We start from the raw sequence: 144,179 nt of genomic DNA, 5'->3' as shown, positions 1-144,179 counted from the left end.
TCCTCTCTCACGTCAAAACATACCTGCAGACGAGAGACAGATGGATAGAGAGAGCATGATTAAGCTTTGTTTTTGTTATTCTAACACGGTCAGTCATCATAATCATCAGGAGGTGAAATGCAAAACTGAACTTGGATCATTAACTCTGGGACTACTACATCTCTATCTGTATTTCAATGTAAAGCATCTCTTTAATAATACTTCCTGCATAATATAAGTATAATATCCCTTATAACAAATCATGATAACATTGGATAGATATGTGCATGTGTAGCATGTGACAATAGCAGTCACAAATGAATACATAAATACTACTTGAAGCTTGATGATGACTTGATCATTTGAATCAGCTGTGTAGTGCTAAGGCAAAAACAGAAATATGCACCTCTTTGAGTCCCCAGGACCAGGACTGAGAACCGCTGCTATTCATTGGGACCTCTTGATCTGCAGACAGGCTTTCACAGCTCTCTGCATCTGAGGACAGAAAACCTCACAAGAAATAGACTACACAAAAGTACCTGCTCTATCCATAATAGCCTACTCTCTCACTTTGACAGCTGGGCCTGCTATCCTTTCAAAAGGGTTCACTTGACGTTGCAACACAGCAAGGTTCTCAGTAGACAGGGGGCATGGGATGTCAGGAACAATGACCCCATTGTCAGTGTTTCCAGATTCCAGATTATCCTCCTGATAAAGCAGGTCTTCCACCTGCTGAATCTGGAATGCTCAAAAGAAACACATCTGTATTAGTGATGATAAATTTGGCAGCAACAGGGGCTTGATAGTCCAGTGAAAATGGCTGAGTGTTTATGTGGTGTATATCTTAAAATGAGCAGCTGACATCTTAAGGTTTTTTTAATTAATGCATGTGAGACAGGTTCCATGTACAACAAGACAGGCAGAGAGGACATCTGCACATCTGCATTGCTTGCTGTTTGGGGTTTTAGGCTGGGTTTCTGTATAGCACTGACATCAGCTGATGTGACAAGGGCTTTATAAATACATTTGATTGATTATGCCAAATAATATGCAAAACAGGCATCCTGAAAAAAAGGTTGCCACTGCTTGTTTGCATTTTCCTAGGATTCGAAGCCCATGTCGAGACTTGCCAGTGGCAATAAAGTGACTCGTCAGTGTAGCCTACTGATGGGTTGTTCGAGAACTGATCTGTGCTGGCTAGGCTGGTCAACCTGTTCTCATAGCATTTTGTATTATTCTGTATACAATCCGAGACACTCCATCTAGTATGATATGTTACATTTCGTATGGTATGTATTAATTTGTGGATGTCCATCACCCATTTCGTATGATATGTTATGATTACAATGCGTATTATATGCTATGACTTTGCAAAATGTACAATATGTTAAATTAAGACTTTGCAAAATATGTTAGGAATTTGCTAAATGTATGATATGTTACGAATTCTAGCTAGGTGGCTAACGTTAGTTAGCTGGTTAATGTTAGCTAGGCTAGGGGTTAGGGTTAAGGTTAGGGTTATGTTTAGGAATTAGGTTAAAGGGTTTTAAGGTTAAAGTTAGGAGAAGGGTTAGCTAAAAGGGTTATGGTTAGGGGAAGGGTTAGCTAACAGGCTAAGTAGTTGCAAAGTAGCTAAAAAGTAGTAAGTAGTGGGAAAGTTGTTACTTTTTGTGAACTCGCAACCCTGTGGTTGCTAGACATTCACGATATACGCCTACCCATCCACCCCGACCAACCACCCTACTTTCGTTTTTGCCTTAAGTAACCATCTGTCTTATGTAACCATACCAAACGTAACATACTGTATTGTACTAATTTAATTATCTGCAGATAAAGTGTTTCTTTTGAGGGGGTGGGGGGGGGGGGGCTTGCCTGTTTTGCATGTTATTTTGGCATTAATACATGTCACTAAGGTTGCACATTTTGGGAAATATTCAGAGGTGGAAACTTTCCATGGGAATTAATGGGAATATATGGGAATTCACGGAAATATTTGCAAATTAATATTAATACCATTTAAATGTAGATGTTTTTTGCATTGGATATATTTACCATATCATATGGAGACAGAAATATAAACCTTTTACCTTATCATAAGTAGACATAATTGCAAATGCTTAAATCCTTCCAATAGAAATTTAAAAAACTATTTAGTTACAAATTGAACTTTAATTAAATGAGTTGACTCTTCACATGGGATGATTTCACTGAACAACAAAAGAAAGGGAATATTGAATGATCCCCAATGATCCATCGCATCTCCCAAAAACGTTTTCAACATACATCTCTAAAATGATAGTCTAGAAACTAAAGCTTTGGTTGTCTTCCTCAGGCTTCCATGTCTTCTCCCTGGACCTCCTCAATGTCCACCTCTTGAACATGAGACTCTGAGGCCTCATCTTCACTGTCACTTTCCAACCTTCAAATCAAATCAATTCAAATGTATTTATATAGCCCTTCTTACATCAGCTGATATCTCAAAGTGCTGTACAGAAACCCAGCCTACAACCCCAAACAGCAAGCAATGCAGGTGTAGAAGCACAGTGGCTAGGAAAAACTCCCTAGAAAGGCCAAAACCTAGGAAGAAACCTAGAGAGGAACCAGGCTATGAGGGGTGGCCAGTCCTCGTCTGGCTGTGCCGGGTGGAGATTATAACAGAACATGGCCAAGATGTTCAAATGTTCATAAATGACCAGCATGGTCAAATAATAATAATCACAGTAGTTGTCGAGGGTGCAACAAGTCAGAACCTCAGGAGTAAATGTCAGTTGGCTTTTCATAGCCGATCATTGAGAGTATCTCTACCGCTCCTGCTGTCTCTAGAGAGTTGAAAACAGCAGGTCTGGGACAGGTCCCACACATCATGGACATTGTCTCCACACATCAGATAGGGTCGTGGCATTTTCCTGTAAAGATTAGAAAAAAATTGTAAAAAAACCCCAAATACAATTTCATGTAGAGATAGATGTTTTAAAATGAAACATGTATGGAAACAGGTGAATTAACACTCCTCAGTTAGCAGGCTCAAGCAAGCTAAAACCCACATGGTAGCAAAAACTAACTAGCAGAAATTGTTAAGAAGTTAGAAATTATTTAAACACACTTTGTTGTAGGCTACTATTTACTAGTTAACAAAAAATCATTTATGTCATATAAAATATATTCACCCCACCCAGTATTGTAATCAAAACTTACCAGAAAGCATGTAGTCCTTGTGTAGTAGTGTGGGCTCAATAGCATCTCATTAGTGTGCAAGATCTTGAGAATCAGCGGTACATGTGATGGAAGAGCGCACTGCACATGTGATGGAAGAATGCACTGTGCATGCAGAGGGTTGCAATTCCATTGAATTGGGGATAGTTTAACCAAAATATGACACAAGACCTAGAATCGCCTTATGTGTATCCCACAAAAAAGGTTCACTGTTATAAGCTAACTTTTTTGATGAATTTAAGCAAAATTCCCCAAATTCCCGGGCTTAACTTCCCATTGAAAATTTCCCAGAAAAAATCTGGAAATTTACCGGAAAGTTTCCGACCCTTTGCAACCCTACATGTCACATATCAGTTTACATCATTGAGTTAATAAAGCCGCATACAAACATGGTCTCTTTTTTGTTTTCAGCAGCTCCAAAATGCAGGTGTTTCAGCCTAAAGCTCAGTGCTTTCTGTGGTGTTGGGGCAAGCCAGCAGAAAATACGGAGCGTTGCGCCGTGAATGGCCCAGTGTTCTGTCACTCATGGGGACAGCACGTCACCTCCAAGTCTACGGGTAGAGCTCGAAAATTCAAGCCCTTTGGGTGCTGCCATAGAGTTACATTAGAAGTGCCAATCAATTCATGTTATATCTACAGTAGCTTTGATTGGACTGATCATGTCAACATCATACTTTCAAAATCTTAGCTAGCAGTCATCATTATGAATCAAGTTGACAATCTACTGGCAAATCGTTTTTAATCCTTGTCCTACGAAGAGACATAATGAAGATAAATTATACATAAAACGTATCAGTGCTCATCGGCCATTGGATATAAACATTACACAAGTTGGAAATCGCAAATTCAACAATAAGTGGTTTGGAAGGAATCAGTGGCTAACTGCAAGCATTGCAAGGCAATCATTAGCCTGCTATTCAGTGGAGTTGCTGTGTGGTCCCACATCTAAGATTAAGGGTCTCTTTTCCAAGTTTAAAATGATAAACATTCAACATTGGCCATGCTGTCAATGAAGCATGATTTGTGCCGCGCTCAAAACAACTGTTAACTCGGAACTGCAAAATCTGACTTCAGTGAGTTCAAGACAACTGGGAACTCGGGAAAAACGAGCTACGACTGGGAAAATACGTTTTGAACTTTCATCCAACTCTGAATTTTAAATCCAGAACTCGGGCCTCTTTCTAGAGATACGACCTGAAAATCACTGGCGTCATCAAGATTCAACCTTTTTTTCCCTAGAGTTCCCAGTTATCTTGAAAGCACCATAAATCCAGAGAATAGCCCACGAAGGACCGCTGCGCCACCTTCCTGTTCAAGTGAGCACAGCACAACAAGGTGAATCCAAAAATGTCTTGTATGCTGCTGCATAAATGCTGTAATATGACAGGGAGATATGTATACTGCAGCTAAGAAAGTAATACTAAGTGTATGTTGTGTAGTAAGCTGTTAGTAGCCCATGTGCCTCATCCTAATAATTTGATCTATTTTCACCTCTTAATTTTGCCTACTGTTCTGACTTGGTGGTGCACATGCAGCCTATAATCTGTTTTTGAGAAATGTAATCATCGAAGAGCTTTCATTGTCTGCTTATCTGCCCCCTTTATTTATCCTACGGTTCTGACTTGGTGTATAGGGAGAACACTGTAAGAATGGCCCATGTTCTGAATTCTTTCACTGTACATTTCAAAAGTGCTGAACAAATAGTTATATTGACTACATCCATCCTAGCTCGCTCATTAATGTCTTAATCGAAATGATGGATTGCCTCTTATCCGCTTGTCGTCCCCTTATGCCATAGTTTGTACATCTCAATTGTCAGTAGAAGCCACATTTGTTTAAGCAAGTCAGCCATATCAGCTATGTTTTTTTTAAAGGCAGCAAATGAGGCTGAATGAACTGTTCGCCAGGTGTAGCAGTGGTAATGTGTTGGGACTGCTGTGTGGACTCTGCTGTTGGGGCAGCTTTATGTAGACCCTAACAGTTTGTGGGCACCATTGTTCACCGTTATAGTGCAATTAATGTATTGTTTAGTGTTGTGTTGTGTAGTGGCTTTGCTGGCATGCATCCCCCATGTTTTGTTGTTGTTGCCCCAACAAGATTTACATGCTAAAATCGCCACTGAAAACATTAACGGAAGTTCCTCAATGCAGGAACAATAGGTAGTGGAGACAGAGCTGCATTCTGGTCCAAAATATGATGAAAGAAAATAGATTGAAGGTTACAAAATCTAATGTTATGATACGTATATGTTAATATTAAAGATATTGATATAGGCCTTTCAATTTGATTAAAGTGTAATGGAGTAGTCAACTGCTGCTTTCTGTGTAGAAAAGCCCATGTTCAACAACTGCTTCATGCTTCAATCATACCTGTAGGTCTATTCAGGGAGCCTGACTGTATAAAAGTGGGGGAGCAAAATCTGGCTGGTCTGGATGTCCTCCCCCTGGAAATGTTTTATTTTTATTTATTTTATTTTACCATTTCCTGCAATTGTATATTGTTTCTCAACAGGGAATCCACGTTTACTTGACAGAACACAACCCTTTTACTTAGGTTTTTGCCACAATAAAGTAAATTGAAAGAGTAGACTTGTCAAGTTTTTCTGACTAGATTACTAATATATCCCCTTCTCTCAAAGTGAATGATTGACAGGTCTGAAACCCTACCAACTCTGTAATTCATAAACATCCTGCCCAAAGGCATAGGTTTATATATGAGCCTCCCAAAAAACTGAATTAAAATAATGATTGTGCCGTTATACAATACATAGTCTACCGCATATTACCCATGGCAGAATTATTATTATTTTTCAACGATTTAAGATGTATTTGGTACATAATTGGTCTAGCCTATAAGTAATTAGCAGTATTAGACTGAAATATATAGAGGTAATTTCGTCAAACTTGTGAGCCTCTCCAGTCTCTATGCTCATTAGTTGCTCTTTCAACATTTGCTACCACTTCACTCAAACCCATTTTAAATGTCTCCCATCCTAACTGTTTTATATTCCCTGAGACCAACAAGAAATGTTTCCTTGGGCACATATTCCCATACTTTTAGAAAACAGCCACACTTGTGGTCTCTGCCTCCTGCATCACCAAATGTTATGTGAGGAAAAAGAATAGGCTATACGAAGTGTAGGGTGTAGAGCTGCCAGAGCATACCGCAGTGTCACTTCGCCACTTCTCACACTGGGGCGCCGCCAGGGATTTTGGGCCCCATGAAAAGATATCACATTGGGCCCCACCACCATAGGCCACACCAACCCTGCGCAATTGCTGTAACCCCACACCTCCAGAACCCAATCGACCCATTCAAAGCTTTAAATAACTCTAGCTTTGCAGGCTTGCAACTCTCTTGTAGTCCAATATTTACTGTACGATATTTACTGACAGTGAGCTGTGAAAATATAACACTGTGCAGACATGCATGCAACATTCTGCATACAGTGGAATTCACTATTTGATGCAGGACTGATACCCTCTATAAGAAATGTGCTAAAGGCCATCGTTTACAGTCTAAATGTAATTGTAATGGTAAAATTCTTGAATGGAAAATTCTCTTAACATTAATGAATAAATAATTATAAATATAATTTAAACATAAATTAACCTATTCAATTAGAATAAATTGACATCATCTATAGAATGATATAACAAACAAAGTAATAAAATCAGCCGCAGATTTTTGAACTAAGTATACATACCAACTAGAAAATAAGCAGCTGTAAAAGTGAAAATGGAAAACAAAATGGAAATGAAAAGGCCTGATGGTGGCGCTAGAGGAAAGGTCAAGTGGTCACCAAATCAATAGGTTTCTTCCACTTGGTGTCTTGATTGTGCACAACAAATGTTATGGCAATCCAGCCATTACTTTGATATATATCTTGTTCTCAGCTTGTGGGCATCATGTGTGTAGTGATCCAATATCCATAGCCATGCCATTTAACAGTTATCACTGGCCCTTGCTCAGCCTTACTCAGCCCAGCGCCGAGCCTTCTTGCTACAGTGGTTCCTCCTTTAAAAGTTGCGAGCTTACACCGCGGGACGTAGAGGTACCCAGCGTCACGGCTTCATTGCTACAGACCACTGCAACGAGGAGTTAGAGCACTCATTATGCATTTGAGTACCAAGGTTTTTATATGACCAATCATATCAAGTGGTTCCAATGACGAATTTGACGCGAGCCACCCGTCCCTGGTGACTTTCTTCAGCAAAGATGGCTGACAAAACATTATGGTGGAAGCTAATTTAAGCAATTATAACGTCATAACAAGTCAAGCAAAACATGTACAATTGAGAGGAATATGTTAGTTAATGTAGAAACAAACGGATGTGCATATTTTTTTGTCATAAAGTTAATTTATCAAAATCACCATTTAGCAAGTTTTTTGCAGTCATAACCAATACCAGGTGTATCAAACTCCATTATTTGAATGATGCTGTGTCTGCATGTACAGTTGAAGTCGGAAGTTTACATACACTTAGGTTGGAGTCATTAAAACTCGTTTTTCAACCACTCCACAAATTTCTGGTTAACAAACTATAGTTTTGGCAAGTCGGTTAGGACATCTACTTTTTGCATGACACAAGCCATTTTTCCAACAATTGTTTACAGACATATTATTTCACTTATAATTCACTGCATCACAATTCCAGTGGATCAGAAGTTTACATACACTAAGTTGACTGTGCCTTTAAACAGCTTGGAAAATTCCAGAAAATGATGTCATGGCTTTAGAAGCTTCTGATAGGCTAATTGACATAATTTGAGTCAATTGGAGGTGTACCTGTGGATGATGTATTTCAAGGCCTACCTTCAAACTCAGTGTCTCTTTGCTTGACATCATTGGAAAATCAAAATAAATCAGCCAAGACCTCAGAAAAATAATTGTAGACCTCCATAAGTACGCAAGTATAAACACCATGGGATCACACAGCCGTCATACCGCTCAGGAAGGAGACGTGTTCTGTTTCCTAGAGAGGAACGTACTTTGGTGCGAAAAGTGCAAATCAATCCCAGAACAACAGGAAAGGACCTTGTGAAGATGCTGGAGGAAACAGGTACAAAAGTATCTATATCCACAGTAAAACGAGTCCTATATCGACATAACCTGAAAGGCCACTCAGCAAGGAAGAAGCCTCTGCTCCAAAACCGCCATAAAAAAGCCAGACTACGGTTTGCAACTGCACATGGGGACAAAGATCGTACTTTTTGGAGAAATGTCCTCTGGTCTGATGAAACAAAAATAGAACTGTTTGGCCATAATGACCATCATTATGTTTGGAGGAAAAAGGGGGAGGCTTGCAAGCCGAAGAACACCATCCCAACCGCGAAGCACGGGGGTGGCAGCAACATGTGGGGATGCTTTGCTGCAGGAGGGACTGGTGCACTTCTCAAAATAGATGGCATCATGAGTACGGAAAATGATGTGGATATATTGAAGCAACATCTCAAGACATCAGTCAGGAAGTTAAAGCTTGGTTGCAAATGGGTCTTCCAAATGGACAAAATGGCTTAAGAACAACAAAGTCAAGGTATTGGGAGTGGCCATCACAAAGCCCTGACCTCAATCCTATAGAAAATGTGTGTGCAGAACTGAAAAGGCGTGTGTGAGCAAGGAGGCCTACAAACCTGACTCAGTTACACCAGCTCTGTCAGGAGGAACGGGCCAAAATGCACCCAACGTATTGTGGGAAGCTTGTGGAAGGCTACCCGAAACGTGTGACCCAAGTTACACAATTTAAAGGCAACGTTACCAAATATTAATTGAATTTATGTAAACTTCTGATCCACTGGGAATGTGATGAAAGAAATAAAAGCTGAAATAAATAATTCTCTACTATTATTCTGACATTTCAAATTCTTCAAATAAAGTGGTGATCCTAACTGACCTAAAACAGGGAATTTTTACTAGGATTAAATATCAGGATTTGTGAAAAACTTCGACTTCAACTGTATTACAATTATACACTTCAACAGTGTTTACCACTTCTGTTCCTGGGACATCAATGATTACACATTGTAACTATGCAATAGACTAGTAACATGATTTAAGTAAAGGCTGATTTGTAATTCATATATACAGAATAAAAAACAGTACATCCTGCCAGCACGACCACAAGCGAGCTGAATGACGCGTGGAAGAGAGCAAGGAACGAGATGGGAGTAACAATCCGGCATAATAATGTAATGAAACAAGCAGGGAGCAGGTTTCGAACCCTCAACACTCTAGCCCGAAGTCCAGCACGCTATCGACTGTGCCCAAATGTATTAATTGGGGTTGGGGCCGATTGTGGCTAAAAACACTTTATCAATTGGAATTTTTAACATGTGGGAAAATTATTATTATTAGTTTTTCACAAGCGTAGCAGGGGGGGCTATTAGCTGAACAATAGACTATTCAACCTTTACTAAAGAATTGTCTAATAGCCGACCCATCTTGAGCTATGTGTGAACCCCCCCTCTCCCCAACTTGCAACAAATAATTTGTATCTATCTTTCCTACCTACATACGTATCTACCTGCACACAGTTAATGTTCTGAAAAAATATATATATATATTGGTCATGGCTCCCGAGTGGTGCAGCGGTCTAAGGCACTGCATCTTGGTGCAAGAGGCTTTACGTCAGTCCCTGGTTCGAATTCAGGCTGTATCACATCCGACCGTGTTTGGGAGTGCAAAAGTGCGGTGCACAATTGTCCCAGCGTCACCCGGGTTTGGCCGGGGTAGGCCTTCATTATAAATAAGAATTTGTTCTTACCTGACTTGCCTAGTTAAATAAAGGTTCAATTTAAAAAACAACTGGCAGCAACCGCAGCGCAATCAATAGGAGGTGAACAGTGGCTGGTGCTGAAAATATAGCTAACTTGTTATGCAAGTGTTACACACCAACAGATGGAGAAAACCTACACCAGCCGAGCAATTCATTTCAACAATAATCTTCGTTTTAATTTGACTTTACAAACAACAAGAGGGCTTAATTGGAGTCTATTTCTTCGGAGCCTAGACCTATATAAAATAACTTAACTGGCTGAGGTAGGCATTGAGGCTTGACAGCCTAATAGAAGCAGGATGTTTTTATTAGGCCTACTTACAATTGCAACTGGTCAAAAATGTAGCATCCTACAAAAAACAATCATTTGAAGAAAAAAAGTCTGCACGTTCGAACTAAAGCAATGTAACTAAAAATTAAAAGCACACATTTGTAAATCCCAAACTCTAGAAGTAATTGGAAAGGTAGATACAAATTATGTGTGACATTGTGGTTACAATAAAGAATGTAGCCCATCATGCAAATGTTTCCTATTGGCAGGACGATAGACTTTTTATAACCCGGCTACTGTTGTGAAATCCCTCAACTTGCAATTTATTCGATGCTTAAGTTCTCTGAAGTGTTACATTTCTAACTCAAAACAACATTTCTTCATCAACATCTTTATGCTTTCGTTAATCTTCTTGATCTTCTTCCTTCTTTTCTGTAGCAATTTGAGAAAATTGCTCAAGAGCCACGGTTGATTCGTCTGTGAAGATGACGTTATTGAATGTCTCGTCAGCTTTGATCCATGCCTGGGCCTGCAGGATGCAAAGTTCTTTGTTTGTCAGACGAATCATTGACTCACACATTGAAAAGGGCGAGGAACGAGATGGAGTCACAATCCATGCCAGGCACACCTGTGAGCTCTGGAACTCCACCTCCGACAGGCAGAGTCAACATCCGTGGTGGGTTCGTCAGGTCTTCGGTTCACCCTGACATTTCCATTCCTCTTCTGACAACATAACTTGACCAACTGCTCACTAGGCACAGCAAGGGCCGCCCGGACCGTTATGCTGTTCTGCTATGACAAGGATGTGTAACCCAAAAGAGATACCACGAGTGGGCAAAGAATGCATAGCCTTCCCGCTGTAGACATCTATTTCAGCACCGTTTCGCGCTGCTCTGAGACAAACATGGAGAAACTAAAATGTTCAAATATTCCATGATATCTTTTAAATATGTGTTGACTGAATATTAGCAAGTGATGTCTGCTAAATAATCAAGTTATGTTTCTCCAGAAATAAATATTTCTAAACAACAAACTGACTTTATTTACAAATTAGTGAGAATGTCTCACCCCATGTTCAAGAATTGCCTTTTTCTCGCTCACTCTAGGTTAACCTAAAACGAATTAAACAAAGCGATTATTATTATTAAGTAATTTAGAATTATATATAATACCCTTAGATATTCTCAAATATTCTCACAGATCCTAATGGAAAATGCCCCTTAGATATTTATATAGATTCCTCCAATCCTCTAAATGTAATCATTAGCAGAGAGTCACATAATTGAAAAAAATATTTGTAGATATACTGTTAAAAATTGTAGGTCTTATTTAGTTAAAGAGCATATTGAAGTTAGAAGCAAAAGCCTACAACTATTTTAGCACTGTTTTGCTCCAATCCTCTAAATGTAATTATTGGCGGAGAGTCACGTCATCGACATTTCTTTTTCCGATATACTGTAGGCCTACCATAGGCGAAATGTGTCTCACTAGCGTTGAGTAATGTGCTGTTAAAAATGGTGTAGGTCTTATTTATTTAATGAGCATATTGAAGTTAGAAGCAAAAGCCTACAACTAATTTAGCACTGTTTCGTGCTGCTCTGAAACAAGCTGGACTGGTCTTGATAAATCAATGAGATTTTTATTTTCACTTAATCTCCGTTTGGTTATTGGTTAGACAAGAATTTGAAAATTAGGGTGCAGAAATGTTATGCTCATAGTGTAACCTTTATTTAACTAGACAACAAATTCTTATTTACAAGGACAGCCTACTCCTTCCTTGTGCCCTGCGGGGATTCTTTAGCTAAATTACAGCGCCATATTTTCCGTTCCATCCTAATGGAAACCAGAGGGTTTTTAGTTTTTCTTGGAATAGAAAAAACGTAATATTAATCTAATTAATTAAGCAAGTACCAGTCAAAAGTTTGGACACCTACTCATTCCAGGATTTTTCAATATTTTTAACTATTTTCTACATTGTAGAATAATAGTGAAGGCATCACAACAATGAAATAACACCGATCTCCTGCTTGCCCCGCATTCTGTAGTACAGACATGGCCTGCTCTCCCTTATGTAAGGAATTATGACTTTCCAATGTTTACTACAGTATGTATTGTAGACTGCACAGTAGCCTAATAAACAAATGAACACATTTCGTTAATAAAATATATATCATTGATTTACAGAAATATTGGACCAAAGTTGTTTAATCAAGGCAAACAATTTAGTGTCCTACAATCCTGTAGCCTACTCCCGACCGTCATGTTGTACAGCGCCATATTTTCCATTCCATCCTAATGGGAAACCCTGAGGGTTTCGTTTTCGTTTTTCTCTGAATAGAAACACCATAATATTAATCGAATTAATTAAGCCAAATTTCTTAAAATCCATTCCATGTACTATGTTATTACAAAAAAGGTTTTAAATTCTCTGGTAATGCCAATACGGAATACTATCAAATGCTTCTCAAAGATGCCCTCTGGTGGTAAAACTAGCAATAACTTGCATTAACAGAAAAAAAATGGCTGACAAATAGATAACGAGTCACAGAATGCTACAGCAACCCGCAAGGTGTGCCGCAGTATGACACAACTTTTAAAGGAGGAACCACTGTAGCAAAGTCACTGATCAGCTTGTTTTTCAACATCATCACTTTGTCTGTCTCTTTCTGTGCACCTTCTCTCATTTGCTCCATCCTCATCATCTGCACTGGTACTGCCAGCACTGTCTTTCACCTCTTCCTCCACTTCCACACTCCTCCCTGACAAAACTGTATCACTTGAAGAGGGTCCTGGCTCTGTAGTGTACATGACGCATATGATAATATATCTTATAATATAATACCATTTGTAATAACATCATAACCAAAATTTCAGTTATTACCATTTTGTTGACTTAAATTAACTGCATGCACCACGGAAAGAATTTAACAGTACTGAATCCTGCAGAATATTGACCCAAATTACCTGCAGTTGCGTATCGCAGGTAAGTAAACAACCATATTTCAGTTTGCATCAAAGCCATGGAGACATACTTTTTTAATACATTTTTTATTTCACCTTTACTTAACCAGGTAGGCCAGTTGAGAACAAGTTCTCATTTACAACTGCGACCTGGCCAAGATAAAGCAAAGCAGTGTGGCACAAACAACAAGACAGAGTTACACATGGAATAAACAAATGTACATACAGCCGGGAGGGAGTATTGGATATAAGAGCAACGTCAACTTACCAACATTACGACAAGGAATACGACTTTACCGAAGCGGATCCTCTGTTTGGTCCACCGCCCAGGACAATGGATCGGATCCCAGCAGGTGACCCTAAACAACGACGTCACAGAAGGGGCAGACGGAGCGGTCTTCTGGTCAGGCTCCGTAGACGGGCACATCGCCCACCACTCCCGAGTATACTACTTGCCAATGTCCAGTCTCTTGAGGTAGACGAAATCCTAGCAAGGGTTGCCTTCCAGAGAGACATCAGAGATTGTAACATTCTCTGTTTCACGGAAACATGGCTCACTCGGGATACGTTATCAGAGCCAACGTGAGTAAAACATTTAAACGTGTTAACCCTTGCAAGGCTGCCGGCCCAGACGGCATCCCCAGCCGTGTCCTCAGAGCATGCACAGACCAGCTGGCTGGTGTGTTTACGGACATATTCAATCAATCCCTATCCCAGTCTGCTGTTCCCACATGCTTCAAGAGGGCCACCATTGTTCCTGTTCCCAAGAAAGCTAAGGTAACTGAGCTAAATGACTACCGCCCCGTAGCACTCACTTCCGTCATAATGAAGTGCTTTGAGAGACTAGTCAAGGATCATATCACCTCCACCCTACCTGACACCGTAGACCCACTCCAATTTGCCTTCCGCCCCAATAGGTCTACAGACGACGCAATCGCAATCACACTGCACACTGCCCTAACCCATCTGGACAAGAGGAATACCTATGTAAGAATGCTGTTCATAGGAGGCCTCCCGGGTGGCGCAGTGGTCTAAGGCCACCAGAGACTCTGGGTTCGAGCCCAGGCTCTGTCGCAGCCGGCCGCGACCGAGAGGTCCATGGGGCAACGCACAATTGGCCTAGTGTCGTCCAGGTTAGGGAGGGTTTGGCCGGCAGGGATATCCTTGTCTCATCGCGCACTAGCGACTCCTGTGGCGGGCCGGGCGCAGTGCATGCTGACCAGGTCGCTAGGTGTACGGTGTTTCCTCCGACACATTGGTGCGGCTGGCTTCTGGGTTGGATGCGCGCTGTGTTAAGAAGCAGTGCGGCTTGGTTGGGTTGTGTTTCGGAGGACGCATGGCTCTCGACCTTCGCCTCTCCCGAGCCCGTACGGGAGTTGTAGTGATGAGACAGGACAGTAACTACTAACAATTGGATACCACGAAAAAGCGGGTAAAAATTACAATAAAAAATTTAATGTAAAAAAAGATGCTGTTCATCGACTACAGCTCAGCATTTAACACCATAGTACCTCCCGGACGGCTGCGACAGAGCCTGGGCTCGAACCCAGAGTCTCTGGTGGCACAGCTAGCACTGCGATGGAGTGCCTTAGACCACTGAGGGAGCCACCCGGGAGGCCCCCTCCAAACTCGCCATTAAGCTCGAGACCCTCGGTCTCGACCCCGCCCTATGCAACTGGGTCCTGGACTTTCTGACGGGCCACCCCAAGGTGGTGAGGGTAGGAAACAACATCTCCACCCCGCTGATCCTCAATACTGGGGCCCCACAAAGGTGTGTTCTCAGCCCTCTCCTGTACTCCTCAAGTTTGCAGACGACACTACAGTAGTACGCTTGATTACCAACAACGTGTGAGTGTGGTGTCAGGAAAACAACCTCACACTCAACGTCAACAAAACTCAGGAGATGATTGTGGACTTCAGGAAACAGCAGAGGGAGCACCCCCCTATCCACATCGATGGGACAGTAGTGGAGAAGGATGGAAAGTTTTAGGTTCCTCGGCGTACACATCACGGACAAACTGAAATGGTCCAACCACACAGACAGCGTGGTGAAGTAGGCTTAACAGGCCTCTTCAACCTCAGGAGGCTGAAGAAATTTGGTTTGTCACCATAAACACTCACAAACTTTTACAGATGCACAATCGAGAGCATCCTGTTGGGCTGTATCACCACCTGGTACGGCAACTGCTCCGTCCACAACCGTAAGGCTTTCCAGAGGGTAGTGAGGTCTGCACAACGCATCCCCGGGGGCAAACTACCTGCCTTCCAGGATAACTACACCACCCGATGTCACAGGAAGGCCAAAAAGATCATCAAGGACAACAACCACCCGAGCCACTGCCTGTTCACCCCGTTATCATCCAGAAGGCAAAGTCAGTACAGGTGCATCAAAGCTGGGACCGAGAGACTGAAAAACAGCTTCGGCCATCGCTCACCCATATATTTATATGTACATATTCTTATTCATTCCTTTACACTTGTGTGTATAAGGTAGTTGTTGTGAAATTGTTAGATTACTTGTTAGATATTACTGCATGGTTGGAACTAGAAGCACAAGCATTTCGCTACACTCGCATTAACATCTGCTAACTGTGTGTTTGTGACCAATAAAATTTTATTTTATTTTTACAGTCAATAACACAATAGAAAAATCTATCTACAGTGTGTGGAAATGGCGTAAGGAGGTAAGGCAATAAATAGGATATAGTAGCGAAGTAATTACAATTTAGCAAATTAACACTAGAGTGATATATGTGCAGATGATGATGCGCAAGTAGAAATACTAGTGTGCAAAAGAGCAAAAAAGTAAATAAAACAATATGGGGATGAGGTAGGTAGTTGGATGGGCTATTTACAGATTGGCTGTGTACAGCTGCAGCGATCGGTAAGCTGCACAGATAGCTGATGCTTAAAGTTAGTGAGGGAGATATAAGTCTCCAACTTCAGCGATTTTTGCAATTCGTTCCAGTCATTGGCAGCAGAGAACTGGAAGGAAAGGCGGCCAAAGGAGGTGTTGGCTTTGGGGATGACCAGTGAGATATACCTGCTGGAGCGCGTGCTACGGGTGGGTGTTGTTATGGTGACCAGTGAGCTGAGATAAGGCAGAGCTTTACCTAGCAAAGATTTATAGATGATCTGGAGCCAGTGGGTCTGGCGACGAATATGTAGCGAGGGCCAGCCGATGAGAGCATACAGGTCGCAGTGGTGGGAGGTATATGGGGCTTGGTGACGAAACGGATGGCACTGTGATAGAATGCATCCAGTTTGCTGAGTAGAGTGTTAGGCTATTTTGTAAATGACATCACCGAAGTCGAGGATCGGTAGGATAGTCAGTTTTACGAGAGTATGTTTGGTAGCGTGAGTGAAGGAGGCTTTGTTGCGAAATAGGAAGCCGATTATATATTTAATTTTGGATTGGAGATGTTTAATATGAGTCTGGAAGGAGAGTTTACAGTCTAGCCAGACACCGAGGTATTTGTAGTTGTCCACATATTCTAAGTTAGAACCGTCCAGAGTAGTGATGCTAGTTGGGCGGGCGGGTGAGAGCAGTGATCGGTTGAAGAGCATGCATTTAGTTTTACTAGCGTTTAAGAGCAGTTGGAGGCCACGGAAGGAGTGTTTTATGGCATTGAAGCTCGTTTGGAGGATTGTTAACACAGAGTCCAAAGAAGGGCCAGATGTATACAGAATGGTGTCGTCTGTGTAGAGGTGGATCAAGGAATCACTCTCAGCAGGAGCGACATCGTTGATATATACAGAGAAAAGAATTTAACTCTGTGGTACCCCCATAGACACTGCCAGAGGTCCGGACAACAGGCCCTCCGATTTGACAAACTCTATCTGAGAAGTAGTTGGTGAACCAGGCGAGGCAGAGAAACCAAGACTGTTGAGTCTGCCGATAAGAATACGGTTATTGACAGAGTCGAAAGCCTTGGCCAGGTTGATGAAGACGGCTGCACAGTACTGTCTTTTATCGATGGTGGTTATGATATCGTTTAGTACCTTGAGCGTGGCTGATGTGCACCCGTGACCAGCTCAGAAACCGGATTGCACAGCGGAGAAGGTACAGTGGGATTCGAAATGGTCAGTGATCTGTTTGTTAACTTGGTTTTCGAAGACTTTAGAAAGGCAGGGCAGGATGGATATAGGTCTGTAACAGTTTGGGTCTAGAGTGTCACCCCCTTTGAAGAGGGGGATGACCGCAGCAGCTTTCCAATCTTTAGGAATCTCGGACGATACGAAAGAGAGGTTGAACAGACTGGTAATAGGGGTTGCAACAATGGCGGTGGATAATTTTAGAAAGAGAGGGTCCAGATTATCTTGCCCAGCTGATTTGTACGGGTCCAGGTTTTGCAGCTCTTTCAGAACATCTGATATCTGAATTTGGGTGAAGGAGTAGCTGGGGAGGCTTGGACAAGTAGCTGCAGGGCAAGTAGATGAAGGGGATGCAGAGCAGTTGGCCGGGGTTGGGGTAGCCAGGAGGAAAGCATGGCCAGCCGTAGAGAAATGCTTATTGAAATTCTCAATTATCGTGCAGTGGGCAGCTGGGAGGAGGTGCTCTTATTCTCCATGGACAGTGTCCCAAAATATTGGGAGTTAGAGCTACAGGATGCAAAATTCTGTTTGAAAAATCTAGCATTTGCTTTCCTAACTGACTGTGTGTATTGGTTCCTGACTTCCCTGAAAAGTTGCATATCGCGGGGACTATTCGATGCTAGTGCAGTCCGCCACAGGATGTTTTTGTGCTGGTCGAGGGCAGTCAGGTCTGGAGTGAACCAAGGGCTATATCTGTTCTTAGTTCTACATTTTTTTTAAGGGGCATGTTTATTTAAGATGGTGAGAAAATTACTTTTAAAGAACAACCAGGCATCCTCTACTGACGGGATGAGGTCAATATCCTTCCAGGATACCCGGGCCAGGTCGATTAGAAAGGCCTCCTCGCAGAAGTGTTTTAGGGAGCGTTTAACAGTGATGAGGAGTGGTCGTTTGACCGCGGACCCATAGCGGATGCAGGCGATGAGGAAGTGATCGCTGAGATCCTGATTGAAAACATCAGAGGTGTATTTGGAGGGCAAGTTGGTCAGGATAATATCTATGAGGGTGCCCATGTTTACGGATTTAGGGTTGTACCTGGTGGGTTTCTTGATCATTTGTGTGAGATTGAGGGCATCTAGCTTAGATTGTAGGATTGCCGGGGTGTTAAGCATATCCCAGTTTAGGTCACCTAACAGAACGAACTCTGAAGATAGATGGGTGGCAATCAATTCACATATGGTGTCCAGGGCACAGCTGGGAGCTGAAGGCGGCGACAGTGAGAGACTTATTTCTGGAGAGATTAATTTTTTTAATTAGAAGCTTGAACTGTTTGGGCATAGACCTGGAAAGTATGACAGAACTTTGCAGGTTATCTCTGCAGTAGATTGCAATTCCTCCCCCTTTGGCAGTTCTATCTTGACGGAAAATGTTGTAGTTGGGGATGGAATTTTTGGTGGCCTTCCTAAACCAGGATTCAGACACGGCAAGGACATCAGGGTTGGCGGAGTGTGCTAAAGCAGTAAGTAAAACAAACTTAGGGAGGAGGCTTCTGATGTTAACATGCATGAAACCAAGGCTTTTAAGGTTACAGAAGTCAACAAATAAGAGCGCCTGGGGACACACATGGCCTGGGTTAACCTCTACATCACCCGAGGAACAGAGGAGGAGTAGGATGAGGGTACGGCTAAAGGCTATCAAAACTGGTTGTCTAGTGCGTTGGGGACAGAGAATAAAAGGCGCAGATTTCTGGGCGTGGTAGGATAGATTCATGGCACAATGTACAGACAGGGGTATGGTAGGGTGCGGGTACAGTGGAGATAAACCTAGGCATTGAGTGCTTGCATCTCTGGACACACTAGTTCTGCTGGGTGAGGTCACCGCATGTGTGGGAGGTGGGACAAAAGAGGTATCTGAGGCATGTTGAGTGTGACTATGGGCTCCACAGTAAACTAAAACAATACCGTGGCCATATGACTGAGTCACTCAATGCCTCAGTGTCTAGCATCCAATACACTATAGGCTGTTTTTGTTTCACATTATGATCATTATGAGGAAAAATTATTACATTGACAAGGATTTAATCATTTTATTTTTTAATAATAATAGAAATTCCCACAGACCCCCTGCAATTATGCCAACTGACATGTCATTCAACACAATGCTGCTCACCTCCTTCAGTTGGTTCAGGGGTATGGGGCTGGTTCAGGGGTATGGGGATGGGGAGACAAGGCTGCTGAGGCCGAAGCTGCATCTGTTGGGCCTGGCACCAGGCAGGGGGCAGGGACAACTGATTTAGTGTGAATAGCTTGCTAAAAGTTTGCCTGCATTGACTAAATGTCGGCTAAGATGAGTGAAATGCAAACACTCAGAATTTTCTGTGAAGATATTAAGTAAGTAACAGTTATTAATGTTAGGGGAGAAAAAGTAGCCTATTTCACTATGGACAAATCTAACAGGTTAATTTCCACCTCTCACGTACTAGACCCACCTTCCTTTGTGACAAATTGGGTGACATTCTGTCGCCCTTTCTTTTCTCTCTCCTGTCTTTCTTTTCTTTCTTTTCATTTTTGGAAGCCATATTTGTCTTTAGGAAGCTGAGTCATGATGCTCTACTGCACTCCTCACTCGCAATGCACTGGTAGCAAGTACTGTTCATGCCTGGTTTGGGGCCCGGACCGAACCATTTCATGTAAATAGAGGGGGGGGGGGGGGGGGGGGGGGGGGGGGGCAATGCAGAGGCTCTCTGGTTGTTTACTTTTTGCCAAAACCAATTTAAAAAAAGAAACCGTCATTTTTATTAGTACATTTTAAATAAAATATTATATTAATGATAATAGGTTAATAAATTAATATTGAAAATGTTTACCTAATGTTCTAATAATTTGTTTAGCGCCCCTGTCAGTCACAGGCCCTTAGAATCGTCCTAACTTCCCCCCCTATACGGCGCCCCTGGTGGTGATAATTTATTAAAGTTAGATCAAAGCTGAATCAATAGTTTCTTAACACCATCTGCTCTAATTTGCTCACAAAACAGTTTGAGTCATTCAAACACAAGAAGATCTAAATGCATATTCATGTAGGCTACGGTGTCCTGAAAAATCATCCTGTTGTCCCTCATTTGGGTATTTGGGTACCTGGCATGAGTGAGAAAAACGAACCTGCGGGAAAGTGGCCTCCATCAATTATTCGAGTGCATACGATGACGTCTTTTTGTTGTTCCTGCCCATTTGATAACGGGCCATTCTAAATCTAAACTAATATTACATATAACTAAAGAAAAAATGTAGAATAGTTAGATGGTTGAAAAGCAACAGAGCGTGCAAGCTTTTTTTTCTCAACTTTCTCGTTCATCAATAGCCTATAGTCGCATCATGCATCCCATATATGTTTTGATTTCTAAGACATTCTAAGGTTTGTATCATTCACAACTAAAGTTGTCAAACAATTCTAAATCTAGTGTAAAGGACCTGTTTCAAATGATCACTTTTATGCTCAACATAGCGACTTCATATGGTGCACACTTCACATCAAATCAAAGTTTATTTGTCACGTAGGCTGAATACAACAGTGAAATGCTTACTTACAGGCTATAAACAAAAGTGCAATTTCTAAGTAAAAAAAAGGTATTAGGTGAACAATAGATAAGTAAAGAAATAAAAACAACAGTAAATAAGACAGAGAAAAATAACAGTAGAGAGGCTATATACAGTAGTGAGGCTATATACAGGCACCGGTTATTCGGGCTGATTGAGGTAGTATGTACAGTTGAAGTCGGAAGTTTACATACACCTTAGCCAAATACATTTAAACTCAGTTTTTCACAATTCCTGACATTTAATCCTAGTAAAAGTTCCCTGTCTTAGGTCAGATAGGATCACCACTATATTTTATTAAGAATGTGAAATGTCAGAATAATAGTAGAGAGAATGATATATTTCAGCTTTTATTTCTTTTATCACATTCCCAGTGGGTCAGAAGTTTACATACACTCAATTAGTATTTGGTAGCATTGCCTTTAAATTGTTTAACTTCGGTCAAACGTATCGGGTAGCCTTCCACAAGCTTCCAACAATTCTCGGGCCGACTCTTTTCTCTGTATATATCAATGATGTCGCTCTTGCTGAGAGTGATTCCTTGATCCACCTCTACACAGACGACACCATTCTGTATACATCTGGCCCTTCTTTGGACACTGTGTTAACAAACCTCCAAACGAGCTTCCATGCCATACAACACTCCTTCCGTGGCCTCCAACTGCTCTTAAACGCTAGTAAAACTAAATGCATGCTCTTCAACCGATCGCTACCCACCTGCCCGACTAGCATCACTACTCTGGACGGTTCTGACTTAGAATATGTGGACATCTACAAATACATAGGTGTCTGACTAGACTGTAAACTCTCCTTCCAGACTCATATTAAGCATCTCCAATCCAAAATTAAATCTTCAATCGGCTTCCTATTTCGCAACAAAGCCTCCTTCACTCACGCTGCCAAACATACACTCATAAAACTGACTATCCTACCGATCCTCGACTTCAGCGATGTCATTTACAAAATAGCCTCCAACACTCTACTAAGCAAACTGGATGCAGTCTATCACAGTGCCATCCGTTTTGTCACCAAGGCCCATATACCTCCCACCACTGCAACCTGTATGCTCTCGTCGGTTGGCCCTCGCAACATATTCGTCGCCAGACCCACTGGCTCCAGATCATCTATAAGTCTTTGCTAGGTAAAGCTCCGCCTTATCTCAGCTCACTGGTCACCATAACAACACCCACCCGTAGCACGCGCTCCAGCAGGTATATCTCACTGGTCATCCCCAAAGCCAACACCTCCTTTGGCCGCCTTTCCTTCCAGTTCTCTGCTGCCAATGACTGGTACGAACTGCAAAAATTGCTGAAGTTGGAGACTTATATATCCCTCACTAACTTTAAGCATCAGCATTCTGAGCAGCTCACCGATCGCTGCAGCTGTACACAGCCCATCTGTAAATAGCCCATCCAACTACCTACCTCATCCCCATATTGTTTATATTTACTTTTTTGCTCTTTTGCCCACCAGTATTTCTACTTGCACATCCTCATCTGCACATCTATCACTCCAGTGTTAATTTGCTAAATTGTAATTACTTCGCTACTATGGCCTATGTATTGCCTTACCTCCTTACTCCATTTACACACACTGTATATATATTTTTCTATTGTTATTGACTGTGTAACTCTGTGTTGTTTTTTTGTCACTGTCACGTTCTGATCTTAGTTTTTTATGTCTTTATTTCAGTTTGGGCGTGAGTTGGGGTGGGAATTCTATGTTGTTATTCTATGTTTTTTTCTGTGTGTTATATTTCTATGTGTTTGGCCTAGTATGGTTCTCAATCAGAGGCAGGTGTCGATCATTGTCTCTGATTGAGAATCATACGTAGGTAGCCTGTTTTCCCACTATGGGTTGTGGGTAGTTATTTTCTAGGTCTGTGTTTCACCATACAGAACTGTTTCGGTTGTTTGTTCGTGTTTTTTTTGTTATTTTTGTTCTGTGTTCATGTTGATTTATTAAAAATCTAATTATGGACACCTACCACGCTGCACATTGGTCCGACTTTTCCTACTCCTCCTCAGACGAAGAGGAGAATCGTTACAGTCGCACTGCTTTTCTTTATCTTGGCAAGGTCGCAGTTGTAAATGAAAACTTGTTCTCAACTGGCCTACCTGGTTAAATAAATACAAAAAATAAGCTGGTGTAACTGAGTCAGGTTTGAAGGCCTCCTTGCTCACACACGCTTTTTCAGTTCTGCACACACATTTTCTATAGGATTGAGGTCAGGGCTTTGTGATGGTCACTCCAATACCTTGACTTTGTTGTCCTTAAGCCCATTTGCGACCAAGCTTTAACTTCCTGACTGATGTCTTGAGATGTTGCTTCAATATATCCACATAATTTTCCTTCCTCGTGATGCCATCTATTTTGTGAAGTGCACCAGTACTTCCTGCAGCAATGCACCCCCACAACATGATGCTGCCAACCCCGTGCTTCACGGTTGGGATGGTGTTTTTCGGCTTGCAAGCCTCCCCCTTTTTCTTCCAAACATAACAATGGTCATTATGCCAAACAGTTCTATTTTTGTTTCATCAGACCAGAGGACATTTCTCCAAAAAGTACGATCTTTGTCGCCATGTGCAGTTGCAAACCGTAGTCTAGCTTTTTTCTGGCGGTTTTGGAGCAGTGGCTTCTTTCTTGCTGAGCGGCCTTTCAGGTTATGTCGATATAGGACTCATTTTACTGTGGATATAGATACCTTTGTAGCTGTTTACTCCAGCATCTTCACAAGGTCCTTTGCTGTTGTTCTGGGTTTGATTTGCACTTTTCGCACCAAAGTACGTTCATCTCTAGGAGACAGAATACGTCTCCTTCCTGAGCGGTATGACGGCTGCGTGGCCCATGGTGTTTATCTAAGATAATTGTGTAGTTTAGAGTAATTATCGAGGTTAGCTAGCCAGCTATTTTCGTCCGCCGCGCCACCGTTCTCCTACCTAGTCAACACTGCTAGCTAGCCAGCTAGCCAACTTCTACCGAATAGCAGCACTGTAGAAACTATTACATCACAACGGAACGACTTGATTAGTGTAGTGTTAGCTAGCTACATAGTTGTCTTTGCTGTCTTGTATCTAAGATAATTGTGTAGTTTAGAGTAATTATCGAGGTTAGCTAGCCAGCTATTTTCTTCCGCCGCGCCGCCGTTCTCCTACCTAGTCAACACTGCTAGCTAGCCAGCTAGCCAACTTCTACCGAATAGCAGCACTGTAGAAACTAATACATTACAACGGAACGACTTGATTAGTGTAGTGTTAGCTAGCTACATAGTTGTCTTTGCTGTCTTTGTATCCAAGATAATTGTGCAGTTTAGAGTAATTATCGAGGTTATCGAGGTTACCTAGCCAGTTATCGAGGTTACCTAGCCAGCTACACTTTCAAACAAAGTCAACAACGCAGCCACTGCTAGCTAGCCTACTTCACCAGCCAGCAGTACTGTATCATTTTAATCATTTTAGTCAATAAGATTTTTGCAACGTAAGCTTAACTTTCTGAACATTCGAGACGTGTAGTCCACTTGTCATTCCAATCTCCTTTGCATTAGCGTAGCCTCTTCTGTAGCCTGTCAACTATGTGTCTGTCTATCCCTCTTCTCTCCTCTCTGCACAGACCATACAAACGCTTCACACCGCGTGGCCGCTGCCACTCTAACCTGGTGGTCCCAGCGCGCACGACCCACGTGGAGTTCCAGGTCTCCGGCGGCCTCTGGAACTGCCGATCTGCGGCCAACAAGGCAGAGTTCATCTCAGCCTATGCTTCCCTCCAGTCCCTCAACTTCTTGGCACTGACGGAAACATGGATTACCACAGATAACACTGCCACTCCTACTGCTCTCTCCTCGTCTGCCCACGTGTTCTCGCACACCCCGAGAGCTTCTGGTCAGCGGGGTGGTGGCACTGGGATCCTCATCTCTCCCAAGTGGACATTCTCTCTTTCTCCCCTGACCCATCTGTCTATCGCCTCCTTTGAATTCCATGCTGTCACAGTTACCAGCCCTTTCAAGCTTAACATCCTTATCATTTATCGCCCTCCAGGTTCCCTTGGAGAGTTCATCAATGAGCTTGACGCCTTGATAAGTTCCTTTCCTGAGGATGGCTCACCTCTCACAGTTCTGGGTGACTTTAACCTCCCCACGTCTACCTTTGACTCATTCCTCTCTGCCTCCTTCTTTCCACTCCTCTCCTCTTTTGACCTCACCCTCTCACCTTCCCCCCCCTACTCACAAGGCAGGCAATACGCTTGACCTCATCTTTACTAGATGCTGTTCTTCCACTAATCTCATTGCAACTCCCCTCCAAGTCTCCGACCACTACCTTGTATCCTTTTCCCTCTCGCTCTCATCCAACACTTCCCACACTGCCCCTACTCGGATGGTATCGCGCCGTCCCAACCTTCGCTCTCTCTCCCCCGCTACTCTCTCCTCTTCCATCCTATCATCTCTTCCCTCTGCTCAAACCTTCTCCAACCTATCTCCTGATTCTGCCTCCTCAACCCTCCTCTCCTCCCTTTCTGCATCCTTTGACTCTCTATGTCCCCTATCCTCCAGGCCGGCTCGGTCCTCCCCTCCTGCTCCGTGGCTCGACGACTCATTGCGAGCTCACAGAACAGGGCTCCGGGCAGCCGAGGGGAAATGGAGGAAAACTCGCCTCCCTGCGGACCTGGCATCCTTTCACTCCATCCTCTCTACATTCTCCTCTTCTGTCTCTGCTGCTAAAGCCACTTTCTACCACTCTAAATTCCAAGCATCTGCCTCTAACCCTAGGAAGCTCTTTGCCACCTTCTCCTCCCTCCTGAATCCTCCTCCCCCTCCCCCCCCCCTCCTCCCTCTCTGCGTCAACCATTTTGGAAAGAAGGTCGACGACATCCGATCCTCGTTTGCTAAGTCAAACGACACCGCTGGTTCTGCTCACACTGCCCTACCCTGTGCTTTGACCTCTTTCTCCCCTCTCTCTCCAGATGAAATCTCGCGTCTTGTGACGGCCGGCCGCCCAACAACCTGCCCGCTTGACCCTATCCCCTCCTCTCTTCTCCAGACCATTTCCGGAGACCTTCTCCCTTACCTCACCTCGCTCATCAACTCATCCTTGACCGCTGGCTACGTCCCTTCCGTCTTCAAGAGAGCGAGAGTTGCACCGCTTCTGAAAAAACCTACACTCGATCCCTCCGATGTCAACAACTACAGACCAGTATCCCTTCTTTCTTTTCTCTCCAAAACTCTTGAACGTGCCGTCCTTGGCCAGCTCTCCTGCTATCTCTCTCAGAATTACCTTCTTGATCCAAATCAGTCAGGTTTCAAGACTAGTCATTCAACTGAGACTGCTCTTCTCTGTGTCACGGAGGCGCTCCGCACTGCTAAAGCTAACTCTCTCTCCTCTGCTCTCATCCTTCTAGACCTATCGGCTGCCTTTGATACGAGAATCTGTCTCCGCACCACGTGCTCTCACCACTGGTGTCCCCCAGGGCTCTGTTCTAGGCCCTCTCCTATTCTCGCTATACACCAAGTCACTTGGCTCTGTCATATCCTCACATGGTCTCTCCTATCATTGCTATGCAGACGACACACAATTAATCTTCTCCTTTCCCCCTTCTGATAACCAGGTGGCGAATCGCATCTCTGCATGTCTGGCAGACATATCAGTGTGGATGACGGATCACCACCTCAAGCTGAACCTCGGCAAGACGGAGCTGCTCTTCCTCCCGGGGAAGGACTGCCCGTTCCATGATCTCGCCATCACGGTTGACAACTCCATTGTGTCCTCCTCCCAGAGTGCTAAGAACCTTGGCGTGATCCTGGACAACACCCTGTTGTTCTCAACTAACATCAAGGCGGTGACCCGTTCCTGTAGGTTCATGCTCTACAACATTCGCAGAGTACGACCCTGCCTCACACAGGAAGCGGCGCAGGTCCTAATCCAGGCACTTGTCATCTCCCGTCTGGATTACTGCAACTCGCTGTTGGCTGGGCTCCCTGCCTGTGCCATTAAACCCCTACAACTCATCCAGAACGCCGCAGCCCGTCTGGTGTTCAACCTTCCCAAGTTCTCTCACGTCACCCCGCTCCTCCGCTCTCTCCACTGGCTTCCAGTTGAAGCTCGCATCCGCTACAAGACCATGGTGCTTGCCTACGGAGCTGTGAGGGGAACGGCACCTCCGTACCTTCAGGCTCTGATCAGGCCCTACACCCAAACAAGGGCACTGCGTTCATCCACCTCTGGCCTGCTCGCCTCCCTACCTCTGAGGAAGTACAGTTCCCGCTCAGCCCAGTCAAAACTGTTCGCTGCTCTGGCACCCCAATGGTGGAACAAACTCCCTCACGACGCCAGGTCAGCGGAGTCAATCACCACCTTCCGGAGACACCTGAAACCCCACCTCTTTAAGGAATACCTAGGATAGGATAAAGTAATCCTTCTAACCCCCCCCCCCCCTTAAAAGAGTTAGATGCACTATTGTAAAGTGGTTGTTCCACTGGATATCATAAGGTGAATGCACCAATTTGTAAGTCGCTCTGGATAAGAGCGTCTGCTAAATGACTTAAATGTAAATGTAAATGTATACTTGTGTACTTTTGTTTGTACAGATGAACATGATACCTTCAGGCTTTTGGAAATTGCTCCCAAGGATGAACCAGACTTGTGGAGGTCCTGGCTGATTTCATTTGACTTTCCCCTGATGTCAAGCAAAGAGGCACTGAGTTTGACGGTAGGCCTTGAAATACATCCACAGGTACACCTCCAATTGACTCAAATGATGTAAATTAGCCTATCAGAAGCTTCTAAAGCCATGACATAATTTTTTTGAATTTTCTTTTTATTGGCCAGACTGAGAAATCAGCCACTTACAGCTACAGTAGTCATTTACAACATTAACAATGTCTACACTCTATTTCTGAGCAATTTTATGTTATTTTAAAGGACAAAAAAATGCTTTTCTTTCAGAAACAAGGACATTTCTAAGTGACCCCAAACTTTTGAACGGTTGAATAAATTTAGTTGTGCAACTGACTAGCGATCCCCTTTCCAATCTGGGAGGTAAAAAGTTATTAAAAAATGAAATAATAATAAAGGCATTAGAATGTACCAGAAGCCACCAACAGAGAGATCGTTCGGTCATTACAGTGACTTTCAACTTGGTACCATCATAGGATGCCACCTTTCCAACAACTCAGTTCGTCAAATTTCTGCCCTGCTAGAGCTGCCACTGTAAACGGTAAGTGCTGTTATTGTGAAGTGGAAACGTCTACGAGCAATAACGGCTCAGCCGCTAAGTGGTAGGCCTCACAAGCTCACAGAACGGGACCTTTGAATGCTGAAGCACGTAGCGAGTAAAACTCATCTGTCCTTGGTTGCAACACTCACTTCCGAGCTCCAAACAGCTTCTGGAAGCAACGTCAGCACAAAAACTGTTCGTGGGGAGCTTCATGAAATTGGTTTCCATGGCCACTTCACCATCTGGCAGTCCGATGGACGAATCTGGGTTTGGCGATTGCCAGCAGAACGTTAACTTCCACAATGCATAGTACCAGCTGTAAAGTTTGTTGGAGGAGGAATAATGGTCTGTGGCTGTTTTCCAGTTAAGGGAAATCTTAACGCTACAGTATACAATGATATTCTAGATGAATCTGTGCTTCCAACTTTGTGGCAACAGTTTGGGGAAGGCCGTTTCCTGTTTCAGCATGACAATGCCCCCGTGCACAAAGCGAGGTCCATACAGAAATGGTTTGTCGAGATCAGTGTGGAAGAACTTGACTGGCCTGCACAGAGCCCTTACCTCAACCACATCGAACGACTTTGGGATGAATTGGAACGCCGACTGCGAGCCAGGCCTAATCGCCCAACATCAGTGCCCTCACTAATGCTCTTGTGACTGAATGGAAGCAAGTCCCCGCAGCAATGTTCCAACATCTAGTGGAAAGCCTTCCCAGAAGAGTGGAGGCTGTTATAGCAGCAAATGGGGAACCAACTCCATATTAATGCCCATGATTTTGGAATGAGATGTTTGATGAGCAGGTGTCCACGTACCTTTTGGTATGTTACCTCTTGGCAGCGTTATCAGAAAGCATGCCATTGATTTTCTCTGCTATGCAGACGAAACACAACTTTACATTTTTGTGTCACCAGAGGATTTTTGCTCCACAGATAAATTATCACACTGATTAAAGTGTAGTGATTTAAAAAATACTTGGATGGCTCACAACTTCCTCCAGCTTTTATCAAGACAAGACTGAGGTACTTATTATTGGAGCCAAGGCACAGAGCGAACCTGGCTGCACATTTTAATTCAATAAAGGGTAAACATCAAGGTAAAAATCTATGTGTCATTTTAGATTCTGAACTCAATTTCGAATCATACATTAGGAATGTGACCAAAATAGCTTTTTTACCACCTGAGGAACATTGCAGTTTATATCGCAGGCTGATACAGAGAGACTCATCCATGCTTTTATTACAAGCAAGCTTGACTACTGTAACGCTCTCCTGTCAAAGCCTAGGACCAAGAGGCATGGAAAGTCAGCCTTGAGTTACTATGCCCCCTGCCTCTGGAATAGCCTGCAAGAGAACCTGAGCGGGGCCGAAACTGTGGACATATTTAAAAAAGATCTTAAAAGCTTTTTAGCTTTGCTTTTCCTTAGGGTGCTTGTTTAGACTTTCAGTTTTTTGTATTATTCTTTTGTTTTTGTCACGTTCTGACCTTTATTTTCCCTTGTTTTGTCTTTATTTAGTATGGTCAGGGTGTGAGTTGGGGTGGGCAGTCTATGTTATTTGTTTCTATGTTTAGGTTTGTTCATTTAGCCTGATATGGTTCTCAATCAGAGGCAGGTGTTTTGCATTGTCTCTGATTGGGAGCCATATTTAGGTTGCCTGTTTTCACTGTTGGTTTGTGGGTGTTTGTCTTCCGTGTCAGTGTTTGTTGCCACACGGGACTGAGAGAGGAGCCAGCGATATGAGGAGGCAGCAAGGCAGCGCGACAGGTACGAGAGGCAGCCCCAAAAATTTTGGTGGGGGCACACGGGGTGTGTGGCTAAGCCAGGTAGCAGACCTGAGCTCACTCCTCGTGCTTATTATAAGCAGCGCGTTACTGGTCGGGCACCGTGTTATGCGGTTAAGCGCACGGTGTCGCCAGTACGTGCCCATAGCCCGGTGCGCTATACGGCAGCCCCCCGAAAGTGTCATGTGAGTGTGGGCATCCAGCCAGGGCGTATTGTGCCTGCTCAGCGTGTCTGGTCTCCGGTACGCCGTTTCGGTCCAGGGTATCCTGCGCCGGCTCTGCGTGCTGTGTCTCCGGGGCGCTGGGAGGGTGCAGTGCGACCTATGCCTGCGCTCCGCTCGTGCCGGGCAAATGTGGGAGTGGAGCCTAAGGGAGAGGTGCGCGTAGTAGGCACTAGATCTCCAGTGCTCACCCACAGCCCGGTTCAACCTGTGCCTGCACTCTGGAGGGTCCGGGCTAGAGTAGTTATCCAACCTGGGGGAGTGGTGCCAAGACTGCGCACCAGAGCTCCAGTGCTCCCCCACTGCCCGGTCCTTCAGGTGCCTCCTCCTAACACCAAGCCTCCTGTAGGTCTCCCCAGCCTGGTGGGTCCTGTGGCAGCCCCACGCACCAGGCTGTCTCTCCGTCTCCTCCCTACAGGTGTGCCCGTCTGCCCAGCGCCGTCTGAGCTGCCCATCTGCCCAGCGCCGTCTGAGCTGCCCGTCTGCCCAGAGCCGTCTGAGCTGCCCGTCTGCCCAGCGCCGTCTGAGCTGCCCGTCTGCCCAGCGCCGTCTGAGCTGCCCGTCTGCCCAGCGCCGTCTGAGCTGCCCGTCTGCCCAGCGCCGTCTGAGCTGCCCGTCTGCCCAGCGCCGTCTGAGCTGCCCGTCTGCCCAGCGCCGTCTGAGCTGCCCGTCTGCCCAGCGCCGTCTGAGCTGCCCGTCTGCCCAGCGCCGTCTGAGCTGCCCGTCTGCCCAGCGCCGTCTGAGCTACCCGTCTGCCCAGCGCCGTCTGAGCTGCCAGTCAGCCAGGAGCCGCCAGAGCCGCCAGCCAGCCAGGAGCCGCCAGAGCCGCCAGCTAGCCAGGAGCCGCCAGAGCCGCCAGCCAGCCAGGAGCCGCCAGCCAGCCAAGAGCCGCCAGCCAGCCAGGAACCGCCAGCCAGCCAGGAGCCGCCAGCCAGCCAGAAGCCGCCAGCCAGCCAGGAGCCGCCAGCCAGCCAGGAGCCGCCAGAGCCGTCAGTCAGCCAGGACCTGCCTGAGCCGCTAGCAAGCCAGGAGCTGCCAGAGCCGTCAGTCAGCCAGGAGCTGCGAGAGCTGTCAGTCAGCCAGGAGCTGCCAGAGCCGTCAGTCAGCCAGGAGCTGCCAGAGCCGTCAGTCAGCCAGGACCTGCCAGAGTCGTCAGTCAGCCAGGACCTGACAGAGTCGTCCTTCATTCCGGAGCTGCCGGAGTCTCCCGCCTGTCCGGAGCTGCCGGAGTTGTCCTTCACTCCGGTGCTGCCGGAATCTCCCGTCCATTCGGGACCCATGGCTATGGTTCCCAGGCCAAGGTCGGCTGCGAAGATCGCCGCTCATAAGAGGCCACGGGGGCGATTTAAGGAGGCGGACAAAAACAATGGTGAAGTGGGGTTTACGTCCCGCGCCAGAGCCGCCACCGCGGACAGACGCCCACCCAGACCCTCCCCTAAAGGTTTAGGTTTTGCGGCCGGAGTCCGCACCTTTGGGTGGGGGTACTGTCACGTTCTGACCTTTATTTTCCCTTGTTTTGTCTTTATTTAGTATGGTCAGGACGTGAGTTGGGGTGGGCAGTCTATGTTATTTGTTTCTATGTTTAGGTTTGTTCATTTAGCCTGATATGGTTCTCAATCAGAGGCAGGTGATTTTGTCTCTGATTGGGAGCCATATTTAGGTTGCCTGTTTTCACTGTTGGTTTGTGGGTGTTTGTCTTCCGTGTCAGTGTTTGTTGCCACACAGGACTGTTTCGGTTAGTTCTTTTGTTATTTTGTATTGTGTCTTGTTTTCGTGGATTATATTAAATCATGGAAACTTACCACTCTGCGTATTGGTCCTCCGATCCTTCTCGCCTCTCCTCGTCAGATGAGGAGGAAGAGATAGACAGCCGTTACAGTTTTTTATCCTCTTATGTTTGTCCCGTAGTAAATATTTCTGTTTTTATTTTCATAGTTTTTCATTTGTACTTTTTCCTGTGAAGCGCATTGCGTTGCATTCATGTCTGAAATGTGCTATATAAAAAAAGCTTGATTTGATTTAGTCATTGTTAAGAAGAGGTTTGGTCAAAATCAGATGTCGGGTACTATATTTATTGAGTATTATATGAATCCTATAAATTCAAATGGCCAATTTGTGTGCAAACAATTAGCTACATTTCTCAGATATCAAATAATAACTTAAAAAGGTGCGTTACGAAACACTTCCACTTGCACATAGTCCTAAATGTCTGTGATATAGCGGTAGTAAAGAAATATATTTCACTTCAGATAAATATTTGTAAAACCACATTTGAAGCTATATGAAGTGATTTGTTTGTTTACTGTCCGGTGAATGTTTACAAGCAGCATGGTCTTCCTGGTTCATTGGTTGTCGTTCCTGCACAGATCTACAGTATGTAGGTAATAAACATGAGAAGGTGCAATGTATTGCCCTGAAGTCACAAGTTTTTCTTTTGCCAAATGCCCTTTTCTATCCTTTGATTGACAGATTCAATTAAATTCTATATTATATCTAATACGTGGTGTGTGTTTACAGTGACATATTGATCCATTAGTTTATTATTTTCTCCATAAAGCTCAATCCATGCAGACCTTTGATGCCGGCTGGTTGACTCAGTTTACACTGGTATCTCATCATTTATTTTAGTCTAATCTAACCTGAACACAATCTAACACACCCACTAAAACTGGCTGCTCTCTGTCACACACTCCTTTCCCCTCCTCCCTCCCTCTCCCCTCATCCACTCATTCACCCAGTTGCTCTCCTCCTGCCACTCCATGCCACACCACTCCTCTGTGACTGACTGTAGTCTACAGTCACCAACACAAGCTGTACGTGTCTTGTAACATCTCAGTCTGCATCCCAAATGGCACCCTATTCCCAATGTAGTTCACAAATTTTGACCAGGGCCCATAGGGCTGTACCTGCTATAACGTCTCAGTCTAATCTACTGTACTAGACGTCCTCCTGATCCTGAAGGGAGCTTGGCAGCCAGCCAGCAGGCGGGTTGGTGTCGTCTCCCTACCCTCAAAAGTCAGAACGCAGCACCCTCAACCCTCCACCCTAGACTCTGCCTTGAAATAGATGTCTCATCCATAATGCACTAGTACCAGTTCTGCAGATGTGGTTCATGGGACAGACTGATGGACTGATATACATGCAAGCATGTACGAGTACGCGTGCGTGGCACACACACACACACGGTTCATGGGATAGACAGACCGACAGACAAACAGGGACAGACACAAAGGGACTAATTGATCTGGGTTCAAATACTATTTGAAGTCTTTCAGATACATAGTGTTTGCTTTTGCCTGTCTGGAGTGCCAGATGAATAGGGTTTGCAGTTGTGTGACTATTCTATTGGTTCTGCTGCACCAGGCAAGCCCAATCAAGCCTAGTTTAAGAATTTGAGATGATATCAAAAAGTATTTGATCCCATGTCTGCTGACAGATATCTGCACTGAAATGCTTGGGTGCAGCTCACAGGACAGGGCTTCACTGCCAACCTCAAGACAGGGAGTCATCTATTGCTATTGCTCTCTCTCTCTCTCTCTCTCTCTCTCTCTAACATTGTGGATGGAGTTTAGCTTTCAAGCCCTTTCTTCATGTTTTATTCACTTCATACTGCTCATACTGAATTCAAATTGATGTCCCTCTCCTCTCTCCTCCTTAGGCTGACTGTTTCCCGCAACCTGTGCTATAAATTATGAATCTTAACTTCACTGGAAATTTCTCATAGACTTCTTCAGTCTTAATTGTAGGCTATGACGTCAAATGGTGCAGTCTTGGTGCATACGTCACTATGAGCTTTTTAAAATATATATATATATAAATAAATAAAACATTTATATAGGCAAGTCAGTTAATTAAGAACAAATTCTTATTTACAATGACAGCCTTCCTGGGAACAGTGGGTTAACTGCCTTGTTCAGGGGCAGAATGACAGATTTTTACCTTGTCAGCTCGGGATTCGATCCAGCAATCTTTCGGTTACTGGCCCAACGCTCTAACCGCTAGGCTACCTGCCGCCCCTTTGTTGTGGATTTTACACTATATGGAATTGTGTAGATGTTCAAAATGTGTGTGTGCGCATGTGTGTGTGTGATGCATCGCAGTGTGCCAACACCAGCAGGATCAGCGGGAGAGTTGAGTTGAGGGATTGACTGTTCTCGGTTGAAGTGTTCCCTAGAACACACACAACAAGGGCCCCTGACATGGTAGTGCAGTGGAGGGCCTGTCAGTGTACAGCCAACCGTGACATCCGAAGAACAGCACACACACCCACAATCACACTGTGGAGCCTTCTACATGTCTGACTCCATGTCACCCTACCACCACCACACTGTCTCCTGTTTTGCTATTTTCTTCAAGGTTTGGCTGTTCTGACATGTTCAACTCCGTGGTGGTTAGGAGAGGGTGGTGATAAGAGTTTTCTGACGTGGCTTTGGTGGTGGTTTGTTGGTAATTTGTGTCTTTAGTTCTTGTGTCTGGTACTCATGCATAGTGTGATGGAAGGGTAGGGCTGGCCCAGTGCACAATGTCACGTGCACAAGTTTTAATGTCACGTGCACAAGTACAGTGAAATGCCTTTCTTGCAAGCTCAAAACCCATCAATGCAGTAATCAATATCAATTTAGCACTAAACCTAACATAAGGTAGAACAAAAACACACAAGAAATAAGAAATAAGTAGAACACAAGAAAGTAAGAAGTTATAACCAGGGTCAGTTCCAGTACCATATTGATAATGTGCAGGGATACTGGAGTGACAGAGGTAGATCTGTACAGGGATAAGGCATCAGGATATGCAGCAGTGTACATTATGATTGTATATGAGTGTGTGTGTTAAATGTCTGTGCATGTTACATTATAGGTGTGTACTGTTTGGGTTGGCGCCCCCCCTTGTGTTGTGCCGTGGCGGAGATCTTTGTGGGCTATACTCGGCCTTGTCTCAGGATGGTAAGTTGGTGGTTGAAGTTATCCCTCTAGTGGTGTGGGGGCTTATAGTGGGTGGGTGGGGTTATATCCTGCCTGTTTGGCCCTGTCCGGTGGTATCATCGGATTGGGCCACAGTGTCTCCTGACCCCTCCTGTCTCAGCCTCCAGTATTTATGCTGCAGTAGTTTATGTGTCGGGGGGCTAGGGTTAGTCTGTTATATCTGGAGTACTTCTCCTGTCTTATCCGGTGTCCTGTGTGAATTTAAGTATGCTCTCTCTAATTCTCTCTTTCTCGCTTTCTTTCTCTCTCTCAGAGGACCTGAGCCCTAGGACCATGCCTCAGGACTACCTGGCATGAGGACTCCTTGCTGTCCCCAGTCCACCTGGCCGTGCTGCTGCTCCAGTTTCAACTGTTCTGCCTGCAGCTATGGAACCCTGACCTGTTCACCGGACGTGCTACCTGTCCCAGACCTGCTGTTTCAACTCTCTAGAGACAGCAGGAGCGGTAGAGATACTCTCAATGATCGGCTATGAAAAGCCAACTGACATTTACTCCTGAGGTTCTGACTTGTTGCACCCTCGACAACTACTGTGATTATTATTATTTGACCATGCTGGTCATTTATGAACATTTGAACATCTTGGCCATGTTCTGTTATAACCCCCTCCCGGCACAGCCAGAAGAGGGATGGCCACCCCTCATAGCCTTATTCCTCTCTAGGTTTCTTCCTAGGTTTTGGCCTTTCTAGCGAGTTTTTCCTAGCCACCGTGCTTCTACACCTGCATTGCTTGCTGTTTGGGGTTTTAGGCTGGGTTTCTGTACAGCACTTTGAGATATCAGCTGATGTAAGAAGGGCTATATAAATACATTTGATTTGTGTTGGAGTGTCAGTGTGTGTGAATGTATAGAGTCCAGCGAGTGTGCATAGAAACAGTGCAAAAATAAAATACAAGGGTCAACTCAGATGTACCGGTTGCCGTACGAAAGCAGAGAGAATAGTCTATGGCTTGGGTGGCTGGAGTCTTTAACAATTTTCCAGGCCATCTATTCACAGCGCTTGATATAGGGGTCCTGGATGGCAGGGAGCTTGGCCCCAGTGATGTACTGAGCTGTCTGCACCACCATCTGTAGCACCATGCGATCGAGGGCGGTGCTGTTGCCATACCAAGCGGTGATGCAGCCAGTCAAGATGCTCTCAATGGTGTAGCTGTATAACTTTTTGAGGGCCCAAGCAAAACCTTTTCAACTTCCTGAGGGGGAAGAGGTGCTATCGCGTCTTCTTTATGACTGTGTGTGTCAGTGGAGGCTGGTGGGAGGAGCTGTAGGAGGATAGGCTCATTGCAATGGCTGGAATGGAATTCATGGAACAGAGTCAAATATGTGATTTCCATATGTTTGATGTGTTTGATACCGTTCCATTTATTCCATTCAAGCCATTACAATGACAAGCCATTACAATGACATTGCAATGTTTTAGCTTCTGCTTGTAAACAGGAAATAGAAGAATGGAGTCATGATCTGATTTGACGAATGGCGTACGAGGGAGGGCCTTGTATGCTTGCTTGTGGGTAGAGTAACAGTGGTCTAGGACTTTATCACCTCGAGTGGCGAAGGAGACGCGCTAATGGAAGTTGGGCATCACGTGTCTTAATGACGTGGAATTAAAATCGCCGGCAACAAGAAAGGCACCCTACGGATGTGCGTTTTCCTGCCTCGTACAGGTTTAGTGCCAGCTTGTTCTATTTCTTGGTAAACATTGTGGAATATATACAACAGTCACGATAACAGCTGAAAACTCCTTCGGGAGGTAGAATGGTCAGCATTTGACCATCAGGTATTCCAAGATGGGTGAACAATGGATTGAGAATACCACTGCGCTCGAGTCAGCACACCATTTGTTGTTGATGAAAAGGCAAACCACTCTCTCTCTCGATTTCCTTGACTCTACTGTCCTGTCCGCTGGGTGAATGGAGAATCCATCGAGTTGGATAGCCATGGGGGGTTATCTTGTCCGAATGCCATGTTTTAGATAAACAGAGAATATTGCAGTTACGAGAGTGCTGTTGGTAGCATCCATCTTATTATCAAGTGACTGTACATTGGCCAATACAATGGAAGGAAGGTGTCCGGTTTTCCCTTCACCTTAATCTTGCCAGGACTCCCCTCTCCTGTCTCTGTAACACTGGCATTTCCACTTGCATAGCCCGAAAATTGGGTCAGAATTTCAGAAATAGACGCAGATGAGTCGAAGTTGATGCCTGAATTGTAATTGGCAATCTGTTGTTCAAAAGTTCTTGTCAGTTATAAGAAATTATAGTTTATACATTTAGTGAAAATGAAGTGAAGATAAACTAATATAATCAAAAAATAGCAAAGGTCGGAGCTCGCAAAACGGCGGTCATCCACTATGGCGCCATGTTCTTACTTGATTGTATTATTCCTTGGGGATACAGTGCCTTCACAAAGTATTCACACTCATTGACTTTTTTCAAATGTTGTTGTGTTACAAAGTGGGATTAAAATGGATTTTACTATAATTTTATGACAACTATCTACACAAAATACTCTATAATTGTCACGTTCCTGACCTGTTTTCCGTTGTTTTTGTATTTGTTTAGTATGGTCAGGGCGTGAGTTGGGGTGGGCAGTCTATGTTATTTGTTTCTTGTTTAGGTTCATGGTTATTAGCCTTATATGGTTCTCAATCAGGGACAGGTGTTTGACGTTTCCTCTGATTGAGAACCATATTAAGGTAGGCTGTTCTCACTGTTTGTTTGTGGGTGATTGTCTTCCGTGTCAGTGTTTGTACCTGTTACGTTCCCCAGTTTTCTGTGTTGTGGTATGTATTTGAGTGTGTGTTTCAGGAGATAGCTTCCTGAGTTCTCCATGGCTAATTGATAATTGGAGAGCTGACCACGCCCCCTCGTCAAGAAGCAGCTGACACTAATTAACATTGCCACCTGAAGATATAAAAACCAGTGTTCTGTTCAGTAGAGAGGAGATTGGAGAGAGAAGAGAGGAGATGAGATAAGGAGTAGAGATTTGGAGATTGAGAGAGAGAAATTAGATTGTGATATAGTGTTGGTTGTGTATCAGAAAGTGTGGTATGTACTGTTGTTGTTGGTAGCAGTTTTGCTATGTCCTGTGTTTGTGAGTGTTTGTGAAATCGTTAATAATTACTCTGTTTCATTTGTTCCCAGGGGGGAAGGAGAAGGCACTTTGGGAGTGCTTAGGCAAGAGGCCCGCGGGCATACATATACCCGTAGTATATTTACTGTCTAGGCACACTAGGTAAGACCTGGGCGGACCACCCCCTGTATTTTGGTTAGGGCACCAGGTGGTGCTAAGTTAGGTAAGTTAAGTGGGTAGGCAGGTTAGATAGGAGAGGGGGAACTTTGATATTTACTTTCTTTGCTTTGGTTCCGTCCAGCCCCTTTTCCCCATATTACCGTGTATAAAAATAAATCCTAGTAAACGGTAAATTCTGCTTTTGTGTCATCCTTGCTCGCACCTACAGTCCATACCTCTTGCACTTCAGAGAGTTGAGTTGTAGCAGGGAGTTGCGTTCCCTCTTCTCAGAGGCGTGCGTAACATAATGGGGGCTCATCCGGGATTCCATTAAACCCACCGGACCCTGCTGCACTGAGCTCTCTGTGGTTAGTGATTGAGGTGTGATGGTAGGTTGTGAGTTTGGATGACTTGTTTAGTTTGTGTGTTCAGTAAATTGCTGTGTACAAGATGGCTGCCTCAGCCATCTCCAAGTTCATTGAAGCGCCCTCTATTGACTGTTTGTTGAGGTTTCGAAAAGTAGACCTTTTAGTTATAGCTGACCATTATGGATTTGTTATCCCTGAGAAAGTCCTAAAGGCTGAGCTTTTGGTACTAGTCAGGGAGGGATTAGTAAGAGAAAGAATTCTCTCATTGCGAGGAGAGGAGACGGGTAGACTTTCCGATGCCAAGTCGGAGGACAGGGCGGAGGAAGGGGTTGCTCGTACCCCCTTTACATTGCCTCGCTATGATCCTTTATCTTCTGCTTCAGGTCGTTCAGACGGTACCGCAAGGCTGAAGGTGAGGCTGGCCCGGTTAGAAATGCAGCAAAAAGATAAGGAGAGACAGATGCATTTTGAACTTGAACTTAGGAAAATGGAAATCGACAAGGAGGTGAGGATTCGACAACTGGAGCTAGATGCTGGCTCCAGTGCGACTCCAAAAGCTGCTCATCATCAAGCCCACTTTGATGTGAGTAAAAATATCGCTTTAGTCCCTCCATTCCGAGAGTCGGAAGTTGATGCCTATTTCTCTGCGTTTGAGCGTGTGGCCGCTGCGCTACATTGGCCACTTGAGGTTTGGCCGCTCCTGTTACAATGTAAATTGTCTGGGAAAGCCCAGGAAGTAGTAGCTGCTCTCTCGCTGGAAGACAGTTTACATTACGAAACAGTTAAAACTACCGTGTTGCGGGCTTATGAGTTGGTGCCTGAAGCTTATAGACAGCGCTTCAGGAACCACAAGAAACCCTCTCACCGTACTTTTGTTGAGTTTGCTAGGGACAAAGAGTCTCTGTTTAATCGATGGTGTTCAGCCAGCAAAGCTAACACATTTGCTGATATTCGGGAGTTGATGCTGTTGGAGGATTTTAAAGGCAACCTCCCTGATAGAATTGTAGTTCATTTAAATGAACAGAAAGTGGTGACATTGGCCCAGGCAGCAGTGTTGGCAGATGAGTATGCTTTGACACACAAGACTGTCTTTGGTGCACCTCGTTTTGAAGGTAGACTGATTACGTCATCAGTGCCTCGTTCAGGTCGCTTTTCCTCTGACAAACCTTTTCAAGAAATCCGTGAATGTTTTTACTGTCACCAAAAGGGTCACGTGATTGCGGACTGCCCAGTTTTGAAAAATAAACCGAAACAGTCCCAGTCACCGTCCCCAAAAAGGAAAAGTTTGGGTTTAGTCAAGTCTTTGGCTCGTCCGTTGGTCCGAGGTATTGGTTCAGCATTTGAGAAACCGGATCCTGTTTATGCTCCGTTTATCTCTACCGGTTGTGTTTCCTTAACTGGAGAACAAGCTGATCAAAAGCCAATTAAAATCTTACGAGACACTGGGGCGGCACAGTCAGTAATCATTACTGATGCTTTACCCTGGTCTCCTGAAACATATTGTGGCTCACATGTTATATTACAGGGCATAGAGACAAAAACAGTACCTGTACCATTACACTGGGTCCACTTAGTGTCAGAATTGGTATCAGGACGTTTCCGTGTTGGTGTAGTGTCTACACTGCCAGTAAAAGGAGTCACATTGCTACTAGGGAATGATATTGCTGGTGGTAACGTTACTCCTGTGTTAGAGGTAGTAGACAACCCAGAAATCAAAATTGCAGATGAGAAATTGGTTCAAGCATTTCCACATGTTTTTCCTGCTTGTGTCTTAACGAGGGCACAATCTCGCAAGCTTGGAGATGTGGTGGATTTGGCTAGTTCCATTTTTGAGAATGTTGAAGTAGAAGACAATGCACCGAGTATTCCTTCTGCAAGTCCGACAGTTTTTACTCCTGTGAAAACTAAGGAAGGGGACTGCGAAATCGCGCCCCAATTACATGACATTCTTTTGTCTGTCACCCCTGAGAAGGTGATTGAATGTCAAAAAGGAGACACCAGTCTTCGCAAGTGTTTTGCTTCGGTAATTTCCATTGAGGAAGCTAAAACTAGAGAGACTGCCTACTTTATGGAAGCAGGAGTTTTGATGCGTAACTGGGCAGCTCATGACACCGTTAATGACTGGAGTGAAGTGTGTCAAGTGGTTGTTCCTACACCGTTCCGACAGCAGGTGCTGTCACTCGCCCATGACCAGGCGTGGTCTGGACATTTGAGGATTACAAAGACCTATAACCGAGTCCTTCGATATTTTTTCTGGCCAGGTTTGAAGTCTGATGTGGTCCAATTTTGTAAAACATGTCACATATGTCAACTCACTGGGAAAGCGAATCAAACAGTTCCTAGAGCACCGCTCTGCCCGATTCCTGTGGTGGGGGAACCGTTTGAAAGAGTGATAATTGATTGTGTAGGTCCATTGCCGAAAACCAGGTCAGGTAACAAGTTCTTACAGATATAATGTACAGATAGCCTATGTGAAGGGCTCAGCGAATGTGGTTGCTGACGCTCTATCACGGGTTTACTAACTGGGGAAGCGTTGGGTTTTGTTATTACAAACAATGTTTGCAAATTTTGTGGTGGGCGTGTTACGTTCCCCAGTTTTCTGTGTTGTGGTATGTATTTGAGTGTGTGTTTCAGGAGATAGCTTCCTGAGTTCTCCATGGCTAATTGATAATTGGAGAGCTGACCACGCCCCCTCGTCAAGAAGCAGCTGACACTAATTAACATTGCCACCTGAAGATATAAAAACCAGTGTTCTGTTCAGTAGAGAGGAGATTGGAGAGAGAAGAGAGGAGATGAGATAAGGAGTAGAGATGTGGAGATTGAGAGAGAGAAAAATTAGATTGTGATATAGTGTTGGTTGTGTATCAGAAAGTGTGGTATGTACTGTTGTTGTTGGTAGCAGTTTTGCTATGTCCTGTGTTTGTGAAATCGTTAATAATTACTCTGTTTCATTTGTTCCCAGGGGGGAAGGAGAAGGCACTTTGGGAGTGCTTAGGCAAGAGGCCCGCGGGCATACATATACCCGTAGTATATTTACTGTCTAGGCACACTAGGTAAGACCTGGGCGGACCACCCCCTGTATTTTGGTTAGGGCACCAGGTGGTGCTAAGTTAGGTAAGTTAAGTGGGTAGGCAGGTTAGATAGGAGAGGGGGAACTTTGATATTTACTTTCTTTGCTTTGGTTCCGTCCAGCCCCTTTTCCCCATATTACCGTGTATAAAAATAAATCCTAGTAAACGGTAAATTCTGCTTTTGTGTCATCCTTGCTCGCACCTACAGTCCATACCTCTTGCACTTCAGAGTTGAGTTGTAGCAGGGAGTTGCGTTCCCTCTTCTCAGAGGCGTGCGTAACAGTACCACACGGGACTGTTTCGTTTGTCTAGTCTGTTCCTGTTCGTGCGTTCTTCGTTTTATGTAAGTTCTCATGTTCAGGTCGGTCTACGTCGTTTTTGTTATTTTGTAATTTATTCAAGTGTACTTCGTGTTTCGTCTTGTCTAATAAATTCATCATGTATTCATCACCCGCTGCATTTTGGTCCGATCCTTGCTCCTCCTCGTCCGAGGAGGAGAACGACTTAGACGCCCGTTACAATAATGTTGAAGTGGAAGAGAAATTCTAACATTGGTAAAAATAAATATGAAAAATATAACACTAATATAGACAAAAACTAGACAACTTAACATTTACATACATTTCCACACACATGAATAATGGCATCACACTTGCTTAGACCCACATGTTACCACCATATCCACACCAAATGTTGTTTATAATGCTCTAATGATTTTCTTTCAATATCTAAATAATAAAGCATTTGATTCTTCCATTCTCTTAACGTTGGAGTATCATTTAACTTCCAGTATTTAAGTAATAGCTTCTTTAATATAAGTGACGGAAATTATATTGTCCAACCCATTGGGTATCTCACCTATCTCACTTAGGACATGACTGCCGTTTTGCTGAATACTTTTTGTACAGTATAATAAATTCTATACATTCGTTTTAAACTGGATTAAGAGTTAATTTTTGTTAACCATTATTTCGTTCATTATGTTCCAACACTTCCTCCATGTCATGCCAATATCAGATATTTTTCAGTCTTGATTCCAATAGTTTGTTTTTTTCTAGACTAATATATCTTGATTAGATCACCTTTGGCAGTGATTACAGCTGTGAGTGTTTTGGGTAAGTCTCTTAATTCCAGGTGACTATCTCATGAAGCTGGTTGAGAGAATGCCAAGAGTGTGCAAAGCTGTCATCAAGGCAAAGGGTGGCTACTTTGAAGAATGTCCAATATAAAATATTTAGATTTGTTTAACACTTTTTTTTGGTTACTACATGATTCCATATCAAATCAAATGTTATTAGTCACACACACATGGTTAGCAGATGTTAATGCAAATGTAGCGAAATGCTTGTGCTTATAGTTCTGACAGAGCAGTAATATCTAACAAGTAATCTAACAATTCCCCAACAACTATCTTATACACACAAATCTAAAGGGATGGAATAAGTATATGGATATAATATATGGATGAGTGATGGCCGAGCGGCATAGGCAAGGTGCAATAGATTGTATAAGGTACAGTATATACATATGAGATGAGTAATGTAAGATATGTTAACATGATTAAAGTGGCATTGTTTAAAGTGACTAGTGATCCATTTGTTAAAGTGGCCAGTGATTTGAGTATCTATGTAGGCAGCAGCCTCTCTGAATTAGTGATTGCTGTTGAGCAGTCTGATGGTCTTAAGATAGAAGCTGTTTTTCAGTCTTTCGGTCCCAGCTTTGATGGACCTGTATTGACCTTGCCTTCTGGATGGTAGCAGGGTGAACAGGCAGTGGCTTGGGTGGTTGTTGTCCTTGATGATCTTTTTGGCCTTCCTGTGACATCGGTTGCTGTAGGTGTCTGGGAGGGCAGGTAGTTTGCCCTCGGTGATGTGTTGTGCAGACCGCACCACCCTTTGGAGAGCCTTACGGTTGAGGGTGGTGCAGTTGCCGTACCAGGCGGTGATACAGCCTGACAGGATGCTCTCGATTGTGCATCTGTAAAAGTTTGTCAGGGTTTTAGGTGACAAGCCAAATTACTTCAGACTCTTGAGGTTGAAGAGGCGCTGTTACGCCTTCTTCACCACACTGTCTGTGTGGGTGGACCATTTCATTTTGTCTGTGATGTGTACGCAGAGGAACTTTAAACTTTCCACCTTCTCCACTACTGTCCATTCGATGTGGTTAGGGGGGTGCTCCCTATGCTGTTTCTTGAAGTCCACGATCTTCTCCTTTGTTTTGTTGTCATTGAGCGAGAGGTTGTTTTCCTGACACCACACTCCGAGTGCCCTGTTGGCTGTCTCGTTGTTGTTGGTAATCAAGCCCACTACTGTAGTGTCATCTGCAAACTTGATGATTGAGTTGGAGGCATGCATGGCCACGCAGTCATGGGTGAACAGGGAGTACAGGAGGGGGCTGAGCACTCAGCCTTATGGGGCCCCAGTATTGAGGGTCAGCGAAGTGGAGATGTTGTTTCCTAGCTTCAACACCTGGGGGCGGCCCGTCAGAAAATCCAGGACCCAATTGCACAGGGAGGGGTTGAGATCCAGGGTCTCCAGCTTAATGATGAGCTTGAAGGGTACAATGGTGTTGAATGCTGAACAGCATCAATGAACAGCATTCTTACATAGGTATTCCTCTTGTCCAGATGGGATAGGGCAGTGTGCAGTGTGATGGCAATTGCATCGTCTGTGGACCTGCATGCAAACTGAAGTGGTTCTAGGGTGGAAGGTAAGGTGGAGGTGATATGATCCTTGAGTAGTCTCTTAAAGCACTTCATGATGACAGAAGTGAGTGCTACGGGGCGGTAGTTATTTAGTTCAGTTATCTTTGCCTTCTTGGGTACAGGAACAATGGTGGCCATCTTGAAGCATTTGGGGACAGCAGACTGGTTTAGGGAGCGATTGAATATGTCCGTAAACACACCAGCCAGTTGGTTAGCGCATGCTCTGAGGACGCGGCTAGAGATACTGTCTGGGCCAGCAGCCTTGCGAGGGTTAACAAGTTTAAATGTCTTACTCACGTCGGCCATGGAGAAGAGAAGGAGAGGGGGGGGGGGGCGCAGTCCTTGTTAGCGGGCCGCGACGGTGGCACTGTATTATCCTCAAAGTGGGCAAAGAAGGTGTTTAGTTTGTCTGGAAGCGAGACGTCGGTGTCTGTAACGTTTTAGATTATTTCATTTTCAAATAACCGAAAGTGAGAAGTTGTAATAAAGGGGAAAATGCCATTATTGAACATTCTTACTAATCTGCTAGAGCAGGTATTCCCAAACTGAGGTACAATGCCGTCGGGGGTGCGCTAAATAAAAATGTGATTCACACATTGGTGGTTAAGATGTGTTGGTATCTGTACTGATGGCGCAAAAGCCATGACAGGGAGACACAGTGGAGTGGTAACGCACGTGCAAGCAGTTGCTCCCAATGCCACTTGGGTACACTGCAGCATCCACCGAGAGGCTCTTGCTGCCAAAGGAATGCCTGACAGCTCGAAAAACGTTTTGGACACTACATTGAAAAAGGTTAAAGGTTAAACTTTGTTAAAGCAAGGCCCCTGAACTCACGTGTGTATTTTCTGCACTATGCGATGATATGGGCAGTGGCCATGTAATGCGTTTACAACATACAGAAGCGTGCTGGTTATCAAGGGGCAAAGTATTGACACGTTTTTTTGAATTGAGAGACGAGCTTAAAGTTTTCTTTACTGACCATAATTTTCACTTGTCTGACTGCTTGCATGATGACAAATTTCTCACACGACTGGCCTATCTAGGATTACAGGGACTCTCCGCAACTATATTCAATGTGTGGGACAAAGTGAGGCTATGATTAAGAAGTTGGAGCTCCTCTCTGTCTTAAGGATCCATCCCTTTTTTCAATATTCGCCTAAAATGACAGGGAACTGCATATTCTTGGTATCATTTAAAAGGAAACACTTTGAAGTTTGTGGAAATGAAAGTAATGTAGGAGAATATAACACATTAGATCTGGTAAAAGAACATAGTTTTTGTTATTTTTTTTGTATCATCTTTGAAATGCAAGAGAAAGGCCATAATGTATTATTCCAGCCCAGGTGCAATTTAGATTTTGGCCACTAAATGACAGCAGTGTATGTGCAAAGTTTTAGACTGATCCAATGAACCATTGTATTTCTGTAAAAAATATTGTATCAAGACTGCCCAAATGTGCCTAATTTGTTTATTAATAATTTTTCATGTTCAAAACTGTGCACTCTGCTCAAACAATAGCATGGTATTATTTCACTGTAATGCAGTTGGATTAACAAGAATGTAAGCTTTCTGCCAATATCAGATATGTCTATGTCCTGGGAAATGTTCTTGTTACTTACAACCTCATGCTAATCGCATTAGCCTACGTTAGCTCAACCGTCCCGCAGGGGACCCACCGATCCTGAAGAAGTTTTAACAAGGACAACACACAGGTCTTTCCATCATTGTATGGTTTTTTGTGTGCAAATGAACTCAAGTTTACAGACAATGTCAAATGTGATATAGCGAAGCACCTGAGTGAGTTGGGTGCGCAATTAAGCAGGTGCTTTCCCGAAACGGACGACATCTGAACAAGAGAGCCTCATAGAAATTGCAACAAGCGGTTCTGTGATTGGGCTGCGCTCAGAGTATCCTGTCTTGGCAAATCGCGCTGTTAAGACACTGATGCCCTTTGCAACCACGTACCTACATGAGAGTGGATTCTCGGCCCTCACTAGCATGAAAACTAAATACAGGCACAGACTGTGTGTGGAAAATTATTTAAGACTGAGACTCTCTCCAATACAACCCAACATTGCAGAGTTATGTGCATCCGTTCAAGCACACCATTAACCTGTGGTGAGTTATTCACAATTTTCGATTAACAAATAAAGTTGTATTTGTAAGATTGCTAAATAAAGAGTAAAAGTATTTATTATTATTATTTTATTATCTTTGTCACTTCCCACGAGCCGGGTTGTGATAAAAACGTACACTCATTCTTATGTTTAATAAATGTATTGTTTAGTGTGTGTGGCTGGCTTACAATGATGGCAAAAAACAACATTTGAGAGTGTGCTGACTCTGGTACTAGAGGGGGTACACAGCTGGAGGTTGAATGTTTGAAGGGGTACGGGACTATAAAAAGTTTGGGAACCACTGTGCTAGAGAACCAGTTTGGATTTAAATATTACTTTTGTATGACTGAAGCCTTTAGTGAGAAGTCTAATGCTTTAATATTTAATCATTTCTGCCCTCCAAATTCATATTCATTATATAAATAGGCCTGTTTAATTTTGTCTGGCTTACCGTTCCAAATACAATGGAATATTCTCTGCTCATACCATTTAAAAAACAAGTCGCTAGGTGTAGGCAAGGCCATAAGCAAATAGGTCAACTGGGATATGACTAAAGAGTTAATCAGGGTGATTTTTCCACAAATAGACAGGTATTTTCCTTTCGATGGTAGCAAGATCTTATCTATTTTTGCTAACTTTCTATTAAAATGTATTGTAGTGAGATCATTTATTTATTTCGGGGTGTCACGATCGTTATAATGAGTGGACTAAGACGCAGCGTGGTATGGTTCCATCTTTATTTTGAAGTGAAACTCAAAGAAAACAATAAATGCAAAACGAAACGTGAAGCTGCTATAGTGCTCACAGGCAACTATACATAGTCAAGATCCCACAAAGCACAAAATGGAAATGGCTACCTAAATATGATCCCCAATCTGAGACAACGATAAACAGCTGCCTCTGATTGGGAACCATACCAGGCCAACATAGAAATATAATCACCTAGATGTCCCACCCTAGTCACACCCCGACCTAACCAACATAGAAAATTAAAAGCTCTCTATGGTCAGGGCATGACACGGGGTGTGAATACAGATTATGTCCACTTCACCGTCAGACCATTTTATTGGTAAACTACATGGTAATGTAAACGTTTTATTTTTTTGTGATCCAATACGTAATATAGTACACTCATAATTTGGTTGTAATCCAGAGAGGTTAGAAAAAATATTTAGATCCTCTATGAGGCTGTGGAGGGATTCAAATTGTGGATTTAAAAGAAAACATTAATCATTAGTGTACAATAACACGTTTGTTTTTAAGCCATGGATTTCTAGCCCCTTGATATTGTTGTTTGATCTAATTTTAATAGCTAACATTTCAATGGCTATAATAAATAGATATGCTGATAGTTGACGGCCTGTTTTACTCCTCTTGACAGTTTAATACTTCCTGAGGAGTTGCCATTATTTACTATTTTACACCTAGGTATACTATACATATCTTTAACCCATTGGATAAGAGATTCTCCAAAATTGTAATATTCCAGGCATTTATATATAAATTCCAGTCGTACTTTATCCTAAAGCCTTTTCAAAGTCAGCTATGAGTACCAGGCCTAGTTTCTACATTTTTTTCACAGTGTTCGATTGTTTCCAGTGCTTGTCTTATCCTTTACCGAACCTCAACCCCGTATCCGGGATCACCCCCCACCCCCCCCACACTGATTAGCATCGCTAGCATAGCGTCACAATTAAATAGTAGCATCTAAATATCATTAAATCACAAGTCCAAGACACCAAATGAAAGATACAGATCTTGTGAATAAAGCCACCATTTCAGATTTTTTAAATGTTTTACAGGGAAGACAAAATATGTAAATCTATTAGCTAACCACGTTAGCAAAAGACACCACTTTCCTAACTCCATCAGTTTCTTACTCCATCAGGTGCTATCACCAATTCGGCCAAATAAAGATATTGATAGCCACTAACCAAGAAAAAACCTCATCAGATGACAGTCTGATAACATATTTATTGTATAGGATAGGTTTTGTTAGAAAAATGTGCATATTTCAGGTATAAATCATAGTTTACAATTGCACCCACCATCACAACTCGACTAGAATAAATACACAGAGCAACGTGTATTACCTAATTACTAATCATAAAACATTTCTTAAAAATACACAGCTCACAGCAATGGACAGACACAGATCTTGTGAATTCAGACAATATTTCAGATGTTCTAAGTGTTTTACAGCGAAAACACAATAAATCGTTATATTAGCATACCACATATGCAAACGTTACCCGACCATTGATTCAAGCCAAAGAGAGCGATATCGTTATCATCGCCAAAATATATTAATTTTTTCACTAACCTTCTCAGAATTCTTCCGATGACACTCCTGTAACATCATATTACAACATACATATAGAGTTTGTTCGAAAATGTGCATATTTAGCCACAAACAACCGTGGTTATACAATGACAATACTAGCAAAACTAGCCTGAAAATGTCGGACGCCATCTTTCACAGTGATCTTGTCTCATGGATAACTATTCATAAACTTGACTAAAAAAATATAAGTTGGACAGCTATCGAAAGACAAATTAGTTCTTAATGCAATCGCTGAATTACATTTCTAAAATTATCCTTACTGTGCAATACAGGGTTCGCCAAGCGAAGCTATACCAAACAAAATGGCGGAATATGCGTTTAAAATTTTTCGACAGAACAACGATTTATCATCTTAAATATTTCTTACTATGAGGTGATCTTCCATCAGAATCTTGGGCAATGTATCCTTTCTTGGGTCTAATCTTCTTTTGGTCGAAAGATGTCCGCTTGTCCGTCGAAATGCCCACTAACGTTCGACCGGTACTGGAAACGTGCCCAAAGCTTCAAAGTGCATCACCAAGAATTGCCTCAAAATCGCACTAAACGGATATAAATTGCTATAAAACGGTTTAAATTAACTACCTTATGATGTCTTTAACACCTATAACGAGTAAAAACATGACCGGCGAAATATTACTGGCTAAACCCAAGCTTGGAAAGAGATCCAGTCCAACGTCCTTCGTGCGTCAGGCGCAGCAGGAAAAGAAATCCACTTCCGCCTTGTGCTGTTTTATACGGTCCCTGATTGCGCAATCGACTCCATTCAAATTGTCACCACTTACTGACATCTAGAGGAAGGCGTGGGCAGTGTTTGTATCCTCATAGGATTTACAGGGACTTAAAAACTGACCTGGGACCAGAGGCCAACATTTCTGAAATTTCACTCCATATCAGGAAAAGTGCTGTAGAATGAGTTCTGTTCCACTCAGAGACATAATTCAAACGGCTATAGAAACTAGAGAGTGTTTTCTATCCAATAATAACAATAATATGCATATTGTACGAGCAAGAATTGAGTACTAGGCAGTTTAATCTGTAGAGCAAATTATGCTAATGCGAAACAGCACCCCCTATAGTGGCAAGAAGTTATTAAGTTATCTCCAATGTATCGTCCATGTAAAAAGAAAACTGATTAGGATGAATAAAATCCGACAATACCTTTTTAATTCTATGCGCTTTGCATTTTGCTAGAATTTTTGCAAGTATAAGTAGCCTCTAATTTTTGTAAATGGACTGAATCTTTATATTTACCACTTGGGTCCTGTTTCAGTAATAAATTAAAGCAGACCTTCTTGTTGAGTATCTGATAATCTACAATTTTTTTTAGGAGTGGTTAAAACATGAGAATAACAGTCCTCTGAGTACATTAAAAAAGGTTTGGTACACCTCAACTGGTATGCCATCCAGCCCTGGAGTTTTCCTGGACTTAAAGGCTTAAATTGCATCAAGAAGTTCCTCCTCTGTAATTTGGCCTTCACATGAGTGTTTCTGTACAGGTGTTAATTTTACATTATTAATTAAAACAAATCCTTACAATTAACTTTGGTTAGTGGAGATGGAGGAGACTGAAACGAAAACAAATGCTTAAAGTACTTTGCTTCCTCTTTCAAAATATTGTTTCGTGAATCATGTGTGACTCTGTCATTTCTAACAAGTTTCAGTTAATTATTTTTGGTAGCATTTCTATGTTGACGATTAAAAAATTATTTGGTGCATTTTTCACCATATTCCATCCAGTTCGCTTTATTTTTATAAAAATATATTGCACTTGATGTTTCTTGAATATGTTCCATCATTTCTTTTTGTTTTTCCTCTATGGTACAGTTTTTATTGCTATCTATCTGTACTGTTAGTCCCTCCTTTGTTAATATGAATAATTTTTCCCTAAATTGCTTTTGCTTTAAAGATGAGTATTGAATTGCATGGCCTCTAATGGCACATTTAAAAGTGTCCCATACAATAAGGAGAACTGCTGTACCTACTGTATATTATGTCGGAAAAAGTCAGTTATAAATTCAGGTTAAAACAACTTGTCATCCAATAGGCTTATAATTACATTTCCAATATCTTTGCCCAATTGGAAATTCTGTAAGAGTAATGTATATGCCAATTATCTGATGGTCCAACAGCATTCTGTCCTCTATCAACACTTTTTCTTTACATCTGGTGCTAGCCAGAATGACATAAAAAAAGTAGTCAAGACGAAGAGCTTGATTGAACCTGTGCCACATATATATCACTAGGTCAGAATATTTAAGGCTCCATATATCCACTAGTTACAATATGTCCATGATATTCGTGATTTCCTTAAGTGCATAAGGGTGACAGTTTGTAGTGTGATTTCCTTTATGGTTCTTTGAGAGATTTAAAACTGTATTATAATCTCCATAATAATAATAATATTGCTCCCCCCTCCCCCTCCCCAGAACAGTCTCCAAAATGGCCTGAATTCTTCAGGGCATGAAAACATTTAAATGCAAAAATATAGTTACAGTCCCTTGCAAAAGTATTCACCCCCTTGGCATTTTTCCTATTTTGTTGCATTACAACCACCTGTAATTTAAATTGATTTTTATTTGGATTTCATGTAATGAACATACACAAAATTGTCCAAATTGGTGAAGTTAAATTTAAAAAATAACTTGTTTCAAAAAATAAAATGTATATAAAAACGTGTGCATGTATTCACCGAAGCCCCTAAATAAGATCTGGTGCAACCAATTACCTTCAGAAGTCACATAATTAGTTAAATAAAGTCCACCTGTGTGCAATCTAAGTGTCACATGATCTCAGTAGACATACACCTGTTCTGAAAGGCCCCAGAGTCTGCAACACCACTAAGCAAGCGGCACCATGAAGACCAAGGAGCTTTCCAAACAGGTCAGAGACAAAGTTGTGGAGAAGTACAGATCAGGGTTGGGTTATAAAAAAATATCAGAAACTTTGAACATTCCACGGACCACCATTACATCCATTATTAAAGAATGGAAAGAATATGGCACCACAGCAAACCTGCCAAGAGAGAGCCGTCCACAAAAGCCCAGAAAGCCATCCGTTTTTGAAATTCTGGAACCAGCACGCCTGGCACCGACCATCATACCATGCTCAAAGTCGCTTAGGTCACTCGTTTTCCCATTCTAACGTTCAATCTAACAGTAACTGAATGCCTCGATGCCTGCTTTATATAGCAAGCCATGGCCACGTGACTCACTGTCTGTAGGAGAAAACCATTTTCGTGAATGGGGTGGTTTACCTAATAAACTAGCCACTGAGTGTATATGTAAATTGAAATCACGTAAAATCTACATTTCGTCATAACTTGTATGAATGATGGACAGAAATTCTGAGAAATCAACTAAGAAAATGGGACATGACTTTGGTGGTCTACAGAGGGTTACGGCCAGCACAGATGGTTGACATTTTAACAATACTGTCACGGCCGTTGTAAGGAGGAGACCAAGGTGCAGCGTCGTATGCGTACATTCTTCTTTATTTAAGAATGAACACTGAACAAACGAACAAAATAACAAAACGTACCGTGAAGCTAATATGAGTAGTGCAGACAGGCAACTAAACATAGAACAAGAACCCACAAACACCAAAGGGAAAATGGCTACCTAAATATGATCCCCAATCAGAGACAACGATAAACAGCTGCCTCTGATTGGGAACCATATCAGGCCACCATAGACATACAAATCACCTAGACCTACAAAAACTCCAGACATACAAAAAACCCTAGACAATACAAAAACTAGCATACCCACCCTAGTCACACCCTGACCTAACCAAAATATTAAAAAAACAGAGATATCTCAGGTCAGGGCGTGACAAATACAGCATGATGTTCAAAGGAACTGAAGTCAATGACAGATATGTCCCTTTCATTTACAGTCATTTATAGCATTAACACTGTAATGAACTCTGGTTATCTTACAGTAACAATTATCTAAATATAGATTAAAAAAATTGAATAACCAAATGATAGAATCAGAATCAGACTGACAATTCCTTTCTATCAGTCCCACACAATATGATATGGCTGTATGAAAGTTAAATGTAACAGAGTAACCAAGAGAGTAACTAAGAAGAACAGTGGAGGTAGTGATAGAGGTAAAATAATGACAATGAAGAGGGAGAGAAAGGGGGGTGAAGGAAAGAAAGAGTGCCGGATAGGATAGAAAGAAAGGAGCCCTAATGACGTGGCAAATGGTTGTGTATCGGAGAGGGAGGAGGGGGTAGAGTGAAACAGAAAGGGATAGACTGCTTATAAGCACGCTACAGTTCACTTCACCGCTACCCTGGAGAGAGAGAACACCACGACTGGTAGCAGAGCAAAAGAGCGAGAGAGAGAGATAGACAGAGAGGGGGAGAGAGCTTTCTCTTCCTACCTCCAACAGAGTAAGTACCCACCGTACATTCTATCTTTCTCGAGACTATTCAGCTGCTTCTGTTCTATTCTATTCTCTCTGCCTGCATAGGCATTCTTCAGAGAACAGAACATGTGTATTGTATTTTCTTATTGATGTGTTTTCTAGATTTAAATTTGGTGAATTTTCTTTGATCAAAATTAGATCAATCAAAACCTAAAAAAGAGTTGATCTTCCAGTACCTTGAGCTGAAAATAGAGTTTTATCAAGTTCATACAACAGCTACTGCTTCTGTTAAAATGTTTCGCACTCTGGGACAACTCTCATGGGTAGCAGCTTTTTGCCTGGCTACCCAGACTCCTTGCTCTGGCCAAATGCTATGCCACGCCCACGGACGTTAGTTTCTTCTCCCAATGAGTCTGGATCTGAGTGCTTCCCCGAGCATACACCGAATGCAATCCCGCTCGGGGCCGTCTGATTGGTCCCAAAAACGGATGGGTTGGTCCAGAACCAGAACACACATGGGTATAGCGGTGATTTGAAACTTCCTCATTGGCTTAGATACTCTGATTGGTTAGAGACGATCCAATCGCTGATGACTTTGTTTTGTATAACGCCCCTCATTTTGACGTCACCACAAACGACTTCAACGACGGCAGTCTCAGACTTGAAGTATGTAGCGAACGACAGAGCAGTGGAAATAACTCAGTTTGAGTCGTCAGGCAACTGTGCATGTTAAGAAATATGACATCTGATTTAATCTTTCATTGTCCCTTCACTCAAGCTTACAGTATTATCAGTCTTATGTCCAATAAACTTGATGTTCAGTGACATGAATCTTGCTCCATTGATGACACTGCTGCTGAACGGTTCTGGTGTATTCTGGGTTATAAGTTGCAGAACTGCTGTTATGTTCAACCAGCTCTCATGGTCTCCCGTCAGAATTAGACGTTCATCCATGTTTCTCAAATGTCAAATTTCAAAGTTGTTCCAAACGTCAAAATGCTAAGTGTTTGCGGTTAAATTGAGGGATTAACTCATATTTTTAAAAGTTAGGGTTAAGTTCAGGCGTTAACTCCAAATTCTTAAGGTTTTAACTATGAATGGTTAAGTTAAGGTTTGGGATTGGCTTAAAACAAAAATATCAAAAACATATTTTTATTGTTGTATTTGAACTTGCTACCTTTGGAATCAGAGGCAGATGTTACGCCAATCCACGATCCCTGTCCACAACACCCTAGTAAACCTGAAATCTACTTCAAGGTGACAGCGCTCACTGTTGCCCCTAGTGGTCAGTTTCCACATCTTCAGACATGGATGGACGTCGAATACTGACTTGTATCAAGGGTGACCTAGCTGGTTATGTTCAGTAGCTGAGGAGAGGCAGGGGTGGGGAAGAAGCTGTGCATATACTGGCAGGCATTCATGCTTTATCCTCTTTTCTCTGTGCTGTGCTATGTGTGTGTGTGTGTGTGTGTGTGTGTGTGTGTGTGTGTGTGTGTGTGTGTGTGTGTGTGTGTGTGTGTGTGTGTGCTGTGTGTGTGCTGTGTGTGTGTGTGTGTGTGTGTGTGTGTGTGTGTGTGTGTGTGCTGTATATGTGTGGAGGGAAGGAGTGCATTTGGGACCGCTATGCTTCCTGTGTGGGGTCAATTAAATACTGCGTGAGACAGAGCACTAAAAGCCTGTCCTGTGAGGAGAGGTGTGCTTTCTGTGTGTGTGTGTGCGTTTTTGTGTGTGTGCGTGTGTTGGTGTGTGAGTGTACGTGTGCATTCATGTTTGCGTATCCGCGTGTGCGTGTGTGTGTGTGTGTGCCTTTGCACTGGCGTGTCAGATTGCAATGCTTTGATTAAATTTGATGAACCACCTCAGTCTAGAGAGGTGAAGACTCAGTTTCTGTCTCTCTCTGCTTCCTTCCTGTCTCAAGAAAAATACTCTTTAGTCACTCTACGGGTCGTTTTCTATTGGAATACAAGTGGAAATATAATGGAAATGTGTGCCCTCTATACAGCTGGTTACACTTTAGAATTTCATGAATAAGTCATTATAAATGATTGTAATTGTTTATAAATTCCTCATTATATGCCTCATTTTAAAACATTATAAAGGCTCATACATGCTTATAACAAGTTATAAAGCATTATATGTGCAGGCATTAAGTCAATTCTTATCCTGTATTACCCCGTTGGTTTACAAGGCAAGCCCTATCTAAGACACCTCACAACTCCATATTTACACCAATTCACCAACCCGAATGAACAAAACCAGGTTCCCCATTACTAGAACCATAGAGGACTCTTGACAGAGACAAAGATGAGTCCTCTACATCTCCCTATGGCTAAAACTTCCATGTACTGACAGCTGTCATCTTTTCACTCATTATTGAATTTGAAATAGGCGACAGTAGCTGAGTGCCATGCATTCAATATTAACCTTATCCATAACATACAGAATGTCTTAGATAAATAGCAGTATTCTTTTCAGATGTGTGAATAAAAAAGAAAAGGCAAAATGATACGAATTGAATGACTTTAAGGGGGGAACAATATGCATATTCATACATTTATGAATATGACATTCCTAAATCCCTCTCACCAATACAATAATCACGACACACCAATTGTACAAAGCTGTATCCTGGCATAGCCTAATTAGGCCAGATTCTAAATAACATGCACTAATCCGAAGGATTCAGCCATTACAGGATGCCCGCAGCACAGTACTGTCGGTGCTACAGTAGGTACAGTACATGGTGGCTGTACTATATGGATTAGCTACAGATTTATCTGAGTAAAGTAATGTTTGGTGATGTATAATACACAGGAGGCATGCAGCACAGTGCGCAGGTCTAGGTACAGTACATGGCTTCTATGGGTCTAATGAAGATGCAATTCAAATGTGAAGGGTGCAGGCAGCGCAGTACTGTAGGTACACATGATGGCTGTATATGGGTTAGCTCCAGTAGCTTCTCAGTGGAGATACTTTGAAGCAGCAGCTCGGTGGAGTCAGGTTGAGGAGTCCCTGTGGAGATAAAAGACTAAGTATTCACAGCAACAGCACAGCGATGCAAGGCCAAGCCCACAGCCAGCCAGCCTAGTTGATGAAAGAAATGGCACCTTAGTCACTATAATAGTGCACAACTTTCGACTAGGGCCATAGACTCTGGTCGAAAGAAGTGCTCTACACAGGGAAACCCTGGTCAAAAGTAGTGTACTTACTCAGGGTTGGGTAGGTTACTTTCTAAATGTAATCTGTTACAGTTACTAGTTACCTGTCCAAAACTGTCATCAGTAACGTAACTTTTAGACTACCCAAACTCTGTAACGTAATTACATTCCGAGAATGCCAAGAGTGTTTAAAGATGGCATTAAGGCAAAGGGTGGCTACTTTGAAGAATCTAAATTATCAAATGTATTCTGATTTATTTAACCCTTTTTTGGTTACTACATGATTCCATATGTGCTTTTTTTTGTTTTGATGTCTTCATTATTATTCTACAATGTATAAAATAGTAAAAATAAAGAAAAACCCTTGAATGAGTAGGTGTGTCCAAACTTTTGACTGGTACTGTATGTGTGTGTGTGTGTGTATATATATATATATATAAGTCAAAAAATTGATGTAGCAACTACTGTGTGCAAGTTTGAGCATGTGTCCATTAGGCCTATGGACTTTTTTTTTATCAGCATGAATTAGATTGAGCAATAAAATCCCCACTTTTATTCCATAGGCTGGGATCCACACTATGCAGCTGTTGCAGGAGAGCATTTTTCACTGGCTGTCCACTGGTTTCAAAAACAATGATTGTTAGGCAGCTTAAACTTGAATTCAACCATTATTGGCTTCAAATACACATTTATATTTGTGAACAGCCATCCACAACAACCACATTCCGTAAGGCGGCTAAATGAGAGAGCAGCAGTGTGATTCACATCAATGAGCGATATAGATATTAATAATAAGTGATGTCCATATCACCGTAGACTACACCACTGCTGTCATCCTTACCTCCATACGTTTATTCACGTTGGACCATCTTTGGATGCCGACAGCAGTCACACCACTGGAAGACGTAGCTTGGACTGTAGCCTACAAAAGCCTAGTTCCTGCTCTTTTCCCGAGATCAAACATATTTTGGTGTGTCATCATAGTGGTCTCTGACTTATGGTCAGACTCACTCAGGTGGAACAAACTTCAAACTTGCGCCTTTTTTCAACGGTGATTTGAATGTCATTGAGAAAACAGAGAAGTGTCAAAGGACATCCAGCCAACATGAAACAACCGTGGGAAGCATTGGAGTCAACATGGGCCAGCATCCCTGTGGATGCGACACCTTGTAGAGTCCATGCCTCGACAAATTGAGGCTGTTCTGAGGGCAACAGAGGGGGGGGGCAATTCAATATTAGGAAGGTTTTCCTAATTTTTAGTACACTTCAGTTATTTAGGAAATGCCATTTCGGCGGTAACCATAGAGATCACTCCCTGGATCACTCCCTGGCCTGGGCATACATTCCCACCCCAGCCTGGCCTCCAGCTCTTGCTCCTCCTGCTCCTCCTGTCGTACCGTATGCCTCTGTCTATGCCTCTGTCAGTGTTTGTTCCTTCCTGATGATTCATATCATTACAGTGTCCTCATTGCATCGGCAGTGTTTCTAGCAGTGACTGGAGATGAGATACCTCCTATTTTTAACAGGGGGCATACAGGCAGGTGTGTGTGTGCGTGTGTGTGTGTGTGTGTGCACGCGGGGGGAAGGAGGGAAGAACACTTGTCTGTGAGAACTGAGTGTCCTTGGTGGGGTAGCAGAGAAGCTAGGCTACGACAGCTCACTGCTGGAGAGAGATGAAAGGTGCAGTGATGCATTGTTGTTGTAACGATGTGTAACGATGGTAGTTGATTGAAAGACACACAGGCACACACACACAGACACACACACACAGACACACACACACACAGACACACACACACACACACACACAGACACACACACACACAGACACACACACACACACACACACACACACAGACACACACACACACACACACACAGACACACACACACAGACACACACACACACAGACACACACACACACACACACACACAGACACACACACACAGACACACAGACACATAGGCAAGAGTGCAGTAAGAAAGCAGTGTGTGGTAACTAGATCAGGGGAGGTCATGGAGAGGAGATGATGACTGGCTCGCTGTCCTGGTGCTGGTCGCTTAGAACAGGATAAATGATCAATCTGTGTGTCTCTCATATTGATTGACTCGGGTCTTGCTCTCAATGTCTTGATCCCATTGCGTCGTCAGGGGACTGTCTGGGCCGGGTTTGAATGTCCTCTGTCTGTAATTATATCTCTGTTAGCTCACATGCTCTGGTGCTCTGGTTGGTGTGTCAAAAACATACATCGTAGTGGGTACCTGGGTGACAATACTTGACATAGCTCTCCTGTAACGGATGTTGTTCAGTGAACCTCACAACATCCGTTTTTTTATGTGCACTAAGTCATCTTTTTAGTCAGTTTGATGGAAACACCTCTGGTGGAAAAATGTGTTGGTTTTTTTAATGCATATTTTAGAATATTCGCATAAAAATCTGTCGGCAATTGTTGGAAAACTAGCTAAGAAAGCTATCCCAGATCACATGTTCTGCTCTGCTGTTAGTTATGTGGAAAACCTACATGACCCACTTGGAACTGGGTACCAGGACTGCCCCTGCTCTTGTACAGAGGGACCGGTTTTCATACTGGCTTTGATATTTTCTTCCTTTCGAGAAAGCTTTTAGCAAGTAGGGTGGATGTGTTACCAGGTCAGCACAGGGATGCTTGGCTTGCATTGACTTGACTCAGTACTGTGAAGTAGTGGAATGAGCTCATAGAAGATGTCAAATCACATTCAGGTCTTTGGAGTGGAGGCAACTGGCCTAATGACTAATCCCTATACAGTATAGTGTTAACTGATGGTATATCTGGCTTCAGTGGATTTGAATGGTCAAAGATATGAGCTCACAGGAGAGGAACAGGTCAAATCACACCCAGGGCAGGGCTGTGGACTGGAGCAACTGCTCTAATGACTATGTGGGATCGGATCTCTATATGCAGTAGCTATAGTGTCCACTGTCTGATCAAATATCTGGCTTCAGTGGATTTGAGTATTGTTGTGTGCAGTTGTCTAATTCGATTTAGTCTCTCTCGAGGGAATTCAACAATACGCGGTGAACTTTGACAACCCCCAGTCCCATCCAGCCGTCCTCCTAGAATCCCTCCACCCCCCCACCTATCCTCCTAGCCACCTAGCCTCCAAGGATTGTCACGGGTGTTCAGAGATGTGCGGTGCCAGGGCTGTGAGGAAAGTAGGAGAGGGAGGAGAGGAGAATGGAGGGAGGCTATATTTAGAACGACCAACTCACAGCAAAAAAACATTCCGTTTTCAATCTCCAGTCCTTGGTCTGCTGAGATACTAACATTCTCTCTTTCTTTCTCTCTCTCGCACTTTCATTCTCTCTCTCTCTCTCTCTCAATCTCTCGCTCCTCTTCTTTCTCTCTTTTGCTATCCCGCCACTCTCTCTGCTACCTCCCTCCTTCCCTTTTCACTCTGTTTTGGCCTCACTCTTTCTTTGTCATTTCTCTCTCTATCTGCATTCCCCTCCCTCTGAGTGAGTTAGAACTCCTCTGCGACTCAGTAGCTGTTCCAGCACAACACTAATGATGCAAATAGTCATCCCATCTTCTCGGTTCTAAGACCAGGGCTTTTGAAGTGTGTGTGTCTCTCTGTTTGTATGTGCGTGTGTGTCTCTCTGTTTGTGTGTGTGTGTGTGTGTGTGTGTGTGTCTGTGTGTGTGTGTGTGTGTGTGTGTGTGTGTGTGTGTGTGTGTGTGTGTGTGTGTGTGTGTGTGTGTGTGTGTGTGTGTGTGTGTGTGTGTGTGTGTGTGTGTGAGCATGTGTGTGTGTTTGTGTGTGTGTGTGTGAGCATGTGTGGGTGAGCATGTGTGTGTCCACGTGCATGCCCGCGTGATTGTGTGTGTGTGTGTAATTGTGTGCGTGTGTGTGCGTGTGCGTGTGCGTGTGCGTGTGTGCGTGTGTGTGTGCGTGTTTGTTTGCAATGCCTTGAATGAAATAAAAACGGCAACACATCCATAAAACACTTAGACGTTTCAGCTGAAAGCAGTTGGTGCACTTTATTCTTTAGCAGCCAAAGTTGAATGAGAGGGAGAGTGGGGAGAGTGTATACTAGCAGGTTAATGGCCCATCTTAAGTAGGGTCCTTAGTGCCTGAGGTAGCCTGAGTGGGAGAGCATGCAGGCAGGGCCCAGTCTTATTAGACCCTGGGTCAGGAACAATAGGGCTGGTGTGTGTGTGTGTGTGTGTGTGTGTGTGTGTGTGTGTGTGTGTGTGTGTGTGTGTGTGTGTGTGTGTGTGTGTGTGTGTGTGTGTGCGTGCGTGCGTGCGTGCGTGCGTGCGTGCGTGCGTGCGTGCGTGCGTGCGTGCGTGCGTGCGTGCGTGCGTGCGTGCGTGCGTGCGTGCGTGCGTGCGTGCGTGCGTGCGTGCGTGCGTGCGTGCGTGCGTGCGTGCGTGCGTGCGTGCGTGCGTGCGTGCGTGCGTGCGTGCGTGTGTGCGCGCAGTGTTGGGGAAGCTACTTCTAAAAATCTAGTTTACCAAGCTGTCAATTACTTCACACTGGAAGAAGTTAAGCTACACTAAAGTTACCCCTATGAAAAATATAGTTTACTGAACTAAAGTTACTTTGAAAAAGTAGTTAAATACATCCAAACTAGTTATTGAAAAATAGTCATATCTAAATCTGAAATATCATAGACTACAAATTGCAAGAACAGATACTTCTGGAGTCAGATGTTAACAAAGTAAACACACAAACTATGTTTAAACTTAGAATAAGGCAGGTCTGATGCCGAAAAGAAAGACAATTATTGCTTGCTGTGTGTGCTTGAATGCATTTGTTAGTGTGTGTGCGTGTGTACATTTACATTTCTCTCTCTTTCTCGATTCGTCTTTCCTCGTTTTCTCATGTCATCGCTCCTCACTTCTTTCTCAAAGGCCATTGGAGGAGAAGGTCCAAGGAGAAGGAAGCGAAGGGAGAGGACGCAAGGGATCGAGGAAAAGACTAATTGAGAACGAGCTATTGTCTCAGCACTGCTAGTGAACTATGGAAGCTATAGAGGTAGGACCAGGCAGTCGCTGGACTCAAATTGTAAACACAGCACTTTGCCGATGAAGGATGGTAAACCACACAGCTAATTGACAAAGTTATAAGGCAGATGTATTAAGTTATGGACTATATAGTCTTCGTAACCCTCCCTCTATTGGTTGATACTGTAGTATCATTATTATTGCTGAGTTCAGTTACATAACAGCTAGATCTCTTTGTTTAGTTTCTTTATGGAGGTGGCTGATGACTACAGTGATGATGGGCCAATCAGAAATGACACCCTATTCCTTAGATAGTGCATCTTATTTCATATAGTACACTACAGTACGGTATAGAAGGTATGCACTTTTCATGAATAGGGTGCTGTGTCAGTCACAGCCAGTGTTTTTCCCCATGATTACCAACCACTCTCTGCTACTGGCCCATGGTGTTGGTTAGTTTGTGAAATATATCCTTCATGATCACAGTTATCACGTAGAGAGGTTATCATAGAGAGTATCACATAGGGAGTTTATCATAGAGAGGTATCACATAGGGAGGTTATCATAGAGAGTTATCCCACAGAGAGTTTATCATAGAGAGTTATCACATAGGGAGGTTATCATAGAGAGATTATAACATAGAGAGGTTATCATAGAGAGATATCACATAGAGAGATTATCATAGAGAGATTATAACATAGAGAGGTTATCATAGAGAGTTATCCCACAGAGAGTTTATCATAGAGAGGTATCACATAGGGAGGTTATCATAGAGAGATTATAACATAGAGAGGTTATCATAGAGAGATTATAACATAGAGAGATTATCATAGATAGTTATCCCACAGAGTGCTTATCATAGCGAGGTTATAACATAGAGAGGTTATCATAGAGAGATATCCCACAGAGTGTTTATCATAGCGAGATTATAACATAGAGAGTTATCACATAGGGAGGTTATAACATAGAGATGTTATCATAGAGAGTTATCACATAGAGAGGTTATCATAGAGAGGTTATAACATAGAGATGTTATCATAGAGAGTTATCACATAGAGAGGCTATCATAGAGCGTTATCACACAGAGAGTTTATCATAGCGAGGTTATAACATAGAGAGTTATCACATAGGGAGGTTATCATAGAGAGGTTATAACATAGAGAGGTTATCATAGAGAGATATCACATAGAGAGGTTATCATAGCGAGGTTATAACATAGAGAGTTATCACATAGGGAGATTATCATAGAGAGGTTATAACATAGAGATGTTATCATAGAGAGTTATCACATAGAGAGGTTATCATAGAGCGTTATCACACAGAGAGTTTATCATAGAGCATTATCACACAGAGAGGTTATCATAGATAGTTATCACATAGAGAGGTTATCATAGAGAGTTATCACACAGAGAGGTTATCATAGATAGTTATCACACAGAGAGGTTATCATAGATAGTTATCACATAGAGAGGTTATCATAGAGAGTTATCACACAGAGAGGTTATCATAGAGAGTTATCACACAGAGAGGTTATCATAGATAGTTATCACATAGAGAGGTTATCACATATAGAGGTTATCACACAGAGAGGTTATTACATAGTGAGATTGTCATATGGTGAGGTTATCATAGAGTGTTATCACATAACGAGGTTATCATAGAGTTATCACAGAGATCATATAGAGGGGGATGTGTTGTAAACAATGTGTTGTAAACAATGTGTAATGTAAAGGCAGGGGTTCTAAATACAGTTACAAGCAGGAGAAGAAAAATATAGTCTCCTTCCTGCAGAGGACAGGGATGTATTTTACCTGGCAGGAGAAATGAGGTCCGTGTGTTCTACAGACTAGAGAAAAGGGAGAAGGGGTACACTACAGTACAGTGGATAAGCAGTGTCATGGTAACTGGAGGGGCGTGTAGAAGAAGAAGAATCGAGAGAAGAGGAAAGAAAGGAACAAGGTCTTCTTGCATAAAATAACAAAAAAAGAAGGAAGGAAAAGAAGGGAGAAAGAAAGTGTTTGAAGCTTGGGAGAGAGAGACTCGAGCAGAACCGACCCGGCCAGTGAGAGGGCGTATACGGCACACCAAGCTCCAGTACTGCAGTTAGGGCATACATTTTGTATAGGAAATGGCTGTTGAGGCATTCAGCCCAGCCAAGTCAGGCAGGCAGGCAGTGCACTAATGTCAGGACGGAGCACTTAGGCCGAGCCTGAGCGCACTGCCTCTCTCTCTGCCTGTAACTAACGACGGGCTTGGAGGCTGGGGAAGCAGAGGAGGGGAGGGGTCTGCATGTGTGAGATGGAGAGGAAGAGAGAGAAGGCAGCGGTAGAAGCATGTCCGACTCGAGCGCTACAGGACTCATCGGTAATAAGGTATTGTGTTGCTCTCTGTTGCTTTCTCTCTCTCTCTCTCTCTCTCTCTCTCTCTCTCTCTCTCTCTCTCTCTCTCTCTCTCTCTCTCTCTCTCTCTCTCTCTCTCTCTCTCTCTCTCTCTCTCTCTCTCTCTCTCTCTCTCTCTCTCTCTGCAGCATCAGGCCATCTGTCTGTCTTTCCATCTGCTCTCCGTTTCCACAATCTGGTACCTCTCTTCTAATCTAATGCTCTAATGCTCTTCTCCTCCTCACTCTCCTCCTACCGCTCCTCTCCTCTGGTACCGCTCCGTCTCTCCTCTCTTCCGTGCTCTACCCCTCCTCATGTTTTCAACGTGCTCTACCTACCTCAGTAGAAAGCCTGTTCTTGTTCACTCACTCTGTAAGCATAACCCCCACTCTTCCTCTGCCTTTCCCCTTCCTCGTCAGGTATACAGGAACACATGTCTTTCCATCTCTCCTCTCTGGACTTTCTCTGCTCCACTTTGTACTTTGCATGTTGCTGTTGCTATCTTGTCTGAGATATTTGTGCTGAATACCGAGTTTGGAAATTATAAAAGGGGATCAATTCAGTTAAAAGATATAGAATGGTATAACAAGTATGACATGTCATAAGAGATTTTATATAAAACAAATTCAAACTAAATCATCTCAATCAACAAAAACGTGGGTTTACAAAAACAGAATCTGAGCAGCTGAATGGAAATTGTCCATGAGTTTGTCTGTTATTGGGGGGAAAGTGGTATTATTATTATCTATACGGGGCTCCTGAGTGGCACAGCGGTCTAAGGCACTGCATCTCAGTGCTAGAGGCCTCACTACAGACACCCTGGTTCAAATCCAGGCTGTATCACAACTGGCTGTGATTGAGAGTCCCATAGGGGGGTGCACAATTGGGTCTGGCCGGTGTAGGCCATTATTGTAAATAAGAATTTGTTCTTAACTGACTTGCCTAGTTAAATAAGTTAAATACTGAGAGATGCTGACTCAACTGACTGCTGTGTGTGGGGTGCCACCACCTGGACAAACTATGTTGTTGCTACCTCATGTATTATTCGCTGAGAAAATGCTTTCTTATTTTCTTGTCAGAGAGGAATACGTGAAATGTGTGTGTCTGTGAGAGGGCGGTAGCTACTGTCGGCAATGTGCAAGGGAATACCCCTGCACATTTACTCGGTTCTGGTATGTATACAGCCAAGTTATTGTTACTCATTATTTCTCTCTCTCGCTCTCTCTCTCTGTCTCTCTCTCTCTCTCTGTCTCTCTCTCTCTGTCTCTCTCTGTCTCTCGCTCCCTTTGTGTCTCTCACTCTCTCTCTCTCTCTCTCTCTCTCTCGCTACACCACATATGTTACAGCCACGCCAACTGAATGTCATCCCCTTCTAGGATCTTGTGTCTCTTCTAGTATCACATGGCTGTATTGATCTGTCTCAGTGTTGTGTGGTTGGCAGTGACTTCTTAGGGTGATCTTTTAAAGCCCTGGTATGATATATGGTGGATGTTGCAATGATTGTTGTTATAGGCGATACAGTCGTCTTCAGAATAACAAGCTGGCTCATCATTTGAAAATGATATAATTCAACTGGTGTCTGACAATAAGTTCTTGGCAAAAGCGAACAACGGGTTTGGTTTTGCTCAGATTCACAGACCAGGGAAGTGGAAATTGGAATAATCTAAGAGATATACTCTAGCTATGGTGTGGGACTGTGAGATCAGGACAGTGTCAGAGAGAGAGGGCCTTTATATCCATCGAGTCTCTTCCGCTCTACCCCTCTCCCCTCTTTTTCCCTGCACTCCGACCCTCTTTCCTCTCCCCTCCTTTTCCCTGCTCTCCGACCCTCTTTCCTCTCCCCTCCTTTTCCCTGCTCTCCGACCCTCTTTCCTCTCCCCTCCTCTCTCCTCCGGTCTCTCACACTTTACTCTGAGGATGCACTGGGTGGAACTTGACAGAATCCGGCCGGTGTTCCAACTTGCTGCTACTGGAAAGAGAGCAATGGCGTGTATTCATGGGATGCCAAGGGAATTGACCATGTTTCATAATTTTCCTTCAATTTGCAAGAGGCTGAATGTATCTCACAGGAGAAAGCATCCGAGCGAGCGAAACAGCGCCCTTCTGTCTCTCTATGTGTAGGACACCTATCTGATGCTGTCTGGTCCAAACGAGTATGACATTGTTGCCGCCTATAGCATTGAAGGCAAACGAAGCCAGTGAGCATCTGGCCTCCCCATCTGGCCATTCAGCGTTGAGCTCAACCATGAATGGTCCTGGCGCACCAAAAAAAATTGTCAAGGGAAGCCAGCTTGGATTTGGCGTCACTCCTATGAAATCCCATTGATAGCATACGTCATTGACAGAAAAACTTGATTTGTGTTGTTTTCCTCAGCAGGCCTGCTTAGCCAGCTAGCTAAAATTTTCCCTTTCCTAAATTAGCCATGGATGGAGATAGGGACTTGTACTTGTGGTTTTACTTAATTCTCTGTACTAGCCAATGATTATAATGGCGATTCTGATCCAACCATTAATTCATACATTTTTGTGGCCCTGGCCTGAGAGGATGGAAGTTGAATATATATGCTAGATGTAGAATGCCAAAGTTAACTAGCTAACGTTGCCCATGAATGGAAGTTAGGCTAGCGAGCAAGCATTTTAGCCAGGTAGCCAAGGACAACAAAAACTAAAAGTGTGTACTGTATGACAGAGTGATAGACTGTTTCGTCAACATGAACGAGAGAAGGATGGCATTGGCGTTTCTCTACAAGTAGGGTGAGTCAACATTTTTTTCTACTTGCACGAACACGCACACACACACACACACACACACACATACAGAAATCAGAACCATGGACAGCCACATCATATTGAGCTTATGTTGATTGGACTAAATTGTCACTGTATTAGACAAAGCAGAGGTGATTTGATGATGCTGACATGTTGAAGTTGAAATGGTGCTGGAATAGTGGAGGCAGCCCCTGTTTTCTTTGTAACTTGCGGTAACTCTCCTGGTCCTAAATCAATAGTTGTTTAGTGGTCCGAAAACGTTGGAAACGTTAACTTGCTTGACCATGCTGTAGGTCATGTAACTGTCTGTTACTGTACATGCAATATGCTTTGTGGACTTCACTGGACAGAGGTTGCTGTCCGGTTTTGTGATTTTATTCTGCCACTGGGTCTTCTTATTATCTCGTCCTTTAGGTCTATGTATCACGGTCGCAGGGCATAGGAATGAACAGGTTACAGTGCAAACAAAGCAATTATCACCACACAAAGGTTGTAATATGGCATTGATTGGGCCCCCCAGATAGCATAAGAACACGGCGGTTGGGGTTACGCCTGCATGCAGAAAGGCATCTAATGTGAAACACATGCAACTGTTTACTGTATTAGTCACTCCCATCCGCAGCACTGCTAATCATTATTATAAGGCATTATAAAGGCTCATAGATGCTTATAACAAGTTATAGAGCGTTAGCATAGATGATATGTTAAAACACACACAATATATTTTTCAGGGTATTATGTATTAGTCTCATCCGCAGCACTACTAACCAAACTGAATTAGCGTCTTTCTTGTTAATTCTGCTTTGTTTCGTCCTGTGGTCGAAGTATCTTTAGACGCCAGCCCCTCTCGGCACGCGTTGATATTTACATGATAACTGTACTCTGGATCGCTAAATCCAGCCTGGTGCCCAAATGATTTTGGGACGAGGGGATGGGGAGAGAGGGGAGGAGATAGGTGAAAGAAAGAAAGAGATAGATCAAGCCCCAAATGTTTTGGGATGGGGGAGAGAGAGGGGAAGAAGGGGAGCAGGGGGTGGAGAAAGACAAGTAAAAAAAAAAGTAAAAAAAAGAGAAAAGCTGTGCTCTGGATCGAGCCCGCAGAAATGACTTGGGAGAGGGGAAAGGGAGGGAGGGAGGAAGAGGGAGGGGTGGAGAAAAAAGAGAGAGAGACAGTTGAAAAAAGAGAAGGCTGCCTGCTGCTGTGCCGTTGTTATTGAGCTATATTTGGAGCTGTATTTGGAAGTGGTGTGTGTGGGTGTTTATGTGTATCAGCCTGGCATGTGAGGAGTCAGTCTTCCTCTGGTGTGTGTGGGCCAGCTGGGACTGAAAGGAGACGGGGATTGGAAAGCGGTGACGGTGAGTGGAGAGCATGTTGGGTTTAGGGCTGACCGAGGAGGGGGAGATGTATTTTTACCCATGACAGGTTTGTCTGACAGTGAGCTGATACGATGAGGCAATTAGTGTCTTGGACTGCTCTTCCTTTAACCAGGTTTCTTTCCGAAAGTCTTGAGATATTTTAACAACTTGATACCTACCCTGGTTATGGTCTTCATGTCTCCAAAGTTATGGCTGTGATTGTGTGGTGACTTACTGATGGTGGGCGATATGAACTTGATAATACTGTTTAGATTAGAAGATACACGTATGTTCAGAATAGTGTGTACTCCTTTGTGGCTGAATGTGGTTGCAGCATCTATTGCAGCACAATCGACGGTAGACATACTGTATATAAGACAAGGTTTCCCTTCATTCACTTTAGTAAATAAACATTGGAACGCTACCATATGTACTGCATGTTGTTGCAGTGCTTGCCTCACACACATGCTCCCCAGAGTGGACTGCTTTGGAAAGCAGGAACTGAAGAGGAACTGGAACTGCCAGTCCCAGCTAGGCAGGTCCCATGGGTGCACGGCCAGGGCCAGGCCAGACAGGTACCTGCAGCAGGTAAAGGGACAGAACGTGCTCATCTCAAGTACTGGAGCAGGGAGTCCACATAAAGCCATCTGATCTGAAGTAATGGGTGACACTGAGAGCTTGGATTTGAATGATAGAAACATTATCAGCAATACAGTCGAAGTAAGTTTACAGGAAATGGGCTCCTGTGTGGTGTTATGTTTCTCCCCTTCCTGTAGGATGACTCTCTTGTTATTCCTCTCTCTGCCTCTCTGTTTCTATGTCTCTCTGTCTCTGTCTTCTCCCTCTCTCTCTCGTTCTCTGTCTCTCCCTCCCTCTCTCTAGGGTTCAGCTGATTCCTACACTAGTAGACCCTCGGATTCCGACGTGTCCCTGGAGGACGACCCCGAGGCGTCTCGGCTTGAAGCCGAGCGCCAGGCCCAACTGCAGCTGGAGAGAGCCAAGGTAAGCAACCTCTCCTCCATCCGCTAGTCAGAGAGCCAAGGTAGGCAAACTCTCCTCCACCCGCTAGTCAGAGAGCCAAGATAAGCAACCTCTCCTCCACGCGCTAGTCAGAGAGCCAAGATAAGCAACCTCTCCTTCACCCGCCTGTCAGAGAGCCAAGATAAGCAACCTCTCCTCCACCCGCTAGTCAGAGAGCCAAGATAAGCAACCTCTCCTCCACCCGCTAGTCAGAGAGCCAAGATAAGCAACCTTTCCTCCACCCGCTAGTCAGAGAGCCAAGATAAGCAACCTCTCCTCCACCCGCTAGTCAGAGAGCCAAGATAAGCAACCTTTCCTCCACCTGCTAGTCAGAGAGCCAAGATAAGCAACCTCTCCTCCATCCGCTAGTCAGAGAGCCAAGGTAGGCAAACTCTCCTCCACCCGCTAGTCAGAGAGCCAAGATAAGCAACCTCTCCTCCACGCGCTAGTCAGAGAGCCAAGATAAGCAACCTCTCCTTCACCCGCCTGTCAGAGAGCCAAGATAAGCAACCTCTCCTCCACCCGCTAGTCAGAGAGCCAAGATAAGCAACCTCTCCTCCACCCGCTAGTCAGAGAGCCAAGATAAGCAACCTTTCCTCCACCCGCTAGTCAGAGAGCCAAGATAAGCAACCTCTCCTCCACCCGCTAGTCAGAGAGCCAAGATAAGCAGCCTCTCCTCCACCCGCTAGTCAGAGAGCCAAGATAAGCAACCTTTCCTCCACCCGCTAGTCAGAGAGCCAAGATAAGCAACCTTTCCTCCACCCGCTAGTCAGAGAGCCAAGATAAGCAACCTCTCCTCCACCCGCTAGTCAGAGAGCCAAGATAAGCAACCTTTCCTCCACCCGCTAGTCAGAGAGCCAAGATAAGCAACCTCTCCTCCACCCGCTAGTCAGAGAGCCAAGATAAGCAACCTTTCCTCCACCCGCTAGTCAGAGAGCCAAGATAAGCAACCTCTCCTCCACCCGCTAGTCAGAGAGCCAAGATAAGCAACCTTTCCTCCACCTGCTAGTCAGAGAGCCAAGATAAGCAACCTCTCCTCTACCCGCTAGTCAGAGAGCCAAGATAAGCAACCTCTCCTCCACCCGCTAGTCAGAGAGCCAAGATAAGCAACCTCTCCTCCACCCGCTAGTCAGAGAGCCAAGATAAGCAACCTTTCCTCCACCCGCTAGTCAGAGAGCCAAGATAAGCAACCTCTCCTCCACCCGCTAGTCAGAGAGCCAAGATAAGCAACCTCTCCTCTACCCACTAGTCAGAGAGCCAAGATTAGTAGAGTTAGTAAGCAGAGTCAGGAGTTTAGTTAGTGAATTAGCTTGAAGCCAAACGTCAGGCCCAACTGAGCTATGGTAAGAGTTCAACTTTAGTCAGTAGAGTTTATATAGGAGTTTATTCAGGCCCAACTGCAGCTGGAGAGAGCTAAGGGGAGTGACCCTTCTTCAAGCTCTCTTCTCCCCTGCAACTATTCCTCTGATCGTAAATGTGAATGTGTTCTCAGGCAACTAAGTGTTGAATATAAAAAATGAGAGATCCCCATAGGATGGAATATCGTCAGGTAACAGAATCCTTTCATAAACACTTCATATATGTTGAGTCTCTCTCTGTCCTCCCCAGTCGAAACCGGTAGCATTTGCAGTGAAGACCAACGTGAGTTACTGTGGGGCTCTAGATGGGGACTGTCCTGTCCAAGGTGCTGCTATCAACTTTGAAACCAAAGACTTTCTACACATAAAAGAGGTGAGTGGAGTTCCGTATGCGTCATCATCAACAATCCCTGTCACCATATCACGATCACATATATTATCTCCACTCTAATTACATTTCGCTTAACCAGTGGCTATTGTAACATAGTCCTTACACGTTGACAATATGTAAGACTATGACTTTGACAGGCATCTCTTTCACTTCAGTTACTAAGACATTAGCCACATTATCCACTGCTGCCATATTGTTGGAACACCATTGACATTTTGTCTCTTTGTCTGCAGAAATACAGCAATGACTGGTGGATCGGTCGGCTGGTGAAGGAGGGGGCGGACATCACCTTCATCCCCAGCCCGGTGAAACTGGAGGCCATGCGGATCAAACAGGAACAAAAACAGGCACAGAGGTCAGGGTTCATCCTCTCTCATACATCCCCATGCTACATTCCAAATCTCTTTCTCAGTCGTCTTTCCTTGATTCCTTGTGTCCTCTTCTACCATCCTCTCCCTGCCTCCTCAAAACGTCAGCAAGGAATTCCTTGCATGGCAGACGGAAGCACAGTTGGCAGCTCAGTTGGTAGAGCGTGGTGCTTGCAACACCAGCATAGTGGGTTCAATTCCTGGTTCTGCCCTTACGTATAATGTATGCACGCATGATGCAAGTCGCTTTGGCTAAAAGCGTCTGCTAACTGGCGTATATTTATTATGTTAAGCAAGGAGAGGATTCAAGGAAAGATAACATTGTTCTCAACCTGTTCTCACGCACCATGTTGTTGTCCTACAGGAAAGCAGCGAACACATCGTCCAGCTGGAGGTCCACACCACCATCTGCAGGTGATTGACCTCACGCTTCTGTCTCGTACCTGATTTCTGTAAAGTGATGGCAAAGACAAATGTCCATCATGGATGGACAATACAATTCTATACTGCGCTATGTAGCAAAGCCTGTTTATTCATTGGAACCAACCATGTGCACAGTATCCTGAGTTAAATTAAGTCATTCAGGAAGAATGCCTGAAATTCAGATCCCAACCCTGACAGTGTTGCTGCTTTTTACTGGAGGAATGGGTATCAAAGGGAGCCACAGGATATCCTCTTCTTAGACACTATACCATCTGCTCTCCATAAATAGACATGCGTCTTTGCTTTAATGCTAAATCTGTTTTCTCTTGTTTTTACAAGCCAAACAGAAGCAAAAGCAGGTATGTTGGTCATGCAGGTTATTCTACTGTGTCAGATCTAGGAATAAAAATGGTGCCCCTGTATATAGCCTCCTTATTGTTATTTTATTCTGTAACTTTTTTTGCTACTTCTTTTTTTGTTGCTGCTTTAGTTTATTTAGTAAATCTTTTCTTAACTCTTATTTTCCTTAAAAATGCATTGTTGGTTAAGGGCTTGTAAGTAAGTATTTCATGATAAGGTTGTATTCGGCGCGTGTGACAAATACAATTTGATTGATTGATTTCTTGATGTGTAAAATACTCTACTCCAGTCTTTTGTTCTTATTTAATTACACTTTGGTAGATCCTATTCTCAATGACTGGCCTTGTAATTACCAGGCTGATTATCGCTCCGTGTAACAACATTTTGGGAATTTTCAATACATTTCCTGATTTTCCCAAAATCCCAGTTGGAGTCTCCCAGAATAAGAAGGGAATGAGCAGACAACCAGGGAATTTATTAAAAGTTCCCAGAATTTTGCAACCCTAAGTGGAACAGAATGTAAGCTTGCGAGACTTCCGGATGGTTGTATGAGGTTAGGTTATGCTTGGGCACAGACTTTTCCCTGACCACATGATCTGACCAGGAAAAACTCAGGGCTCTATTATGGTCTTTAAAGTATAAGTTGTTCCAAGCCCAGTGTGTGTGTCTCCTGTGCAGACAGAGCATCTCCCACCCTATGATGTTGTTCCCTCCATGAGGCCGGTGGTGTTGGTGGGGCCCTCCCTGAAAGGCTATGAGGTGAGAAGCTGGTCGATACACACACATGCAAGTACGCACGCACACACACCCTCACAGAGACACACAAGTATGCACGCAAACACGCAAACACACAAACTTCCATTCCATTAGCCCATTAGGCCAACCCCATAAACTTATTATGATCAAATTACACTACATTATGATACAGTAACTCTATGAATCATGTGCTGCCCACTCACAATCACATAGAAAATCAACAAGTAGCCTATGTCTTATACTGCACATGCCCCATACAGATTACAATAGATGTGTAGGGATATAAGATGATACTGCATGCCATTTGACTGTAATGAGCTTGACAAACAAACAAGTCTGCACAACTATAAGGCATATAATTAGATGAAATCTCTCTCTGCTTTAACATTCTCTCTCTCTCTCTCTCTCTCTCTCTCTCTCTCTCTCTCTCTCTCTCTCTCTCTCTCTCTCTCTCTCTCTCTCTCTCTCTCTCTCTCTCTCTCTCTCTCTCTCTCTCTCTCTCTCTCTCTCTCTCTCTCTCTCTCTCTCTCTCTCTCTCTCTCTCTCTCTCTCTCTCTCTCTCTCTCTCTCTCTCTCTCTCTCTCTCTCTCTCTCTCTCTCTCTCTCTCTCTCTCTCTCTCTCTCTCTCTCTCTCTCTCTCTCTCTCTCTCTCTCTCTCTCTCTCTCTCTCCTGTGTGACTGCAGAGGCTGAGAGCCAAGCCGTTTGTTTTGTGTGTCTGTGAAATATTTATGCATTTCTCTGGTGATGTGCTTTGGGGATGCTCCGGAGGCATACGTCAGCCTTCTCTCTCCCCTTCTCCATCCCTCCCTCACTCTGTCTTTCTCTTCTTCTCTCATTCTCGCTCTCTTTGTCTTTCTCTGCCTTTCTCTCTCTCTCCCTTTCTCCTTCTCTCCCTCTCGCCTCCCTCTCTCCCTCTCCAAGACAGCAGGGAAGTTGCAGCAGTAGGAGTTCTTGGTTTTATCCCCTATTTCACAAGGCATCTTTTTATTTTAATTTTTTTATAGACGGCCACGCCTCGCCTCTCACACACACACACACACAGGCTGGGCCAGGCAAAGGTTTCTCTGTCTGCTCCTCCACAGAGATTACCGCTCTCTAAGCTCCACTGCCACAGTCAGACTAACATTGTCTTTAGTGAGATGGAAAGAAAGGAACACTTAGACCCATGTTGTCTACTTCCTATAGTTACACAAACAGACCACACACATAGATCTGTCCTTATTTAATAAAGGATATAGAGATGTTGGTTCCTTGACTTTCTAAGTATTTCAGAGAGGGAGGGTGGGAGGGAGAAGGGGAGGCCGAGAGAGAGGATTTTTTGGTGAACAATGGCCAAATCAGATACAAAGTGACATTCAGTTGACTCATTGAAGATTTTGATCACTTTTCTAGTCTCTCTGGACTAAAACCTAAGTATGACAAGTGTACCATATTATGTATTGGTAGTTTACCAATACAACGAGCGGATGGTGAAGTAGACATACTTGGTATTCATACAGTATCTCAAAAAATCTAAATGTTCTTACCACAACCAATTTCAATAGAAAATTTGCAATTAACTCTTTGCTCTTGTCACGTTCCTGACCTGTTTTCTGTTGTTTTGTATGTGTGTGATGGTCAGGGCGTGAGTTTTGGGTGGGCAGTCTATGTTTTCTGTTTCTATGTTGGTTTTGGGTTGCCTGGTATGGCTCTTAATTAGAGGCAGGTGTTTTGCGTTTTCCTCTAATTGAGAGTCATATTAAGGTAGGTTGTTCTCACTGTTTGTTTGGGGGTGATTGTCGCTGTGTCTGTGTTTGTTGCACCACACGGTACTGTCTCGTCTCGTTCGTTCGGTCGTTCCTGTTCATGTGTTCCTCGTTTCATGTAAGTTCATAGTTTAGGTCTGTCTAGTTCGTTTTGTTATTTTGTTTATCATTCAAGTGTATTTCGTTTCGTGTTTTTCCGTCTTGTCAAATAAACATTATGTATTCATCACCCGCTGCGCCTTGGTCTACTCACTCACCGAAAGAGAGCCGTTACAGAATCACCCACCTTACCCAGATCAAGCAGCGGGTTAGAGGACAGCAACGACAGCAGCAGTGGGAAAAGGAGGATTGGACATGGGAAGAGATCCTGGACGGTAAAGGACCCTGGGCACAGCCAGAGGAGTGTCGCCGTTCCAAGGCGGAGCTGGAGGCATCTAAAGCAGAGAGGCGACGTTATGAGGAGGCAGCACGGAAGCAAGGCTGGAAGCCCGCAAGTACTACCCAAAAATTTCTTGGGGGGGGGCTAAGAGGTAGTGGGCCGAGGGCAGGTAGGAGACCTGCGCCCACTTCCCAGGCTAACCGTGGAGAGCGGGAGTACGGGCAGACGCCGTGTTACGCAGTAGAGCGCACGGTGTCTCCTGTACGGGTGCATAGCCCAGTGCGGGTTATTCCACCTCCCCGCACTGGTAGGGCTAGATTGGGCATTGAGCCAAATGTCATGAAGCCGGCCCTACATATCTGGCCACCAGTACGTCTCCTTGGGCCGGCTTACATGGCACCAGCCTTACGCATGGTGTCCCCGGTTCGCCTACATAGCCCGGTGCGGGTTATTCCACCTCCCCGCACTGGTCGGGCGACGGGGAGCATTCAACCAGGTAAGGTTGGGCAGGCTCGGTGCTCAAGGGAGCCAGTACACCTGCACGGTCCGGTATTTCCGGCGCTACCTCCTCGCCCCAGCCCAGTACCACCAGTGCCTACACCACGCACCAGGCTTCCAGTGCGTTTTAAGAGCCCTGTTCCTCCTCCACGCACTCTCCCTATGGTGCGTGTCTCCAGCCCAGTGCCTCCAGTTCCGGCACCACGCACTAAGCCATCTGTGCGTCTCCAGAGCCCTGTACGCACTGTTCCTTCTCCCCGCACTCGCCCTGAGGTGCGTGCCCTCAGCCCGGTACCTCCAGTTCCGGTACCACGCACCAGGCCTATAGTGCGCTTCGAGAAGTCAGTGTGCCCTGTCCCTGCTCCCCGCACTAGCCTTGAAGTGCGTGCCGTCATCCCGGTACCTCCAGTTCCGGCACCACGCACCAGGCCTACTGTGCGCCTCAGCAGGGCAGAGTCGGCCATCTGCCCAACGCCTTCTGCACTGCCTGTCTGCCCAGCGCCGTCTGAGCCATCTGTCTGCCCAGCGCCGTCTGAGCCATCTGTCTGCCCAGCGCCGTCTGAGCCATCTGTCTGCCCAGCGCCGTCTGAGCCATCTGTCTGCCCAGCGCCGTCTGAGCCATCTGTCTGCCCAGCGCCGTCTGAGCCATCTGTCTGCCCAGCGCCGTCTGAGCCATCTGTCTGCCCAGCGCCGTCTGAGCCATCTGTCTGCCCAGCGCCGTCTGAGCCATCTGTCTGCCCAGCGCCGTCTGAGCCATCTGTCTGCCCAGCGCCGTCTGAGCCATCTGTCTGCCCAGCGCCTTCTGAGCCATCTGTCTGCCCAGCGCCTTCTGAGCCGCCCGTCTGTCCCGAGCCATTAGAGCCGTCCGTCAGTCAGGAGCCGCTAGAGCCGTCCGTCAGTCAGGAGCTGCCAGAGCCGCCAGCCAGTCAGGAGCTGCCAGAGCCGCCGGCCAGTCAGGAGCTGCCAGAGCCGCCGGCCAGTCAGGAGCTGCCAGAGCCGCCGGCCAGTCAGGAGCTGCCAGAGCCGCCGGCCAGTCAGGAGCTGCCAGAGCCGCCGGCCAGTCAGGAGCTGCCAGAGCCGCCGGCCAGTCAGGAGCTGCCAGAGACGCCGGCCAGTCAGGAGCTGCCAGAGACGCCGGCCAGTCAGGAGCTGCCAGAGACGCCGGCCAGTCAGGAGCTGCCAGAGCTGCCCTACAGTCATGAGCTGCCCTACAGTCATGAGCTGCCCTACAGTCATGAGCTGCCCTACAGTCATGAGCTGCCCTACAGTCATGAGCTGCCTTACAGTCATGAGCTGCCTTACAGTCATGAGCTGCCCTACAGTCATGAGCTGCCCTACAGTCATGAGCTGCCCTACAGTCATGAGCTGCCCTACAGTCATGAGCTGCCCTACAGTCATGAGCTGCCCTACAGTCATGAGCTGCCCTACAGTCAGGAGCTGCCACTCAGTCCGGAGCTGCCACCCAGCCCGGACCTGCCAGAGCCCCTCAGCCCGGACCTGCCAGAGCCCCTCAGCCCGGACCTGCCAGAGCCCCTCAGCCCGGACCGGCCAGAGCCCCTCAGCCCGGACCGGCCAGAGCCCCTCAGCCCGGACCGGCCAGAGTCCCTCAGCCCGGACCGGCCAGAGTCCCTCAGCCCGGACCGGCCAGAGTCCCTCAGCCCGGACCTGCCAGAGTCCCTCAGCCCGGACCTGCCAGAGTCCCTCAGCCCGGACCTGCCAGAGTCCCTCAGCCCGGACCTGCCAGAGTCCCTCAGCCCGGACCTGCCAGAGTCCCTCAGCCCGGACCTGCCAGAGTCCCTCAGCCAGGACCTGCCGCCCCTTATCCCGGTGCTGCCCCTTATCCCGGTGCTGGCCCTTATCCCGGTGCTGCCCCTTCATTTAGGTGGTTTTAGTTGGAGGGTGGTCATTGGGAGGGGGATACAGAAGCGGGGAGTGACTATGGTGGTGTGGGGACAGCGTCCGGAGCCTGAGCCACCACCGTGGTCAGATGCCCACCCAGACCCTCCCCTGGACTTTGTGCTGGTGCGCCCGGCGTTCGCACCTTGAGGGGGGGGTTCTGTCACGTTCCTGACCTGTTTTCTGTTGTTTTGTATGTGTGTGATGGTCAGGGCGTGAGTTTTGGGTGGGCAGTCTATGTTTTCTGTTTCTATGTTGGTTTTGGGTTGCCTGGTATGGCTCTTAATTAGAGGCAGGTGTTTTGCGTTTTCCTCTAATTGAGAGTCATATTAAGGTAGGTTGTTCTCACTGTTTGTTTGTGGGTGATTGTCGCTGTGTCTGTGTTTGTTGCACCACACGGTACTGTCTCGTCTCGTTCTTTCGGTCGTTCCTGTTCATGTGTTCTTCGTTTCATGTAAGTTCGTAGTTTAGGTCTGTCTTCATCGTTTATTATTTTGTAGGTTATCAAGTTTAGTTTGTTATAGTGTTTTCGTGTTTTTTCCCGTCTTGTTTAATAAAGTCATTATGTATTCACAACCCGCTGCGCCTTGGTCTACTCACTCACCGAAAGAGAGCCGTTACAGCTCTTATCACAGTTTGCTTGAATGTTTGCATCATGCAGTTCTATGCAACTGTAGGCCTTATAAAAAATGTACTCACATCTGTCATCACTATTATGTTGATTGATTGATTCCAGTTAATAATTTTGGATTGAAAACGTATTGGCAGTCTAGCCAGCCCAATGTTGAATATAAACCAAATTTGATCACATTCATATTTTCTCCTGATACACAAATGGACTATAAATACATAACGTTACCAATTAGTTTACCCTGAACAAATGGACAGGGCACATAGGCTGTATGCATCTGCTCTTATTAGTAGCCTACAGTTGATCAGACTGAAAAATGGTCTCGTTTTCATCACATATAGCATGTCAGAGCTCTAATGTTTAGGTGTAGGCTCTGCTGCTGCAACATTTATATCATGAGTTTTTGCTTGTGTCTGTCCGGAGTGTTTATGTGATTGTGTTATCATCTTTGCTAAATAAATACCGGAGGAAAGTGGAAAGCCTACTTGAGCGCACACGAAATGGATGATGCGATGGAAGCTATGAAATCAGTTGGAAGTTCGATATGTTCTGCATTGTTACGTGGAATTAACTCTGCGAGCTCATTGTAGTTTCCCTTGTCGGAGGAACTGTCCCTCTCGTAGTGTCCTCTAAAAGAAGATTCTTGCCCAAAAAACGCAGTGGTGTTGATAAGCCGCTTGAGAACATCCCTGTTTCTTCTAACGTTCTCGTTGTGTCGTGCAGTTTGAATACGCAGACCTTCGTCATGATCGATGCAACTTTTTCCCAGAAGCTTGAATCTGATGCGGGCATGTATATGCTGCCTGCTAAACGATCTATATTCTTCGGGTCACTGTACCCACCTTTTGACCAAGGCTCAGATTTTCCAAAGAGCGGGCAAGGCCAGCAATACAGGCGGCTTGATGAAAGGCTCCTTGCTAACCAGCTATACTTTTGATACCAGTTGGTATTGAACGCCCTCAACTGTTCATCCTTCTTCATCAAACTTATCTCAGGCAGAGGTCGACCCTCAATTTTAATTTGCACCGTGTACCCCAGAGAATGAAAGAGGTTCTTCAACAAAAAGACCACAACATTTTCGGCAGCGTTGGCCATTCTACCATTCTGGCGGAGAAAACTGCACAATCGCACTGGTAATTTTAGTTAGTTAGTGCTACTGAAGTTAGCAAGGCACATTTAAATAAATTGCACTAGCTGGACACAAAAATAAAGTTCTAAAACTAATAAAACAATTTATAATATACTTCCTCCGTGTCCTGTAATTGAAAAAAATAATTTGAATTGAATAATATTGGTCAACTATCACTTTTCACTCTTAATCTCTATCCAACAATGTCACCAAGCTTCTCAACACATAGAACCCCCATAATGCTCTGTGGCATAATCCCAATACAACTCGCTAGGTTCATTCTCTAATCCTAATTCTATGATTGGATGGACAACATGTCAGTTCATACTGCAACATTTTTGATTGGTTGGAGGACGTCCTCCGGAAGTGGTCATAATTACCATGTATGAAGTTAATGTAGCCAAAGGAGGACGGAAGCTAGCTGTCCTCCGGCTACACAATGGTGCTACCCCAGACAGTGCTGTTGAAGTTACTGTAGACCTTCACTGCAAAACAGTGTATTTTAAACAGTTGTTTGGTGACATATGAATATATTTAATACAGCTTTATCTAAAAATCTAAAAATTTTATGTTTCACTATTTTTATTTTTATGAAATTTCACCGAGGAGGATGGGCCTCCACTGATGCCAATATAAGGGGCATACAACAATCTCAGCTCTGTAGATTTTGCTGCGAAGAGTATTGGTATTGCTCCTATGTAGCTTGTTTCTGGTCACAGAAAAAATCACAACATTCACTTAAAATTAACCTTACAAATAGCAGTGTTGGGCAATTTAGAAATCCATATTCAATCAATCAATAATATAATATTACTCGTAGGAAATGTTTTCATCTTGAGCTCACAATCTGTGGATACTATACAATTAGATAGGTTCAAAATTCATGTAAAACATCACAGCACAATTGAAAAATATATGGCATATGGAAACCATACGAGGGTGGTCTATGATGATAGGTGGGATGGGCTGAAAGTGGCTGAGGGGTGGGATTAAAGAGCTGATGTATGGTAATGTATTATTTTTATGTGCCTGCTGTATAGAAAAGTACCATGTATGTAAAATGTATGTAGATGTGGCAAAAAAATATGTGTCCTCCTGAAGAGGGGGGTGGCTTAATAAGTATCCAGTTGACCAATTATAAGGTTCACTGCAGCGCAGCGATCAGTGGGGGGTGGTAAGTGCATTGTTGTGATCGGGAGGGTGGTGTGTTCAGGAAGTGTCAGCATTTGAAGGCCTGTAGACCAGTGTCTGTGATGTCACCGATAACATGCTCTGGAAGACTATTCCATATATGGACAGCAGTGTGTAGGAAGCTTCTGTCCAGGGAGCATGTTGTGGTCAACGATAGTTTTGACTAGATAGTATACAGTTTACGTCAGAATTGACCAGAATGGACTTTTCGTAGCAGGTTAGGAGAACTTAGAAAGTCTAAGCCCTTGGGGGGAGGGGGGGGGTTCTAAGCTGACATGTGGAATTGTTTTAAGATGGTCATAGCATAGATCATTTAGCTATTTGATTTTGAATGTTCGGTAAATTGACAGAGGCGGTCTCCTATTGTTATACCACCAAAATGTCACGAATAAGGACACTAACATGACGTCCATTCTAAAACCTCTATGACTCTGGCCATGACATTCAGGGGTCAGTGCTCTCTCCTAACCAATCACCATCCTCCCCTCTGTGTTCCAGGTAACGGACATGATGCAGAAGGCCCTGTTTGACTTCCTGAAACACAGGTTTGATGGGAGGTGGGTACAGCCAGAACCACTACAGAATAAGTTGTCAAATTGTTTTGTGAAAATGCTTGCTGATTTTGAATGCAGTGTACCCGCTTGTGTGGCAGGAATGGTATTCTTAAATAGTCCAATTAAATTGAATCTATCCATCTAAATGTATCTATCTTTTCAGAATCTCTATCACACGGGTGACTGCTGATCTGTCATTAGCCAAAAGGTCTGTACTGAACAAGAAGGCCATCATGGAGAGGTCCAACACACGCTCCAGTCTAGGTGAATGGAGGATGACTTGTTCTGCATCCCTCATCAGCTTTTTTAATTACAGAAATTCTGGAGCTTTCAAATGTTCATCTTTATTCTGGGTCTGGAATAGCCCTCAGTCAGTCCTGTGGGAAATCGTTTAGACAGCTGTGTTGATGGTTGTACTATATCACTCAGGACCGACATCACACTTTCTCTTCTCTCTTCTCTGTACTTACTTGGCCTTCTGTGGTTCTGTTGGTCTGTGCTACCTGACTGTAATTCTCTCTGTGTGTTGGGGTGGTAGCTGAGGTCCAGAGTGAGATTGAGAGAATTTTTGAGCTGGCTAAGACCCTACAGCTTGTAGTTCTGGATGCAGACACCATCAACCACCCAACACAACTCCTCAAAACATCCCTGGCTCCTATCATCGTTTATGTTAAGGTGTCCTCTCCAAAGGTAAGGACTGATCCACTACCTGCACACTGTCAGTCAGTCAGCAAAAGAGCCAGCGAGACAATCAGCCAGCCCGCCCGCCAAATCAGTCAGCTAGCCAGCTAGTCAGCCAGACAGTCAGCCAATAAGCCAGTCAGCCAGCCAGACAGCTAGTCAACCAGTCAGCCAGCTAGTCAGCCAAACAGTCAGCCAGTCTGCCAGCCAGCCAGCCAGTAAGCCAGTCAGTCAGTTAATATTTTTCTCCCCTCTCCCAGGTTCTTCAGAGGCTCATCAAATCTCGGGGGAAATCTCAAAGTAAACACCTCAACGTACAGATGATGGCAGGAGACAAACTAGCACAGTGTCCACCCGTATGTAATGAAAATAATACTTATACATTTATTTCCATTGTACAACAATCCCAAAGTGTACAGTACTGTCTTTCCACTCTAATGGAATGTGTGCACTCACCAGTTAGGGTTAGCAGCATTCCCTTGAGGCTTACCGTTTAGATAAAGTGTTCATTTGAGTTGGGTTTTTGACGTTGCCATCTACAGTGCATTCGGAAAGTATTCAGACCTCTTCTTCCACATTTTGTTACGTTACAGCCTTATTCTAAAATGTATTAAATAAATGTTTTTCCTCATCAATCTACACACAATACCCCATAATGACGAACCGAAAACAGGTTTAAGAAATTTTTGCAAATGTATAAAAAGTAACAAACAGAAATACCTTATTTACATAAGTATTTAGACCCTTTACTATGAGATGCGAAATTGAGCTCAGGTGCATCCTGTTTCCATTTATCATCCTTGAGATGTTTCTACAACTTGATTGGAGTCCACCTGTGGTAAATTCAGTTGATTGGACATGATTTGGATTGGCACACCCCTGTCTCTATAAGGTCCCACAGTTGACAGTGCATGTCAGAGCAAAAAACAAGCCTCTAGGTCGAAGGAATTGTCCGTAGAGCTCCGAGACAGGATTGTGTCGAGGCACAGATCTGGGGAAGAAAACCAAAAATGTCTGCAGCATTGAAGGTCCCCAAGAACACAGTGGCCTCCATCATTCTTAAATGGAAGAAGTTTGGAACCACCAAGACACTTCCTAGAGCTGGCCGCCCAGCCAAACTGAGCAATTGGGAGAGAAGGGCCTTGGTCAAGGAGGTGACCAAGAACCCAATGGTCACTCTAACAGAGCTCCTCTGTTGAGATGGAAGAACCTTCCAGAAGGACAACCATCTCTGCAGTACTCCACCAATCAGGCCTTTATGGTAGTGGCCAGGTGGAAGCCATTCCTCAGTAAATGGCACATGACAGCCCGCTATGAGTGCCAAAAGGCACCTAAAGGACTCTCAGACCATGAGAAACAAGATTCTCTGGTCTGATGAAACCAAGATTGAACTCTTGAAGCGTTACGTCTGGAGGAAACCTGGCACCATCCCTACGGTGAAGCATGGTGGTGGCAGCATCATGCTGTGGGGATGTTTTTCAGCGTCAGGGACTGGGAGACGAGTCAGAATTTAGGGAAAGATGAATGGAGCAAAGTACAGAGTGATTCTTGATGAAAACCTGATCCAGAGAGCTCAGGACCTCAGACCGGGGCGAAGGTTCACTTCCAACAGTACAACGACCCTAAGCACATAGCCAAGACAACTCAGTAGTGGCTTTGAGACAAGTCTCTGAATGTCCTTGAGTGGCCCAGCCAGAGCCCGGACTTGAACCTGTTTACACATCTCTGGAGAGACCTGAAAATAGCTGCGCAGCGACGCTCCCCATCCAACCTGACAGAGCTTGAGAAGACCTTCAGAGAAGAATGGGAGAAACTCCCCAAATACAGGTGTGCCAAGCTTGTAGCGTCATACCCAAGAAGACTCAAGGCTGTAATCACTTCCAAAGGTGCTTCAACAAAGTACTGAGTAAAGGGTCTGAATTGATGAGGAAAAATAACTATTTAATCCATTTTAGAATAAGGCTGTAACATAACAAAATGTGGAAAAAGTAGAGCGGTCTGAATACTTTCCGAATGCACTGTATCTCATCTCTCAGGAGATGTTTGATGTGATCCTGGATGAGAACCAGCTGGAGGATGCATGTGAACACCTGGCAGAGTACCTGGACATCTACTGGCGCGCCACTCACCTGCCCTGTTCCACCCCCCTCAACCCCCTATTGGACCAGAGCGTGGTCACCCCGCCCTCTGCTAACTCCAGCCAACAGGCAAGCTCCTCTCAGCATGATATTTGATGACCAATAGGTTCCATGCATGTCTTTTTTGCAATTGTGCTGTGCATTTTTATTAATGCGGTTCCTGAAATTGTGCAGCACGACTGAAAAAAGAAATATGACCTTGTATGCCACCAACTAATCTGGCCCTGAATCTGTGGTCATTCTGCTGCTTGCTATTCTCTCCTTCATCCTTGTCTTTCTGTGTTTCCAGTTCTCAGAGACTCAAGAGTTAATAGAATGATCACTACCTAGCTACCACAGACTCAGACCTGGGTGAGTAGGACCACCTCAACAGTCACTATCCCTCCCTACACTCTTAGAAAAAAAAATGTTCCCCAGAACCTAAAAGGGTTATTCGGCTGTCCCCATAGGAGAACCATTTGAATAACCCTTTTTGGTTCCAGGTAGAACCCTTTTGGGATCCATTTATTTATACCTGGAACCAAAAAGGGGACAGCCGAAGAACCCTTTTTCAAAGAGTGTACCATTTTTCTTTATTCTGCTCTACTCTGTTTTATTCTATAAGAAGCAGCCACTGCTGTGGTTCAGAGGTAAGGGGTCAGAAGTCCGAGGTCACTGGGGGTCACGGGGGGACCAGGGGTCGGCAGCCTTCGTTCCTGTCTGGATAGGCACCATCTCCACAGGCCTGCCCCTCTCAATCCTGGAGAGGTAGAAGGAGGTGGACGACAGGGGGACAGGGCAGCTTGCATCTGAGATAGACAGCAGGAGAAGGCGGTTGAGGAGCAGTAAGAGGAGCATGACGAGGAGGAGGAAGAGGAGAACACCCCCCCCCCCCCCCCCCCCCCCGAAAAAGACGGACCCCCACCTCCATGCTGCCCCCTGCTGGAGAGTCCTCCAAGAGACCCCTGACTGATCCCACAGCCACATGATGCTTCTCAGGGCCAGGCACTGCAACAGCACTCAAAGGGAAAACAAACCAGAGCAGCGACCGGACCGCCAGCTTGACCCAGACCAAACCCTCTTGCCCCTTACATCCCCAAACCTCACTCTTCGCCCCCACCCTAACCCTCAGCGCTATTAGCACTCAAAACCACTTAGCGATAGCACCCAAACAGTTATGTAAAACCCAAACTTTCACCACTGAACCAACCCATGTGTTTCCACTAAGGGCAGGCCTTTCCAGACACAGATGGGTTGGTCCAGGTCTGGTTCACACTCTGAAACAACAAATGTAATCTAATGCTTAATAATGCTTAGACTGTTGCATAGTGTGGCATAGGTCTCTTCCTAAAATCACTGTCCAATCAGAATTTATGAATGTGCTTAGAGTACAGTACAGTAGGGAAGAGTACAGTACAGTAGGGTGGAGTACAGTAGGGTAGAGTACAGTAGGGTAGAGTACAGTAGCCCCCCACAATCAACAACTCCTCTCTTTAAAGCTCTAAGGTTTCTTAAGCTTTCTAAAGATGTACTGAGGAACATGGCAATGAAAGACAATGACATATCTCCCATATTACACCCCATTTCTGGATGGCTTCCGCCACCGCCATTTTCTATGAGTCGCGATTTAAAGATTGGACCAAATTGTTTGCTGTAATAAGGGCACACTGGGCAGTAGCAGAGTGCACCACCGTGTTCCGATGTGTTCAGGCACCTGGTCAGTACCGTATGTAATGACCAGAACCGTTCTCTTCCTTTATTGCTTGCGTTCTCTTGCTTGATAGCTTGTTTTTTTCATGGCCTGTTTGGTATTGTGTTCCCGTAACAGACTGGTGTTGTAGGCCTTATATAGTGACACAGAGGAATGAAGTATGCATGAATCAAAGCACATCAAAGCACATTATCAAAGTACAAACTTGCACATTGCCATCTACAGCTCTTGTGTATCTTTATCATGTTTCAACAGAATGTATCAACAGAAGGTCAGAGTAGCTGCGCCATTAAATTCACCAATCAGATCGCAGGCGGGGACCCAGTTGGAGGAGTCAGACCACACACGTTTGCTTGTACTTTTTTATTTATTTTTATGACCAAAAACATCATCAGTACTTGAGGAGATACATTAACCATCTGTAAGTTCAAAACGTTTAGGGCACACAGAAAAATCTCCCTAAAACCAATTCCAGTTTCTCCTTAATGTATTCTTGCATGCCTTATCACTGTACAGCCCACATTACAGGACTTTACTGTATCTCTCCTCCCACTGTTCAACCTGTCAGGATCCAATCTGCTCTCTCCTCAGACACTACATTACACTCAACTTAAGCAGTTAATTAGCACTTCTGATAACAAGTTCAGTTTAAGTTCTGATAAAAAAAAGTTTAGTTAAAGTCCCAGCGCTTCAATGATGAGTAGCCTATAAAGACTATGCTTCCACAATAATTCAGTTCTCATGAATTATGATGTAAATCTACCTATCCGCCTATTCTACTGTTATCAAAGATTGTCCGTTTCACTTCCTGTTTTTCTTTCGTTGGGAGCGAGGGACCTCTAGTGTTGGGCTTGTGTTATGACACCTGAAGTAACACGTTACTGAATGTCATCCAACGTAATACCATCGCCCAAATGTCAACTCATGTATCTGAATAAAAGAGATATATTCACTAGTGATACTGCTCTGCTTGAGGACAAGGAGAATGATGATATGTCGCCAATATGTAGATCAAAAACTATTTTTATGAGCTTCCAACCCTTACAGGAGCTACATGTACGTTTTCGCATTGTAGTAATACATACCTGAAGCTTTCCCAAGCAAACAAGACCATAAATCACAGAGCAGGATGCATCTCACTATAGAAAAACACTCACATGCCATTAATTGATCATTATTGCTATATCATTACAAAACTGTATATGAATTACATGAATTACTACCACAGTTATTTAATCAAATGTATGTGCATGATATATCATATTTATTTTAGTAGAAAGACATATTTATTTTACAAGTAGAAGGGCTTTCCAGGATCATAGTCAGTCACTGGAGCTTTTCACATCTCATTCTAAAGAGAAAATGAACTGATGACTTGCATAGCCAATTAATTACATGATGTATGCACTCTAAGGTCACTTACTTGTATTGTATAATTAATATTCATTCTCAGTGATAACAAGGTGCACAAAATCTATAAACTGTTGACAGAAAATCATCTGTAAAATGTACTGTAGGTCTACTTGATCATGTCTTCAAAGCCTCATAAGCATGTATTTATACATAAATTGTGTATTTTCTCCCTTTTTAGTATGAAATGCGGAATCTGTCCAAAATGGCACCCTTTTCCCTTTTGCCATTTTCCCTATATAGTACAATATATAGGGAATAAGATGCTGTTTCAGATGCAACCACAGTGGTTATTTGGAACCATCTCGAGCATTGCCTCCATTGAGCGATCCCTAACCTAACATGTTACAATTTCTCAAAACTGTATAAAGGCTGGCTTATACTTCTACTTGGTCTAAGGATATGTCTGTAGACCACTAGATGGCGACCTCAGACAGTCAGTCGTTAGACCTACTGTAACGCAACCTTGAGACTTGAGAACTACAAAACATACACACCAACCAAGCACAGTTCCACCACTGAAACACAACAATCAGCATCAATCCCAGTTGCAAATATTACATTTTTCATGCAGGTAATTTATATAAATAATAATATAAGTAAAATTGATGGATATCCAAGGCACATGTTTTTCCCAATTATCAATGTCTATTGTTTTGCTTTAGTTTTTCCAGACATACCTAAATTCTGTACACAATACAAAGTCTTCTAGCATTGACAAGACAGTAGCTGAGACTATCAAGACTTCTCTTCTGTTTAAGACGGGGTAAGAATTGCACTATTTTCATTTTATGTCTGCTTTATATTTATAATGCTATAAATGCACTAAATGTAACTCTGCTGTACCCACCACCTACAATACTGAGTATGATGTCTGGTGTGATAACCCATGTCTATGACTTCAGAAAAGTCAACAAATGAAATGTCCTACTACTGTACCTAATTATGTACAGAATGCATCTGATTTCAATAACACATTATGAAAAATAAGAAACAAAATAAATAAACTGAACGTTTTATTGATGCTTACAAACGGTGTGGTTATTTTATTTCTGAAAACAACAAGTAACCACAGTAGTTATTTGGAACCATTTTGAGCTGCTACCGAGTGACTATAGTGGCTAACGCCCTTGTCCCGAAGCTAGCACCAGTTAGCCTCGAGCCAGGCGCATCTCCCGGCTAGCAAATTAAATTACTCCAGCTACAATACCTATTTTGCCAATTGGCCTGGACCCTTTGACGACACGGAGCCCCGTCGATCCATCACGACTGGTCTGCCAACGTAATTCCGTCCGTTGTGCCCTCAACCGGCCTTTGCCGGACGTCGATGAAGACACTTCTGCTAGCCCCGGCCTGCTAACTTTATGAACGCCATGTCTCCGCTTGCTAGCGTAATAACGACTACCTAACAGCTTCCCTGTTTCATCTATTGCTGTTCACTGGACCCTATGATCACTTGGCTACATAGCTGATGCCTGCTGGACTGTTCATTAATCACGGTACTCCATTTTGTTTATTTTGTTTATCTGTCGGCCCCAGCCTTGAACTCAGGCCCTGTGTGTAGTTTACTGACCCTCTCTGCCCATTCATCGCCATTTTACCTGTTGTTTTAGTCTTAGCTGATTAGCTGTTGTTGGCTTACCAGTTGTTGTCTTAGCTAGCTCTCCCAATCAACACCTGTGATTGCTTTATGCCTCACTTTATGTCTCTCTCTAATGTCAATATGCCTTATATACTGTTGTTTAGGGTAGTTATCATTGTTTTATTTTACTGCGGAGCCCCTAGTCCCACTCAACATGCCTCAGATACCTCTTTTGTCCCACCTCCCACACATGTGGTGACCTCACTTAGCATAACTAGTGCCTCCAGAGATGCAAACTCTCTCAGCGTCACTCAATGCCTAGGTTTATCTCCACTGTACCCGCACCCTACCATACCCCTGTCTGTACATTGTGCCATGAATCTATCCTACCACGCCCAGAAATCTGCGCCTTTTATTCTCTGTCCCCAACGCACTAGACAACCAGTTTTGATAGCCTTTAGCCGTACCCTCATCCTACTCCTCCTCTGTTCCTTGGGGGATGTAGAGGTTAACCCAGGCCCTGTGTGTCCCCAGGCGCTCTCATTTGTTGACTTCTGTAACCATAAAAGCCTTGGTTTCATGCATGTTAACATCAGACGCCTCCTCCCTAAATTTGATTTACTCACTGCTTTAGCACACTCCGCCAACCCTGATGTCCTTGCCATGTCTGAATCCTGACATGGGAAGGCCACCAAAAATTCTGAGATTTCCATCTCCAACTACAACATTTTCCATCAAGATAGAACTGCCAAAGGGGGAGGAGTTGCAATCTACTGCAGAGATAGCCTGCAAAGTTCTGTCAAACTTTCCAGGTCTATACCCAAACAGTTCGAGCTTCTAATTTTAAAAATGAATCTCTCCATAAATAAGTCTCTCACTGTTGCAGCCTGTTATAGACCCTCCTCATTTCCCAGCTGTGCCCTGGAGACCATATGTGAATTGGTTGCCCCCCGTCTATCTTCGGAGTTTGTTCTGTTAGGTGACCTAAACTGGGACATGCTTAACACCCCGGCCATCCTACTATCTAAGCTTGATGCCCTCAATCTCACACAAATTATCAAGGAACCCACCAGGTACAACCCTAAATCCGTAAACATTGACACCCTCATAGATATTATCCTGACCAACTTGCCCTCCAAATACACCTCTGCTGTTTTCAATCAGGATCTCAGCGATCACTGCCTCATTGCCTGCATCCTTTATGGGTCCGAGGTCAAACAACCACCCCTCATCACTGTCAAACGCTCCCTAAAACACTTCTGCGAGCAGGCATTTCTAATCGACCTGGCCCGGGTATCCTGGAAGGATATGAACCTCATCCTGTCAGTAGAGGATGCCTGGTTGTTCTTTAAAAGTAATTTCCTCACCATGTTAAATAAGCATGCCCCTTTCAAAAAATGTAGAACTAAGAACAGATATAGCCCTTGGTTCACTCCAGACCTGACAGCACAAAAACATCCTGTGGCGGACTGCACTAGCATCGAATAGTCCCCGCGATATGCAACTTTTCGGGGAAGTCAGGAACCAATACACACAGTCAGTTAGGAAAGCAAAGGCTAGCTTTTTCAAACAGAAATTTGCATCCTGTAGCTCTAACTCCAAAAAGTTTTGGGACACTGTAAAGTCCATGGAGAATAAGAGCACCTCCTCCCTGCTGCGCACTGCACTGAGGCTAGGAAACACTGTCACCACCGTTAAATCCACGATAATCGAGAATTTCAATAAGCATTTCGCTACGGCTGGCCATGCTTTCCTCCTGGCTACCCCAACCCTGGCCAACAGCTCCGCACCCCCCGCAGCTACTTGCCCAAGCCTCCCCAGCTTCTCCTTCACCCAAATCCAGATCGCAGATGTTCTGAAAGAGCTGCAAAACCTGGACCCGTACAAATCAACTTGGCTAGACAATCTGGACCCTCTCTTTCTAAAATTATCAGCCGCCATTGTTGCAACCCCTATTACCAGTCTGTTCAACCTCTCTTTGGTCACGGGTGTACCTCAGCCACACTCAAGGTACTAAAAGATATCATAACCGCCATCGATAAAAGACAGTCCTGTGCAGCCATATTCATCAACCTGGCCAAGGCTTTCGACTCTGTCAATCACCGTATTCTTATCGGCAGACTCAACAGCCTTGGTTTCTCAAATGACTGCCTCGCCTGGTTCACCAACTACTTCTCAGATAGAGTTCAGTGTGTCAAATTGGAGGGCCTGTTGTCAACTGGTCTAGCCAAAGTAAGTGTTGGCTTTGGGGATGACCAGTGAAATATACCTGCTGGAGCGCGTGCTACGGGTGGGTGTTGCTATGGTGACCAGTGAGCTGAGATAAGGTGGGGCATTACCTAGCAAAGACTTATAGATGACCTGGAGCCAGTGGGTTTGGCGACGAATATGTAGTGAGGGCCAGCCAACAAGAGCATACAGGGCACAGTGGTGGGTAGTATATGGGGCTTTGGTGACAAAACGGATGGCACTGTGATAGACTACATCCAGTTTGCTGAGTAGAGTGTTGGAGGCTATTTTGTAAATGACATCGCCGAAGTCGAGGATTGGAAGTAAAGTCAGTTTTACGAGGGTATGTTTGGTAGCATGAGTGAAGGAGACTTTGTTGCGAAATAGGAAGCCGATTCTAGATTTAATTTTGGATTGGAGATGCTTAATGTGAGTCTGGAAGGAAAGTTTACAGTCTAACCAGACACCTAGGAATTTGTAGTTGTCCACATATTCTAAGTCAGAACCGTCCAGAGTAGTGATGCTAGTCGGGCAGGAGGGTGCGGGCAGCAATCGGTTGAAGAGCATGCACTTAGTTTTACTTGCATTTAAAAGCAGTTGGATGCCACGGAAGGAGTGTTGTATGCCGCTGATGCTCGTTTGGAGGTTTGTTAGCACAGTGTCCAAAGAAGGGCCAGATGTATACAGAATGGTGTCGATTTCTGTTGAAAAACAAATGATAGTCCCAGTGGCGACCCGTCACTCAGGGCGTTTTGAGCCTCACATTTTTTTCTTGCCTGTTTTGCATGTTATTTTTGGCATTAATAGTCCGTGTCACATGTCAGTTTGCAATGTAAAAAAAATATATATATCATTGAGTTAATAAACCCACATGCAAACATGGTCTCCTTTTTGTTTTCTTGAGTAAGGCAGCTCCAAAATGCAGGTGTTTCAGCCTAGCTCAGCGCTTTCTCTAGTGGTGGGGCAAGCCAGCAGAAAATACGGAGTGTTGCGCCGTGATTGGCTCAGTGTTCTCTCTCTCATGGGGACACTACGTCACCGCCAAGTATAAGGGTAGACATTGGAAATTCTAGCCCCTTATGTGCTGCCATAGAGTTACATTAGAAGTGTCCATCCAAGAAGACTCAAGGACATTGGTCACAGATAAAATGAAGTCCAATCACGTTATATGTACAGTAGCTTTGATTGGACTAATCATATCAACATCATACTTTCAAAATCTTAGCTGGCAGTCATCATCATGAATCAAGTTGACAATCTACTGGAAAATCATATGAAGAGAAATAACAAAGAGAAATGATAGATAAAATGTATTGGTGCTCATCGTTACAGTGCAATTAATGCATTGTTTAGTGTTGTGTAGTGTGTTTGCTGGCACTTTTTATTTTTTATTTATTTTTTATTATTTATTTTTTTTCACCAAGATTTACATGCTAAAATCGGCATTAGATAGTCCCATTAATTAAGGTCAAAGCAGATGCGATGGCGTATCACTGCAGAATGCTTTGGTAGCCTTGTGTAAAGGAGTGCGTAACTGGCTGCAGGGAAGTCAGGCGCAGGAGAGCAGAAATGCGTAGCAAACGGAGCCCTTTATTGAGGCGAACAACACACGGCACTCAGAAAACTAAACACACACGGGTTACAATAACCCGGCGCAAACCAGCCTGGAGTACACATACATTTACACATAATAATTCCACACACAGACATGCAGGGGAAACAGAGGGTTATATGCAAGACGAGTAATGAGGGAATGCAAACCAGGTGTGCGGGAAAAGAAGACAAAACAAATGGAAAATGAAAGGTGGATCGGCGATGGCTAGAAGACCGGTGACGTCGACCGCCGAACGCCGCCCGAACAAGGAGAGGGACCGACCTCGGCGGAAGTTGTGACACCATGCTGGTTAAGTGTGCCTTCAATAAATCACTGACAGTGTCACCAGCAAAGTTCCCCCACACCATCACACCTCCTCCTCCATGCAGGGAACCACACATGCAGAGATCATCCGTTCACCTACTCTGCGTCTCTCAAAGACATGGCAGTTGGAACCAAAAATGTCAAATTTGGACTCATCAGAGCAAAGGACAGATTTCCACCGGTCTGATGTCCATTGCTCATGTTTTTTTGGGCCAAGCAAGTCTCCTCTTCTTATTGGTGTCCTTCAGTAGTGGTTTCTTTGCAGCAATTCGACCATGAAGGCCTGGTTCACGCAGTTACCTTTGAACAGTTGATATTGAGATGCAGCAGATGTAACTCTGGGTCTTCCTTTCCTGTGGCGGTCCTCATGAGAGCCAGTTTCATCATGGCGCTTGATGGTTTTTGCGACTGCACTTGAAGAAACTTTGAAAGTTTCCCTTTGCTTATTTGAGCTGTGCTTGCCATAATATGGACTTGGTCGTTTACCAGATAGGGCTATCTTCTGTAAACCAACCCTACCTTGTGTCACGCCCTGACCGTAGAGATCTTTCTATTTTCTATGTTTGGTTGGTCAGGGTGTGACTCGGGTGGGAAACTCTATGTTCTGTGTTTCTATGTTTTGGCCGGGTATGGTTCTCAATCAGGGACAGCTGTCTATCGTTGTCTCTGATTGGGAATCATACTTAGGCAGGCTTTTGTCCTTTTGTATTTTGTGGGTAGTTGTCTTTGTTAGTGGCCTGTATAGCCCTAGTAAGCTTCACGTTCGTTTTTGTTGTTTCTTGTTTTGTTGGCGACATTTATAATAAAGAAAAATGTACGCTCACCACGCTGCACCTTGGTCCGGTCATTTCCCTGACGATGATCTTGACACCTTGTCACAACACAACTGATTAGCTCAAACGCATTAAGAAGGAAAGAAATTCCACAAATTAACTTTTAACAAGGTACAGCTGTTAATTGAAATGCATTCCAGGTGACTACCTCATGAAGCTGGTTGAGAGAATGCCAAGAGTGTGCCAAGAGTGTGCAAAGCTGTCATTAAGGCAAAGGGTGGCTACTTTCAAGAATCACAAATATAAAAGTCAGGGAGGTCCAGCTGGCCGTCAACAACAGGGCTCTGTGACGTCAGAGAGATTTAGAAGTGTACGTTAATTCAGTGTCTTTGGCTTAGTGAGGGTTGTCACTGCCAGTGGTTATTGCGTCCCAAATGGTACTCTATTCTCTACATATTGCACTACCATGTCAAATGTAGTGCACTATATAGGGAATAGGTTGCAATTTGGTACTGGAACATACAGTACTAATTTACCATGCCTGCTTTTTTATACCAGCCTTTTTGTATATCTGAAAGGGGTAGTGGGTGAGAAACATGGCAAATTAAAAACCACCTAAAGACCTACTCATGATTCCTGCATTTTCACAGACCATGTAACCAAAGTACAGCTATTGAGTCTGTGTGAATGATTCTCTGCTTTTTTGCAGGTCAATTCATTAACACTTCCATTGTTTAACACCTCCCTAATTTTAAATGCAAACAGCCCCCATGGTTTAACAACAGCCCCCACCCTTCCAATTTGCCAGTTAACCACTGATCTGTATAAAAGGGGTATGTCTACCTGCACATAAGTAGTAAAAAAAGGGGATATTTGAAAGGGGGTCATATAAATATTTCCTTATATGTTTTATTACATGTAATATACCACATCTTCTGTCTGAAATGAGTAAAAGAGACACTGGTGGAGTTCTTCCTCCCTCCCTTATCAGCCCACACTGTTGTTGATTAGTAGAGCTTCATGCTATCTATCCCAAATTAACATCACTGTCTCCATAATCTACCCTCTATAACACATTGCTTTATGCTCCATTTCCTATCGGAAGCTTATTTCTACGTTCTCTATTTCTACCATCTGTCGTCGTTTTCCTTCCTTGGGCATCATGGCACCATCTCTCTCTGACAGAGTTATTCAACATCAGTACACCCCTCACTCACTCATCACTCACTGGGACAGACAGACAAACCACTTAGAAGAATAGAAGAAGAAAACGTCAATACTCTTCCTGAATAGACTTAGATTTCCTCATGCATAGGCTTCTTTATGAATACTGAAGATGGGTCACTCAGTTGCATGTTTGTGTCGAAAACATCAATCACTCTGAATTTCTTGAATGGAATGAATTTCATATCTGCAGGAGGACTCTAAATCTATCATACAGCTAGATTTATCATGACAACTTTTCATGTGGGTCCCTGAGACAATCAAAACCTTCTGAGGGTGTGTAACCCTTTCCTGCCGTCAATGACAAAAATCGCCCTCTTGGGCCTGATGGCTGGAATGTTATTCATATTTTTCATAATTCCATAATTCATCATTCTTTTTTTTGTGATGAAAATCCATTGTTTCTATGTCAAACAGTTTTGTCATATTTTAGTCTTCTGTGATGTATACAAAGTGTAATATTGGGACGCAAACTCAAAATGTTATACATTTCAACTCTATATCTGACAGGGTACAGGTGTCAGGTGTATTTTTTTAAACCCATAACCATGTGTGTGAGGTGTATACTTTTGTTTCAAAGTAGATGTGTTTAAGACTACCACTCTGTGTGACCCTGATTTAGCCCCTTGCAGTAAAAGGTTAAATGGTTCAAATGTTAAAAGGTTTTAAGGTACATTTTGAAGGCTTCTGAGTTTAGGTTGCAAATACTGCAGCAACACTGTTCAGAGTCTCTGGGGTTACAAGGTGTCATCTCTCTGCCCTCCCAACAGTCACAGTTCATCTCCCTTTGTGTCGGCCATATTGGGAGGTGTCACTTTAAGCCTCCTGATTATTCACAGCCACCTGTCCTTCCACTGTCTCGCTGTGTCCTCTGGAGTCATGCATAATATGGTCCTCTGTGGCTCAGTTGGTAGAGCATGGCACTTGCGATGCCCGCATAGTGGGAACCGGGACCACCCATACGTGAAATGTATGCATTCATGACTATAAGTCGCTTTGGTTAAAAGTGTCTGTGAAATTGTGTGTATTTGAGTTTGATCTACATGAGATCATATTAGCCTGCTAAGGTAAGTGGTCTCAAACAAAATGTCCACTTACTGTAATGGGTCCTTTGCATGTTAGGCTATTGCAGCTCAGTGCCCAGTACTCCCCGTCAGTCCTCTGTTACCTCTCTTCACTCTGTGACAGAATGTGAGCCTACATCGCTGATTTACTATTTTATTCACTAGGCCCTGTCTGCTTACTTAAGAGCAGAACTTGAAGGTGTGCGTGTCTTTGTCGATGTACAGTTTGAAGTCAGGAAGTTTATATACAATTCCTGACATTTTAATCCTAGTAACAATTCCCTGTCTTAGGTCCGTTAGAATCACCACTTTATTTTAAGAATGTGAAATGTCAGAATAATAGTAGAGAGAATGATTTATTTCAGCGTTCATTTCTTTCATGACATTCCCAGTGGGTCAGAAGTTTACATACACTCAATTAGTATTTGGTAGCATTGCCTTTAAACTGTTGGGTGAATTTTGGTCCATTCCTCCTGACAGAGCTGGTGTAACTGTGTCAGGTTTGTAGGCCTCCTTGCTCACACACGCTTTTTCAGTTCTGCCCACAAATTTCCATGGGATTGAGGTTAGGGCTTTGTGATGGCCATTCCAATACCTTGACTTCGCTGTCCTTAAGCCATTTTGCCACAACTTTGGAAGTATGCTTGGGGGTCATTGTCCATTTGGAAGACCCATTTGCGATCAAGCTTTAACTTCCTGACTGATGTCTTGAGATGTTGCTTCAATATATCCACATAATTTTCTTTCCTAATGATGCCATCTATTTTGTGAAGTGCACCAGTCCCTACTGCAGCAAAGCACCCCCACAACATGATGCTGCCACCCTCGTGCTTCACGGTTGGCATGGTGAAAAAAGCCTCCCACTTTTTCCTCCAAACATAATGATGGTCATTATGGCCAAACAGTTCTATTTTTGTTTCATCAGACCAGTGGACATTTCTCCAAAAAGTACGATCTTTGTCCCCATGTGCAGTTGCAAACCGTAGTCTTGCTTTTTTATGGCAGTTTTGGAGCAATGGCTTCTTCTTTGCTGAGCGGCCTTTCAGGTTATGTCGATATAGGACTCGTTTTACTGTGGATATAGATACTTTGTACCTGTTTCCTCCAGCATCTTCACAAGGTCCTTTGCTGTTGTTCTGGGATTGATTTGCACTTTTCGCACCAAAGTACATTCATCTCTAGGAGACAGAACGCGTCTCCTTCCTGAGCGGTATGACGGCTGCGTGGTCCCATGGTGTTTATACTTGTGCGTTATTGTTTGTACAGATGAACGTGGTACCTTCAGGTGTTTGGAAATTGTTCCCAAGGATGAACCAGACTTGTGGAGGTCAACATTTTTTTTTCTGAGGTCTTGGCTGATTTCTTTTGATTTTGCCATGATGTCAAGCAAAGAGGCACTGAGTTTGATGGTAGGCCTTGAAATACATCCACAGATACACCTCCAATTGACTCAAATTATGTCAATTATCCTATCAGAAGCTTCTAAAGCCATGACATAATTTTCTGGAATTTTCCAAGTTGTTTAATGGCAACTTAGTGTATGTAAACTTCTGACCCACTGGAATTGTGATACAGTGAATTATAAGTGAATTAATCTGTCTGTAAACAATTGTTAGAAAAATGTATTGTGTCATGCACAAAGTAGATGTCCTAACCGACGTGCCAAAAATATAGTTTGTTAACAAGAAATGTGTGGTGGTTGAAAAACGAGTTTAAATGACTCCAACCTAAGTGTATGTAAACTTCTGACTTCAACTGTATGTGTTCATACCTGTGCATACACACCAGCCTTAAGTGTGTGTATGTTTGTGTATGTTTGTGTTTTCCATCACTAACACAGAGAGGCTGCTGCCTACATACAGACTTGAAATCATTGGCCACTTTAATAAATGGATCACTGGTCACTTTAATAATGCCACTTTAATAATATCTTGCATTACTCATCTCGTATGTATATACTGGATTTTATACCTTCTATTGCATCTTGCCTATGCCCCTCTGTCATTGCTCAGCCATATATTTATATGTAAATATTCTTATTCCATCCCTTTTCTTAGATTTGTGTGTATTAGGTAGTTGTTGTGGAATTGTTAGATTACATGTTAGATCTTGCTGCACTGTCAGAACTAGAAGCGCAAGCATTTCGCTACACTCGCAATAACATCTGCTAACCATGTGTATGTGGCCAATACAATTTGATTGGATTTGAATCTGTCCAAGCTGTTTCTCACATTCTGTTCTGTGATTCATAGCCGACGCTACATGGCTTTTTGTCTGCTTGATTTAGCAGAACAGACCCTCTTCTTTTCTTAGTAATGCTGCTGACAGATTTACCGACTTACTTCACCAACAGGGCACACACACACAGAGCAGAGCAGAGCTAATGTGCTGCTGGCAACAAGCATTGGGTCTTGGCTTAGACCTCCACAAGACAGATTGGAAGCTCTCCTCAAGCTGTTCTTCCTTTACAACAACAGCTAGCGTCTCCACATTGGGAGAATAGCAGCACTATATCAGTATTTCCTCTCTCTCGCTCTCTCTGTTTCTCTCTCTCTCTTTCTCTCTTAGGGGTTAGGTTTATGATTAGAACTAGGGTTAGGGTTAGGAGTTAGGGTTAAGTGTTTGGGGTGAGGGAAAATAGGATTTTGAATCAAATGTTTGTTCCCACAAGGATAGTAAAACAAATGTGTGTGTGTGTGTGTCTGTGTGAGAGAGAGGGAGAGAGAGGGACGGAAGGAAATAGATGGGGACAGAGCGAGCGAGCGAGCGAGAGAGAGACTGTGCAGTGTAGACCTACAATAATGTTGCTGAATATCATATGCTTTAGAAACTATTCAGGGATATTGCTGTAGTTAAAGGAGATTTTTAAAGTACCATGTTGTGGGTTTACCCATTCATCCATGTCGTGAGTGTTGTCCGCCCCGATAGATTGTCTTCCTCTCTCTCAATACACGCAGAGTGAAAAGCCCTTTGTCTGACTGTCTGTCTGTCTGTCCGTCCCTCTTCTCTGTAAAGCTTCACGATTCTCATGACATTTAATTTTTCACTGCTGCTGTCATGGAAACTAAATATGGTTTTCTATCTATCAAAAATGCAACACATGATTACAAATGTCATAAGGCACAGGAACTCTTCACGGTTTTTAACTCCTCAGACACAGTTTTCATAGAATAGTCTCTCATGCAAAGTATTTTATTTTATTTCACCTTTATTTAACCAGGTAGGCTAGTTGAGAACAAGTTCTCATTTGCAACTGCGAACTGGCCAAGATAAAGCAAAGCAGTTCGACACAAACAACAACACAGAGTTACACATGGAATTAACAAACATACAGTCAATAATACAGTAGAAAAAGTTTATATACAGTATGTGCAAATGAGGTAGGATAAGGGAGGCAATAAATAGGCCATGGTGGCGAAGTAGTTACAATATAGCAATTAAACACTGGAATGGTAGATGTACAGTATATATATATATATATATATATATGTATATATATATGTATGTATATATATATATATGAATGTGCAAGTAGAGATACTGGGGTGCAAAGGAGCAAGATAAATAAATAAATACAGTATGGGGATGAGGTAGTTGGATGGGCTATTTACAGATGGGTAAAACAATTATTTCTTACTGTTTTTAATGCAAGATCTCTGGTGGGTAATCAAATGTATTTATTACATATGGCAAAGAAATATGAACTTACAGTGCATTTGGAAAGTATTCAGACCCCTTGGCTTTTTCCACATTTTCTTACGTTACAGCCTTATTCGAAAATGGATGAACTTGTTTTTCCTCCTCATCAATCTACACATAATGCCCCATAATGACAAAGCAAAAACATTTTTTTGTTAAAAAAAAATCAAATTTAATTTAAAAAAAAACTGAAATATCACATTTACATAAGTATTCAGACCCTTTACTCACTACTTTGTTGAAGCACCTTTGGCAGCGATTACAGCCTTGAGTCTTCTTGGGTATGACGCTACAAGCTTGGCACACCTATATTTGGGGAGTTTCTCCCATTCTTCTCTGCAGATCCTTTCAAGCTCTGTCATGTTGGATGGGGAACGTAGCTGCACAGCTATTTTCAGGTCTCTCCAGAGATGTCAAATCAAATCAAACTTTATTTGTCACATGATTCGAATACAACAAGTGTAGACCTTACCGTGAAATGCTTACTTACAAGCCCTTAACCAACAATGCAGTTCAAGAAAGAATTAAGAAATATTTACCAAATAAGCTAAAGTAAAAAATTCTAAAAAGTAACACAACTAGGCCATATACAGGGTGTACCAGTACCGAGTCAATGTGCGGGGGTACAGGTTAGTTGAGGTAATTTGTACATGTAGGTAGGGGTAAAGTAACACTGCATAGATAATAAACAGCGAGTGGCCATTTGATTAGTTATTCAGCCGTCTTATGGCTTGGGGGTAGAAGCTGTTAAGGAGCCTTTTGGTCCTTGACTTGGTGCTCCGGTACTGCATGCCGTGCATTTTTTGGGCTTTCCTCTGACACCGGCTAGTATATAGGTCCTGGATGGCAGGAAGCTTTGCCCCAGTGATGTACTGGGCCGTATGCTCTACTCTCTGTAGCGCCTTAAGGTAGGATGCCGAAGAATTGCCATACCAGGCAGTGATGCAACCGATCAGGATGCTCTCGATGGTGCAGCTGTAGAACTTTTTGAGGCTCTGGGGTCCCATGCCAAATCAGAGGTTGTTGTCCTGGCACCACACTGCCAGGTCTCCGACTTGCTCCCTATCGGTTGACTCATCATTGTCGGTAATCAGGCTGCCACTGTTGTGTCGTCAGCAAACTTAATGATGGTGTTGGAGTCGTGTTTGGCCATGCAGTCGTGGGTGAACAGAGAGAACAGGAGGGGACTAAGCACGCACCCCTGAGGGGCCCAGTGTTGAGGATCAGCATGGCAGATGTGTTGTTGCCTACCCTTACCACCTGGGGGCGGCTCGTCAGGAAGTCCAGGACCCAGTTGCAGAGGGAAGTGTTTAGTACCAGGGTCCTTAGCTTAGTGATGAGCTTTGTGGGCACTATGGTGTTGAAAGCTGAGCTGTAGTCAATGAACAGCATTCTCACATAGGTGTTCCTTTTGTCCAGGTGGGAAAGGGCTCTCTCTCTCTCTCTCTCTCTCTCTCTCTCTCTCTCTCTCTCTCTCTCTCTCTCTCTCTCTCTCTCTCTCTCTCTCTCTCTCTCTACATTTGCAAAAATTTATAAAAACCTGTTTTCGCTTTGTCATTATGGGGTATTGTGTGTAGATTGATGAGGAAACACATTAATTTAATCCATTTTAGAATAAGGCTGTAACGTAACAACATGTGGAAAAAGGGAAGGGGTCTGTATACTTTCCAAATGCACTGTAATAAAAGAAAAGCTCAATAGAGAGATAAGATTTGTTGTGCTGGGGGAGCTGTATCCAAAGGCACTTGAGCCAACCCAAAACCCTAGTTAAAGGCAGCATGTATTGTCCTGTGTGTCCTATTCCCTCTCTCCATTCAGTCAAACCTGGCCTCAGGTTTTCTATGTCACGTATGACGTCTGGAACTCAAACGTGATGTTTTTCCATGTCACTGGGTTTGGCAAGATGGTGATTTTCATCCACTGATGCCTCTTTGTAAAGATCAACACTGCATTGTTTGGAAGTCCTAGGACAAAAGGAGGACTGGCACACGTGACTGACACTCAGTTAATCCTGACTCGTAGACTTACAAAATGGTGTCTTACAGTACGTTATTTGACTGGGCACCATGGAAAGTCATGGGCCTGGAATTTTACCTGTGCATTTTTTTTTTCTGGACAGGCAGAGAAAGCTCCATTGTTCAGTCATCCATGGCCGTTTTCTAGCTGATCACTGGCATTTTTATCGTTGCCTCTTTGAACACTCTTGTGAACAAACATAAAAATAATTAGGAATGGAAGACATTGGCATACAATGAACACAACTGTTAGATGAGTTCAGGCAGAAATGCTCTCCTGTTCACACCACTGTTCCATATCAAAACAAAAAGCACAGAATCAGGAAAATAAATGCAGATTTACCAACTGGCTTCCTCCAAACAATCAAAGTCCCGACTTATGAAGAGAGAGAGCAATGAAAGTGAGGAAAGACAGAGAGAAGGAAGCTCTGAAGTAATCTTACATAGGAATTTCTTCAGCTAGTGCAGCAGACAGTGTTGCATAGTAACAGGGCTGTATTTCTGTATCTTACCTGGGCCCAGCCAGGCATTGATTAAAAAATGTCTGTTTTATCTTCCAATCCCATTCCCTTTGTTGTGTGGTGATGCACACACGTGCGCACGCACACAAACACACACATGCGCGCACATACACACGCACACACACTGCACATCTCCACAAACCTCTTTTATTTATGACTGCCATTAGACGTCTGAGAGGTATTTAGCCTAATGAGCGAGGAAGGAGGAGGAGGGTGAGAAGAGAAAGAGAGAGAACTGTGTGTGGAGAAACTGGTGAAGAATTCCTTTCCTGTGAGATAGGAATAACAACATCAAACAGGATTACAGTCATTTGAACTGTTGCCAGCACACACCAACCTCTCTCAAATATCCACAACACCCTAAGCATTTCATCTGGATGCTTTCACCACTGAACTCTGAGCAACACTGTAAGTCAAGAATTGGGCCAAACACGTTGAGGGACGTCAGTGGAAGGATTGTAGCTAGAGATGTAGGATCTTAATTTGAGCCAGTTTGCTTCAGCAGGAAAACAATCCTGCTGCAACAGGACATTTGGATTATTATGTGGATTATAATTAATGGACATTTTTGGAGGGGTTGACATTTTTCTTTAGGGAAAATCAAGTCTGCAATTTAAAAGTGGAAATTACAAACTTTATAAGCCTTTTTTAAAACTCAAATACCCTACAAATTCTCAACAACAAAATAGTGATCAAATTAAGAACCTACATCTGTACATCAAATACTGTACAGTACCTTTCTCAAATGCCATGACCTATTCAACTTGTGCCGACGAAGCCAGCAAGGGGCAAGTAAATGTCACCTAGTGTGTCTCCAGTTGCTATACATGGAGGGTTTGGTGTTGGCATAGGTTGGCATGGTCTGTGTTGTCACTCCTCATTGGCATTAGGCTACAGGCCATTACCACCATGACTGTGAATGTCATGTCTAGGCTTGTAGTCTTGGATAAAGTATCTGGTAGAGCAGTTGAAGTGGGTATGTCTCCCTATGATGTAAAACCACAAGGAAATACACGCTTTAGATACATACCTGATGTTGTCATGACAACACGCTCAACATTCACTGGCTGCTTCTTATATTGGGGACAGTCCTTCTGTACTTAATGTGAATTAACTTCAAAAGTAAGAAAGATAAAATGGTATTTAGAGTCAAATATAATTTATCTAGAAGTCTAAAGCCACAATTTGCTTACCTTGTTTTTCTTTAGCTTCCTTCCTTCCTTCCTTCCTTCCTTCCTTCCTTCCTTCCTTCCTTCCTTCCTTCCTTCCTTCCTTCCTTCCTTCCTGTTTTCTAAGAACATCCACTCCTTCCAGACTGTGGATGTTTTCTAAGAACATCCACTCCTTCCAGACTGTGGATGTTTTCTAAGAACATCCACTCCTTCCAGACTGTGGATGTTTTCTAAGAACATCCACTCCTTCCAGACTGTTGATGTTTTCTAAGAACATCCACTCCTTTCAGACTGTGGATGTATTCTAAGAACATCCACTCCTTCCAGACTGTGGATGTTTTCTAAGAACATCCACTCCTTCCAGACTGTGGATGTTTTCTAAGAACATCCACTCCTTCCAGACTGTGGATGTTTTCTAAGAACATCCACTCCTTCCAGACTGTGGATGTTTTCTAAGAACATCCACTCCTTCCAGACTGTGGATGTTTTCTAAGAACATCCACTCCTTCCAGACTGTTGATGTTTTCTAAGAACATCCACTCCTTCCAGACTGTTGATGTTTTCTAAGAACATCCACTCCTTCCAGACTGTTGATGTTTTCTAAGAACATCCACTCCTTCCAGACTGTTGATGTTTTCTAAGAACATCCACTCCTTCCAGACTGTGGATGTATTCTAAGAACATCCACTCCTTCCAGACTGTGGATGTATTCTAAGAACATCCACTCCTTCCAGACTGTGGATGTTTTCTAAGAACATCCACTCCTTCCAGACTGTGGATGTTTTCTAAGAACATCCACTCCTTCCAGACTGTGGATGTTTTCTAAGAACATCCACTCCTTCCAGACTGTTGATGTTTTCTAAGAACATCCACTCCTTCCAGACTGTTGATGTTTTCTAAGAACATCCACTCCTTCCAGACTGTGGATGTATTCTAAGTGCTACTCTGAACAGGTCCCTTGTCACTCCTCAATAGCAAGACAACCATGATCGACCAGTATCTATTTTAGGCCTACACAGTTTTTCTCTTTCAACCATGATCCCCCCCTCATGGTAGATACCTCCTCCTGATCACTGCTCACTTTGCAGTTTATAGATGCATTCCACTTCAAGAGGCAGGAAGCTAAACACACATCTCACGCTCCCCCATCCCATTAAGGCACATGCTCCGGCCTGTAGCCATGGTTTCCTATAGGGGAGTCAATCAAGTGACAGGAACAAAGACAGGCAGAGAGTGGTGTCTGCAGTGTCCTGCTTCCCCCTTTGTCTCCCTCCCACTCTCTTTTGCTCCCATCCTCACTACCCTTTCTACTCTCCTCTCCCCTCTCTGCACCGCCCCTGGGGCCGTATACACACAGACATACACATACATTAGATTGATCACCAACGGTGACGTGTGATCTCTCCAGATCACATTTGGAACGTTGTCTGTGCTTATTGTGCCTCGACGAGAGGCTATTAAAATAATGAAGCTAACTGTGTTCTGAATCCCTGTTGATAGACATGGTGGAGATATATTCCTCATCTAGGCCTTTTCAAGTAGTGACATTTGATTTTGATAATGCTTTAGCGGAGTAGCAATCATAACAGTCTGTCTGTACGTGCCAATTAACATAATAAGGGGTGGGAGGGCGGGGAGACAAAGACAGGAGAGAGACACAATACAACACACACAATACAGACTAATAATCAGCACTACACAATGTAATCAGCTGACCTAATTTAGCATATTAATCAGCACAGCAGCACCAAGGAGCAGGAAGGACAGCGAGAGCAGCGGCTCTTCTAGTTGCTAGTCTCTCCATTAGTGCAGTTCAGAGGAGGCTTGGCAGGAGTGTAACACACACACACACACACACACACACCCACGCACACACACACGAAAGGCTGAGGGGTCTGTGCTGGAGGCTTCCTTGTTGTTTGGCTTGTGAAGACACAGGACATGGATGGGAGCCAAATCCACGGGGCAAGAGTCTGTGTGTGTGTGTGTGTGTGTGTGTGTGTGTGTGTGTGTGTGTGTGTGTGTGTGTGTGTGTGTGTGTGTGTGTGTGTGTGTGTGTGTGTGTGTGTGTGTGTGTGTGTGTGTGTGTGTGTGTGTGTGTGTGTGTGTGTGTGTGTGTTCAAAGCAGCCCAGCGATCTCTCCTGTTCTCTCAGACTCTTTCACATTATGTACATCAGATGCCTCGGCCTTTGTGTTCTGTTGCCTGGTGATCACAAATAGAGGCGGGGAGTGTGTGCATGTATACTCTGTGGGTGTATGTGTGTGTGTGTGCGTGTGTGTGTGTGTGCGTGTGTACGTGTGTGTGTGGGGGGGTATTTTTAGTAAACAGATTGCAGTGAATTATTTGTCTGGAATTGTCATTCACCAGAGATTACTTTTGTGAAATTGCTTTTTCATCGAAATGGACCGTGCAGGTAAATATACATCCTCATGTGCACAAAAAATGTATTAAACTAAACCAATGATTACTCAGCCAGGTGTGTGCATGCATGTGAGAGTGCGTGCATGGGCGTGCATGTTCCTAACTTGCTTGACTGCGTCCCAGACATGTTGTTGGCCCTGTCCTCTTTAATACGTTGCGATGTGTCCTAGAAACAAGGTGATTTCTGTTGAGTCTGTAAAAACCAACCAGAAGAATGACTTGATGCTCTCACAGGGTCACAGGGAACCATAGGGAACATTAAACAATTGCTCATCATGTCTGACTGTGTGGCTCAGTGGAGGAGCGGTGTGGGTGAGGTATGGGATCAGGGTAGTGCTTCAGGTGCCAGGGGTGGGGCTCAGGGTGGGGGCTGGGGATGCCAGGTTTTGAGGCGATTTGGGGCAGGGTTGGGGGTTGGGGTGGTGCAAGGGATGGGGGTGCAGGGTTTGGGTGTAAGGGGGGGTTGAGGGGGGACACAACGGCAGGCTAGTATCATCAAACTCGATACAGATAACAAAGACAAGGCTCAGGATGGCTTCCTATTTTCCCTCAGGTGGCTAAGTCATACACCCTTGACACTTGACACTGTAGGAATGGCTAGAAACACAACATCACACCAGTATGCTAGACAAAGTACACCGACAAATTAATGTAGCTCTCAACTATCCCTGAAAATTTGTTGTAGAATAAAAGAGCCATTCACGCAAGCCTACAAAGGAGAGGGTAGTGAGAGTGAGGATATGTAGTGGCATAGTGTGTCGTCCCAAATGGCACCCTGTTTTCTATGTATTGCACCACTTTGACTAGGGCCCAGACACAGCCGTAGTGTGGCTGTACCATCATGATCTGCTGAGCCCTGTCATAGTTTCCCTTTATGAGCCAAACTGTCTGAGTCGGGAAATTGATGGCTTCGGATGTGCTGGCCTGGCTCTGCACTGCGGCAGAGGAAAAGGCTGTGTGGAGTGTGTGTGTGTGTGTGTGCATGCTTGCGGGTGTGTGTGTGTTTGCATGTGAGCATGCAGAAGCAGAGAGCTTATCAGTAATCAGAGAGCGGTGTTCACTTTTTCTCTACATGTATTAATTAGTGCACACACACTCCGGCAAGTGTTACCTCGGTTAATGAACAAAACATAAGTACACACACTGATCATGTGGCCAACACACACAAACATCACCTACCTTATCAATTAACAGATGTGGCAAACAGTCTGCTGATTTCCTCTGCTGTGTCCTTGTAGATCGTGGTGCCAGGAACAAGGGCTTGACATTACACAACAGAGCACAACAGAACTCAGGGCTATTTGGTCAGATCACAGCAGGGGTCCCCTCTGACCCGCTCAGCTCCAACCCTGTCTCAATCTCTCTCTCCAACAGGGAGGAAAACGATGTGTCACTAGCCCAGCACAGAATTTAGTTATTAGTTTAGTTACACATGTAAAAACACATATAACAAGGCAATGGACCCACATAGTAAAACTGAACCACACAAAATTCTGAGGGGCACAAAGTAAAGGAGGATGGCTGGGGGTGGTCCGGAAGGGTGGTAGAATTTAGCATTTTTCAAACACCTGAAACAGATTTTCCTGCAATATAGAGTCATAATAAATGTGCTTAATTCTATATATTTTTTTTTTCTGCATATCTAAGTATACCTTTTTTTAAAGAAACTAAATATGCTTCTCCGCATCTCTGCTAAAATCTGGGTAAAAGATTGAAAGGAATGTGAGTCTTATTCAGGACATCAGTAATTGCTTGTTTTAAGTATACCAACCTTTCCAGCAGCCATGCCAGCTAAGATAGTTAGACAAGCTAGCTACTCTAACTTGATTGACAGCCTGAAATGGCTTCTTGGTACCTAGTTATGAGGTTGGGAGAACCTGTCTGGACTAGCTAAAGCCAACTTCATAAAATTGCTAGGTGATTAGTAGTATTACACAGAAACAAATAAACCACAAAATATATATCTCTTTTTTAAACCGGACAAATCTGACGGGGTGCGTGCCCCTGTGCCCCCTATGGTCATGACGCCAATGACACTGTGTAGGATAACAAAAGCTGCTAAGAACGCAATAAGGAAATGTCTTCACCACCAAATACAGTGTTAGGGCTGATCCTGGAAGCTCATTGGACTGTGCCACATTGCCACGACGATGCCAGGATACTGATTTCCCTTAACCAGCGTGCCCTGGAGTTACTGCACGGTCATGGATGACTGAGCAATGGAGCTTTCTCTGCCTGTCCAGATGTCCTAATTTACTGCGACTGGCGGCGTATGTAGCCCATTTAAATGCCCTCACACCGGGTGTGAGCGGGCGCAGTGTGGAGTGCCGGCTTGGTTACATCGTATCCATCCACCCCAGGTGACGGTGGTGGGACTACCCAGTTGACTCATGTAGCCTGTTGGAGTCCCTGGTTCAAGGCCTAATAGGACTCTACCATGGCCTTGTGACAGATTAGGTTCAAAGTCAGTAGGGAGAAAACGTTTATAAATGTTCTGAAATGGGGGAGGGACTGCCTGACTTTGTTCAATAAGAAAACGGCTTTGAGTTTTCTATTGTAAAACGATTTGCTACGTTGTGCCCTACTGAACACAACCTAGATAAAGCCTCACACTGGCTCCACTGTCTCACAGCCTTTAGAGGAATCATAGAGATGGGAGAGAAACGAGAAACACCTTCCATTCACTCACTAGAACTCTTCATTCACTCACTAGAACTCTTCCTTCACTCACTAGAACTCTTCCTTCACTCACTAGAACCCTTCCTTCACTCACTAGAACTCTTCATTCACTCACTAGAACTCTTCCTTCACTCACCAGAACCCTTCCTTCACTCACTAGAACCCTTCCTTCACTCACTAGAACCCTTCCTTCACTCACTAGAACCCTTCCTTCGCTCACTAAAACTCTTCATTCGCTCACTAGAACTCTTCATTCGCTCACTATAACTATTAATTCGCTCACTAGAACTTTTCATTCGCTCACTAGAACTCTTCATTCACTCACTAGAACTCTTCATTCACTCACTAGAACTATTCATTCGCTCACCAGAACTCTTCATTCGCTCACTAGAACTCTTCATTCGCTCACTAGAACTTTTCATTCGCTCACTAGAACTCTTCATTCGCTCACTAGAACTTTTCATTCGCTCACTAGAACTCTTCATTCACTCACTAGAACGCTTCATTCGCTCACTAGAACTATTCATTCACTCACTAGAACTATTCATTCGCTCACCAGAACTCTTCATTCGCTCACTAGAACTCTTCATTCACTCACTAGAACTCTTCATTCGCTCACTAGAACTCTTCATTCACTCACTAGAACTCTTCATTCGCTCACTAGAACTCTTCATTCGCTCACTAGAACACTTCATTCACTCACTAGAACCCTTCATTCATTCACTAGAACTCTTCATTCACTCACTAGAACTCTTCATTCGCTCACTAGAACTATTCATTCGCTCACCAGAACTCTTCATTCACTCACTAGAACCCTTCATTCATTCACTAGAACTCTTCATTCACTCACTAGAACCCTTCATTCATTCACTAGAACTCTTCATTCACTCACTAGAACCCTTCATTCATTCACTAGAACTCTTCATTCACTCACTAGAACTCTTCATTCATTCACTAGAACTCTTCATTCGCTCACTAGAACTCTTCATTCGCTCACTATAACTATTAATTCACTCACTATAACTCTTCATTCGCTCACTATAACTCTTCATTCACTCACTAGAACTCTATTCGCTCACTAGAACACTTCATTCACTCACTAGAACCCTCATTCATTCACCAGAACTCTTCATTCGCTCACTAGAACTCTTCATTCACTCACTAGAACACTTCATTCACTCACTAGAACACTTCATTCACTCACTAGAACTCTTCATTCGCTCACTAGAACTCTTCATTCGCTCACTAGAACTCTTCATTCATTCACTAGAACTCTTCATTCGCTCACTAGAAATCTTCATTCGCTCACTAGAACACTTCATTCCCTCACTAGAACCCTTCATTCATTCACTAGAACTCTTCATTCACTCACTAGAACTCTTAATTCGCTCACTAGAGCTCTTCGCTCACTAGAACTCTTAATTCGCTCACTAGAACTATTCATTCACTCACTAGAACTCTTCATTCACTCACTAGAACTATTCATTCACTCACTAGAACTCTTCATTCACTCACTAGAACTCTTCATTCACTCACTAGAACTCTTCATTCACTCACTAGAACTCTTCATTCACTCACTAGAACTCTTCATTCACTCACTAGAACTGTTGTGGACATGCTCAGTTTGAAACCAACTGTACCGTTGTGTTCTAAAAGCAACAGGAGGATTTGGAAACCTGTCTTCCTGTTGGGGAAGTTAATCCACTGTGGAACTGTGTTACTCTCTAATGCATAGAGAGGGATTTAAACAGTGGCAGTCACTAGGTGGAAAAACACAATTTCACAGATGAGAGAGAGAGAGAGAGAGAGAGAGAGAGAGAGAGAGAGAGAGAGAGAGAGAGAGAGAGAGAGAGAGAGAGAGAGAGAGAGAGAGAGAGAGAGAGAGAGAGAGAGAGAGAGAGAGAGAGAGAGAGAGAGAGAGAGAGAGAGAGAGAGAGAGAGAGAGAGAGAGAGAGAGAGAGAGAGAGAGAGAGAGAGAGAGAGAGAGAGAGAGAGAGAGAGAGAGAGAGAGAGAGAGAGAGAGAGAGAGAGAGAAAGAAACTAACTCTCTGGTAAACAACTAATAAAACACATCATCCCTGATCCAGGCAATACACAAGTAAGGATAGATCAAACGTCTGTACTGTATACACACCATTGCTTTAACATCATGGAGGTGGATTTGACTTGCAGATGTGACCTGATGGCACGGGTTCCTCCGAGTAATTAGAGCTGGGTATCTGGGGACCAAAGTAAGATGTTGAGACAGGCTGTGTGAGGTCACATTGACCAGGCAGTGGGTTGGGGTTGGCACCTCTGCCACCTGTCTCCTGGCAACGGGCCTTGTCTTAGGCACCCACCACCAGCTGGGAGGCTTAAACTGCACAGGCACGCACACATGCACACAAATGGGATCGGGCACAGACACACACTCACACGAGTGCACGCACAAACACACACACTCCCAGATGTGGCACGTTGGGAGACAGATGTTGTGTCACTGAGGAGAAGACAGGGAGGGAACGAGGGAAGGTTTCAAACAGATTGTAGAGGGGAAGGTGTGCCAAGAGTGCAACCTGTCAGTCTGTCTGTCACAGTACATCCCTGGGAGGGGAATTATACTGGGAGGATACGGCAGTGTTCTGTACTTTCAGGGGTTTTTACTGTGTGTGTTGATCGGGAAAGTAGTGTAGAGATTCCTTATTTTCCTTTATTAGTGACGTTATGTTCTAGGACTGAGTGCACTAGCTCTGAGTGCTCATATGAGTGCACTCGAATTTCTTCTCTCTCTCCAAACTAAATGCAGAAGGCGAAGCTCCGATCCTTGCAATGATTCTCACGGAGTTGTCTGTCTGATGACCTCACTGCAGGTTTAAACTGATAAGACAAGAGTGATTGGCCCGTCTACTGGGGTTAATATGCCTGATCATTAAAGAGAGAGCTACTTGATATGCGTACGGTGGTGTGGCCTTTCTATAAGGAAGTCAACGAGACACACTAAACACACGCACGAATGCACACACACACGATTGATAGGGCAGAGCTGTCAAGGGCCTGACATTATCACGGTCAACGACGTGTGATTGAGCCACACGATGAGCAATCATTGTCCTTTGTGACCATGTCAATAGCCTCTTAGACAGATACAATTACCCTGCTGCTTCTGATCAGCCATTTACACACAGTGGGGAAGATTACACGAGCAATAGACAATTTCAGTATATTCACTCCTTAAAGTTACTCTACATGAAATGTATGGATCAGGGAGAAACTGTAGATTGACAGGACAATCATAAATGAAACCAACTTGTATAACATTTTCCTTGAATGAATTGGTTCATTTGTGGGTGTCTGTGAGCTATGCTAGTTAATAAATACACCTGAAACTGTAACTCATGGTGCCAGTCATGACAAGCTTTATTAGCAGAGCAAAAGAAAAGGAAAGAATGTCCAAAATACATTTCAAACAACTACATGTCAACCAAAAAAAAAGCAAAGAAAAATAGCAATTATAGCTATCAAATAAATATTCACATCAACAACAACATATTGGTCTTTCATTGTTTGAATCAAACAGTTTCCTGCGACATTCTTTAAAGATGTCTTTACAAAGATTATAAAACAAGATATGTACAATCATACAACTGTTATAGGACATGCTAGGAGTTGGACTGCGTCAATGTACCACACACTGACTGTACTACACAATGGCTGGCTGCATATTAACTGATATGGTCCATGAAATGCTTCTGTATCCAATACCTGAGCCCCCTGTATGAGCTGGGAACTATTAGAAAACTCAAGAAAAAAATATTCTGAATCCAAATTCCGATCAACCCTTGAGATAGAAGCAGAATCTGGAGTTACAATGTATGTGGATATGTCCTGTTATGTGATATGCCCTCTTCACTCCCTATCTGTGCTACGAACCAACCGAGAGACTCAGAGGAGCCAGTCTGAGTCTCGATTGGTTTCCTGTGTTGAACTGTTGCTAGGCGTTGTTGAGGAATTCCAGTGTGTGACCAACAAGGAACTAGAGCCTTTGTGCAAATCATATCACTCCTCTAGTCACTGTGACTGACTGACTACCACAGCTCACCACATAGGTTAACAAACACGGTCTCAGTCACAAAATCAAAACAAGGATTCAATTCACGCTTTAATACGAAAATTAAAACACAATAACCCCAGAAAAACGAATAATGGAAAAATATCTTTCTTTGGACAGGGCCAGCCTGTGCATTTGTTAGTCGATTGTTCGAAGTTAGGAGGCTTCCACATAACGTACCCCAATGCAAAATGCTTCAACAAGCCAACCGTGGCTGGAGCCTAATGTCTTAGACCAGATCATCGCTTAGTGCTATTTCCTTTACTCACTCATCTCCTAACGATACTGTACAACCGACAGCAGACTCACTGACATCCTCAAATAGCATTGTTCACCTTTAGTCTCAAATTTAAAAAATGGTTTAGTGGCACAGCAAGCCATGTCATTGGTTACCCTACATACCAGTGGCTACTGACGGGTAGACGAAGAGAAAAGGGCAAACACAGATGGGACAGAAGCTTCTTTTCACAGCAGAAATGATGGTGGTTCCGTTTGTTTCGCCATACTGTACATAGGCTACTGTTTGTCCATGGAGCTGTCACATGACATATCTCCCAAACTGATCCCAAAGCTGCATTTTTATTGCCACTTGATCAGTTGACTTTGCATCGCAATAACTTGGATCATTATTGCTTGATATGCTAAAGCAGAGCAAGATCACAATGCCATAGTGTACACACACATTTATAACCATGAAGCCAAAGATTGAAGCAAAAAAAGGGTCATAGTTTAGCGACACATTGGACTGGACTGCCCTCCATGTTGGTGGGACTTAAGTGCTGCTCACTGGAGGTTTACTAGAGGAACAAGAGGAATAGAAGGACGAGAAGAAACATTTTGGAAGAGTAAGAGAGCAAAGGAAATGGAGTGCTACATTGGATTGTTGAAAATTAAATAAATCAACAGCTATATTTTTCAACAATCAAGATGAACTTGGGGGATACGATGTTAAAGACATAATAGAAACTGCACATCTTTGTTGGTTATCAACAGTGTTTCCCCCAGGATTTTTTTCAGCAGCGGTGGCAAATTTAGCGTGTACGGGGGGAGTTAAAACTTTTCTTCACAAGATAAAAACTTTGTCACACATTGCACATTTTCCAACTTGGACAAATCACCATGTGCCTAAATAGTAGTGATGTCACACCATCATGGTTGCATACCGTTACTGTAACAAGTAAGAACAATGGTTAGCTGATGATCAAAAAGTCAAGATACAGTACTGAAAAATATGAGATATGCACTGAAGAGTACTTCAGGACAAAGTGGACAGCAAGGTGTCCACCTGTTCTGAATTGATTTCACTTTGAGGGGGGGTGAGGAAGGATTCAACATGGAAGAAATCCTTCTCTTGATAAAACCCTCGTGATGAAACCCAGCACGAGTGGCCAATGGCGCGGCCTCCGACCAAACATTTTAGAGGCCGTCCTCTTCGCCGCAGATAAAATGTTGCTGTTTTAAAGTTAACTTGCTGCAGTTTTACACATTTTGTCATGGCTTATGCTGTGTTCTTATGCTATCTTAGTGACTCAAACATTATAACAAAATCAATATGGGCCTATGCCATGACATTTTTTGCATTTTTGATTCTTCCTGACTGTCTAGTTTTTATTTAGGTGATTTTAGTTTTCAAAGTTGATCTAATTAAAAAATATATAGCTACATTATCTGTTCTACATGCTTTATATCTGGTTTCAGGCCTAAAGCTGCTAGATGAAAAACACTGATCAAAATACTAATAATGTGGTACTGAAACACTTTATTTCTCCTGTACTGGTCTGGAAACTGGAAATCCCATTTCCCCAGTGGATTCATCCTGACAGTTTTTAAGCAGCATATTCTAGTTGCAAACAGACAGTCCTTTAAAGAATCACCTCAGGGGATTTTCAACACTGACCTGGTATCCATTGCCATACGTAAGTTCCCAGATCTCTTGACAGATCTGCATTAAACCATGTTGTGTCTATGGCCCAGGGAAGAACAATACCCCACTCCCTGGAAGTGGTTTCCTCTTTATCAAATGATGGGAGAGAACTGGATTTCTAGCACTCCAGTACATTTACTTGTTGTTTTTTTACTTCCCTATTTTTTTTGCTTATCCCAAAGCTCCATTATCTATCTGTTCTGTACATTGCCTCTTTAGCCTGGTACTCCACTGACTGAGAGCCTAGAAGAGCGCAGATGGCTCACACTTCACAGTCTAGCCTGGCGTCTGCCTGTCTGTCTGCCTGTCTGTATGTGTCTCTGCCTCCCTCCCTCCCTGCCTGTCTGTCTGTCTAGACCTGCTGCTATTATCACGGCCGAGACAATGAGACGTGTAATGGCCCTCTGTTCTCGCTGTGGTCAAATCAAACACTCCTCTCTCCACGCCTCTCTCAATCAGCCCTCGTTGGGCCTAAATCAAGAAGAGCCCAAAACCCATTTGGGAGACCACCGATTTGCTCACGTTGCTACACCTTATAGTTCCCACTCTGCAGTGTAGGAGGGATACAATGTTCAGTAATGTCTGATATATTTTCATGCTAGATTTGTTTTGAAAAATAGGCAATACATTTTCTTGAGAGGCATCTTTTCTTCACAAAGTTAAAACTTTGTCACTTGTTGCACATTTTCCAATTTGGACAAATCAACATGTGCCTAAATAGTAGTGATGTCACACCATCATGGTTGCATACCGTTACTGTAACAAGTTAGAACAATGGTTAGCTGATGATCAAAAAGCCAAGATACAGTACTGAAAAATATGAGATATGCACTGAAGAGTACTTCAGGACAAAGTGGACAGCAAGGTGTCCACCTGTTCTGAATTGATTTCACTTTGAGGGGGGGTGAGGAAGGATTCAACATGGAAGAAGAGCCTTCTCTTGATTAAGCCATCGTGATGAAACCCCCCCCCTCCCCCCTTCCCCGAACCAAACAGTCAGGGGTTCTGGGGAATCGGAGCAGCGTGTGGGAGGGGAGTGATACCCCCCGCCCCGGGTCTCCACTCACATGACGGAGCAGCTCTTGGTCTTCTCCTTCTTGAAGGTGGAGGAGAGCAGCTCGGAGCGGCTGGGGAGGTGGAGGAGTCTCTTCGAGAGGCGCCGGGTGGGGCTGGTCTTGGGGAGCGGCTGGAGCTTGTTGATGCAAGCAAGAGCGGCCGTCCGGAACACACTGTGGATACTCTTCTCTGAGGTGAACGCTGAACACTCCAGGTAGGCCTCAGCGCCTAGCTGCTTGGCCATGGAGGAACCCTGAGGTAGGAGGGAGGCAGAGAAGAGAGAGTGGGTGAGACCTTGTTCTGTTCCATACAACAGATACCACGGCTCTATCAGAACATCGTACCCTCCTGAACAGACCCAGTGTGTGTGTGTAATGTGTGTATGTGTGTGCGCGATCTCAGTCTCACCTGCTCATGGGTGATGGGGACCTGTTTCTGATTGGACAGCTCCATCAGGGTGCAGACGTCAGTGCGCAGGTCGGTCTTACAGCCAATTAGAAGAATGCGTGTGCTGGGGCAGAAATCTAGGATCTCTGTCTTCCACTGGAAAGACAACAGAGCAGATATTTACTCACACGTAGTCATGATAATGAACAAGTCAGGATTAGGTCCGGATAGAGATCCTGAATTCATTCCTAATTGTAATGAATGGCAGTAAAGGCATAGGTGATGCATTTCCTGCTTTTACTTATTCAGGAAAATAACAGCAAGGCATGTGATATTTCAGAAATATAAATATTGTCAACCCAAATTACTGTTGTACAGTTATAAATACAGTTTATATGAATTTTATACCAACCTTCTGAATAAATAGCCACTAAAATATATGTAAACAGACCATAAATGTCTCAATTTGTGTTTTCTTGGAAAGCTGTGAGTGTTATTATATGATACAATATCAGTACTTGTTTCATTTACAACTTGTCTAAAGTCACATCATCAACTGATTTCAGCAAGTGGAATATTGGCAGTTAATTTGGAAAATGTATGTTATCATTCCCAGAGTTGCCAACTTAGCGACCTAGTCGCTATATTTACTGCATTTTCAGACCCCTCCAGTGACTTTTATTGGTAAAAGATTAGAGCGACAAATTCAGCTACTTTCAGGCTGCCTTTGGAGAGGTTTGACAAAGAGGGTTTCTATGGTTTTGATAGCATTTTGCAACTTTTCCCACTCAATTATGCTGTAAACAAGAGTGGGAGAAACTGTCTGTGCAACAGAAGTCACAGCAACAGCCGCACACGGGCAGAGAAGCACAGGGGGAGGGGGTGTTCGACAGGAGAGGGGAGGCAAAAACACGCAGCAAGGAAAAATGGTGGTGTGTTGTCACATCAACGTCAAAACGACATCTAATGACTTCTAGCGACAAATCAAGCCAATAGCGGATCTCACTGAAACATTGTTGGCAACACTGATCATTCCTCTAAAACTAGCTGGCTATAGCTAGCTAACAAACAGTGCAGATAATCTTCAAATTCATTGTTACACAATATATTACCACAGCACTAGTTGACCAACTCCCTTAGCAAAATGGCTGACCTTTAGGGACATCATAAGAAGGTTCAATCCCATTCTAGTATTGTAATTCTTAATTCTATAGATAGGTCTCCCAAATTACAAATGTACCTGCCTTATGAGTACCTACATAAGTAGTCTAAGGACCTGGTGAAGTACATAAACTAGCTATAAACTAGATAGCAACAATACATTGCCTCTGTTTTGAATATCAAGTTGTGAAAACCCCAATAACAGCCAGATTATTTTAGTCTGATGGCTGGAGACATACAACAGTATGTGGACACTATTTACACCACTCCAGTCGACGCTTGGCATTGCACATGGTGATCTTAGGCTTGTGTGCAGCTGCTTAGCCATGGAAACTCATTTCATGAAGCTCCCAATGAACAGTTATTGTGCTGACGAGGCAGTTTAGAACTCAGTAGTGCAACTGAGAACAGACTATTTGTACGTGCTATGCGCTTCAGCACTCAGTGGTCCCGTTCTGTGAGCTTGTGTTGCCTACCACTTCGCGGCTGAGCCGTTGTTGCTCCTAGACCTTTCCACTTAACAATAACAGCACTTACAGTTGACCGGGGCAGCTCCAGCAGAGCAGAAATTTGACGAACTGACTTGTTGGAAAAGTGGCATCCTATGACAGAGCCATGTTTAAAGCAACTGAGCTCTTCAGTATGGGCCATTCTACTGCCAATGTTTGTCTATGGATAATGAATGCCTGTGTGCTCGTTTTTATACACCTGTCAGCAACAGGTGTGGCTGAAATAGCCGAATCCACTCATTTGAAGGGGTGTCCACATACTTTTGGCCTATTAGTTTATGATGTATGAAGCTACATGCAACAATTTCAACTATTTTATGAAGTTACAGTTCATATAAGGAAATCAGTTAATTGAAATAAATGAATTAGTCCCTAATCTATGGATTTCACATGACTGGACAAGCGCGTAGCCATGGGAGGGAATAGGCCCACCCACTTTGGGCCCACACAATGGGGAGACAGGCCCAGCCAATCAAAATGAGTTATTACATTCAGAAATACTCCTCAATTTCATCAGCTGTCCGGGTAGCTGGTCTCAGACGATCCCTCGGGTGGAGAAGCCGGATGTGGAGGTCCTGTGCTGCCGTGGTTACACGTGGTCTGCGTTTGTGAGGCCGGTTGGACGCTTCACCATATTTTCTAAAACGACGTTGGCAGGACTGTGGGTTTGGGTTTGGGTTTAACACCGCACTTTCAAAGACATACTGTGCAAAGAAAACATGTTCTATTTAGGGTTGTACCTCGTTTGGGGAGGTATTGTCTGGGGTGGGGGAGGTGCATGGGGGGAGGAAGGATGTTGAATTGTCCAGTTCTAATGTTGTCACTCTGTCTTCCTTTTAGTTTCTTTTTCTGTATTTTTTCCAAATATCTTACACCGTACATTGTTACTCTGAGACAAGTTATCCTGGCACTTTTGGGTATTCATTGCTTTCCACTCTATGCTCTAATGACAGGGTTGTATAACGGGAATGCTCAGGGTGACCAAAATAATACCATCAAGTACATTTTGTGGAACATCAAAGTAGCTAACAACCCTGTGGCTAACAACACATTTAAAGGGTTTGAACATAAATTTAGCATTTCTACAAGAGACTCACTTGAGGACTGGTGAGCACTTCAGGATTCGCAGGAACTGGGTTGGTCAACTGTTCCACTCTAACTTTTATAGTAAATCAAGAGTTGCTGCCATTTTGGTTGATAAAACTACTCCCTTTGTTGCTTCTGAGGTTATTCCTGATCCTAAGGGACGATACGTCATAGTAACTGGTAAACTGTTTACTACCCCTCTTGTTTTGGCTAGTGTTTATGCTCCCAATTGGGATGATATAAGTTTAAATTCTACCTTTTAATCTGATATACCCAATTTAGATTCCCATTCATTGATGTTAGGGGGAACTTCAACTATACAATATCCCCAGTTCTTGACAAGTCATCGCAAAGATCGTCAGGCCCATCTAAATGTGTCCTACTTGTTTAATATTTTCTTCAGAAATATGCTGTGTCATGCCTGGTGTTTACTACACCCTACAGATAGACAGTATTCCTTTTTTTCTCATGTTCATCAAACATACTCCCACATTGATAACTTATTTTTGGACAAAAAACTTCTACCTAACCTTCAGAGGTGTTTACATTTACATTTACATTTAAGTCATTTAGCAGACGCTCTTATCCAGAGCGACTTACAAATTGGTGCATTCACCTTATGATATCCAGTGGAACAGCCACTTTACAATAGTGCATCTAAATCTTTTAGGGGGGGGGGGGGGGGGGGGGGGGGGTTAGAAGGATTACTTTATCCTATCCTAGGTATTCCTTAAAGAGGTGGGGTTTCAGGTGTCTCCGGAAGGTGGTGATTGACTCCGCTGACCTGGCGTCGTGAGGGAGTTTGTTCCACCATTGGGGTGCCAGAGCAGCGAACAGTTTTGACTGGGCTGAGCGGGAACTGTACTTCCTCAGAGGTAGGGAGGCGAGCAGGCCAGAGGTGGATGAACGCAGTGCCCTTGTTTGGGTGTAGGGCCTGATCAGAGCCTGAAGGTACGGAGGTGCCGTTCCCCTCACAGCTCCGTAGGCAAGCACCATGGTCTTGTAGCGGATGCGAGCTTCAACTGGAAGCCAGTGGAGAGAGCGGAGGAGCGGGGTGACGTGAGAGAACTTGGGAAGGTTGAACACCAGACGGGCTGCGGCGTTCTGGATGAGTTGTAGGGGTTTAATGGCACAGGCAGGGAGCCCAGCCAACAGCGAGTTGCAGTAATCCAGACGGGAGATGACAAGTGCCTGGATTAGGACCTGCGCCGCTTCCTGTGTGAGGCAGGGTCGTACTCTGCGAATGTTGTAGAGCATGAACCTACAGGAACGGGCCACCGCCTTGATGTTAGTTGAGAACGACAGGGTGTTGTCCAGGATCACGCCAAGGTTCTTAGCGCTCTGGGAGGAGGACACAATGGAGTTGTCAACCGTGATGGCGAGATCATGGAACGGGCAGTCCTTCCCCGGGAGGAAGAGCAGCTCCGTCTTGCCGAGGTTCAGCTTGAGGTGGTGATCCGTCATCCACACTGATATGTCTGCCAGACATGCAGAGATGCGATTCGCCACCTGGTTATCAGAAGGTGTTCAGAAGTGTTCTTATGAGAGTATTGTTTTTTCTGACCATTCACCATTAGTGCTTGAGCTATAGATTCCCCAGCAACCTCCTATGTGTTAGCAACAGCGTCTTAATTCCATTTTACTCTCAGATGAGTTTGTCAATTTAATTTCTTCTGACAGTACCTTATTCCTAGAATTTAATTCAACCCCAGGTATGTCCTGCTCTTCCATATGGGAGTCCCTCAAAGCAAACCTACGTGGCCAAGTTAGTTCTTACACAGCCAACAAAAACAAAGCTCACTCTCAGCGACTTTGAGACCTGAGTAAAGCCATAGCTACATTGGATGAGATGTATGCTACAGATCCTTCCTCTGTTCTATATAAAGAACGCCAGCTACTCCAATCTCAATTTTGAGACAAGCTGAACAATTACTCTTACGAGCTCGATACAGATTGTATGAGCAAGGCGACAAGGCCAGTAAATTCCCTGCACACCAGATCCGTAAATCTGAGGCATCACGTTTAATTCCACAAATAAGGACCCTGTCTGACGCTACCACAGTTATACATAAAGAGATCAATGATCAATTCAAACAATTTTACTCTGCGCTATAAACCTCTGAATCTCCTCAAGACCCTTTGCTGATTGATTAATTCTTCGATGGTCTGAATATGCCTTCAATTGATACAATTGAGACTCCCATTAAGAAGAAGAATTTACACCTGAGATTGCAACAGCAGTGTCCTCAATGAAAAGTGGTAAATCACCAGATCCTGACGGTTTTCCAAACAAATTTTATAGGATGTTTTCCGGTCTCCTTTGCCCATTCCTGTCTCGATTATTTGCAGACTGCCTTAATTCATCAAAGGCACCACCTAGTCTTTATCAGGCTTAAATTTCATTACTATTAAAGAAAAACAAAGATCCCCTGGAATGTGGATCTTATCACCCAATCTCGCTTTTAAACTGTGAATACAAAATCCTAGCCCTTAGCCATCCATATGGAAGGCTCGCTGCACCAGGTAATACACTCTGACCAGACTGGCTTTATGAGAAATAGGCATTTGTTTTTCAATATTAGACGCCTTATGAATATACTGTACTCCCCAGGGTTGGGGGACCCAGAGGTGGTGGTCTCGCTCGATGCGGAAAAAGCTTTTGACCGCGTTGAGTGGGACTACCTAACAGCCACCCTTTATAGATTTGGCTTTGGTCCCAAATTCATTGCGTGGAAAAATAGTATTTATTTCTCTCCCATGGCTTCAGTACGGACTAACAACTTGTTCTCTGACTATTTCCCCTTGCACCGCGGATCCAGACAGAGTTGTCCACTCTCCCCATTGTTATTTGCTATGGCAATCGAGCCCCTTGCCATCGCACTGCGGTCTAATGAGGCTGTTTAAGGTATACTCGGGACGGGCTTAGAGCAGAAAGTCTCGCTATATGCTGACGACCTCCTTTTGTTTATCTCCAACCCTGATACCTCATGCCTTATCTATTATATAAAATAGAAAAATTATATTTGAAAAAAAAAAGTACTTTAATTTGGTCCAGTGGATGGTCAGTCTATGGCCATGACTGTCTGTGAGTGTGAGTAGTTGCATTTCTCCACCCCTATCCAGCGTCTGTTTACTACAGATTGCCCTTTAACCTCTGTACCCTTCTGCCCAGTGTGTTTAACTTGTCTAAAATACAGTATCATTATAGGTTTTGTTATTTTTTATGTTCTACTTGCATATATTATTTATATTGTTTATTGTGTTGTCCTATTATGTGTGTAAAACTGAATAAACAGAGTTTAAAAAACAGACATAAGTGAGAGATGAGGACCATTACCTTCTTAAGCCCACAGTCGAAAATGTCTGGGCGGCTGATGTCGAAACAAAGGAGCACCGCGTCAGAGTCACTATAACAGAGAGGCCTCACGTTGTCATAGTAGGGAGAACCTAGAGGAGAGGAGAGACACTTGTTAACAGGGGTCCAAGACAACATGAAGCAAATGCATAAATGGAGAGCATACAATGAAAGACAAAAAAATACTTTGTCAAACAACCATCCCAAACACTATTGAGGGTCAAATATGGTAGACTGTTTTCTTTTCTAAATATAATGCAGAAAGGAGACATCATATTTAATAGAACAAACAACCTGTAGTTCGGTGTAGTAGAGAGAGAGAGAGAGCGAGAGAGTGAGGGAAAGAGAGCGAGAGAAAGAAAGAGAGTGTGTGAGAGAAAGAGCGAAAGAGAGGACAGAGATCAGGGATTATCTCGGGGGGATATTACTTCTCATACTGAGCTGAGCTGTACAATGCTGTCCCTTTCCTCCCTCTTATCCTCTCCCCTATTGGTCTTTCAGAGGGGGAGAAGAGGACAACCAAGGCACTAAATCCACAATGATCTTTTTTAGCAGTGGATTAGGCAAGTGGAACAGAACAGTGAGGCTGGCTGGGGGCGGCAGAGCAGGCAGATGCTCCTACTCATGTGCTCGGAATCCTTAAGCAACTACTTCCCCCTCTCTCTCTCTCTCCCCTCTAAACGCCCCCTTGTCCTCCCCCCACTCAGCACGGCGCAATACCTCCAGTCCCTCTGCCGTTACCACAGCAACAGCCTTGGAATCCTCCATCTGCATAAGGCATTCCTCCCACCCCTCCTTAAAGGCTGGCCGCAACTGCCAATCAATCATTTTACACATCCCGCAAACACACTGCTGTGCCTTACTGCCCACCCACCTACCCTGCTTCCTGCTCTACACATTCCTCTGTTAAAACAATGTTGAGGCGCACACACATGCATGAAAACGCCTGCACACATGTATGAGGGCACACACACACACACACACACACACCCCTTGGTTATTTGAGTCTCTCGTTCACTTTGTTTATTGGTTATATTTGGCTTCAGTGAAAGGTGATACTCATATCTTAGTCTAATCAAAGGGAAAACGAGAGGCTCGAAGGGATAATCTTGTTCCAATGGGCAGCTAATGGGTATAATCGATCTATATTTCCCCTTGCGTCTATATATACCACACTAGCCGATGACGGCCCCGTTCATCACATATTACATTTATCCAAGCTAATATATGTACAATGTGATGTATAGAACAACACAGAAACCGCGTTGAAAGGATACTGTGCCACCGCCTCCAAAAGAGCACAAAGAACATGGGCGTGTGTTCATATAGATCAGTCCATAAATAGTTAATGATTCTCCACATTATCAAAGGGTACAATTGAATTAGCCAGCTGCTGTGAGACGTGTTTGGAATAATGACAAGCTGTGGTAGAATATCTGAGTAGCTTGATGTTCTGTGTCGCTACTGTAGAGGAACAATAGGACTAGCTTGTTGCATCACGAAACACTTCCGTCTGCAGCTATGCCTTGAGAAAAGGCCACGGCTTTCATCTTAAGGATGTTTCCTCAGCTCACTCCTGACCATTGAGTGATGGAGCACGTACTTTGAGCTACCTGAACAATATCAAACAGATCATGCTCATCGACTTGTGCTGTTTTTCCACAGGAGGTAACACAGTCCATCAACCCTCTTTGTTTAAGTTTCAAGTCGTATGTAGAGGAGATACATGGTATATATCGTCCAACGAACTGCTTAATAATAAAAGATAAGAATACGAACATAAAGTAAATGGCTCAGTAGAATAGAATAAACATTTTGGCATAAGTATAATACAGGAAGGCACAATTTATAGTCCAATATTTACATGTGTTTTGGGGAAAGTGAGATTGGGGGGAAAGTGATTAAAATGTGCAGTATTCAGCAATCATACTAAGAGTTTGATAGCAGCAGATGTGATGTGTGTGTAGTATGAATGAATGTGTGTGTGTGTGTGTGTGTGTGTGTGTGTGTGTGTGTGTGTGTGTGTGTGTGTGTGTGTGTGTGTGTGTGTGTGTGTGTGTGTGTGTGTGTGTGTGTGTGTGTGTGTGTGTGAGTGTATATAGATATTACATTATCATTACTATATTATAATTTACATTATGGCATTAAGAAACAGCCAGACACACTAATAATATCAGACCAATTAATTAAGGCAGTTCAAAGGCAGGGACAAAGGCCGATTCTCATTATCATGATCAGTGTGTCCGTCAGCGTCTGCATGGAGGTGGCTAGCCGAGCATCCTTCTGCCTCCCAAAGAAGATTAAGAGGTGAGTGTGTGTGTGTGAGGCGTGGGTGTGTCGGGGAAGAGAAGGGCAGTCACGGACCGAGGAGCCCAGCGTGTGACTCTGCATTAAATGGCCACTGATTTAAATGCAGAGATCGATGGACAGGATGCAAACAGGTGGCTGGGGAGCCATTTCAATGAAATACGGGCAAATTACTCAGCAGAAGAGGGATGAGCGAGGGGGGTGGGGGGGGGGGGGGGGGAGGAGGACACACATGTCCTTAGGAATGACCTGCTGTTATGACCAACTGGGGTTTGAACACAGATCTCTTGTATGTAGCAAGACTGTGTTAGCCGCTGAGCTATAGCGTAGGTACCCTGTCCTCCAGTAGCTGGAGGAGGGAGGGAGGGAGAGAAAGGAGGAGAGGGAAGAAGGGAGGGATGGATGGAAGAGGGAAGGAGTGTGGCTGTCTGTGGCAGATCACAGTGAGACCTCCACTACCATTAATCCTTCACAGAAGAGGCACTTTTCCTCCGCTCTTTTACAGGCTTCTCCTCTGCTACAGTCTGACAATGCCACCACAGCCATACAACACACTGTACAGTGGAGCTCTCAGGTTGCCTGATTTTACACATATCAGAAGTTTGCTATATATAAAGGTTGTTCCATGAGATGGTTAACTTTTCTCCAGACGTTGTGAGAGAGCCGACACACCACTGAAAGCACAGATCCTAACTACGAGCCACGTGTTCTCTCTCACTCACAACTTCACTTTGCTCCTCCCTCTTTCCCCGCTTACAGATGGATACTTCCTGATGCATGAAACATAGACGGGGAGGATTCAGTAGAAAGAAGGGAAAAAAAGAGGAAAAGAAGAAAAGAAAACTAAAACGGTATCACCATTCCTGTCATGGCTGAACTCAATCACTACTAAAGCCTGAAGCGGTGTGTCGAGGTGGAAAGTGGGCCAGTATTGTGGAAGTGGGATGGAAGGACGAAGGGATAGTGGGATTGGACTGGCCTGTCGCAATATCCACACTAGCCTACTACTAAGCAACGCATTGGGCATAAATTCTAAAAGGTATACTAGTGTGAATATTTGGATGTTTAGTAGTACATCCGGGTGGGGGAGGGGCAGAGACGCAGTCTACTTTGGGGTGTATTATATTAATCAAAGAGTGAGTTCCTTCATGGTTATGCCTAAGAATCCACGTCATTACCCTACAACTCATTTAGAAAGAGGAAAAGAGGGCATTCCGAAGGTCAGGCAGATTAATGATGCAGACTGAGAGCTGGGATGACTCACTGGGTTTTGGGATGTAACTATCCTGACATATCCACCCCTAAGGGCTGCAGTCTGCTGGGCTGATAACTATCTCACAACAACAAAACAGTTTGGGAATCCTAAAACAACCCATGCCCATCCAATCCTAAAACAACCCATGCCCATCCAATTTCCATTGGAAATGATTAGTATCCACCCTGACATCATAGGAGCAAGCCTTGACACATTTCAGAGTTTCAGTCACGTCCCTATCTAAACTGAAATTTTTATTCATTTTCAATGAGGAGAATTGGCATTTCAGTTTACTTCCTGAATTGCAATGGGATTCACCCAAACCCGGACTCATTCCCCATATCCCCTGCTTCCCTATGAATGTGTTAAAATACATGAATAGAATCATTTGATATTTTCTATAATTTCTTAATGGTCTCTGAATGTTTTACTAGCATAATGCAGATTGCCTCATCAGCTAAATGTCTGTGTACTGTAATATAGATGCATATAACAATGTAGTGTATTTATCAAACAGGTTAGCCTAATCATCTTATAATACATCTTGACAATACAAAGCCTGGTATCACAAAGTCCATTTAAAAGACCCTCAATCACTCTGAAACAATCTAACACCAAACACTGTCGATCATAATTTACTTTTCATGAGTTACAGCCACTGTGTGTGTGTGTGTGTGTGCATGTGCGTGCGTGTGGAGCTAAGTGTCAGGCAGACCCAGTCCCTCTTCCACCCCTCTCTCTTTCTTGCATGCCGAACGGTCTAGCGTACTGATTAAAACCAACGGATTGATTTTAGCCAGTAAATCCCAGAGAACCGTCGGAGAGAGCTGCCACGAAACCCAATGATGAGATCAGTCCAATCAATGGAGAGGAGCATAACTAATGAGGAGAGACTCACTCAGAGCGAGAGCATCAGGCTGGCATAGAAATATAATTACTAGAACAGTAATTCCTATTCAAGTCAATTGAATGGTTGTCCTTTCTAGTAATTATACGTCTATGGCCACAGCAGCAGCAGTAGAGCTCATACAATTATAACATATTACAGTTATGGGGTCACTCTGTGGCATGCATGAGGCATGATGACCATCAGTTAGGCAGAACTGCCTGTCACGACCATGACCATGCAGTATGTTAGTTATCTGGCGGACATTATGTTTTCAATACGGACACTGGCTGCTGTCAGTCACAAAGAGACAAAGAAGAGGGGGATGGAGAGAGAAAGAGGGGGAGAGCAAGGGCGGGAGAGTGAGGGTGGGGGAGAGAGAAAGAGAGAACAGACGGTCATTTTCTTAGATGATTTTTTGAAAGTCTAAGCCGTTGGGGGGGTTCTACTAAGCTAACATATGAAATTGTGTTGACATGTTCATACCATGGATAATTTAGCTATTTAATTTTAGTAGGTATTCAAAAAAATGTTTTAACAATTATTTGATAAAATATTTAAGTTTGCCTTTACTACTATAGCTCATAGAAATGCATTGAAAAACACATTCATAAAGGGCAAAAAAGACAGTCAAAAAATAAATCATAACGAATAAGATTTTGAAGCGTCTGTCTTAGGAGATAAGAAAGATCAGGAAAATGTTTTGTTTTTTGGGGGGGGACAGATATTTAACCCCTTATTTTTGTTGCCACAATACTACCTCCATACTTCCATTAATTTGTTTGGGTTGCCTTCAGCCGACCCGGAGAACACCATCATGTTCGTGAGTCTCATCTTTCTATTTTTACCAAGAAGGGGAGTGATGGAGTGCTGCACCAGATGACCTGGCCTCCACAATCACCAACCTCAACCCAATTGAGATGGTTTGGGATGAGTTGGATCGCAGAGCGAAGGAAAAGCAGCCAACAATTGCTCAGCATATGTGGGAACTCCTTCAAGACAGTTGGAAAAGCATTCCATGTGAAGCTGGTTGAGAGAATACCAAGAGTGTTAAAAGCTGTCATCAAGGCATAGGGTGGCTATCTGAAGAATCTCAAATATTAAATAGATTTTGATTTGTTTAAAACTTTTTTGATTACTACATGATTCCAAATGTGTTATTTCATAGTTGTAATTCTACAATGTAGAAAATAGTAAAAATAAAGAAAAACCCTTGAATGAGTAGGTGTTCTAAAACTTTTGACCGGTAGTGTAAGCACGATGTGATGGATTGCGACACAGCCCATGCATTGATTTTTTAAATTATCTTTATTATGCACGGGTGTGTCAATAGCCTCTTAAGGATTCATTTGGATTTTGGCAGGCATTTTAAAAGGGGGACTTGATGTGCAGTAGCACCTTAAAATAGTTTTTAAAGTCGCTTTAGCCATGATTTCAGTGTTTAGGTGATTGAAATGCAGGTCATAGGCTGCTACATAACTACTATATCTCACTGAGTTTCTCATCTGCTCCAAAAACCTTCTGATACCTCCCTCTGCCAAATCCACTGGCTCTTCCCACTAACACCTCCCTCCTTCTGCCCTCTGCCCATCAACGGGCACTGTGCCACTCAGTCCGACCAATCAGATCAGAGGCCAGGGCTCGGATTAAAAAAAGAGCCAGAGATTTGCACTGAAACAAATTACATTCACTATTTTTACGTTTCATTCTGTTCATGGGGACAACACATGCAGTGGACAACGATGGCGGTGGTAAACATGACTTTATATAGGCTCCAAGTGGGTCTCTTATATAAAGGATTCACAATATCCACTATGAATGCAGCCAAAGGGTACTAATACATATTAATAATCACAGGCTCGGCCATACTGGCCTACAGTAGCCAACAGACACATATCTAGAGTAGGGTATCTGAGTATGGAATGAGATATAGGCTATAGGTTGATCATGATGATCTATGTAAATAACATTAAGGTAACATTAAGTTGTTACAGTATGCTGACGGCCAAACCATACTGATTCTGCTAATAATAAGCCATCCTGACCCACTGTAGCTAACACATATCTAGAGTAGCCTACAGTGGTATCTGTATATCTAGAGTAGCCTACAGTGGTATCTGTATATCTAGAGTAGCCTACAGTGGTGTCTGTATATCTAGAGTAGCCTACAGTGGTATCTGTATATCTAGAGTAGCCTACAGTGGTATCTGTATATCTAGAGTAGCCTACAGTGGTATCTGTATATCTAGAGTAGCCTACAGTGGTATCTGTATATCTAGAGTAGCCTACAGTGGTATCTGTATATCTAGAGTAGCCTACAGTGGTATCTGTATATCTAGTGTAGCCTACAGTGGTATCTGTATATCTAGTGTAGCCTACAGTGGTATCTGTATATCTAGAGTAGCCTACAGTGGTATCTGTATATCTAGAGTAGCCTACAGTGGTATCTGTATATCTAGAGTAGCCTACAGTGGTGTCTGTATATCTAGAGTAGCCTACAGTGGTGTCTGTATATCTAGAGTAGCCTACAGTGGTATCTGTATATCTAGAGTAGCCTACAGTGGTATCTGTATATATAGAGTAGCCTACAGTGGTGTCTGTATATCTAGAGTAGTCTACAGTGGTATCTGTATATCTAGAGTAGCCTACAGTGGTATCTGTATATCTAGAGTAGCCTACAGTGGTATCTGTATATCTAGAGTAGCCTACAGTGGTATCTGTATATCTAGAGTAGGGGGAGTATAGAATGAGATCTGTGTATAGAATGAGATCCAGGTACTGTATCTAGGCTAGATGTGTGGATCATCATGATGTGTGTGTCAGTGAGGGAGGGTGGTGTGTGTGTGTGTGTGTGTGTGTGTGTGTGTGTGTGTGTGTGTGTGTGTGTGTGTGTGTGTGTGTGTGTGTGTGTGTGTGTGTGTGTGTGTGTGTGTGTGTGTGTATCAGGGAGGGAGGGCAGCAGTGTGGGGGGTATGAACAGGTGCAGCTTGGCAGGGTATATCAAGGTTATCAGTTAGTCGGTTGTTTTCAGGTCAGTGGTTTTACAGTGGAGGGCCCTGGGGAGGTTTTACACCAACACCATGATCCCATGCTGCACTCAGTTAGCCTAACATACAGTGTAGTTAGCATAATAACATACTGTAGGCCACAGGGTACACGACTCAGTTAGAACAACATATAGTAGGCCAGTGGTTTTAAAACCTCTCCTCGGGGACCCCCAGACATTTAAAAATGTAGTTGTAGTCTCGCTCACCTGATTCACGTAATCAATGTATAATTAGTGGAGAAGTTAAATCAGGTTTGCTAGCTCTGGAAAAGTTAAATTGCATGGAAAGGATGGGGTTCCCCGAGGAGAGGTTTTGAAAACCCATACTGTAGGCTAGTGTCAGTAGGCTACACGACCAGGATTCTATGACGTCGTACACACTACACATGCATCAATATTGTGCTGCCACATAATAAGACTGGATGTGCTGTGCGAATACTTCAGGCCACTGTGACGCAGGTCATATAGCGGGTGAGATAGTTAGAGGAGAGGATATTGGATGGAGAGAAAAGAGGGATGATATAGGATGAAGGGTGTTGTTACCTGATGTGTCCCACAGACTGAGCTCTACACGCTGCTCCTCCAGTTCCAGACACGCTGTGTAATTCTCAAACACCGTGGGCACATAAGTCTACGGAGAGAAGCAACATAACCTCAACATCCCTGCTACTACTGATGGAATTTATAATTTCATAATTAGGACCTACATGAAAGGAAGCTCTCTAATGTGAAAATAGTACAAATGTGAATGTAACTAATTGGTCTAGTCCAATAAGCAATTATGCAGTAAATCATTTCTGTCCCTATATGCATGGAATATAAACAAAAGTGGGAAAAGTGAACAAAATTAACTATTTAAATGAATGGGGGGAAAATTATGCATGATTATATATGGTTTATATGCATGATTATATATGGTTTATATAAGCACATTCAATATCAGAAGCGTACAGTAGAAAAATTGATATAATGAAAACTGAATTCTTGAAAATGCGCATCGTGTAGCAGCTATAGCAGCCTCTAGTTGAAGCGGAAATTAATCCATTATCAATTAGAATACATTCCTAACTTTCCAAAAACATTTATTAGGCTTATAAAACCCACAGAGGCATGTACTAAATCAATATGGATGCTCTGCAGAACATACACGATTTGTATCTTAAAATGTCAGTATTGCAAATATTCGCATACCTCTGGATAGCAATCCTTCGCGAGGACTTGCAAAATCGCCGTTTTTCCGCATTGAACATCGCCAACAAGAACCAGTTTACATCTCACCACCAACGGCTGCGTATTTCTCCTTTCTTTCATATTTGTAACGGTAAAGAACAAAAGACTTCAAAGAAAATGAGTAAAACACGCAAAACCCCAAAGAAAAACGGTCCTCGGTCACGTAAAAGCACTGTAGCCTATTCCGACGTGTGGTTTACTGCACAAACTGATGCCTGCAGTTGATGTGAGAGAAAGAGGCAACACTGCGGCTCTTTATACTGAGCTCACAGACAATATGCGCGCGCGGTTCTCCTGACTTTCTAGCGTTCCTTTCACTGCCCCACAGTTCTATTCTCCCCGACGACTCAAATTAAATTGATTATTTGGCCTTGTAATCAATTATATAATAGATTGTTATAGAAAGCTACCTAAAAACCTATAGAATAATCCACATAAAAGTATTATTACTAGGTTTATGAAGAAGACAGTAAAACTTAATTGTAGTCTTTTCTCTAGGGCCTAGATTAGAGTCAAGGAGGCAATACCTGTGCTGTAGAGATCCAAGTCAAACACAAATCTGCAACAAACAAAAAAACATTACCTTTGTAACTAACCATAAATCTCACTATTTCCAATGGCAGTTCGTTTAACATATTTTTCAATGTGCGTTTCATTACACTCAATAGGCTACAGTATTAGTATGTTGGTCACTCATTAAATCAAGTCGGTCTATTATTCCTCAGAACACACTGTATAGTGCGGTCTGTTGCTCTAGGACTAGGCTTTGCAGACACAAATTAAATCATTAGATGGACTTAACTTTGCTAGATCAACAGATCAATAAGCACCACAATAGAGTCAACAGACCCTTCCCACTGTTAGATAATTAGTCTGCTTTCATCAGCACCACAGGCTCAAATTACTGGGTAGAGTCTGTCTCAAGCCAGGCTCAATCTAATTTGTCTGGAGAAATACGACAGTAATTGCGCTTTCTAAGCATTCTAAGCAGTCATTTAATTAATAAACCATCAACTTTTCATAGATCTTTTTTCAACGAGTAGTTGGAGCTCCGATCCTTGATTTCTCATCCATCTATTTAACTGTAGTGGTCAACTTCACAAAGGAAATTGCTCATAAGAAAAAACTGTTAGGTTAGTGATGATGATCTGTTGACTCTTCCCAAAACTGTAGCACTCACTTCTGTCATCATGAAGTGCTTGGAGAGGATAGTTAAGGACCATATCACCTCCACCGTACCTGACACCCTAGACCCACTACAATTCCAATATTGCCCCAACAGAGTCATGGACGACGCAATCACTGCCCTATCCCACCTGGACAAGGGGAATACCTATGTTATGTTGTTCATCAACTACAGCTCATCCTTCAACACCATAGTGCCCTCCAAGCTCATCACTAAGCTCAGGGCCCTAGGTCTGAACCCCTACCTGTGCAACTGGGTCCTGGAATTCCTGACGGACGGACCCCAAGTGGTGAAGGTAGGCAACAACACCTCTGCCATGCTGATCCTCAACACGGGGGACAGGGGTGCGTGCTCAGCCCCCTCCTGTACTCCCTGTTCACCAATGACTGCGTGGTCATGCACGTCTCCAACTCAATCATCAAGTTGGCTGACGACACAGCAGTGGTAGTCCTGATTACCAACAACAACAGGACAACCTACAGGGAGAAGGTTAGAGCCCTGGCGGAGTGGTGCCAGGAGAATAACCTCTCCCTCAACGTCAACAAAATGAAGGAGCTGTTCTGGGACTTAAGGAAACCGCAGAGAGAGCACGCCCCCATCCACATCGAAGGGGTCGCAGTGGAGAGGGTCAAAAGCTTCAAGTTCCTCGGCGTGCACATCACTGACAGCCTGAAATGGTCCCTTCACACAGAGAGCGTGGTGAAGAAGGAGCAACAGCACCTCTTCAACCACAGGAGGCCCAAGAAATTTGGCTTGGCCCCTAAGAACCTTCTACAGCTGCACCATTGAGAGCATTGAGAGCATCCTGTCGGGCTGTATCACCGCCTGGTATGGCAATTGCACCATCTGTAACTGCAGGGTGGTATGGTCAGCACAACGCATCTCTGGGTGATGCCCACCAGGACATCTACAGCACCCGGTGTCACAGGAAGGCCAAGAAGATCATCAAGGTCCTCAGCCACCTGAGCCAAGGCCTGTTCACCCCGCCACCATCTAGAAGGCGGAGACAGTATAGGTATATCAAAGCCGGGGCCGAGAGACTGAGAAACAGCTTCTATCTCCAGGCCATCAGACTGTTAAACAGTCACCACTAGCCTTAGTCACTGTTCTAGCCGGCTACCACCCGATACTCTACCCTGCTGCCCAATGTTTTTATTATTTTGATTTTTTTAATTTAACCTTTAACCTTTACTTAACTAGGCAATTCAGTTAAGAACAAATTCTTCATTGAACACTGGTCACTTGAATAATGTTTACATACAAAACAAACCATTATATGTATATATATTTATTCTGGTCTCTGATATTTTCTTATTTTTATGTATTTTTCTGAGTATGTGTGTATTGTATTTAAAAAAAAAATATTATTATTGCTAGGTATTACTGCACTGTTGGAAGTAGAAAGAAAAGCATTTCGTTGCACCTGCGATAACATCCGCAAATCTTCTTATGCGACCAATAAAATTGGATTAGATTTGATTTGAATGGATGCAATTTCCACTGACTCTTCCCAATTTGCGTTGAAGCCCTATGATCTGGTGGATAAGTATCAGGGGGTGTTGTGATCCCAAAGTATTGCTTGTCTATTGACTGCAAATCATGTTGAATTTCACAAGTCAGATCTAATTGAGCTTTATATAGCTCATAGCTTTATCTCAATTACCCACACCCATGGGAAACTGGCACCTGGTAAGTCACGGTTTAATCTTACACATGCATTGAGGAAAAAGCCTTGCTTTCACCTATCAATTGATTAATGGTTAACAAATAACAATTCGACCCATGTCTGTGTTCAGAGTGTTGGTTTGGTACACAGAGGTGTATCCCATGCTGTTTGAATGTCTCACCAGATATTTGAGATATTGTGAGAGAGGCTATAGGAGCAATGACCCATGTCTGTATTCAGGATGTTGGTAGTGTATTCCATGCAGTTTGAGTCGACCAGCAGATGTCAATTCTTTGAGATAGTGAGATAAATAAAGGTATGTTTGAAAGGGGGTCATGTAAACGTTGCCATACATTTTTTACAGGTAACATACCACATCTTCTGTCTGAAATGGTTAATAGAGAGATAGTGAGATGGTCACTGAAGTGTATTCCATGCTATTGAAGTAGATGAGCAAAGAAAGGCTATAGGAGGTGCCAAGACAGAGGTATATTCCATGATATTTTGGTTGGTTGAGCAGAGAAAATATTAGAGGAATAGTGAGACAGTGAGAGAGGCTTTAGGCCGGAGCCAAGACCTCCTGCTGGGGACCAGGAGCCGCCAGGAGTCGAGTTGGAAGTTACACCTGTAATCATCCAGAGAGACAGACGTTACATTTCACACCTCAAGGTTACTGTATGTAAAGTGGTCTTAACACAACGAACTGGACATTAAAAGACAAAAGTCGATTAATATAACCCTCCTCCCTGGTGGGTTCAAATCCATGTCCACTGCCTGTCTCTGCTACAAGACTGTGCTAGCCCGGTGAACTAAAGCCTAGGGCTAGGCATTAGCTTAGGGAGCTGACTTAAATAAAGGTTAAATTAAAAAATAAATAGCGTAAGTCTTCAGCTAAATCAAATCAAATCAAATTGTATTTGTCATATACACATGGTTAGCAGATGTTAATGGGAGTGTAGCTTCTAGTTCCGACAATGCAGTAATAACCAACGAGTAATCTAACCTAACAATTTCACAACAACTACCTTATACACACAAGTGTAAAGGGATGAAGAATATGTACATAAAGATATATGATTGAGTGATGGTACAGAACTGCATAGGCAAGATGCAGTAGATGGTATCGAGTACAGTATATACATATGAGATGAGTAATGTAGGGTATGTAAACATATAAAAGTGTCATTGTCAGGCTAGGTTACTCATCACCACCTCTGAACCACCTCCGTCATAACTAGCTAAATTAACTGTCAACCTCAACCAATCATTCCCCTCTTAGTTGAACGGCTCTGTTGGGTCAAAGCAACCTGACGGTTGTCTGAATTTGACAGCCCAATACATCTTGTTTCCCTCAAACATAGCCCTGATTGAAGGAAATATAGAAATAGGGACAAGGTATCCCTTGTCATGATTGTTGCAAATAATTTGTGATGACACAGTCATATCTGAAAATACTAATGCCTTCAAGTACTTTTCCATCAAACATGATGTTAGCTATAAACAGTTGAAGTCGGAAGTTTACATACACTTAGATTGGAGTCATTAAAACTCGTTTTTCAACCACTCCACAAATTTCTTGTTAACAAACTATAGTTTTGGCAAGTCGGTTAGAACATCTACTTTGTGCATGACACAATACATTTTCCAACAATTGTTCACAGACAGATTATTTAATTTATAATTCACTGTATCACAATTCCAGTGGATCAGAAGTTTACATACAATAAGTTGACTGTGCCTTTAAACAGCTTGGAAAATTCCAGAAAATGATGTCATGGCTTTAGAAGCTTCTGATAGGCTAATTGACATCATTTGAGTCAATTGGAGGTGTACCTGTGGATGTATTTCAAGGTCTACCTTCAAACTCAGTGCCTCTTTGCTTGACATCATGGGAAAATCAAAAGAAATCAGCCAAGACCTCAGAAAAAAATTGTAGACCTCCACAAGTCTGGCTAATCATTGGGAGCAATTTCCAAATGCCTGAAGGTACCATGTTCATCTGTACAAACAATAGTGCACAAGTGTAAACACCATGGGACCACGCTGCTGTCATACCACTCAGTAAGGAGACACGTTCTGTCTCCTAGAGATGACGTACTTTGGTGTGAAAAGTGCAAATCAATCCCAGAATAACAGCAAAGGACCTTGTAAAGATGATGGAGGAAACAGGTACAAAGTATCTATATCCAAAACGAGTCCTATATCGACATAACCTGAAAGGCCGCTCAGCAAGGAAGAAGCCACTGCTCCAAAACTGCCATAAAAAAGCAAGACTACGGTTTGCAACTGCACATGGGGACAAAGATCGTACTTTTTGGAGAAATGTCCTCTGGTCTGATGAAACAAAAATAGAACTGTTTGGCCATCGTTATGTTTGGAGGAAAAAGGTGGAGGCTTGCAAACCGAAGAACACCATCCCAACCGTGAAGCACGGGGGTTGCAGCATCATGTTGTGGGGATGCTTTGCTGCAGGAGGAACTGGTGCACTTCACAAAATAGATGGCTCATGAGGAAGGGAAATTATGTGGATATATTGAAGCAACATCTCAAGACATCAGTCAGGAAGTTAAAGCTTGGTCGCAAATGGGCCTTCCAAATGGACAATGACCCCAAACATACTTCCAAAGTTGTGGCAAAATGGCTTAAGGACAACAAAGTCAAGGTAGTGGAGTTGCCATCAGAAAGCCCTGACCTCAATCATATAGAAAATGTGTGGGCAGAACTGAAAAAGTGTGTGCGAACAAGGAGGCCTACAAACCTGACTCAGTTACACCAGCTCTGCCATGAGGAATGAGCCAAAATTCACACAATTTAGAAATAAAAGCTGAAATAAATTATTCTCTCTACTATTATTCTGACATTTCACAAATAAAGTGGTGAACCTAACTGACCTAAGACAGGGAATGTTTACTATGATTAAATGTCAGGAATTGTGAAAAACTGAGTTTAAATGTATTTGGCTAAAGTGTATGTAAACTTCCGACTTCAACTATAATTAATTGTACTAGCTAGCATAACAAAATACTAATTATTTACCAAAGTCTCATTTCAGTAAAGTAAAAAAAATCCTGCTACATGTCCTGCTACACACAGGTAGGCTACGCAGTGATGGGAGGGAGTGAGAGACAGACAAGCAACCAAGCAGGAGGAGAGAGGCTGGAAGGGAGAGGCAGGAAGTGAGTCAGGCAGCCAGGGAGTGAGAGAGACCAGCAGGCAGGCTTGCAGAGGTTATTCCAGGGCTCTCCTCTACCCACAACCTGGCCTAGTCTAATTAAGTGGGGAGAGCTGGAGAGAACTACTGTAAAACACACACAGGCGCATGCCACACATGCAGACACAGGTAGGCACGCGCACATACACATACAGGCAGGCACACATGTACACCGTTCCCAAATTCCTCCGAAAATATGAAAAAAAGACAGTCTGCTTGATGTTCCCCTGCCGATATCAAACCTGCCATCTCTATAGGGGGTAAAGACACAGGTAAATTCTCTGAACAGTCACTCACTGACTTCCCTGTCAGCTCCGACCTGTCTGGTGACTGTTGGAGTAGCTCAACCCAGCCAGATTATATGACAACACTCAGTGGCGGTTGTAGCTTGTATGGCTAACCCCAGGGAGCCAAATCATAACATTTAAAACTATATAAATGTAAAAATATATACAAAAAGAAGACAAAAAGAAGTACCAAAGACAAAAATAAACAATTGTTGTATATAAATACAAATAAAAAAGAGAATCTAATTATTACACTATTACCCTATTGCTAACAAAAACCACAAATAAAACTGAATTCCACAAATCCTACATCACACAAATACACAAATATAATAACACACGTATAAAGAAGAGATCCTGATTATTACACGATTGCACTTCAAACAAGAAACACAAACTAAATTGCACAACTAATTGCATTAGTACTGTACAAAGTTAGAGGTACTCTATTTGATAGATTCCCCACGCTCACCCTACCTCGGGCTTCCAGTGAGGAGACCTGAGGTCAACCTACCCCGCCCTCCATCTCGTACTTATGAGTGGGAGACCTTCCCAGGCAGTAGCCTGCCTAGCTCACAAACTAGATTCAGGGTGCCCACTCTGACAAGGTTATTTGACCCACAGTCCCACACGGTGACATGATATCATTGACGTGACATGCAAATGAGAGATAGAAAACGGATCGTACAAATGTCACCATTCCGAATATAATTAAAAAAATATTTTAAAAAATTATTCTTTAACATGCGGGCTCCCCGTGCCGCCCCCGGCAAGATGCCGCCCTGGGCGTCTGCCCATGTCGCCTATACCTAAATCCACCACTGACAACACTCACTATAATCATACCTTGGTAATTTACACATTTTCACTGAGACTGCCGCGGAGCCTTTGTTTTGATCATTGAAGTGTTGCTACTCAAACCAGTTCTATTACAACAACACATTCTCCCTAGTCTGAAATGAATTGTTCCTCAGACAGCCACAGTAGCCTAATCAGTCCGCCGGTCAACAAACTGTTTGACTTCTCTTTGGAAGCTTGTTCAAGCTTAGAACTAGCTTTCAAAGGGATCATCCATCCATTGTGTACACAGTATCCTACTCTTGCTGCTCTGTGTTGGAAATGTACATCGAATGTATTCATGACACACCCAGCCATGATATTTCACTAATCCTCATAATCGTTTATACATATTTATATTTCTGGCTTCATTTAAATAATTATGTCCCCAGAAAGCACAGATGGATGATAGGGGATGAAAGTGCCTGGGGTTGTGGGGAAAAAAGAGGAGATAAAAAATTAAAAAGATATTATACAAGACATATTCAGTATGTATCTATTGTTATTGGCTGTATTCAGATCATAATGAAGTAATTTCATTTTTTAAACAACAGATAATCCATTGTATTTAATTTGTTAGAAAGAGGTAGGGATTTGGTGATGTGTCAAAACCATAATGGATGAAATTCGATCGGGTTGGTTTATTAGTGGGACTTATGCGACAGCAGACGTCCCACTCTAAATCTCGGTCATACAGATGTAGGATCTTAATTTCAGCCAGTTTGCTACAGCAGGACAATAATACTGCAGCAACAGGAAATGTGAATTATTGTGTGGATTATAATTAATGGACATTTTTTGTAGGGGTTGATACATTTTTCGTTAGGGCAAATCAAGTCTGACATTTTAAAGTGAAAATTACAAATGTTAGAAGCCTTTTTAAACCTTGAATACACTACAAGTTTGCATTTCCTGCTGTGCAGGAAAACTCTCAGAAACAAAAGTGTGTGATCAAATTAAGATCCTATCCTGGCGGCCATGTTGGAAGACCACAGCATCAATTATTTCGAAGACCACAGCATCAATTCTGAGTGGCTACCCCGAGCTGCATGATAACAGTGGTTAAAACTAGTTGATTCATCACTATGGTCAATTTTTGTGCGGTATTTGGCTGCTCTAAGGGGATTGATAATTTCCCCCCCAATTTTGTGATATCAATTGCGATCCAATTACGATCTTATCTCCTCGCTGCAACTCCCCAAAAGGCTCGGGAGAGCCGAAGGTCGAGCCATGTGTCCTCTGAAACATGACCCGCCAAACCTCGCTCCATAACACTTGCCCAATGTGTCGGTGGAAACACTGTACAACTGGTGACATGAGTCAGCGTGCATGCGCCCGGGCCGCGACAAGGAGTCGCTAGAGCGCGATGGGATAAGGGCATCAGGGCCGGCCAAACCCTGCCCTAACCCGGACCATGCTGGGCCAATTGTGCACCGCCTCATGTGTCTCGCTATCGCGGCCGGCTGCGACACAGCCTGGGATCGAACCTGGGTCTGTAGTGACGCCTCTATCACTGCAGTGCAGTGCCTTAGATTCTTTGGGGACAGAGGTTGAAATTTACACAATTGTTACCTGGGGGAGGGTCATGTATTTTTCAATAATAGTCAGGGGGATGGTTTAGTATTTTTTATTTAGTCCAGTTGAGAGTCATGGAATTTGTAATTGATTAACAAACCTAACGCAATGGTACACTTAAGCACTGGTGGTAGCTATAGGTTCCGGGGTGTGTCAGAAATATTTTTGTTATTTTCACAACCAGAAATAATCAGCACAGGGCTGGCGGTGGCCAAAAGAGCTGGGTTTTGATGAATAAACCAGTTGTGGGTGTGTCGAGGCTTGGCCCCACACTGGCCAATCAGAACGTGCTCCATGGTTAAATACACAATATATACAAAAGTATGTGGACACTCCTTAAAATTAGTGGATTCAGCTATTTCAGCCACATCTGTTGTTGACAGTTGAATAAAATCAAGCACACAGCCATGCAATCTCCATTTACAATCATTGCCAGTAGAATGGCCTTAATGAAGAGCTCAGTGACTTTCAACGTGGCACCATCATAGGATGCCACCTTTCCAAGAAGTCAGTTCGTCAAAGTGGAAGCATCTAGGAGCAGCAATGGCTCAGCCGCGAAGTGGTAGACCACACAAGCACACAGAACGGGACCGCCGAGTGCGGAAGCGCGTGGTGCGTTAAAATCGTCTGTCCTCGGTTGCAACACTCACTATTGAATTCCAAACTGCCTCTGGAAGGAACGTCAGCACAATAACTGTTTGTTGGGAGCTTCATGAAATGGGTTTCCATGGCCGAGCAGCCGCACACAAGCCTAAGATCAATATGCGCAATGTCAACCGTCGGCTGGAGTGGTGTAAAGCTCGACTCTGCAGCAGTGGAAACGCATTCTTTGGAGTGATGAATCACGCTTCACCATCTGGCAGTCCGACGGACGTATCTGGGTTTGGCGGATGCCAGGAGAACGCTTCCTGCCCGAATGCATAGTGCCATCTGTAAAGTTTGGTGGAGGAGGAATAATGATCTGGGGCTGTTTTTCATGGTTCGGGCTAGGCCCCTTAGTTCCAGTGAAGGGAAATCTTAATGCTACAGCATACAATGCCATTCTAGATGATTAGATCAATACAGAATTAGATCAATACAGAAATGGTTTGTCGAGATTGGTGTGGAAAAACTTGACTGGCCTGCACAGCGCCCTGACCTCAACCCCATCAAACACCTTTGGGATGAATTGGAACACTGACTGCGAGCCAGGCCTAATCGCCCAACATCAGTGCCAGACCTCACTAATGCTCTTGTGGCTGAAGTCCTCTTAGCAATGTTCCAACATCTTGTAGAAAGCCTTCCCAGAAGAGTGGAGGTTGTTATAGCAGCAAAGGGGGGACCAACTCCATATTAATGCCCATGATTTTGGAATGAGATGTCCACGTACTTTTGATCATGTAGTGTATGTGGTTGCTTCAAGTTGTATATTTATGGTATTTTATGTATTGCCTTGGAATCAACTCCAATTCCAATGTTAGTCCTTTAAAGTTTGATAAACAGCTTACAGAAACGAAATAACAAAATGTAGACTCATCCCATCTTTGCTAAATATGTTAACTTCAACCTGTTTGCAGTCAATACACTACCGGTCAAAAGTTTTAGAACACCTACTCATTCAAGGGTTTTTCTTTATTTTTACTATTTTCTACATTGTAGAATAATAGTGAAGACATCAAAACTATGAAATAACATATATGGAATCATGTAGTAACCAAAAAAGTGTTAAACAAATCAAAATCTATTTAATATTTGAGATTCTTCAAATAGCCACCCTTTGCCTTGATGACAGCTTTGCACACTCTTGGCATTCTTTCAACCAGTTTCACCTGGAATGCTTTTCCAACAGTCTTGAAGGAGTTCCCACATATGCTGAGCACTTGTTGGCTGCTTTTACTTCACTCTGCGGTCCGACTCATCCCAAACCATCTCAATTTGGTTGAGGTCGGGGGATTGGGGAGGCCAGGTCATCTGATGCAACTCTTCATCACTCTCCTTATTGGTAAAATAGCCCTTACACAGCCTGGAGGTGTGTTGGGTCATTGTTCTGTTGAAAAACAAATGATAGTCCCACTAAGCCCAAACCAGATGGGATGGCGTATTGCTGCATAATGCTGTGGTAGCCATGCTGGTTAAGTGTGCCTTGAATTCTAAATAAAGCACAGACAATGTCACCAGCAAAGCACCCCTACACCAAAACACCTCCATGCTTTACGGTGGGAAATACACATGCAGAGATCATCCGTTCACCCACACCGGGTCTCACAAAGACATGGCGGTTGGAACCAAAAATCTACAATTTGGACTACAAACCAAAGTACAAATTTCCACCGGTCTAATGTCCATTGGTGGTGTTTCTTGGCCCAAGCAAGTCTCTTCTTATTATTGGTGTCCTATAGTAGTGGTTTCCCTGCAGAAATTCGACCATGAAGGCCTGATTCACACAGTCTCCTCTGAAGAGTTGATGTTGTAATGTGTCTTTTACTTGAACTATGTGAAGCATTTATTTGGGCTGCAATTTCTGAGGCTGGTAACTCTAATGAACTTATCCTCTGCAGCAGAGGTAACTCTGGGTCTTCCATTCCTGTGGCGGTCCTCATGAGAACCAGTTTAATAATAGAGCTTGATGGTTTTTGCAACTGCACTTGAAGAAACTTTCAAAGTTATTAAAATGTTCCGTATTTACTGACCTACATGTCTTAAAGTAATGATGGACTGTTGACATTGTTTCACATGTTGTGGAAAAATTCTTACACAGGGAAACTCGAAGTCAATCTTAAATTAATCATTGTTTATTGTCAGCGCGCTGGAGAGGTTCCAACCAACTCAATGCACAATAGTACACATGTCAATCAGAAGCTCTCCATGGGCAGACCCAGCAGTTGTCTAATATACACTTACATTTGAAGTCGGAAGTTTACATACACTTACGTTGGAGTCATTAAAACTCGTTTTGCAACCACTCCACAAATTTCTTGTTAACGAACTATAGTTTTGGCAAGTCGGTTAGGACATCTACTTTGTGCATGACACAAGTAGTTTCTCCAACAATTGTTTACAGACAGATTATTTAACTTATAATTCACTGTATCACAATTCCAGTCGGTCAGAAGTTTACATACACTAAGTTGACTGTGCCTTTAGACAGCTTGGAAAATTCCAGAAAATTATGTCATGGCTTTAGAAGCTTCTGATAGGCTAATTGACATCATTTGAGTCAATTGGAGGTGTAACTGTGGATATTTCAAGGCCTACCTTCAAATTCAGTGTCTCTTTGCTTGACATCATGGGAAAATCTAAAGAAATCAGCCAAGACCTCAGAAAAAAATACTAGACCTCCACAAGTCTGGTTCATCCTTGGGAACAATTTCCAAATGCCTGAAGGTACCACGTTCATCTGTACAAACAATAGTACGCAAGTATAAACATCATGGGACCACACAGCCGCCATATCGCTCAGGAAGGAGACGCGTTCTGTCTCCTAGAGATGAACGTACTTTGGTGCGAAAAGTGCAAATCAATCCCAGAACAACACCAAAGGACCTTGTGAAGATGCTGGAGGAAACAGGTACAAAAGTATCTATATGCATAGTAAATCAAGTCCTATATCGACATAAACTGAAAGGCCGCTCAGCAAGGAAGAAGCCACTGCTCCAAAACCGCCATAAAAAAGCCAGACTACGGTTTGCAACTGCACATGGGGACAAAGATTGTACTTTTTGGAGAAATGTCCTCTGGTCTGGCAGCATCATGTTGTGGGGGTGCTTTGCTGCAGGAGGGACTGGTGCACTTCACAAAATAGATGGCAATGTGAGGAAGGAAAATTATGTTGATATATTGAAGCAACATCTCAAGACATCAGTCAGGAAGTTAAAGCTTGGTCGCAAATGGGTCATCCAAATGGACAATGACCCCAATCATACTTCCAAAGTTGTGGCAAAATGGCTTAAAGACAACAAAGTCAATGTATTGGAGTGGCCATCACAAAGCCCTGACCTCAATCCTCAATCAGAAAATGTGTGGGTAGAACTGAAAAAGCGTGTGCGAGCAAGGAGGCCTACAATCCTGACTCAGTTACACCAGCTCTGTCAGGAGGAATGGGACAAAATTCACCCAACTTATTGTGGGAAGCTTGTGGAAGGCTACCCAAAACGTTTGACCCAAGTTAAACAATTTAAAGGCAATGCTACCAAATACTAATTGAGTGTATGTTAACTTCTGACCCACTGGGAATGTGATGAAAGAAATAAAAGCTGAAGTAAATCCTTCTCTCTGCTATTATTCTGACATTTCACATTCTTAAAATAAAGTGGTGATCCTAACTGACCTAAGACAGGGAATTTTTACTAGGATTAAATGTCAGGAATTGTGAAAAACTGAGTTTAAATGTGTAAGGTGTAGGTAAACTTCCGACTTCAACTGTAGGTTTGAAGGAGAGATGAATGACGAGAGAGAATAACAGATCAGATGGATGGATGGATGAATAGATTGAGGGATGGAGGGAAGGAAGGGGGAGGGAGGAATGGACAGAAGGATGGAGGGATGAATGAAGAGAGGGAATGAGCAATGGATTGATGGAAGGATAGATAAATTGAGAAAGGGAGAGGAGAAAGGAATGGGTTGACCAAAACAGATGGGCATTGCCCTGCTCTGAGAGAGCAACAGATGCCACAGAAATTCCCCCAGAACCTCGGTGCCAGCCAGGCCACTAAACAACAGTAAATAGACAGATAGAGACAGGGACACAGGGCACACGGGCTCTACAATGCCACTACCCCTCTCTCACACACACACACACTCTTGCATGCACGCACGCACGAACACACACACACAAACACACAGAAGTCAGTGAGCCTTAGTGGTTGGTTGTGTAGTGGATATGGGGTCAATGAGCTCAGTGACCAATCTCTTCGGAGCATTTGGCAGTCCTATGCTGAGGCTATAGACTGCTATGCCTCATATGGCCTGCATGCCAGGTCAAATGAGAAGAGGTCTGAGTAGATGGATACAGGGGGTGATATCATAATTTTTTTGACAAATCTATTTAATCACTCATTGGATTTCATAGCAGTCCCCTGTTTCAATTTGGTTTCCGTTGGACATTTTAATATTTGTTAGATTTCCGCTATTTGCCAGAATCTCTGGTCATGAATATTATCAGTCATTACCAAGACATTAGGTCACTCACATTAATTGTACAAGTATAGAAATCCGGTGTTAATATTCAATTTAAAAATCCAGAAATTGTATCAGCTACTGTACTATGACATTAGAAGGGGGAGTCAATTGAGATACATTACATTTAATACATGTTCTATTTCATTGTATGGAGTCTCTGTGTTGGTCTCATAATACAGA

The 144,179-nt window shown here is 43.6% G+C and overlaps 2 protein-coding genes across 2 annotated transcripts; one reads left to right on the top strand and one right to left on the bottom strand.

Moving 5' to 3' along the window:
* Positions 1–39,099: 39,099 nt before the first annotated feature.
* cacnb3b (calcium channel, voltage-dependent, beta 3b) lies at positions 39,100–83,711 on the top strand. The gene is made up of 14 exons (XM_039010410.1): positions 39,100–39,195; positions 64,126–64,167; positions 68,756–68,875; positions 70,502–70,624; positions 70,876–70,997; positions 71,375–71,424; positions 71,773–71,792; positions 72,472–72,552; positions 80,518–80,576; positions 80,737–80,837; positions 81,112–81,263; positions 81,515–81,610; positions 83,291–83,461; positions 83,682–83,711. The coding sequence occupies exons 1-14, from the start codon at positions 39,100–39,102 to the stop codon at positions 83,709–83,711; spliced, it is 1,263 nt and encodes a 420-aa protein (XP_038866338.1).
* A 31,154-nt stretch (positions 83,712–114,865) lies between these two features.
* LOC120060622 (rho-related GTP-binding protein Rho6-like) lies at positions 114,866–130,161 on the bottom strand. The gene is made up of 5 exons (XM_039010006.1): positions 130,042–130,161; positions 129,394–129,481; positions 121,339–121,448; positions 115,267–115,401; positions 114,866–115,111 (listed from the first exon to the last, which is right to left on the bottom strand). The coding sequence occupies exons 1-5, from the start codon at positions 130,159–130,161 to the stop codon at positions 114,866–114,868; spliced, it is 699 nt and encodes a 232-aa protein (XP_038865934.1).
* Positions 130,162–144,179: the final 14,018 nt, after the last annotated feature.

This window comes from Salvelinus namaycush, chromosome 16, assembly GCF_016432855.1.
Source record: "Salvelinus namaycush isolate Seneca chromosome 16, SaNama_1.0, whole genome shotgun sequence".
In the NCBI taxonomy this organism is placed as follows: Eukaryota; Metazoa; Chordata; class Actinopteri; order Salmoniformes; family Salmonidae; genus Salvelinus; species Salvelinus namaycush.
The sequence above is the reverse complement of the archived record's forward strand: the minus strand, read 5'-3'. Positions and strand labels throughout refer to the sequence as shown.

Coding starts and splice junctions, on each gene's coding strand:
- cacnb3b (XM_039010410.1), top strand. CDS start 39,100: ATGGAAATCGACAAGGAGGTGAGGATTCGACAACTGGAGCTAGATGCT. Junction 70,625..70,875: donor ACTTTCTACACATAAAAGAG/GTGAGTGGAGTT, acceptor CTTTGTCTGCAG/AAATACAGCAATGACTGGTG. Junction 83,462..83,681: donor CTGCTAACTCCAGCCAACAG/GCAAGCTCCTCT, acceptor CTGTGTTTCCAG/TTCTCAGAGACTCAAGAGTT.
- LOC120060622 (XM_039010006.1), bottom strand. CDS start 130,161: ATGAAAGAAAGGAGAAATACGCAGCCGTTGGTGGTGAGATGTAAACTG. Junction 121,449..129,393: donor CAGTCTGTGGGACACATCAG/GTAACAACACCC, acceptor CCTCTCCTCTAG/GTTCTCCCTACTATGACAAC. Junction 115,112..115,266: donor TCCCCATCACCCATGAGCAG/GTGAGACTGAGA, acceptor CTCCTACCTCAG/GGTTCCTCCATGGCCAAGCA.